The following is a 110,850-nucleotide window of genomic DNA, read 5'->3' as shown; positions in this document are numbered from 1 at the left end:
GTGGTACCCCAACAATTAATCTTGTGTCTTTTGCTTTATTTACAGTGGCATAATTAACAGGATTTTCCTGAGAACAATGACACCAGGTCGATCTACCCACTCTTGTGCAGAAGCTGGCTGAACAGGTTCAACAGCTCCAACTACAAGTGGTGGAACAGTGGATGAGCTTTGCAAAGGGAGATACACAAAGTGATGCAGAAGTAACAACCAACTGAGAGCACATCTTGGGGGCCTCACGAGTACTCATACTAATGCAGAAAAGTGAAAATATAGAAGCTCTTTTAATGACATTTAAAAGGATGGCAGTCTGACATAGCTGGACGAAACCTAAATGGCACATATTCTGGTTCCTTTTTCAATGGTTGAAGCTTCTCTGGCTTATTACAAATAGATGCAATGGCTGCCAATGACTATAAGCTTGTAAAAAAGGAATATTAGCCAACTACAGAGCCACTAAAGATGTATTAGTGAAGAAAAGCCATGAATGGCAGTTTGATGTGAGCCACCCAGTATGTGCACAAGGAGTAACCTGTGGGGAAAGGTGGCACAATGGCTATGGCCAGACGGAAAACCAAGGAAAAGACTATATACGTAAACTGTGGCCTATTATTTCTTAATACCTACTCTCTCTGAGGCTCTTTCTTGGCTAGTATGCCAGCAAACATGGAAAGACATGGAGGAACTTGTGTGAATAATTGAAAGGTACTTCAATATCAATGACAAGTGTAAGTCTGACAAGAAAAAGGAAAACCAGGGAATACAACCATATCGGCTGGAGACAACCCAGGCATGAGGCGGACTCTGCAGTGTGCCAAAAGGAAAAAACTCCACCACTAGCTTGCTGCTACAAATATGATCCACTCACCAACTGCCCCTATCTGGACAAACCAATGGAGTGCAGATGAGTTTTCCATAAACAGTATTGTAGTTTGGGGCTGTATGCTGTGGTGAATGGTTGTAGGGTCTGATTGACTCCTGCAGTAACATAACCATTGTTGCTCACTTTTTCTCCAGTTGCAACAATATTTTTCTGAAGAGACCAACCTTACCTGCATACGTGGGAGGGATGCTAAGGTCTACCCACTTGCAGAATGTCATATCACATTTCAAAGACGTAGGAGAACTCTTCTAGATGCAGCTCATCTGGCCCTCCCATATATAGTTATTATAGGCAGAGATTGGTCTAATAATAAAGTTGAGTGAGAGAATATTCTTTGTGAAAACTGGTAAAAAAAAGTCTTAGATCCCTGTCCTAGGAAAGACTCGCCCTGTCCATTTACAGAATTCTGAATGGCAAAAAGAGACATGAAGAGGGTAGGCATGCAGTGTTATGGCTCCTCCTCATCTTCCATACCTGACGTGTTGTCAGAGAAAGCAGCATCCCATCTTCCCACTGATGCACTTAACAGCCCACCTGCTCATTCTTTACAAGGTCTGAATTTTCAGTTTAGACAGTTCCCATCATTGTTTAACAGTGGAATGACAATTTCCTAAAGCATATCCATTATTGTATGATAATGATAATGATTCTTCTGTGAATGCTGTCTCTATCTCTGATTACAGACTACATGGACTACATTTTATTACAAAAAATGATTTGTTGTACCATGTAGCAGAACACAAGGGAAACAAAATGCCAATCACTACTAATCCTTCACTTGTACCAATGTGTCTTATGCGAATTAGCTCATTCCCATTTAATTGGCGGACATTTAGGACCTACTAAGATACTAGAGCAAATTAAATTATGCTTCTGCTGGTCGGGAATTAATAAGGAAGTCAGACATTTCTGTGCCTAATGCCCAGAATGTCAGTTATGACAAATACTTCTCAAACAACACCCTCCCTTTTTGTCTTTTAAATGACATTCCATTTGAACATATAGGCATGGATATTGTGGGACCTCTCAAATCATCAACAAAGAGACATAAATACATTCTCGTACCTGTAGATTATGCTACTTGGTATCTGGAAGCTACTCCCTTACATTTGACCAATGCTAAAACCATCAGACAGGAATTACTAGGTTTTTTTTTCTGTGTGTAAGGGTGCCTTAAGAGATCCTGACAGATCAAGGAACTCCCTTTATGTCTGAAATTTTTTAAAAACTTAAAACTTAAAATTTAAAATGGTTCTTTTTACATTAAACATATTAAGACAATAGTATATAATCTGCAGACGAATGGGCTGGTGGAAACATTCAACTAGACATTGAAACAAATGTTGAAGAAAATGGTATGACTAGACAAAAGAGATTGGGATCACCTTATCCTGTTCATTATTTTTGCTTATTGGGAGGCACCTCAGGCCTCCAAGGCTTCTCCCCATTTGCGCCCCTGTACGAGAGGCAGTTGAGCAGAATATTTTGGACTTTGTCAAGGAGGCATAGTAAGAACAAAACTACCAGCTGGCAAACATTTTAGAATATATCACCCAACTACTCAAACATTTTGCTCATATCTGGATTATTGTCTGTTCCATTTACAGGAGGCTCAGCGGATGCAGGCTTGGTTATATGATTGCAACCAAGAATTCCAACTGTGGAATGAGTAATACTACTAGTGCCCACATCCCAATCTAGATTACATGATGAAACAATCCCTACAATGCCCTCCAGACAGAAACCACCCTTGCTCTTTTTATGGAATCGCTCCACTTTGGGGACAAATTATCACCTGACCAAAGAAGTCAGTTAAGAGGAGTTATTAAGTGGATGGTTTTGTTGATACCCAACCAGGTAGAAGCAGCCTGATTATGCACAACATTATCACTGAATCTGGAGTCATAGTCAGCAAGAACCCCATTGGATTCCCAAGGCCAAAACGAAATGAGTCTGAGCAGGAAAATGTTAAAAAGGGGCATTACAGAAGAGAGTGCCCATGGTAAAGCCCTGTCATTTTTGTACCCAAACCCAATGGGTCTTGGCGGTTTGGTAATGACTTCTGCTGACTAAATCAGTTAGCTTGCTTCGATGCCTACACAATGCCTCAACTTCATTGAGAAATTTGGTAACACTCGTTTCCTAATGACATTAGACATGGTGAAGAAGTTTTGGCAAGTCCCTCTAGCCCCTGAAGCTAAGGAAAAACTGCTTTTAACATTGGGCTGCATGGAGACCCATTGACCTTTCACGGTCTGGTGGACAGGCTGCTTATTCTTCATTAAGCCTTTAGTGCTGCCTACCTAGACCACATAGTTATCTTTTCTCGCATCTGTGAAGAACATGTAGAACATGTCTTCACTGTGCTTTGGACGTTGCATTCCACAGGTCTCCAAATAAATCCAAAGAAATGTTTTTTTTTGGCTTGATGGAAGGCACGTTTCTAGGGTATGTGGTGTCAGGTCAAGCCCCAGTTGATCAAAATAACAGAAATCCAAGCATGGCCCTTATCGATCACCAAAAGGCAAGCACAAGCTTTTTGGGGATTGACTTGGTACTATAGAAGATTGGTACACAGATTCTCTGACTTGCAAGTCAGTCCCTTTCCAAGTAGTCTGGAATCTGGCCAAAGAAATTGCATTTAGAGACCTTAAACAGGCCCTAATCACTGCATCAATTCTGATTGCTTCTAACTTTTCTTTTTCATGAAAGCCATGTTGAAGCAGAATGTCAACAGTGTGAAACATCCTGTATTCTGTCAGGGCTGGAGACTCTTGGAATGGGAGACCAGGTATGCTGCGATGGATTTGGAGTGCGATGGAGTGGGAGGCTTTAGCCATAAAAAGGGCTATCACAAAACTACAGTATTGCCGCTTGGGTCAAGTTATGGATCATGCACCATTCTATCGATGGCTATCCACAAAGAGAGTAATCCGAGAGTAACTCCTTGACTTCCTTGCCCTCCAGTGGTATAATTTCAAAGTAGTCCACCCTCGTGGCCTGCTCCATACCAACACTGATGCCTTATCTTGGTTCTACAACCTCTTAACCAGGTCAAGTCCTCTCAGCAGTAAGAAGCTGAAGGTGGGTTGTGGGGTGATGGGGTTCTGGGGCATGATGGGTTGTTCAAATATTTTAGGGAAGAATTTTAAGATGACACCACTAACCCAAGTTCTGTTTTCTCTAGAGTGGAGGAGGACAATCCAGAGGACCACTGACATCATTTCCACCAGTAGCTGTGATATGACCTCACCTGCCATTTTCACTCTGATACATAAAGCTGCCGACTGTCAGAAGAACTCATCATTCCTGACATGACCTTAGCTCTGATTACTTCTTGGAGTGGCAAATTATATATTGAATTATTTCTGCAATGTCACCAACAACGTATATAATGACCTGTTTTTTTCAAACCCAATACAATAACATTAAATAGGGATGCCTGGAGGTACCCCAATATTTCATCGTTTCTTTTGATGTTAGTGCGTCATAGTACCTCATAGCTCCAAAGTGCACACGTTCTGCATATGTCCATATAGGTTTTCTTTTTTTTACTTCCCCATGTATCACATAAAAGAGGTAAAGATAAATTAATGAAGATAATAGTCATATTTGAGGGATAAATTCTTCATAATTCCATTAGTGAAAAAGAAACAAATACTCAGTGACCACTTTAGAAGGTAAGCCTATATAATACCATTCTGCCTAGAGGGCAAGTGAAAAAGAGGACAACTGGAAAAAAAAAAGTTGTAGAGAAAAAACAAAGCAAGGGTCAGTACCAGGAGACCAAAAACACCCAATTACCAAAGTCAAACACAGAGAGACCAGATCAAAGTCAAAAATGATTGCCAGGTGCAAAATCAGTTAAAAATCAAACAAAAATTTAAGAAAATAAAGAGCAAAGAAGGGTTTTGGAATCTGAGTAGTCAGATAAGGAATGACTCTTTTAACTTGTTGTGCCATGATTGACAGGCTCACAACCCCTGAATCCACATAACCTAACAAATCCTGACAAAGCAGCTGAAACGAAAAACAAAAAATTGGCTGAAAATAGCTCAAATCAAAAAATTATTTTTAAATGAAGAATTGAATCGAAAAATAAGTGATTCCGTCAAGTTATTCAGCACTAAAAATCCCAATAATTATATGAGGCTCAATACTACAGCAAGAAATAACCTGTAAATAATTTACATAAAGTACCAGCATCGTGATAAATACCAGGTAGAAACCCCTTTTGCCTCCTGAACTCCTGAAAGGCATGGATTCTCACATGTGCTGCAAGCATTTCTTAAGGATTTTGATTTGTGTTGACATAATGGACCACACTGTTCCTTTAAATGTTATTGTGACTCATTCATGCTGTGAACCCCCTACTCCATTTCAAGGCAAAGTTGCTAGGGTTAAAGTCTGGGGACTGTAGTCTTTGGACAGTCCATTGGATTAAAGTGAATTAAACTGAACTGTAACATTAATGGAATCAGCCTAAGATGATGTATGCTTTTTGACATGACACACCCATTCTTTATTTGAGAATGAGTAGACTATGGCCTTATGGTGTGCAACAATGCTTAAGTACATTGTGGTATTCAGATGAAACCTAAGTAGCATTAAGAGACCTGAAGTGTTCAAAGCAAACATTCCCACCACCATTACACTACCACCACTTGTCTATACTGTTGACACAAGGCAAAACGGATGATGGTATAATGCTGTTTACATCAAATTCTGCCCCTCCAACGTTGATGCAGCATTAGAAATTCATCATGCCAGGTAACATTTTTCCAATCTTAAGTCTTCCAGTTTTGCTGATTACATGTCCTATGTAGCCTCATCGTTCTGTTTTTAGCTAACAAGAGTGGAACCCATTATGGTCTGCTGTTCCCCATCCACTTCATTATACTTTGTGAGCTCAGAAATACCATCCTACACAAAACACCACTGTTGGGAAGAACTGATCAGTATTTGTGACCTCTATTAGTTTGAGCAAAGGAGAAAATTACCCTTTGCTTTCTATTATTGATAAGGTGTTTTGTTCAGGGTTCGCTTCCCGGGTCCTCCCTGAGTGTAGTTTGCATGTTCTCCCAGTGTCTGCATGGGTTTCCTCCGGGTGCTCTGGTTTCCTCCCACAGTCCAAAGACATGCAGGTTAGGTGCATTGGCAATCCTAAATTGTCCCTAGTGTGTGCCTGGTGGGTGGGTGGGTGTGTGTGTGTGTCCTGTGGTGGGCTGGGATTGGCTCCAGCAGACCCCTGTGACCCTATAGTTAGGATAGAGCGGGTTGGATGATGGATGGATATATATATATATATATATATATATATATATATATATATATATGTGGTGTGTCTGAATGCATTTCAGCAGGTTGGATAATGACTGACTGACTGACTGATTGTTTTGTTCAAGGAACTGTCACTCATGGATGCTTCTTGTTCATCATGTCACTCCCTATCAACTCTACAGTATATAGTGGGTGAAAATCTCCAGAAGGCAGCTGTTTCTCAGATGCTGGAATAATCATGTCTGACACCAGCAATAATACCACAACCAAAGTTGTGTAGATCACGCATCCTGCCCACTGTAATGTTTAGCATGCTAAATACATTCAGTTAATGTGCTCTTTGAAGCTATTTGCATTGATGAGCAGGTGTAGCAGGTGTAATAAAGTGGCAACTAAGTAAAAAGTTACAGTACAACAGTATGAATGCTGCAAGCCAGAAATGGAGGAATTAATTTTAATAGCATGAGAATGGAAGGTAATGAGGCAAAGTAAATCTAAATTAAAATAAAAAACAAATTAAAAAAAATAGAGAAAATGATTCAATCAAGGAATACACTGGATCCTCAGTAAACATTTTGAGTTCTTTAGTAAGAAACAAGATTACCCTGCCAAAAAAGAGGGGCAAACAGACACCCTCACCAAAATAAGGACCAAATAAATTGTGTCACATTAAAGATTCATCACAAAAATGATTTAGGCTTTCTTTATAGTAGTTTCCCCTCAGTACTCAAACTAACACATTACAATTCTGCGCACCCGATATCTAACCGATTGGAATAACAAGGCGATGTGACTAATGCTAAAATACTCTCAATAGGTCAGCCTTATTGCTGAACACTATCTGACTTTAACACTGAAATTTAAAATTATAGTAAAATTGATAACGTCAACAAAACATTATCGGTAATGACTGGTTTACCCAAAATAATCGCGCTGACACAAAACTAATTATTTAATGAATGCAATGTTAAACGATTACATTATCATATTGCGCCTGATGTTGTGTTACATCAGATTCGAAGCCTCAGTTACCATGGACCGGTCAGAGGGGCTCGGCATAAAAGCCCAATTGTCTAGAAATACATTATTGCTACTAAATATCGGGTTCAAATAATAAGCGTAATGAAATAAGATAAATCAAATAAATATTAATATGACAGACAATCATTTTGGTTTACAACCCCATGCACCCCGCCCATCCTTTTGCAAGACCCGCCTATAAGGCAAGTTTGAGGACTTCTGATTGGCTGTCCGTCTCTCGGAAGTGCAGCTGTTGCCGTTCTTCAATGTGCAAGAGACATAGAGAGAGAGCGACAGGCTTTTTCAAAAGTGGTTTGTAAGTATGATCCAGTGAGAGAATTACTTTAATTCTACTACCTCGAAAGTAAAGTAGCTAATTCTTACAATACGGTAGTTACTAGTTAGCATCGTTAAAGCTTCTTATGTCCAAATGTTTTGATCTTTATTGTATCTGATTGACATCTTTGACGACACATTCATTTTGTGGCAATTTCTTATTCTTCATTCATTTATGCATGATGTACTGACCCTTTGCGATGTTCCTGAGTTTCGTCTGATATGTATTTTATTAATGAGGATAATACAGGCTATCAAATACAGCTGCCCAGTTGTGTGTTTGTAGTGTTTTAAAAACAAAGGAGTCTCTGCATGAGTGGGGTTGCTTTGCGTTCGTTATGCTCAGCGCTTTTCATCATTCACGACGTCTTACCAAAATAGCACCAGTTGCTGAGTCATAGAACGACTACACACCTACTAACCCAGCCGCACACTCCTGCCTGATCTCATCTTCCCCATCCACGTCGACGGTAAAAGAAATCGCGTTACATGAAACTGCAAGCGACCAAGATATACAGTATTTTATTGGACACTGAGGTTAAAGAATTTGTTGGTCAGAGTGGTCCCCTTCTACCTCAGTATAACATGATGAAATAAGAATATACCCTATCTTCATATGTACAAATGAAAAGTCTTTTTCGAATAAACGTAAATATTATGGTCACGTGGTGTCACGACTGTCAAATCTTTGTTAGTCGTGAGGCGCTTACCAGTATAATAAAGAGGATCTCAGTTTTTAAACCAATTCCTCAAATGTAGCCTACTTATAATATAGTACGAAACTAAGTATTTAAAAAGCTATACCTATCATGGTGGCGCAGTGGTAGCGCAGCTGCCTTGCAGTAAGGAGACCCATGTTCTCGCCGTTTCATGCGTGGGTTTCCTCCCACAGTCCAAAGACTTGCAGGTTAGGTGGATTGGCGATTTTAAATTGGCCTTAGTGTGTGCTTGGTGTGTGGGTGTGTGTATCCTGCGGTGGGCTGGCACCCTGCCAGGGATTGGTTCCTGCCTTGCGCCCTGTGTTGGCTGGGATTGGCTCCAGCAGACCCCCGTGACCCTGTGTTCGGATTCAGCAGGTTGGAAAATGGATGGATGTGCAAACGATGCGTAATAATTTCCTCGTGAATATCATCTAGAGATGTGAGATCACAAAACCGATTTTTATGTAAAAAAATAAAGGGGCAGTGTCTGACAAAGAAGTGTCAATATATACAGCTCAGCAGTTCGCAAAAATACGTACCTGTATATCCCAGCACAGATCTATTCAAGTTTATGCCATTAAAAAGCACTTGATTTGAAGAACACAATTAGAAATTCTTACATTTGTAAGCACAGACAGTAAAATATTTGCAAAATTGTTTAGTACTACAGTATGCAACGCTTTTAAGGTCTGAACTGAAAATTAAGACAATCTGAGTTTCTGTTTCTTTTCCCCCATAAAGTAACAGCTGTTAAAAGTTAGCAATCATTTTCTTTCTGATCCACTTTCTGGAAGATGGACACCATGCTAAAATGTTTTATGTCTTTGCTTTAAACATTGAGATTTAAAGATGGACTTTTGTGATGTTGTTAAAAGTACTTTCAGAAATCTATACACAAGAGGTTGGCAGATATTCAGAATTGTGTTATATATGAGAGTAATTTTGTAGTCATCCAGAATAAAAGATAAGCAAAGGAAATAAAATGTGATGCTTTTTATAAAATTATACTACAAATGTGTTGGAACTGAATGATATATTTTAAGTAGAAATGCAACAGAAAATTAACTTTTTGTAGTGTTTGAAATGTTAGTTCTAAATCCATAGATCCCTGTGCCCAGGCTTAAGGTTAGAAAATGATGATCACAGTTTAGGAAATATGATTTTGGGAAGGATTCCATATTATTAAGTTTTTTTGATTATGCCTATTAAGTGTAACTCCATCCAGTTTTATTTGAAGACGCAAGTTAATTAGGGGGTGAGTAAATAGTGGAGGTAATAAGCTCTATGAGGAGTTCCACAGGCAAAGGAAAGAAGACACATGGTTCTGGGTAAGGTAGTTTATGTAAAGGAGACCGATATTATAAGTTAAGGTAGTTGTACTCGTCAATAATTACACAAGAGATTAGCAATTCAAGTAAGAATTCCACTGTTTTCTGTACATGTGACAGTAATGAGCCTATAAACCTCTAATGTTGTTTGTTTACAAATGCATTGTTTAAAGAAAGGGCTTTTTTAATATATTAAAAGAGACACACAATTGCACAGCTTGAAATACAATCATTTTTGATGTGTGCATATATATATAATATATATATATAATACACACATACAGTTGTCAAAAAGTAAGTACACCCCATGGAATTGTTGACTTTCTCAACATATTTGAACATATAAACAGCAGATCTTCATGCAGTTTGTGCCTACAGATGAAAGTAATAAACTTCAATAAAAAAATTGCCTTTTCAATTGTTTATTCAACAAAAATATCAAAAGATGTAATGGTGTACTAAGGAAAAAGTAAGTACACCCTTGGCCTTAGAAGGTGATATTGCCCCCTTTAGCTGAAATGGTTTATTGTAAGCATTTTGCATTACTGCCCACCACCATCTGATATTGACTCGGTGAAACTTTTGACCACTCCTTCAAGCAAAATTCCTTCAGTTGCCAGATGTTTTTTGAATTTTCTTGCATGGACTGCTCATTTCATATCCCCTCACAACATTTCAATGGGACTCAAATCAGGGCTTCAATCTTGGCTTGTTCATAACCCTCAATTTCTTCTTTTTGAGCCATTTCATGGTGGATTGCTAATGTGCATCTGGTCATTATCATGTTGTAAGACCCATTGCCAGCTCAACTTTAGCTATCAGATAGATGGCCTCAAATTCTCCTCAAACACAATTTGATTAAAAAAAATGTATTCATTTTAATTAGAAGCAGATAACATTCCATACAATCAAGTCAAATTTAAAAAAGCAAAATTCAACCCCACCCAAGAGAATGCGAGGAGAGCCAACAACCAAAGCTACTAAGCACACATAAAATGGATAAATCGTTGTTGACTTGATGAGTGCTAGCTGCCCAGGCTCTGATGTAGCAAAGCAACTGCAAACCATAATATATCCATCACCATGCTTCACATTAAGGTATGAGATTCTTTTGCGGAAATGCTGTCTTTGGTTTTCACCAAACATATCTACAAGTATTGCTGCCAGACAACTCTATCTTTGATTCATCTTTCCAGAGAACATTGTTTCGGGATTACTGGTCTTTGCCTATATTTTCAATAGCAAGCTATAGTCTTTTTTTAATGTTCTTTTAAGACAGCAAAGACTTTTACCTTGCTCACCTTGCATGCAGGTCAAATTTCTCAGATCTCTTTCTGATTGTAGATGCATGCACCTTGACACAAACATTTACTAAACTTCTTTTAGTATCAGATGGCCAGCTTTTGGGCTGAATTTGCTGAATCTGCCTGTCCTGGTCAAATTAATAGTCATTTGAAATTTTCACCACTTGTGGATGACTTTTCTTACAGTGGAATGATTTGATTTCAAATAATTTGGCAATCTTTTTAAATTCCTTGGTAGATTCATAGGCATCCACGACCTTCTTTTTGAGGGCTTTCAAGAGCTCTTTTGATTTTAGCATAATGACATCACATACATCAATAGCAAAAAGAACACCAGACACTAGATATCTGTTTAAATAAGACTGGTTCCACCTGCATACTTCCTTAGGAGGTTCTAATCATTGACACATAATCTGAAATACCTGACTCTTAATTTTATAGATTTGAAGTGGAGATAAATATAGTGGTGTACTTACTTTTTGCATTTGACAAATCTGCATTTTTTGAAATCTAGATTAGTAGAATAAATGCACCAGGTAAACTTTATGTGTCATTTTTTAAGTATATCACCATTACCTGTAGGCATTGTTTGCCTGTTCAGATAAGCTGAAAATGTCAACAATGTCTGAAGTATACTTACTTCTTCACATGACTGTGTGTATATGTATGTGTGTGTGTGTATATATATATATATATATATATATAATACAGTGCATCTGGAAAGTATTCACAGCGCATCACTTTTTTCACATTTTGTTATGTTACAGCCTTATGCCAAAATGGATTAAATTCATTTTTTTCCTCAGAATTCAACACACAACACCCCATAATGACAGCGTGAAATAAGTTTACTTGAGGTTTTTGCAAATTTATTAAAAATAAAAAAACTGAGAAATCACATGTACATAAGTATTCACAGCATTTGCTCAATACTTTGTCGATGCACCTTTGGTAGCAATTACAGCCTCAAGTCTTTTTGAATATGATGCCACAAGCTTGGCACACCTATCCTTGGCCAGTTTTACCCATTCCTCTTTGCAGCACCTCTCAAGCTCCATCAGGTTGGATGGGAAGCATCGGTGCACAGCCATTTTAAGATCTCTCCAGAGATGTTCAATCGGATTTAAGTCTGGGCTCTGGCTGGGCCACTCAAGGACATTCACAGAGTTGTCCTGAAGCCACTCCTTTGATATCTTGGCTGTGTGCTTAGGGTCGTTGTCCTGCTGAAAGATGAACAGTCTGAGGTCAAGAGTGCTCTGGAGCATGTTTTCATCCAGGATGTCTCTGTACATTGCTGCAGTCATCTTTCCCTTTATCGTGACTAGTCTCCCAGTTCCTGCCGCTGAAAAACATCCCCACAGCATGATGCTGCCACCACCATGCTTCACTGTAGGGATGGTATTGGCCTTGTGATGAGCGGTGCCTGGTTTCCTCCAAACATGAAGCCTGGCATTCACACCAAAGAGTTCAATCTTTGTCTCATCAGACCAGAGAATTTTCTTTCTCATGGTCTGAGAGTCCTTCAGGTGCCTTTTGGCAAACTCCAGGTGGGCTGCCATGTGCCTTTTACTAAGGAGTGGCTTCCGTCTAGCCACTCTGCCATACATACCTGATTGGTGGATTGCTGCAGAGATGGTTGTCCTTCTGGAAGGTTCTCCTCTCTCCACAGAGGACCTCTGGAGCTCTGACTGAGTGACCATCGGGTTCTTGGTCACCTCCTTGACTAAGGCCTTTCTCCCCCGATCGCTCAGTTTAGATGGCCGGCCAGCTCTAGGAAGAGTCCTGGTTGTTTTGAACTTCTTCCACTTATGGATGATGGAGGCCACTGTGCTAATTGGAACCTTCAAAGCAGCAAAAAATTTTCTGTAACCTTCCCCAGATTTGTGCCTCGAGACAATCCCGTCTCGGAGGTCTACAGACAATTCCTTTGACTTCATGCTTGGTTTGTGCTCTGACATGAACTGTCAACTGTGGGACCTTATATAGACAGGTGTGTGCCTTTCCAAATCATGTCCAATCAACTGAATTTACCACAGGTAGACTCCAATTATGCTGCAGAAACATCTCAAGGATGATCAGGGGAAACAGGATGCACCTGAGCTCAATTTTGAGCTTGATGGCAAAGGCTGTGAATACTTATGTACATGTGATTTCTCAATTTTTTTATTTTTAATAAATTTGCAAAAATCTCAAGTAAACTTTTTTCCACGTTGTCATTATGGGGTGTTATGTGTAGAATTCTGAGGAAAAAAATGAATTTAATCCATTTTGGAATAAGGCTGTAACATAACAAAATGTGGAAAAAGTGATGCTCTGTGAATACTTTCCAGATGCACTGTATATATATATATATATATATAAAATGTCACAAAGTCGCACAAGAGGCATAGCAAGGTTTGGGGCAGCCACCTATATATAGTTTTCCTGGCTGCTAATTTGCAAACAAATGATAGCACTGATGTGCACAAACCAGAGTCCAAAACAGAACTGAGGGATTAGGGGAAAGGTGGAGGTTTTTAAAGGTCAGTGTAGGAAGTTATGTCAAAGGGGCCGGGAATGAAAGGGTCTTCAACCATAGGCTCGGGCCCAGTCATGACATCAAGGGAGGCAGAACTGGACAGGTCTTCATCCATTGGTTCTGACCCGGAAGTGACGTCAACAGGGCCAGGTGGAATTTCCCGTAAATGGTCTGCAGGAAAGCGAGAAAAAGAATCGGTACACTCTGCCACGTCCCGGTTTGATTCGGAGTTGCCCTCCTCATTCCAGCCCCTTAGCTGCCTCCCATGCACACTTGTGTGACAAGATATATATATATATATATATATATATATATAATATATATATATATATATAATATATATATAAAAACACACACACAAGGATACAGAGTATTGACAATACAGTAGGTGCATAACTGGAAAAAACAGGCAAAGCTGTTTTATTATTTGAAAAGCTACTCTTGACTTGACAGAATTAAGGTGATACTGCTCAACATTTGTTCTTGTAGAATGTTAAATATTTTTTGAAGCAAGCCAGACATAGCTGCAGTGCTATCTTCTTTAGAAATACAACAGTTTGCTTTTTCAGAAACTTATCTTCTTAATAAATTTAGCAACAAGAAAGCTGTTTTCTGCTTATAGACTTTCCAAGATCCGTATCTTATTGCTAGTAGTTTACTGTCATAGTTTTTACTGTGGGCAGCATCTGCTTATCATTATGTTTATTTCTGAATACTCAAGCTATCATTTTAGTATATCTTAAGACATGGTATACCAACAGTAAAAATGCTTGTTCTATCTTAGATTACACCATTGTCTCAACAGCTTAATGCAGCTCACCATTTTGAAGGCCCTGGCTAAAGGGCAAAGTGAGTTTGGTAAATACTAGTTTGCGCAGAGGTATGATTGTTCATATCTCTGAACCATAGTGCTCTTCAGAGAAATGTCTTTGTAGATTACAGAAATTAGGAAGGTATCAGAGGACAACCCCCGTTTAAATTGCTCACTAAACATTTTTGATGTAAAGATTATTGACTGTCTTAAACAGGTGCTTATTACGCTGAAAAAAATGGCATGTCAGATTAAAATAAAAAAAAAAAGTCGGTTGCACATAATAAAATTGTTTTTGTCAAATATAATTTAATTATGCTTAATGCACTAAATTAGTATATTTGAAACAACATGATATTTTTATATAAAATTAATGAAACTTTTTCATTCTCTGTTAAATTAATTATGTTATGTTCAATGAACATGTTAATAAAGCATAATATTTTAACAATTGTTTTATAAACTTTTAAATAAATGCACCTCAATGAGTTACTTAGCTATAACCTTTTTAGGTTGTCAATTATACTTGTTCCAGTACCATTTTATAGTTCATGTTCAAAGTTATTAGTAAGAAATAAACAGGTCTGCTAACACCAAAACTAGTTTTATTTGGTAAAAACAATACAAACCAACAAAAATACAAAATATTAGTATTCAAAGCTGAAATGTACAACAGTTGTACAAGAACACTGCTTCTTTGGCTGTGCCAGAATGCCATGACCAATGTATAACTAAATATGAACACAAAATGCACCTTGGATAGAGTGGTATATTATAAAATACATGTATTTATATTTATGTAACTATATATATTATATAATAAATGTTAAATATTAGAAAAATATAAAGTGCAAAAATTGCTGCTTGGCACCTTTTTCACAAAATAATTTTTTTTATTTTTTATTTTCAAACAAGCAAATTTGGCAACTGCATTGTATTTGGGTATATTATTTATTTGTCTGTATTAATAGTATTTATCTGGTTGAGCAATATTATGATAATACTAATGAAAAGCAATACTGAAAGTAGTTGACCCGTAATGAAAGTCAGAACTTTTTCTTTTTTTTTTTTTTTTTTTTTAAGTACGTAAACGTACCTGCACTAAGCAAGTAAATCTAGACAACTTAATAATACATTTACTGACTTGTGACGGTAGTTAGTGAGCACAGTTAGATAAAATATTAAAAGAGAATACAAGGAAAAATGCAAAACGGAGTAACATTAGTCTGTGTGATTAATTGTTTTAAACGAATATCTGAATATTTCTCATGTGTGTGTTTTTTTTTTTTCATTTTTTAACTGCTGTTTCACTAACCTTTTGCTCTTAACCGGCGACAATAACTCAAACATACAAACTGTTGCTTCTTTGAAAGTCACATGACTTTACCGCCAAGTTATCCAACTTCCGCTGACGATGAATCTGCTTGGTGCTTATTAATTTCCGATGAGGACTAAATATAACTATTTTGACTTCTACCTAAATGACTGAAATTAGTATATTGTACAGTACATCCTACAAGATACAATGAATTAAACGTGATCGAGTTATGTTCAAAAGTGGAACATAAACAGTACATGTAATATAAAGTAAATTCATTTTTGTAAATGTAACAACCTGCCATCTCCCTTTTTTCAGTGTAGTAGTTTAAATTCTTTGCAATCTCTTTCAGCACACTTAGAAAACCAGGTGGCTTTCACCCCACATCCTTGATAGTTGCATTCAACCCATTTCATCTGATCCAAAGATTCAAAGGGTATCGGGTTCTTTAACACATTTTGTTAAGGCCTGGAACAGAGATCTGCTTTGAGCAGTGGAGTAGGTGGCAATGTTACATTCTATGTTCCATGAAAACGTCAATTACACCTGGGGTAAAAGTTGACATTTTATCTTGTCTTTGGGTAGAAAATTCATGGTAGTTTTCTTGGGAAGTTGCCTTTTCTGTCAAGTGAGGTTTAAAAAAGTCACATCCTTATCAGATAGAAGCTTTGAAAGATGTTGGATTGATACCTTTCTTGCTTCCAAAATGCTTCTGTCTTTTGCAGATGTTGTTTTGCATGCTTAAAGGGTAATCTTGTGATGAGATCACAAGTAAAGTTCCTTCTAGCTTTTCCATGAAGGCCATGTCTGTGAAAGTAATGCTACACACTAAACGTTGCCTGTAAGTCTCTTGCAGTCATATGTCATATTACAAAAGACTCAGGCGCCGCCGAGAGTGGCAGCCTTTTCAGCATCTCCGTGTACGACTTTATTTTTCTACTTTTATTTTTCTCTTTTTTATTGATCACTCCTATCACTTTATTTTATGTGGATTCGTTCCCTGGAGACACTTACTTTTACAACGTGGGCATGGATTTTTACACGCCAAGACTCGTCTATTCAAGTTCTCAACTTTGAGCGCTGAGAACAAATGCCAGTGCCAGCGTGATTCCCTATTTACCCGACGAGGTAAGAAGGCGGTATCGTGGCAGCAGAGCTGGCACTAAGCTAAAAATGAAGCGGCTTGTGAGAAAGTGGCGTTTTAAGCCTTCGGTGCCTTCTGTGATTCTGGGAAATGTGAACTCAATCTCAAATAAGATCGACGAACTGGCTGCGCTGGTGAAAAATGTCAGAACCTACAGAGAATGCAGTTTGTTGTGCTTTTGCGAAACGTGTCTAACTACCACCATCCCAGATGCTAACGTGGAGCTACCCGGGTTTAGCACAGTTAGAGCGGACAGAGATGCAAGTACCTGTGGGAAACACAAAGGAGGAGGACTCGCTCTCTATGTTAATACACGGTGGTGTAACTCTGGACATGTTAACGTCAAAGTCTCCACTTGCTGCAGGGACATCGAACTGTTGGCCGTAAGTTTGCGTCCCTATTACTTGCCCAGAGAGTATGGACACGTCATTGTTGTTTTTATATACATCCCTCCTTGGGCGGACGTGGAGACGGCGAGTGACATCATCCATTCTGCTGTTGCTAAGTTACAAACACAGCACCCTGAGGTGCTTGATTTACTGTATGCAAACGTTAAAGACGCATACAGCGCCACCCCGCTGCCTGCGCTTGGGAAAGCAGATCATAACCTGGTTCTGCTTCAGCCTCACTACAAACCAGAGTGAGGGTCCTACCTACAACCACATGCTCATTCAGGAAGTAGTCCCCAGAGGCAGAGAAGGCTCTGAGAGAATGCTTTGGAACTACAGACCTGGATTTCCTGCAGGGATCACATAGTGAGAACATTGAGGAGGTTGTTGACTGCACTACTGACTACATCAACTTCTGTATGGACATTGTAGTTCCAGTAAGAACTGTACGCTGCTATGCTAACAACAAGCCATGGATTACAAGTGACATCAAGGGCCTTTTGAACCAGAAGAAAAGGGCTTTTAAAGGCGGTGATCAGCATGAGCTCAAGCGCGTGCAGAAGGAACTCCGAGTCCAGCTCAGGGCGGTGAAGGAGCAGTACAGGAGAAAGCTGGAGCAGAAGTTGCAGAATAACAGACTGAAGGAAGTGTGGGATGGGATGAAGATCATCACTGGCTGCAGCTCGAAGCGGGGTGCCACCATCGAGAGAGACGTGAATAGAGCAAACCAAATGAACAACTTCTTTAACAGGTTTGACCACCCTAACCCACTCTCACTCTCACCTCGGAGTACTGCACCCTCCACACATCCTTCTGCTGATACCAGCATAGGAGAGACATCCCCACCCACAATTACAACAGCGCAGGTGAGCAGAGAGCTGAGGAGACTTCGTGCCAGCAAAGCAGCAGGTCCAGATGGAGTATCACCACGACTGCTGAAGGTCTGTGCATCGGAGCTGGGGGGTCCTCTACAGCGCATCTTCAACCTGAGCCTGGAACAGGGGAGAGTCCCGAGGCTTTGAAAAACATCTTGCATCACCCCAGTCCCAAAGGTATCACGTCCTAGTGAGCTGAATGACTTCCGGCCTGTTGCTGTGACATCACATGTGATGAAGACCATGGAGAGGCTGCTGCTTCACCATCTGAGGCCACAGGTTCAACACGCCCTTGACCCTCTGCAGTTTGCATATCAGGAGAAGGTGGGAGCGGAGGATGCCATCATCTCTATGCTACACCGATCCCTCTCTCACTTGGACAGAGGCAGTGGTGCTGTAAGAATTATGTTTCTAGACTTCTCTAGTGCCTTCAACACAATCCAACCTCTGCTCCTTAGGGACAAGCTGACAGAGATGGGAGTAGATTCATACCTGGTGGCATCGATCGTGGACTATCTTAAAGACACACCTCAGTATGTGCGTCTTGGGAACTGCATGTCTGACATTGTTGTCAGCATCACAGGAGCGCCACAGGGGACTGTACTTTCTCCGGTCCTGTTCAGCCTATATACATCGGACTTCCAATACAACTCAGAGTCCTGCCACGTGCAAAAGTTCGCTGACAACACTGCTATCGTGGGCTGCATCAGGAGTGGGCAGGAGGAGGAATATAGGAACCTAATCAAGGACTTTGTTAAATGGTGTGACTCAAACCACCTACACCTGAACACCAGCAAAACCAAGGAGCTGGTGGTGGATTTTAGGAGGCCCAGACCCCTCATGGACCCTGTGATCATCAGAGGTGACTGTGTGCAGATGGTGCAAATCTATAAATACCTGGGAGTGCAGCTGGATGATAAATTAGACTGGACTGCCAATACTGATGCTCTGTGCAAGAGAGGACAGAGCCGGTTATACTACCTTAGAAGGCTGGCGTCCTTCAACATCTGCAATAAGATGCTGCAGATGTTCTATCAGATGGTTGTGGCGAGCGCCCTCTTCTACGCGGTGGTGTGCTGGGGAGGCAGCATTAAGAAGAAGGACGCCTCACGCCTGGACAAACTGGTGAGGAAGGCAGGCTCTATTGTTGGCATGGAGCTGGACAGTTTGACATCTGTGGCAGAGCGACGGGCGCTAAACAGGCTCCTATCAATTATGGAGAATCCACTGCATCCACTAAACAGTGTCATCTCTAGACAGAAGAGCAGCTTCAGCGACAGACTGCTGTCACTGTCCTGCTCCACTGACAGACTGAGAAGATCGTTCTTCCCCCAAACTATGCGACAATTCAATTCCACCCGGGGGGGTAAACGTTAACATTATACAGTTATTGTCTGTTTTTACCTGCATTATTATCAATCTTTAATTTAATATTGTTTTTTGTATCAGTATGCTGCTACTGGAGTATGTGAATTTCCCCTTGGGATTAATAAAGTATCTATCTATCTATCTATCTATCTATCTATCTATCTATCTATCTATCTATCTATCTATCTATCTATCTATCTATCTATCTATCTATCTATCTATCTATCTATCTATCTATCTATCTATCTATCTATCTAGGGTTTGGTTTGCCTTCCTACAAACAGTGAAAGTGCAACAGTATAGAATAAACAAACAGAATGTATCACCCCTACTGACTCTTTAGGCATACCTGCACCAGTCTTGAACCCAGATGGGTTGCACACATCTCAAAATATGTCGGTTGGTCGGTCTGTCTCTTTGTCTCTCTCACATAAACCCTTCTTTCATCTCTCTTTAAGTGCATAGCCATAGATTGTAAAATATTTCTTTGCAGTGAAAATGATGGTAGAATGGAAACCGATGGAAAATATAGAACACATTTTCAATTGAAATAGATAGAATTTTTATTTTAAAAAATGAAATTTATTTGTAGAAAAATTATAGTCCCAATGTATTGATTTTGTTTAGTAGGATGTTGTATTTCAGGATTGCTAAGAGGTAAGGTTGGTCATAATTGCTCGATCAGTTCAACAGCAATGTACGCCACATAGCATATACATGTAGACAGACTTCACACTAGAAATGGTCAAATTGTGTTCAGCGATGCCTAAAATGTGCAAATCTGTCAAAGAATGACACTGTCTGCAATAATATGAATGTAATATTCATGTAAATTACTGCATTAAAAATACTCAACAAATAACAATTTCTCAGAAATAACTTGAGACACCTAAATTGGAATAGATATGTGGCATGTTCTCTGGACATATAGTCAGAAATGATATTTAGTTAGGGTCCCTGATTTCTTTGTTTTAGAATATACTCCCATTAATCCTTATGAATCATTTTTAATTAATGCTGTTTATATAAATAAATTACTGGAAATTATTAAAACATAGTAACAATATATGATAACAATGGTGTTAGTGACTCATAAGATGAAAACAATATTAGTTGTATACTTCATATTAAATATGTTTGTATTATTTATTTATTTATTTATTTTGGTGGAGAAATGTATAACAAAGAGATGTAAAAATCCCCAAAAGAATCCACAAACGATTCTCAAAAATATAAAAAAAATAATTTTGCCTAAAATCATTTCTACATACAATTAGTTAAAGGTAATATACTTTTGTCTTGTATGCTATAACACCAAGTGATCTGAAACATATATATATGTATAATGTTGTTTATGCACCATTTAAAAAAAAGAAACAAGTTTTATTGTTCTAGTGTGTAAGGTAAGCTGGCAAAGTTTTTAAGGCTTTTCTGAATGTTTTGTTGATTTTCTTTTAAATTGTGAATATGCAACATGAACATTACTAATCTAATCAGCAACAAATTAATTTGATTTTTACATGTTGTTTAATACAATGAATTGCATTATACATTTGTTACTTTACATTTGAAAGCTTTTGAAATTTTCAGTTTAATTGTTCTGACTTGTTTTAATGTTTTGTACAGATGCACATATAAAAAAGTATAATGGGGGAAGCTGTGGCCAACGTTGCAAGAAGGATTAATGAAACTGTGGAGAAAGGAGCAGATACTCTAGGTACATATTTTTGTTTGTATTAATTGTAGTAAATTCAGTATGTTATCATATAAGTAGCTTTTTGATGATCATGCACAAAATGACTGCTCAGCTGCTGCTCATTTGCATTTCTGAAACAGCTGCAGAAGCATTTTTAAGCAATGGGCAGTTCATTTTATTATTTGCATAATTTTAACATCTTGCAGAAAAAGAAAAGTAAAATAAATCATTTTGTTTGTTATAAGATTTTTTCTTCAATTACTTAGTAGTTCTAGTACCCCACAACCTTATGTGAGAGGAAATCACTTCCCCAAGTCTACTGTGTTTTCCTACAGTATGTGATTCATAATTCAACTGTAGCAATTCTACTAAAATCACTTCATTGATCTTTTTGATAATTTTAAAGACTTGGTGTAGGTCTCTAAGAAGCCTTCTTTGTTCAATAATGAAGTTTTAATTCTCTTAGCCTGTTAGAGTTGGGTGAAAGCTGTAGTGCATGGATGATTTTGATTGTTTGCTATGTCGTTTTTTGTACTGTGGGTGCCAAAATTACACACAGTACAAGTGTGCTGAACTTAAGAAGTTATTTCTAAAATTACTAGTATGAATGCTGTTGTAAGGCACAGCTTTTTTCAATAGGGCCCTCACACTCTTGAATGTTTTATTAGGCTCAATTTTTAAAATCATGATCATTTTAGCCTAATATACTGTTAATACTTTTGAAACAGCTGCTGCTAATATGTCAGTATTTTTTATAATGGAGATAGTTATTTCTATTGGAAGTTACTAATTCTTTCACATTCTGTTGCATTTTTGGTGTCTTTGTAATTTGTATGGCACTAGGAGTTGCTGGCATTTTTTTTCCTGATGATTAATTGGAACCTTACAATCAATGAATCATCACCAGACTGAACACCAGGGTTTTCTTGTATTACACAATATTTATTGATATACTATATGTCAACTATGCTTTATAGTATATTGTAGAATTCTCAGGGATAAGCTGGATGACTCCAAAATGCTCTGTGATGAAGTAGGTTATGCACTTCAGTTCCTGTAGATTTTGATTGATTCAGTTTTAACAATTTACTTTTTAAAGTTGTTAGGTCCGGCTTTCAAGAAAGGGAACCTAACAGTCAGTGGCGTATCTAGAGTTCGTGCAACTCGGGTGGGGTGGTGCTTCAATTTGCCGCTCTCCAACATATCTGAATATGTTAACCTATTTAAATAGAAAATTAAAGTGATGTATAGAGAAAAATTAAGGTAATTTTTGCATAGATTTATTCATATATAGAGAAACAGCATTAATTTTTCACATATAATTATTCATCGGCATCAACAAGACAATAATATAGTATAGACGCACTGATGAGCCGTGTTCTAATTATTAGTTTAATATAATTATGCTGTGAAAACCAGAACCAGTGTAGTGTACAAGTGATAGGTGGGGATGTTTTCTGCGCAGAGCAAGAGCGCATTTGGATTGATAACAAAACAAAATTATAAATTGTAAATTAGGTGTTTATCTTCCTAGAAATTATTATCAGTGTAATGTTTATTTTTGTTATTGCCTCATAAATTTCAATTGCTGTGTCTGATGCTGTCACAGGAGGACAGTCTGGAAATTATTTTTGAAGCATTTGTGGATAAAAATCAGAGAATTTTACTTTTTTCATTTATGACTGATATTTTTCCAGACCCTGCTGCTTACACACAAATTGTACTGAGCCTTTTGGCTAATAATGCCGACCCCCAAAAATGTGCTGTCCGGGGCAGACGCCCCCTCCACCCACCTCTAGCTACGCCACTGCAATTAGTGGGGAAAAAAGCTTGTGGGAGGATCTAGTCCTGAATTTAATGAATGTTAGTGGGATGCTTTCAAACCTATTCACATTTGGACTGGTTTAGGTTAGAGATGTTAGTTAAAGTTATAGCAGCTGATTATTATTTGAGGGACACTAGATCCTTTGAAGGAAAACTACATAAACAAAGGAAGAACATGTTGCAGACACTCCAGTCTGGAATCAACACAAATGATATAAACAATAATATACAAAGGGTTGATAAACAGTTCGACAACATGCAACTGCAAAAATGAACAGAACAGAAAGAAAGTCAATTGTAACCTATTACACCTTCATAGGTTTTGAGGTGTGGTGACTCATCCACTAACTCACTCTTAAAAAATATTGTGCCACAAGCACAGAAAGCAAGAAGGAGTAGTTAAACTAATAGGTAAACTAGCATTTCATAATAGTGTCACATCTAGACTTTACACCAGAGTTTATGTTTTAACGTTTACATACATACACATAACTGGGATAAGGTAGAAAACTGGTTTCTTAAAAATCCACATTTACATGAGCAAGTAATCTTCTGGAATTTTACATTGTGAAATGCTCTGACATCATTAAACCGCTTGGCCACTGTGAATCTAAAAACAAGCATGAAGCCTGTGAAAATTTTGTAGTGTTTTATAAACAAATTTACTCCTTTGTGTGCCATGAAGTAAATAATATCCGTCCACTTTTTACGCCTTTTGACCTGAGTCCCATATTGTATTGTTGAAACATATCTATAGCAAATAGCTGGATGAAAATTAAACTGACACTTTGTTCATATTTTTTGTTACACTGGACTGCACACAGCACAATCTTTTCTGCTTGGTTGTGCAATTGAGCCCAGATAACATCCCAGTACGCAAGCTTCATACCTTACACCTAATGATGCTGCTATAATAATAAAGTAGGTATTTTTACATCAATAAAGTAGGTATTTTTACATCAATAAAATAAGTATTGTGTTAGCTTACTTGTTACATTAAAAAGTAAAAAGACAATGCATATTACCTTTAATTTGTTATTGCTAATGAAACTGTGAGGACTATAGAATTCTTAACTGTAACCTGGTTAAGGGTTTACATGACTATATAGCAGGTTTATTCGTGGAGAAATGTACATCTGTAAACCAGGTTTTGTGGAGACCAATAACAGTTTCTCTAATCAGAATAAGGGATGACATGGCATTTTAAGGCCCATATAAATGCACTGATGCACTGAAAAGCAAAGGTAAAATATGTGTCATAATTCAATTGCAAGGGTAAAAGTGATGTGGCAGCACACAAAGAGATCTGCAAAACCATTCTTATTTATTGTCCCCTTCCTAAAAATATTTAAAGCTTGGGCAAATGAGCTGAAATAAGGCACTTAAAGATCAAAACTTTTGAAAGTAAGCAAAACAATAACATAAACTGTTTATTTATATTATCTTGTATTTTGAAATACATTAAGTTCGAGCTTAGGAAAATAGGCAGGTTTTCAAAAATTAAAGTGCTTTGTAATCTTTATTGTATAAACATAAATCCAGATAAATTTTCAGTTCTATTTTTATCCCTAATATTTTTGAACATTATCAGACTCTTGAATGGTTCTTTTAGTCATATAATCACAGTGTAATATGAAAAAGTGGTCTATATTTAGAGTGCATTGGCTCTAATGATCAGTTGTTACCCTAACAAGAAGTATTGTATTTGTTTAACTCTTCCAAGACAGTTGTCAAGAAAAGTCAACATTGTGGGGTAGAATTCTAAACTTTGAGAGAAGTGCCTAGGATTTATTATTGAGTTTTGTCCACAAGATGGCAGCAAAGACTGTGTGATAAAGTTGAATCACTATTCATTCATCCATCTTCTTAACCTTCTTATCCAGGGCAGGGTTGCAAGGAGGCTGGAGCCCATCCCAGCAAGCATAGGGTATAAGGCAGGAAACAGTTCCTAAACAGGGTGCCAGTCCATTAGCGGCTGAACACACAAACACACACTAGGGCTAATGTAACATTGCCAGTTCACCTAACCTGCATGTCTTTGGACTATAAGAGGAAACTGGTGCGTCTGGAGGAAACCAGACTGTAGGTTTACTTGCAGTCTGTCTGCTTAAATTTACAGGAAAACATATCTTCTAAAAGAATGTGTATTATAATTTTCTCATCTCTTTTCCACTTTTTTTTTCACCTGTTACCAAAACCATGTAATTGCCAAATGCCAGTGTCATCTGAAACAATGAAAAACCCCTCAAGCTTAGACTTATCCATCCATAATACATTTTTCGAGTCATCCAATGTGCAATGATTGTGTTCTTTTGCCCATATTAACTTTTTCTCTTTATTTGTTAGTGTATTATTTAAGAAAGCAGTCAGATGAGGACCTGTAAGGCATCTATCTGTGTCTGGAATCTCAGATTCTTGTTATTTGGTGCAGTTGTAGATTTTATCGACATGTGAAGATCTGGATCTTCTGCTTCTTTTTCTATCCTAGTTATATCCAGTGTGCCCTTTTCTCTCAAGACAGTGGTGGACTCCTTTTTACAAAATCTTCAGTATCTTGGCAATCAGCTGCATGGAATAACTTTCATTGAGAAAACAACAATAGACTGATATGTTTCTTGAAAAAATGGTTCCATTTTGGCCATTTTTGAGCCTAGATTTAAACTTTAAGAATGCCCATGCCTTGGAACCCAAGGAAAGACAATATACTCTTTTATTAAAAAAATAACAGGTTTCAGCTGTACTAACACAATTATGAAGATTTCTGTAATAATCAATTAACATTATAGTATTTACACATGATTAACTAAGGATGAGCTAACAGAGTTTATCATTCTGTGAATAATAAATTATAAATCCGTCATTTAAGTGGTAATACCCATGTGCAACTTTAGTAATGTCTTGAATATATTTTTAAATCAGTGTAATGATTATATTTAGTATTATATTAAGTATGTGAATTTCCCCTTGGGATTAATAAAGTATCTATCTATCTATCTATCTATCTATCTATCTATCTATCTATCTATCTATCTATCTATCTATCTAATGGTACCTCAGTAAAAAAAAGAAAAAGTATCAACTTCTGTGTAATTCATTAACATTTCTGGGTGATTGCAGACTTTTGAACTTTACTGTGTAGTAATGTTGCTTTGGATTTTTCTTGCCTGGTCAATTTATACTAAACATATTCTGAGTCAGGAATACATACAAGAAATAATAGAATTATTTGACTAACTGTAAAAAGTCACACCTTATGACCTGTTTTTCAGGAGTGAATTAATTTCATATAGCTGGACCAAGTTTTACTTAATATTGTTGCTTGTAAACAGACAACAGTGAAATCCATGTTCTAAAATAAATTGTTGGAAACAATAGAATACATAGAAATGAATTTCGTGAACATATTAAGAGAAAAAGAGTGAGGAAGAAATTGATGGAGGAGTGGAAATGTGGCAAAGAGTTACAAGTTAAAATATACTTACAATCTAAATAAAACAAACTTTGTAGCTTGTATTTTTAGGACTTGAATCCCTTCCCTGATTGTACAGTATCATTCATGCATCTTGAATCAATGGGGACTGTAAGTTTCCCACTCTATTTTTCTTCTTCAGTTCTAGTCTGGACTAATCCTCACAATATGTTCAATGTAAATATTAGCCAGTTTAGTATACCATATTATGGATCACCCACATGGTTGTTGAGAAACCATATAAAATGGATGGGTCTGGGACTGGATGAAGAGAAGAAGTTTCTTCCAGTTGTGCCTTGGTAAACCCCAATGCTAAACTACCATTTAATGGAGTAGGCACCCATTAAAGTCTCAGTGCTATAAATTTCATAAAGGCCTTAAATATACATTTCACTTGTAATTCTGTTGCATAAGACACATTCATAGAGTTAGAAATGTATGCATTCCAAAATATAAATAATGGGATATCTAATGAAGCATCTCTAGTCCAAAACATCAAAATCACCCAGATCTTCTGTGTAGATCTTTGATTTTTATGTAAAATATTAAGGTCTGGACACTATCCAATTTTCAACCTGGCATTAATACTGTACATCTCCTTTCCAAGAGCAGCACTGGGCTAGCATCACTGTTTAAAAACATTTATGGTATGTATATAATGATGCTATCTTTAATAAGTGCATTTACCCTTAGAAGTTATAAAACAAAACTTGACCCAAAAATGTAAAGTATTTTGTTTTATATGGCTGATTTCTCTATCCAATTTATAGTGTTAGTGTAGGCTATACGTCTTTAAAGATATATTCTAGATTTGGAGTGGGGGTGAGATAATTGAATTGCACAGGGTCAAACAGTAAGCCATAGCTCAAACTGTGATATGTTAGCATGCACACCATATTGCCTCGGTAATAGCCTTGTTCATCACAGAGATGTGCTTGTTAAGTGATTTGATATTTGTAAATTGGCCACATATGAGCGACAGTGGATTTTTTTATGTGTATGTTTGCCATGAAGGCTTGACCTTTCCTTTCAGACTGTTTGTTACCTTGTGCCCAATGCAGCCAGGATAGACTTCATTCCCATGTAAAAACTGAAATTACAGTAGTAGGTTTAGAAAATGAGTAGAGAGATGAATGATTCATCTTAATATTAATGTCATAAATGCAAAACATACCACCAAATTAATATCAGAGTTTACATTTAAAAATAAAAAAATTATTAATTTAGACCTATTAAATTTTAATATGGTATATTATCTTACTGGGTTTAGGAAATGTTACCATGTGCAAGAATACATTTTATTTTCTACTGTAGGTTTTTGCATATACATTTTTGTGACATTTGAATGTATGTCCTTTTTGAATTTGCAAAGAAATCTGTTCATGCAATTCGGTAGTCCACACTATAAGTATTAGGCATCTTCATTCATATTTTTCATGATAAAATCACTAAAATGGCATGGAATTTAAAAATATAAATGTACTGAATTAAAGTGGCCTCTAGATGGGGCAATCATTGTATTAATAGTTTTTAGTGAACTTCTGACATAAAGAACAATGAAGTGTTACTGAAAATACACTGTTTTTTGGTGTATTGATTAGAGTACCACACAATACTATTCCTATGTTTTAGCAGAAATGTAATTTTTTACAGCATTCTTAATCAGGGTCCCCCAGCACCCCCATTTTCATGGCCTAATATTAGGCCCATCAAACATTTAAGCAGATGAAAGGAGGACAATAAGTACATGAGCACTCTGTATAAGAAAATCTTTCATTATTCAGTCTGTTTACTTGGCAACACAATGCTGGCAACAACAGTTATTTTCTATCAGGTTGAAAGTTGCCATGTTTACTGATGTTTTCCAGTGTAACAGCATAGTGGCTTAGGTGCTGTTTCATACTTATTGATGACTAGGTTTAAATTCCAACCTGATCTAGCCTTTTTATCCCAATGTACTGTAAGTATTTGCCTAAATGTACCTTGTATCTGACTGGTGCTCTGCTCAGATTTAGTTTCTCTGATGCTGCCTTAAGATTTAGCCTCCTGTAACCATAAATTGGTTTAAGATTGTCCAGAACAGGATGAATGTTTCCAGTGTAAAAATTAGGTTAAACTTCTGATTGGTAAAAGTGACATTTCTGTTAGTGTTTTGAATAAAAAAAATAATAATAGACATGATAGACTGACCTGAGTAATGTAGGAAAGTGACTGATTTTAACTTTCCCACTCCTAAGGACAGCAAAATAACATAGGAAAGAAGAAAATTCCATTAATTAATTAAATAATTTAGTAAGGCTCCTGCTTCATTTTGCTTACTTTTGTCAGTAGGAGGTGGTCTCCAGCCATTAGACTTATATCAAGGTACCTGAAGCACACTTGTTTTAAGAAACAGAGTAATACAATTTATTGATAAACATAAATATAAGCATTATAGAGAAGATATGATAACTGCATTTATATCGACATAGAAGACAGATGAGACAGATGAACATAACATTGAAGAGGCTGGCTATTTACTGACTATTTTGAGTACTAATTTATCTCGGTACAGATAAACACTCTTATGACACCAAGGGTTTAAGGATTATGTATAATCTGTGTGGAGCTGTTGTTGTTGTTCATCCAGGTTCAAGGGGAGGATTCTCCTTACATTACTCTTTCTCTTTGTGACTTAGTCCTTTGTTCGTGGTGTGCTGTGCTTTTCTGTTAGGCCATTTACTGTGGCATCTGCAGCTTAATAGGGAAAGCATTACTCTTTCTAGCACAAGAGTTTACATGTGGAAGTTCCCTTCATGAAATAATGGCTGCTTCCCAGTCTTCTCAGACTGGGCTCAGTCACTGGTACAGAGCTTGGCTTGGCAGATTGGATCTCTGCTTTCAAGTCCACAAAGAGGAGAGATTGTCAGCCAAAAGAGTTCAAAAACTTCACAAGAGATGAATGCAGCTAATTTTTAAAGGTCAATGTAACCTCAGATAATTAGATTAAAGTTCTTTCCAGTTATAGATCCACGTTCTGCTTATAGGGACATTATTTTGTTCATCACATGCAGGCAAGTCCAGTTCTCCATGAAAATCCAAAAATAAATGTCCATTTAGCGCTTCTGTGTCTCTATAAAGATTTACACCTTTGTTATCAGATGAAGACTAACTAATATGCTAATATGTTAAGAAATGTTTAACCATTCATTCATTCATTCAGGAATTGCAGGTTGGGTTGGGGATGTGCAGCTGAATTTCTCCATTTTTGTTAAATCTGCCATCTTAACAGGCCTTGTGTGCCACTAAATAGTCTAGCAGAATGGGCAATGCCCATGTTCTCCTACAGTGATAAAGCAATAAAGTATTAGCATTACAACTAATCAATGTGTGCTCTCTATGTTATTTTTATTTTTGCTGAAAAAAATCAAATCTGGTTTTGCTTTATTGGAAAGGCCATTGCTAAAGGAGGGAAATGCTTGACTTTCTTTATTTTTATACTTTTTTTTCAGATTTGGCTGCCTGTAAATTGATTAACTTTCCAGAAGGAGTTTATAAAGTTTTGAGGAGCGTAACAGACAATATTCATGTTATAAATTTAGCTGATAATGAACTTAAGGCAGTGACAAGCAAGTTCATTACTACCTTCAGCCAGTTAAGAGGTATGGTATGTACTTTTTGTTAGTTGATCATCTTTCTTATTTATTATACCATCCAGAACTATAGTATTATGATCTGATCTTCCTGGTGGAAGTGTAGAATATACTATTTTCTAACATTATATGTTTTCTTTTTGTTTTTACACTTTATCTATGATTTTATTTTTTTTACATAATTTATGTAGTCCTTATCATTTTGATAATCTAGTTATTATTTATAACTGTTCATTAGCACAAACTAGATTTAATGGTAAAATCAGTATGTGGAACAATGATTTATGTATTTGAATATCTCAATTTTTGAATCCCTGCTATTACCAAGTTAAACTAGTTTTACAGTTTTTTTTTCCTTTTTTTATCTATTTTTTATTATCCACAAAAATATTATAATGCATGAAGTATTAAAATAATGCAGTTAAGGAAAATATATATATTAATATACACAGGGAAAAGAAGAACACACCATCTCAGTAGACCTTCTCTAACCAACCCCCTCCCTCTAAATCCCCTGTCCCACCCAGTATTTTAGAAAACAGATCAATTAATTTGTTGAAACAGAGATAAAAAGAAAGATAATATATCATATATAGGAAAAATGTGTCAGAAGTATTATACTTCCTCAGAAAAAAAATCAAATTTCAGGTATTATTAATAAAAGTTTGCCAAGCTCTGATATTTGAAGGAGCTGCTTGAATGATTTTCATTGTTGAGTATTCAAGAAGAATATGTTCATAAAAGGATAATTTCCATTGAGTCAGAGAAAGAGACAGATTTTCTCTCCAGCAAGAAGCCAGAATTAATTTTGCTGCAATTATTCCCCAAAAAAGAATACTCTCTGCTTGAAGATAAGGGATGGGAGCATAAATCTTAAAGAAGGAAGATAAGATGAGATAGCGGAATTTTGAAAGAGAATAAAATAGATTAAGAGGAGGCTATGGACATCCAAAAAACTGGAAAATGATTAACTGAATCCCAGAATATGCTAATAAAAGGTCTGAAACTTTCAGAGTAGAGAAAGAACAGAAGAAGCAACAGGAAAAGACTATGAGGCAGCATTAAGTGATGTTGAGTCTATGAACAATTTGATACTGAGTATGTTCCGTTTTTAAGAAAAGAATTCCAAAAAAACAATATATTTTCAGATGCATTACATATCTGATAGAGTTTAAGTGCAAAAGGATGAATCTAGAGAAGAGACCTGTCATACCAAGATTTAGTGCGGAATGATGTTACTTATAAAAAAAAATGCATGCTGTCTATGAAAGTGTAGACTGAGCTATAATATTTTTGGTAAAACTTTTAAAAGATGGGTATTTTGTTTAACAATATAGACAACATTAGAAATTTTGGTACATTACACATAACCAATATGGTGTACTACTGTATATTCTGAAATCCAGAGTTTGCTATCTACTTTACTTAAACTATTGCAAAATGGTTCAAGAGGCAAGTGATTGCCCGACTGAAAGCACCACTAAGATTAAAGTGGTGGCTCTGATTCTAAGGATCTGTGCTGGTATCCAGAAGGTTGCCGGTTCGAATCCCTGTCACTGCCAAAAGAGATCTTACTCTGCTAGGCCCTTGAGCAGGACCCTTAACCTTCAATTGCTCCAGGGGCACTGTACAATGGCTGACCCTGCGCTCTGCAAAAACTAACAAATTCCTAATACAGTATGAGAAATTGTATAAGGCGAAATAAAGAACCAAAAAAAATTATGTGCTGCAGTGGGATGTCCTTCATGCAAGCTCAGAGAGAGAGAGAGTGTGTGTGTGTGAGAGAGAGAGAGAGAGAGAGAGAGAGAACCACTTTGGACAAAGAAAAGGTCTTGTATATGGTAGTGGTGGAAAACATGGAGCACTGTGGGACAGAAGACCTTGCCAGCTGTGGAACCATGGATTTACATTGAACAGGGATACAAATATAAGAAAGAGATAGCGTTGAACTAGAAGGATTAAGAGGGGCGACATAAAGGTGACAGGTGCTATAGAGGCCATGCAAGATACCAAACACCCTACAAGGTGCTAGTGGGCATGTTTTCTTGTATGTAAGGCAGACAAGAACATTTTGTTTCTTTTAGAAAATGGGCAGCCAAGCATTTGCACTGGAAATCCACAACATCAGGAGCATGGTTAAAGAACATTAGGGACCACTAAAAGAAGTTCTTGTTGAGTATTATTATAGGAAAAGAAGAGCTAGCTTGACCACATTAATATTTTTTATTAATGCTGTGGCAAACATCTTAAATTTTCTGCTGTATGTAAGCAACAGTTTTTTTAAAGTAAAATTGTTATTTTTTGTATACATTCAAGTAACTAATTAAAGGCAAAGCCATTTCCTCTCCAAGAACTGATTCACATTTTTACGTCAGTGTAGAACAGTTTTTCAAACCTTAACTCTGACTGTAAGATGGAAATTGCCTTTCATAGTATGTTATGCCATTGGCAACCTGTTCTTTTCTTATTTAAAATTCAGAGATAATGACATGACAGCGTGGGGGATTTCATTCATTTGGTATTCAACAAGCGTACCATTTGTCTCTGTAACTGTGTGATGAATAATGTTTGTTCGAACTTTTGCTCTTTTGGCTGGTAGTGCCTGTCATTTAAATCTACAGGGAGATAAAGAAGTACAGCTCTTGGGCACAGAGGCAAATGGTTCACTGAAAGGAGAGCCTGGAATGGGATGTGTGGGGTGGGTGATCCCATAAGTAAATGCAGTAGGTGTTTTGAGAAGGCATAATTAGAGTGTTTAGAAAAGAAATACAGAATACCTTGTCTAGATATGAAACTTTTTTTTTTAATTTTTTTTTTAAATATTAGTACCTATAGGTTTTCAGGTGTTTTCTAGTAACATAATATCCCATATAAGGACTCTTTTACTCTGAGAAAGTAAGCTAGAACTACTAGAGATCTTTTTAAGACTGCAGGTCAACAGTATTACTTTTCCAGCTTGTCTACTAGATAGATAGATAGATAGATACTTTATTAATCCCAAGGGGAAATTCACATCATTATTATTATTAGAAATGTTTTATTGAGATAAAAGTCCATGCTTAGGGTATTAACAGAACCAGAAGAAGAACTTTTTAAAACATGATTCGGTAATAGAAATAATGACATTTATTCATATATAGTAGCATATTTTCATTCCTGAAAAGTAGTTTGTAGTTCATAACAATAATAATTGCTAAAGAACATTTATTTATAATAGTAGGGAATCATAATGTCCAAATTAATAACAAAAAGTAAGGTCAGTTGATTAAAAAAAAAAAATAATAATAATAAAAACCCCAGTTGGTGGAATGTTGGAGAAAATAAACCCGAAAAACTGCCCAACCCCCTCTGGCATTGTACAGTCCATTAATGTATCATCATTAACAGGACACTCATCTCAGGTAGCTGCAACATACTTAGACCGGGAGCAAAAAAGAAAACAAGCAAAAGCACTGATTTGTGACCTGCCTATGAAACTGCAAATAGAATGACATTTTATAAAAAGAACCAATTCCTCTTCCCCTCAATATAAAGGAATGTTAGTGATGCTGATAATTTGTTAAGTGATTAAGAGAAAACCAGATTAAAGAGTTTTTTGAAGTGTTCAGATGTACTGGCGTGGTGTATGTCTAACGGTAAAGCATTCCAGATTTTCGTGCTCAGAAAGTGGCTGCTGCCTTACTAGTTATTTTACACATCACTCTCAGATTGCTGAGCAACCCATTGGTAGAGTATCTCAGATTATGATTAGGAATGTAGGAAGGAGAACCACTCCAAAATATAGGAAGGTGCTAGATTGTTTAGAGCAGTGTTTCTCATCCTCGGTCCTGGGGACCCCCTGTGACTGCAGAATCCTAATCAGTGACAACACCTGATAGCATTTAATTAGCTGGTATTATTTTTCTTTTATTCTACATTCAGAAAAGCACAGCAGCATGATTTTTACATTTATAAGACATTTAGAAATATTTCTGCTTTTGCTTTAGATTTAAATGCTTAACTCTCTTTTGTTGATTTCATTATATTTTGCCCTTTCTCTGTGCAGTTTTTCCCCTTCATTCTATCTTATTAATGACAATTAAAAATGAGCAGAGCAGACACGCTGGCAAACAACACTGAATAATCAAAGGCTGCAAGTACTTTAGCATTAGACCCACAAATTAAATAATGGATTAATTAAACAATTAGAACACCTAGAAAATTGGAATAAAATCAAGATGAAAATATTGTTAAAAAGAAAAAAATACATTATTCCCTATAACTGCTTGGTACATTTTAATATATATATATATATATATATATATATATATATATATATATATATATAATATAAATATAATTTTTTTTTTTTTACCAAACTTAGTTTTCTAATTTCTATATTGTTTCCAAAACACAGAACTTGGGAAATAACACATCACTTAATTAGCCCAGGAGTTCAATTAAAATCAGAAGGTGGTTGGAACAAAAACCTGCAGCCATAGTGGGGCCACAGGACCGAGGTTGGGAAACACTGGTTTAGAGGCTTATAAACAGTTAAACGCATTTTAAAATCAAGCATAAAGGACATAGGCAGCCGTATAATTATGCTAAGATTTGCGAGATACACTCAGTTTTTTTTTTTTTAGTTAAAATTCTCGAGTAGTATTTTTCTTTTAGATAATCCTGATAGGAGTGCATTGCAGTAAACTAGACAGAATCATATATTAACATTTTAACAAATTTCAGTGATATAAAAGATCTAACTTTTGTGATGTTTCTTAAATGAAAGAACACAATGTTAGTAATATAATAAGTTTAGCTGTGAACGTAAAATGATACTTAGATTCTTTACTTATAGCCTTATTTGTAAAGCCAAATGGCCTAGTTTATTTCTAAGGTCCTCACTTTTTGTTTGCTCTACCTATAATTAAAATTTCTATTTTTGCCTTGTTAAGTTAAAGGAAAGTATTACTCATGCATTTGACGATGCTAGTAAAACACTAGTTCAGAGCATTTAGAGCCTCATATTCATCTGGTGCTATTGATAAATAAATTTGTGTTGTCTGTATCACTGTGGTAATTCAGATTATGTTCATGCCTAATGGGAGCATGTGGATTAAGAATAATAAGGGACCCAAAATAGATGCCAGTGACACACCATACATAATACAATGGACCTCTGACATATAATTGCCACAACAGGATGTGATATAAGAGTGAAACCAACTCAAGGCACAGCCAGAAATGCCAACCCACCATCTAAGATGGTCAATAGGATTGCTGTTATCAATGGTATTAAATGATGCACTCAAGTCTAGTAGAACAAGAATTTATATATTATTTGAATCAGCAATAAGAAGTTAGACATTAAAAACTTTAACCAAAGCACTTTCTAAACTATGATTTGATCTGAAATTTGACTGCACCCATCCAGAAATGAGGTTTAATTCAAGTAGTCATTTCATTGTTGAAAAACAACTTTTTCTAGAATTTTTAATTTAAAAAGGCAGATTTAAAATTGTTTAAGATAGAAAGGTCAAGATTATTTTTCTTAAGTAGTAGCTTAACTACAGTAGATTTTATAGAATCAGGGAAATGCCTATGTCTAATAAAAAAAAATTAACTACTGTATACCAAATACATTGTCAATTGGAAACCCAGACGTGTCTTTTAAAAAGCCTGTAGGGACTGGATCAAGGACACATGTGATAGGTGTGAACTGAGTAATTATTCTATCAAGATTAGTTAAGCATGTTTTAGTAAATGAGTTTAATTGACTGTATTTACTATGTTGATGTTTAATTACTGTAGGTTTGTGTTTCAGGTCTATGATGTATGTTGTCTTATAATATATACTTTACCTGAAAGAATGTAGGAAAAGCGTCACATGTGGCCAGTGATGGTTTAAACCATCCACAGAATGAGCCAGGTGCAAAAGATGGTCAGTTGCTGAAAATATGATTCTTGGGCTTCTTGCAGCATTGTTTATAATTTTGGAGAAATAAGTCTGTCTTTAAGATCAAACTAAAATATTGCATTTGTAATGTGAGCCTTTAGCCTTTTATTGTGTCTTTTTTTAAGTTAGTTTTTCTCCATTTACGCTCAGCCTTGCAGCATTTCCTTTTAAGTTTACAGACTGCTTCTGTCTTTCTTGGTATTACATCTATGGATGATTTTTTAAGAAGTTTTTCAAGGGCTATAATGCTGGCCACTGCCTTCAGTTTTGTGTTAAAATTGTTGACCTTAGTATTTATGTTGCTGGCTGTATTAGAGTGGATACTAGAATAAAACTGGTTATTTATAATATTAGAAAAGGAAGAAGAAGCTGTGGCATCAAAAAAGCCTCTTAAATACGTATGTACTTCTCTTTAGTCCTGGTAAGTGCCATTGTTACACCACAGAACATAGAAGAATGATTAGACATACCAATATCCATTATCTGAGTCACTTCAATTCTAAACCCATATTAGATGACCAAATTCAATGGGTGCTGAAGCATTTAAAGGATCCATAAATTCTGTAACTTTTAGTTCACGGTGATTATCTACATGAAAGCTGAAATCACCTACTATTAGGAAATTGTAACTAGTGATAAATAAAGATGATAAATTCAAAAATTCATTAATAAAATGAGGCATTATATTTTGGCAGTCAATAAATAGAAATGCAAATTTAGTACTTCTTTAATAGCAACAGCAACAGATGCTTAACAGATGCAAAATTGCTGACATCGTTACAGTTTGCATTGCTTTAGAAAATAATTTGGTAAGCCGCCTTCTTTCTTCTGTTCATGGAATGGCTGTAGTTAAAGTTTGGTGGCGATTCTTCAATAAATACTGTAGGTCTGTAACTATAGAACAGTGTTTCACATAGGAAAAGATACTTTTTTTTTTAATTCTATCAGTAATAAGATTATTTATATAAAATGTCTTAGTAATTAATGCAATAATATTAAGTAAAAAGGTTATATGATCAAAGAACACAAATATTGTATGAGTTTTTATTGGTAGGCTATTGTGTCAGTGTTTAACATCTACTCAAGCAAATTCTCATAAATTATGCCTTTTACTCACTCAGTTTGGCACCATTAAACCTTATATGATTTTAGGTTTGAGGGTAGAACTTGCAAATTCCACATGCTAATTGGGCTAGGAGTCAAAATCAGTGCTCTTGTGTCATGTTAATGCTATGGTTTTTCATGATTTGATTTCATAATTAAATAATTTAAGTTGAAAACTCTAAAATTACATTTTAATCTCTTATCAAAAGATATCTATATCTATACATTTGAAATTAACTTTTTAAAAATAGATATCTTGCTCCTGCGTGGAGTTTGCATGTTCTCCCCGTGTCTGCGTGGGTTTCCTCCGGGCGCTCCGGTTTCCTCCCACAGTCCAAAGACATGCAGGTTAGGTGGATTGGCGATTCTAAATTGGCCGTAGTGTGTGCTTGGTGTGTGGGTGTGTTTGTGTGTGTCCTGCGGTGGGTTGGCACCCTGCCCAGGATTGTTTCCTGCCTTGTGCCCTGTGTTGGCTGGGATTGGCTCCAGCAGACCCCCGTGACCCTGTGTTCGGATTCAGCGGGTTGGAAAATGGATGGATGGATGGATGGATATCTTGCTGGTTAATTTCACTTTAGTTGTTTCACATTCTTTGGTAAATAGAATCCTGGGATGGGCTCATCTTATAAACACATTTTAAATTTTAAAATTGTTGAGAAATTGTTTGGTTATTTTTATAAAACAGTAGCAGAAAAATATTTCAATATTTTTACATGTTGTATACTCAAAAAAGATTAAATACTTATTTCACGTGTTCAGGCTATTATACAAATATTCACTGTTTGATCTTCTGAGGTCACAGGAGGCCAAATCCTTTACCAAGTTCAAAGTTTATTGTCATATGCACTGTAAGGAAACACTTTTCCCTGTACATTGAAATTCTTTCTTTGCTGTTCACACCAAATGACAAAACCAACGTATAAAGATAAACATAAATAATAAGTAGCAGATAGATAATAAGTAACATAGGCAACATAAAGTATAAAAACAGAATAGAAGTATAAAATGTAATGTGCAGGTAGGTGTGAGATGGACAAGTCAAATACGGTTGTGTGAGGTAGAAAGAATGAGGTGAACCATGGTTATAAACTCCAGTCAGTTATTTAGGAGTCTAATGGCCTTGGGAAAGAAAGAGTTCTTTAGCCTGGAAGTCCTGCATTTCATGCTTCTATACCTCCTGCCTGAGGGTAGAAGTGTGAACAGTTCATGTTGGGGGTGGGTGGGATCCCCAAGGATCGAGGCAGTTCTTCTGCTGACTCTGTAGTTGTAGATGCTCTGCAGAGAGGGCAGTGGGGTCCTGATGATCTTCTCAGTAGTCTTTACCACTCTCTGCAGGCGTTTGCAGTCCATAGCAGTAGTGTTACTGTACCACACGGTGATGCAGCTGGTCAAGATGCTCTCAACAATGCAGCTGTAAAAGTTGCTGAGGATCTTAGTCAACATACCAAACTTCCTCAGCCTCCTCAGAAAGTACAGCTGCTGTTGAGCCCTCTTGACCAGCTGTGTGGTGTTAAGTGTCCAAGTGAGGTCCTCACTGATGTAGACACCCATGTATTTCATGCTGCTCACCCTCTCCACTTCAAGCCCTCAGATGAACAGTGGCCGGTGAGGTCTCCCCTCCTTCCTTCTGTCCACTATCATCTCCTTCATCTTGTCTGTGTTGAGGGTGAGGTTGTTGTCCTCACACCATGATACCAGACTGTCCACCTCCCTCCTGTAGGCCGCCTCAACCCCACCAGTGATGTGTCCTATCACTGCGGTGTCGTCTGTGAATTTTACGATGATGTTATCTTTGTGGGAGGCGACACAGTCATGGGTGAACAGGGTGTAGAGGATGGGGCTGAGGACGCATCCCTGTGGGGTGCCTGTGTTTGTGATAATGGTGGCTGAAATCCTATTACCAATCCTGACAGACTGGGGCCTGCCAGTCAGAAAGTCTAGGAACCAGTCACAGAGGATGGTTTGCAGCCCAAGTGCAGACAGTTTATGGGTGGGTTTATGGGGGATAACCATGTTAAAGGCAGAGCTGTAGTCAACAAAGAGCATCCTGATGTAGGAGCCTTTGTTCTCCAGATGGGAGTGGGAATAATGTAGTGCAGCTGCAATGGCATCTGAGGTGGACCTGTTTGGCCAGAAGGCATACTGCAGGGGGTCCAGAGTGTCCGGTATGCTGCTCTGAATGTGGGCCAGCACCACTCTCTCAAAACACTTCATCATGATTGGAGTGAGTGCTACTGGCCTGTAGTTATTCAGGCAGGTGGATGGGCTTCTTTTTTAGCAATGGGGACAATGATTGTAGTCTTAAAGCAGGACGGAACAATGCTGTGACTGAGGGAAATGTTGAAGATGGAGGAGAGAACATCAGCCAGCTCATTAGCACATGCTCTGAGAGCCTGCCCAGGGATGTTGTCTGGTCCTGCTGCCTTACGGGGGTTGATCTTCCTTAGTGCTTTGTGTACCTGACCTGAAGAGACCGTTGGGGGAGGGGAGGGGGGTTGGGTGGTCCAGGTGTGTGTGTGTGTGTCCACTCTGTGCTGTTGCTGGATGTCTCAAAGCAGGTGTAGAAAGTGTTGAGCTCATCCAGCAGACTGCCTGTGGAGCTGATTGTGCTGGTGGTGGTCCTGTAGTCTATGATGTGCTGTAGTCCCTGCCACATATTTCCAGAGTCAGCAGTAGAATAGAAGCCCTCTAGCTTCTCTCTGAACTGCCTCTTGGCAGCTGTGATGGCTTTTCTTAGTCCGTACTTCACAGCTTTGTACTTTGTCTCAGTGCCTGATCTAAATGCAAGTGTGCGGGAACGCAGCACGTAGAGTACCTGACTGTTTATCCAGGGCTTCTGGTTGGGGAACTTCCTGACTGGTATTGTGGGCACGATGTTGTCAATACAGATGCTAATGTATCCAGTCACATACTCAGCATAGTCCTGTATGCTGATAGAAGAGTCCTCTAGAGTAGCTGCAACCCATAACACATCCCAGTCTGTCTGAGCAAAACAGTCGTGCAGGGTGCTCTCGGTCTCTGGGGTCCAAACTTTAACTTGGTTTGTTTGTTTCAGCCTTTGTCTGTAGGATGGGTACAGGAATACAGCATCGGGATGAGCCGTCTTTAAGGCGTTGATGACATCATGGGACTTTGTCTGAAAGCCAGGTCTCAGTGAAAATTAGAGTGCAGCACTCTCTTATTTCCCCCTGTGCTGTAATCCTGGCTCTTAGCTCATCCAGTTTGTTTTCCAGAAACCGCACGTTGGCTAGCAAGAGGCTGGGTAGCGGTGGTCAGCTAGCGCAGGCTTTCAGACTGGTGTGGAGCCCTACCTCCTTGCCTCGCCGTCTCCGGAGCACTCTCCTGGGGTCAGCTTGGTAACTCAACTCGGTGCTACAGGGTCTTCCTGGGTGTGGTTGTGGTGTTGGCTACGGGAGCGAACAATGAACTGTAGCTCAGATGGTATAAAACTGGTAAATTCCAGGGGACTGTGTGAGTTAGCAATGTCCAGCAATACCTGTCTGCTGTATGATAGTAGTGCAAAGCATTTGTGCGCTGTAGAGAAGGCGAAAAAAACAACACAAAACAAAACAAAAAACGGCATGGAGTGGAGCGAGCAAACACGTCTGCCACAGAGAGGGTGCCATGTTCCTGAATAAAGTAGATTAAATGTATATTTCTCCAGAGAAAAATATATTTTGGATGCTAGGGGAAACTGTTGAGATATCTTCAAACCTAAATAATACAAAAGAAGTACAACAAAGGAGTAGTTATCAACTAAATAATATAAGAAAGGGAGCAAACGCAAGATATAAAATAAACCAAAGAAAACAACACATATGCTGCCCCTCAGTGAGTCTGAATGAAAGGCTGTGATCCTTGTCTTCCAGGTAGGATGGCTCATACACTTCCCACCACCATGGCAACATTCCTTTTTTTATCTGCCATACCAGCCTTTCTAGAATTTTGGTCTGTCTTCCTGTAGCCATTCAAACTTTTGTCCAGCACTCCTTTTGACTCCATGTTTCCTAGGTTTCTGGCTGAAAGTCAGTTGTAACTCCAGTCTGCAGCTATGGTGTTATCTCACATCCCCTAAGATTCAATACTTAATGCACAGTTTGGAGTGCCACACTATTGAAAAATGGTAGGTAAATATAGGCAAAAATGAATAAGTCTGGTAGATGAACCTAATTAAGATGCATGCAAAGTCAAAACCAGGAAATCATTAATGTAATCTACCTAATTAAATCTAATCAAAAATCAAAGTTGAAAAAGAAAGTTAAAGTTTTATTAACAACTGCATCAATGACAACATGTAGCACAACCTCCAGGAAATGCATTCTGTCTACAGGTCATTGAGTCGTGGCAACCATGCTATAAAAAGGGTGGTAGCTGTCAGAAACAAATATTTACAATTCCAAAAAAGCGAAAAACACCCAAATCAAAATGTACTGAACAAATATTTCCAATATATTCCAGGGCATTTAAAACCTGAGAAAATGTGTGAAAGAAATCATGAAAAAAATGATATCACCCAAAGAAAGTAACAAAAAATAACTAACAACAATTAGTAATGGTAAATCTAGAAGATGAAAAGCACATTAGAAAAAATGGTAGTTCAAGTTAGAATAGTAACTTTGGAATAAAGAATAAAGATTAGAAACAAGAACTTGGTTGGTCAAGCCAGTAAAGCACACAAGGCTGAGCACATGCCATAACAAAAGTACACTATTGTAGCCCACCCCTTGTTAGCATGTCTGCCAAGCCATCTGGCAGATTTACCATCATCATTTAGAACAGCAAGTATAGCAATATTTTAAAGACAGTGCATTAGATTTTACATAGGTACTGCAGTAGTTTACTTAAATATATGGCTTCACAATCCTAAAATGCAAACCCTAACTAAAACTGAACTTGTATGTAAAGGATTATTATTTTTATGCACTATTAATTAAATCATATTTCTTATAGTGTTAAACTTGGAGGGAAACAGCCTGACACAGCTTCCTGAAATCATAGGTTCAATGATGCATTTGACGTCTATCAACTTAGCCAGAAACAAATTCACTGTTTTCCCTGAGAACCTCACTACCATCAAGACCCTTCAGAATATTAATCTGGAGGGAAATGGCATATCTGGTGAGTATGTAATAAATGATTAAACATTATACAATATATTGGTGTGAAATATTTATAATTTTTCCTTTTGTTTATTTGTTTCATTTTGTAAGTAGATATGTTATTGGAAGGACAGTTGTACTTGATTTTTTTATCTGGTGTTATTTTACTTGGAGGCAGAATGAATACTATTGTTTTTGCACTTAAATTTGATATTTTCAGATAGCATTCATCTATGAGAAGGTTTACGTTTCTGAAGCAAATTTAATCCTATTTAAAATGATCAGTTGTTTACATTCTCACGTAGTACAAAAACAATGAATGAAAATTTATTCTACGTTAAGATTTGCATATCTACAGTATGTAAAATAACAAGTGTGATTTATAAAACTATATTATATCAATAAATTAAAGAAGTTCCAAAAAAGTAAGTCAATTAAATGCTAAGAGTGTTAATCTTCAGCAGAAAAAGCAATCTTGGCAGTTTTCCAATTTACTGTATACTTATGATTCTTTTTTCATATAGAATCTGCCTGAGGTTTGAGTCATACTTTTAGTGATATGCCTTTTTAAGTAAAATAAAGATGTATTTTAGTTAATGTAGCTGGCATCCTCTTTTGTGACTGCTTCCAGTCAGAGTTAACCTAGTCTACTCAGAAAATGAATATTAGACAGAAAAAACAACATTTGGAGGGGTTCTCTTATATAATGTGAAATGCAGTATTCCAAATTTCATATCAACTTAGGCATAAACCTGTGAAGATTTAAATGGTCAAGTTGTATTATTCTCCACTAGGATGGCTAAAATTGTAAAAAAAAAATATATCAATTAATTAAATTAATTTTAATCACCAATGAATTAAATATGAATAACGATAAACTAAATCAATAAACAAGTAAATATAGTAACTTAAAGAAACAAAACACGAATAATAAATAAGTCAAAATAACTCAAAGTGAAACTTAAAGAATATGACTAATGAATAAAGAAGGATGTTGAAAAGGAGAAATCCAAAAAGAAAATGTTAAGAAATTAACTAAAACAAAGAAGGTAGTCAATAACCAAATCCAGAAAATTTTTAATCCCAAAGGTTAATCCCTGAAATCAACATATAAATTTAAACTTTTTGCAAAAATATCACAAAGGGGGTCAAAGAACACAGTGGCTTGTGCTAGTTAATGCTCCAGCATGTTAAAGATGAATGAGGAGCTAATAGAATTCTGTCAGCTAACCCGAGAGTCTTGCAGATGTGGACACTTTTTGTGACTGAAGACAGAGAAGAAAATTAAAATTAGTAAAAACCTTTTATTGATACATACCAGACAAGGGTAAAATGACAGAGAAACACAGTCCTAGGACACCGCGCTTCATCTGCCTCGAGCGCAGATGTCCTTGCTCTTTTATACCTTTCTAATCTCCTGATCGTTGACCACGTAAGCAATAAAAATAGCGTCCTGACTCATTGTATTTTTCCAATTTTGTAAAGTCATTACCCTAAAGGTATATTTTCTTGTCACACACATCATCAAAAGAAAACTTCCAGAAAGTATACATGCTTTTTGTCACGTACGCAAAACACAAACAAGTTTCATCATTCTGTCCTATTTTCTGTACACACATACATTTTGTTCAATTACATCATTTTATGTTTTTACACTCCTCCCTTTTTGAACAAAATGATGTGGGCAATATAATTCTCTCTTGAAATGGTTGATGAAGGGGAAGGGGGGGAGAAAATGGAAGAAGCTATACGAGACATGCGCTCCTCATGTAGCATATATGCCCTTTCCATAGAGGCGGTAAAGTACTTAGATATTATATAGCGAAACAAAGGGATAATACAACAACCAACCAGGAGGAGGAGGCAAAATATCACAACCAAAGAAATGAAAACAGATCTTATCCATTTTCCCCAGGATCCGAAGGAGGATGTAAACCACTGATCCCAGGGATTTGTAATGCCAGAATTAGTGGAAAGTTCTTTAGAGAGAGCAGTGAGGCCTGCCAATGCATGAGTTATTGATCCATCTGGCGCGGTATTATTTGGAATATATGTACAACAAGCATCACCAAACATAGCACAGACACCTCCCTTTTTCGCAAGTAACATGTCCAAGGCTAGACGATTTTGCCAAGTCATCAGAGAAGTACGATCAAGCTGTTCATGTATGCCTTCAATAGCGTCTTTGGTGAAGTTAAGGAAACGTTGTTGGTTCCCACAGTTGATAATAGAGCAGAAATCAAACTGCACTGATGTGGTAATTCCTAACGGGAAAGTCAAGGTGACCAGGGCAGTAGACAAGGGAAAAGAAAAGCATAGTAGCACAGCAATCACGGCGTGTGGTGTGGATAGAAGAATTTGGAATGGTCCTCTCCACCTAGGCTGATGCCAGTGTTTCCTCCGAGTATCTCGAACCAGGATCCAGGTGCCCAAAGGAATTGGTAAATCCTTGGAAAGGGGGCTGGTCCTCCAGGCTTGATTAACCTGCTGGTGGATTTCCTTCAACGAGGTTCGCAAACCTGCAAGACTAGAGAGAAGATCATTGTCCACAGTATGCAAATTCACATTTCCTACAATCGTCCGGTCAGAATCTCAAACGGCGATAGTCCCAGTTGTCGGTGTGTCCGTCCCCTTAGTCCCATTAAAGCTAAGGGTAGTGCATCCGGCCATGATAAATTAGTTTGTTCACAAATTTTTGCGAGTTTAGCTTTTAAAGTGCCATTGCATCGTTCTACGATGCCTCCACTTTGGGGATGGTATTTACAATAATGGTGCACATTAATTTGGAGCCAGGTGGTTAATGGAGTTCACAAAATGAGTGCCATTATCTGTTTGTAACTTTTGAGGGATACCCCATCTTGGAATAATCTCTTTAATTAGTGCTTTAGCTATTGTTTTGGCATCGTTGTGTTTTGAAGGGAAAGCCTCTACCCATCGGGAGAACACATCGACAATCACAAGACAATATCGGTACCCTTTAGACGGGGTTAGTTCAATGAAATCCATTTGGAGGTGTTCAAACGGACCCATTGGATTAGGGGTAACGGCGGGACTTACCTGGGTACCCTTTCCCACATTAAACTTTTGACATATTGCACAGCATCTGCAAAATTGCTCTGCATATGTAGAGAAACCTACAGCTTCCCAATGTTTTTCAACATCTCGAACCATGGCATCTCTTCCTGCGTGATCGAGGCCATGGGCGATTTTTGCCATTCCTGGGAAAGAGGCTTTTGGGAGAAAAGGTTTGTTAGTGTGTTTATGAGTCCAGACTCCATCAGAGAGGGACCCTTCTTTGGACCATTTTCTCCTTTCGATATCCGTGGCTGCACTCTGTAAAGAAATAATTTGATTATCAGGGTCCTGGTCATTTCTCTGTTGGAATAAAGAAATTGGTGTGTTATTATATGCAGCCTCTTTAGCAAAATGGTCAGCTAATTCATTTCCTTTGCTAACAGGATCCTGTGTGAGCTATCATTTAACAATCGCTAGCTTCGATGGTTTGGTTATAGCTTCTAAAAGGGATTCGATCAATTTCTGATGTTGGATGGGTTTGCCAGTACTGGTCTTAAATCCCCTTAGTTTCCATAGTGCTCCATGATCATGGCAGACTCCAAAAGCATACCTGGAATCTGTATAAATTGTTACGATCTTCCCTTCGGACAGCTGACATGCTCGAGTGAGTGCTACGAGTTCAGCTGTTTGTGCACTCAAGCTTGATGAAATTCGATTTGCTTCCAGCAGGCGGTCCCCTTGGACCACTGCGTAACTAGTTGAGATGTGAAGTTTTGACTTGTACTAGGATAGAATGTACAGCGTAAGGCACTTTAACTGTTAGAGGGCTCATGAGAACTACATCCGTGCTTGCTAATACAGCTTCTGTTGTTGCAGCCACAGCACGAAGACACGGAGGAAGTGCTGCGGCCACTGGATCCAGTTTTTTAGAAAAATAAGCCACCGGTCTTTGTTTATCTCCATATTGTTGCGTCAGTACTGCATTCATAAATCCCTGCTTTTCGTCCACGAACAAAGTGAATGGACGAGAATGATCAGGCAAACCTAGCGCGGGCGCAGATAGAAGAGCAGCTTTGAGGTCACAGAGAGCCTTCTCAGCCAGTTGTTGCAACGGCTGTGCTCTTTCAGTAAAATTTAGAACCCACTGTCTGTAGTGGCTGTAATGCGATCGCTAGAGAGAGCTCTTGTTCCATACGTAATGTCATGACCTAGATATTTTACAGTTGTTTTGATTAGCTGCAGCTTAACTTTAGAAACTTTATGGCCATTTTCCCACAGAAACAGCAACAATTTCTGGGTATCTATTGTACAATCTTCTTCCGTAGCGCTACATATCATTTCCATCTACATACTGTATCAATGTACTACCTCTTTCCGGCCAAACGCCGTCTAAATTTTGGGCAAGAGCTTGTCCATATACACAAGGGGCTTCTCTGTATCCCTGAGGCATGACGGTCTATGTCTAACGGCGGTACCGCGTTTGACAAGATCGGGATGTACGGCGGAGATGCCAGCCTCTGCTTCGGGAGACAAAGGATATTGGGCACGGTGCGGGCGGAAGGAGGATTTCGGGTGGATCACCAGAGGCGCACAATGGGCTATCCTTTGAAACACTACTTTAGTTATTAAATGGTCAGGAGTATCAAAAATACCTGGAGTAACTTGTAACCAGTCTGTTCTTTCAAGGCATTTTTCCACCCATGGTCCTATTTCCCCCCATTTAACAGTGCGTGATTTAGCTAAGGAAATATGAGGCACTGTGCCGCCAAGATAATATATGTGCTGTGAGCATGTAAGATGAACAGAAGCAGCTACCTTTGTGGATGAAATAAAAACACAGTAGATGTGAAGGGTTTCGGGGCAAGTACCAGAAGTAAGGAAAGATTCTAGCCAGGAGGTGTCTGCTTCTATAGGGAAGTATTGGGCAGTACAGTGTAAAATGTCAGGGGCCTGTAAATTGGGAAAGAGACAAGGGGAAAAAGAGTGTAGGGCTTTGAGGAGAATGGTGTGTAGGGAAATATCTCAAGTCCATGCTGCAAAAGAGGGTTTGGGGTAAGGGGTAATTTGACACAACAACTTTTGGGGTTGAACAAAGTAGGTCCGCCAGGACGTGACTGGACTTGAAGAGGTTTTGATACTTGAAGAAGGTAAGGTTGTCCAGAAGCAGTAAGCACAGTAACAGTTTCGTTCGAGGCAGGGACCTTTGCCAGCGAGCGAGTGGCACCAGTGTCGATTAAGAAAACAGTCTCAGTGCCATCAACGAACAATGTCAGTAAAGGATCAGTCTCTGAATTATGGGTGAGCAAAGGTAGTTGAAAAGAGTGGCTGGAGGTCCCAGCGTTTTCCTATGGCCAGTATTGTTGGTCAGGGGTGTCAGAAGAAACAGGTGGAATAAGGGGAGGTGGGGGTTGTTGCTGTCTGTGAGGGCACTCCCGACGAAAATGTCCAGTTTCACCACAGGCGTAGCAAGAGAAGGAATTAGCATTGGAATTTAAGGGAGAGGGAATAAAAGGATTCTTAGTGTGGTCAACAGGAGGAGCTCTAAAACCACCTCGTCCTCTTCCTCGTCCTCGTCCCCTTCCTCTAAAGCCATATCCTCGACCTTGGTCAGGAGCATTCCTGGTATAATAGTTCATCTGTGCTGCCAATAATTTGGCATGAGAGTCCGATTCCTTCTGCTTAGTTTGTTTTTCGGCATGTTCAGCATGTCGTTTGACTTCATCAAACGTGGCACTTTCCCACTCAATACAGGAAGTGCGGACCTTGTTTTGTATATCAAAGCGCAAACCGGAAACAAAAGGTGGAACTGCAGCTCGGGTGCGGTCATCAGCATTTCCCAAGCCCGAGTGATTAGCCATAAGGTCTTGAATCCTATGTGCCCATTCATCAACCGTTTCGTGTCTCTTTTGTTTTGCAGCAGAAATAAGGGACCAGTCCGTTCCTTTTTTTTTTATATTTTTCTGCAATATTTTGTCTCAACGCCTCCCATTGTGGGTTAAATTCGCCTTCTCCACCTATCCCCTGTCCTCGAGTTAAAGCTGGGTTCCATACCCATGGAACGTTATTGCGGACACCCCTGCTAACAGTGGCCCATGTGGTCCCAAGCTTTCGACGAAGTACCTGGGTCCATTCAGCAGCATTAGGCTTATACATGCTATCTAACTGATCAAGTTGTTCAACAAATTTTAGTCCTCCTACTTCCTTGGGATCTGGAAGTGCATTCACGACATCTTTTAGTTCTTGGATGTCCCAATTCCGATTTATCATAACTGTTGTGGGATTTTGGGGTCCGGCTGGATGGGCAGGGTTATAATGGGGATTGGGAACTTCTATTAAAGGGCAAGTAAGTGAAGGTGAAGGATCAGAAGAGAAAAAAGTTGGAGCTGGTTTGTGAGTGGAGGTTTGACTTCGAGTGCATTTGGAGACGGGGGTTTGTCTAGTACAGGGTGGGTCATCACGATGGGTTGAGGGGTCATAGTGATCTGTGCCTGGGGAATCATCAGGGGAAACTTCTGCTAGTTGTAGTGCAGGGGGGGGCAGTCGGAATGGGGGATAGAGGAGGGGATAATAGAGGTGCCTGAGGTTGGTTCTGAGGAGGGGAAAAAAATAATAGGATAAATCTAAACCTGTCTTCTTTTCTATAAATTTTCTAGGAGACCCATTTTTACGGGGCGTCTGTTGATCCTCCGAAAATAATTCTTCCAGCATTAATGATTTTGATCCCCCTGTGCGGCGATTAACAGGCTTACTGTTATAAGTTCCCATTATATTCCCTTGCCCTCCCGGGTTCTGTATTTAATTTTTCCAACTATATACTGATTCGCCTAATCCCTTGTGTACGTATGAATCAGCGAGGTATTAAGTGTGCCACTCACTATTCCCTTACTGTTCCCTTCTTTAGTTCCAAGGGGAGACACCTAACTATCGGTCCTGTTCCAGTTCCCAGGAGAACACGGTATTGTTGCTTATTCCGTATGTAGATTTATTTATTCCTTCCTAACAGCAATCCTGCAATCTGTGCTCTTTTCGGTTTATATTTCCATACCACCCCGTTACTCGTCCCGTTAGCCTGTCCGCTCACATCCCCGGATTCCAGCTCAGGTGACTTCGTGTCCGATTCGGTTCAGCAGAATACTACATCAATACGTCCAGCCGAGTCTAGGATATGGGTGAGGCCAGTATCCTTTCATCAGACCTTTCGTATGCGTCAAACTGCTTGGGTCAAGTCTCCATCACCTTAAGCAACCCGTTGAGATATGAGTATGACTAGACGGTCAACAGGAAACTCACCCTCCCGTTATTTAGAAAATAAAAAATGTTCGGAAATCCCCCGGTGCTTACCCCAGTCTGGAAGTGTGCAAGCTCTGTCTGGAAATCCGTTCAGTCACTGTGGATGTAGCAAAGAGGAGACCAGGGACTCCTCACGCAAGAACTGTTTCAGGACAGGGCAGTCCTAACTTTTGCCGGAGCTGCATGCTCTGCTGCCGGAGCGCTCAAGTTGACGGCAGTCCGCTGGTAAGACGGATCACTGAAATGGTCTCGCTGGAGGAGTCGACCGGCCGTCTCTTGCCCCACGTCCGGGCGCCAAAAACTGTGGACACTTTTTGTGACTGAAGACAGAGAAGAAAATTAAAATTAGTAAAAACCTTTTATTGATACATACCAGACAAGGGTAAAATGACAGAGAAACACAGTCCTAGGACACCGCGCTTCATCTGCCTCGAGCGCAGATGTCCTTGCTCTTTTATACCTTTCTAATCTCCTGATCGTTGACCACGTAAGCAATAAAAATAGCGTCCTGACTCATTGTATTTTTCCAATTTTGTAAAGTCATTACCCTAAAGGTATATTTTCTTGTCACACACATCATCAAAAGAAAACTTCCAGAAAGTATACATGCTTTTTGTCACGTACGCAAAACACAAACAAGTTTCATCATTCTGTCCTATTTTCTGTACACACATACATTTTGTTCAGTTACATCATTTTATGTTTTTACACAGACATTAGGCACAATTTATGGTAAGTGACTAGAGTGCAACTATAAACATAAAACAAAATAAAAACAGTAAAAGAGAAGGAAAAAATGAAACATTTGAGCAAATCTATTATAAAAAGAAATCCTGTCCCCTGTCCTGATAGTCTACGATACGTGATCTTCTCGGAAGATAATTTAAAGACCCACAAGACAAAAGAGACCTGCCACAGTGCGTCTCACGGGAACATAGAACGAGAGTCTTGCAAGACACACCCTACTTACAAGCAATATCAAAAAAAAAAAAACAAATCAGTAGTGTAAAGGCAGTCATGCAGCACACACAGCTCCAGGGCTCTCAGTGCATATAAAGTGTATAAGGTCAATACGGTAGAAATGAATAGGGTAGAAATGAAATGAATAGGGTAGAAATGAAATGTCGATGATTAAACGAAGAAGAAAGAAAAGCGCGGAGAACAGAGACCCAAAAGCGATGGAGAGAAAAAAAATGCTAAAAAGAAACACAATAATCTAGGTGCAAATTTAGAAAATAAGGAACGTGATGATCAGCCTGGAACAAGTGGAATGGAAAAAAAAAAGCACGTCCAATCAGGCACGGAGAAAAGAGACTCAAATGCGTTGGACAGAAAAAAAGCAAAAAAGAATAATTGAGGTGCAAATTCAGAAAATAAGGAAAAGTATTTATCGGCCTGGAACAAGAGGAATTGGGGAAAAAAAAGCTTGTCCAATCCGGCTCAGAATTAAAAGACAATGAGTAAAAGACAAAGTAGAACTTCATAAAGACGTTTACAAACGTTGGCGCTAAACACATGCAGAACAGGTTAGAGACTATGAAACCAGTGAAATTAGAAAGGCTCAAAAAAAAAAAAAACGGTGCTATACACATGTGGAGAAAGTTAAAGGATATGAAAGTAGGTAGGAAAATTAGAAAATATAAAAAAAGAAAGTAAAGATCGCAGTAGCCCAAACAAACAAACTGCCTCATTTAACTATGCACCAGTCTAACTTTGGTTTTGCACAATAATTACTACACTATTGCACCTTAACACTTAATTATACTTTATTCACATAATTTTTACTTATTTATTGTTCTACTATACTGTTACCTTTCAAACTATGACTTTTTGTTAATCTAACTGATATTCTTCTAACTTTGCACAGTTTTTGATAAGCAGATCAGGATGCATTTCACTGCATGTTGTCCTGTATAACTATGCATGTGACAAATGAAGAATCTTGAGAATTTCAAAAATGGAGTTTACCGCACATGCATTTATTGGTTACTTTGTTCATGTATATATATTTATCTGTCTGCTTATTTAAAAAGCTACATTTACCCCAGGAGTCAAAAATGTTCTGTCTAGCCCTTGTACAAAAACCTAGACAAAAGCTGGGGTATCACCTTGGTAACCTCATGTACTTTTGGAACTGTGAGAGGAAAATAGCACGACTTTACAGACAGGAGTCCAATGCAGAACTCTACTTACTTTTTTACTTTGTAAAAAAAAATTATTAACTGCTGATGATGTAGATCGTTTTGTCTGTGCTGAAATTCCAAACAGAGAAACCTATCCTGGCCTCATTAAAAAGATTCAGCATATTGGGACTCGCAAGATTACAAATATTGTTTTTACAGAAGTTCTGAAATAAAAATGAAACTAATAAAATAGCAACAATTCAAAGAAAAAAAAAACTTAAAAGTGTGTATCCGGAAAACCAAACACGGGGATAGGCGAGCGAAGTGAGCAGGGGGCAAAGCCCCCTAGTACATAAAAATATTGAGGCACTTTTAAAATCCTAACAGGAGACACATAACTTGCTTCCTCTTCTGTTGACTACTACTCACCTTTTTCACCCTCTTTCCAGGGCATTCAGTGTCCCTGCAATTTTCTGCTGTACTCCAAGCATGCAAAAAAGTGACTGCGGATGTTTGCTTATAAGTGGGCCCTGCAATGGATTGTTAAAGTGTTCCTCTTCTGGGATACGCTCCACTGCCTCTTGACCCTGAACTGGATTAAGTAGGATTTCATAAAGTTATCTCATGTAGGTTTTCATAGGATAGTTTAGACGGCATAGCATTAATTTTTTATTTTTGTTTTGCTCCAGATGTTTTCACTATTAAGATGAATGTAAAATATAGGCATAAAGTAATCTTCATATCATTTTTGTTGTGTTTTGTAAAGTTGGTTTTGTTTTTAAAAATATCCCCTCTTAAATGACTTCTTAAAAGGAAATAATTGCAACTAAATATAATAACAAGGTTCAAAGAAGCAGTCCCTCATTCTTTTATGTTTTTCAAAGGACAGCTTTGATTATGCAATGTAACTAGTTGGCTTGGTTTGGATATTTGATTGTGTTGTCTATTATACCTCTAGTACTCAAAACAGTAATTTGCTATTAAAATGTACTATTTTGCTTGTTTAGATATTTTTTTTTGAAACACTAAAACATTTGCCAAGTACAAATTTAAATGGGTATTCTTTTGCAAAGAGTATCTATAGCATGTATAAAAGTTTTAGAAGTGTGAAAAATTCAAATTATTAGATTTAATTATTCTTGTGTCCACTTTATTTTTTATGTTGAAATATCTTTTGCTTTGAAAACCTATGAGTATGCTTACAACCTTTTGTTTGAATTTTCAGCAATTTCTCCTCTCTCTCATTCTCTTTCTATTTGTTATTTGTCATCTTTCTTTAAATATTTTCCCAATATTATTTCTTGATTAATGATCTATCCTTCTTCAAATGGAGATGTACTGTATTGGATTTCCATATTCCATAATATAATTTTAGCTAGAGTTGTACATTCTAAACTAAGTGTTTTGTGGTGTGGGAATAAATTTAGGAGCAGTGAAAACATGACCAGTTCAACCAATATTCAAGTGTAACGCTGGGAAATGTTACTTTTAAAAATAACTCAGTTTAAGAAAATGAACTAAATATGTTATATAGGTACTTATTATAAAATGTAATGCTCTACAAAGAGAACATTACTTTTGTGTTACCTTTACTTCTTTTGTATGAAAAACTGCACATTTTACTGGCCAGCAGTTGTTATCTGATCCTAAGCCCATATGTGAACCTTTATGAAACTGATTAGAAACATGACCAAATTTGATGATTTTCTTGTGTTTTATAAATAAGTTTAGTCATTCATGTGCTCTAAAGTAAATGTCCATCCCCTTTATCGTCCCCAATGCAAGCCCCTGAAGATTTGTGTCATGAACACTGGGTGTTGTGCCAACCCCTCACACTGTTTAAAAATTTCTGTAGCGAATAGCTTGATTAAAACTAACCTAAACACAATAGCTGGATTAAAACTGATAAACTTAAACTGACACTTTATTTATAGGTTTCTGTTACTGGATTGCACGTAGCACACTTTTTTCTGCTTGGGTGTGCAATTGAGCCCAGCAAAGAATCGGCATACTGTTAAGCAAAATTGCTTCTTGCCTTACACCCAGTGGTGCTACGATAGTCACTGTGACCCTAAATTGGGCTCATTAAACTTACTCCTCATCATATATTGGATTATATGTATATTTATACATTTTGTTCAGTCATTTTCACTTGATTGCACATGTGCTTAATCACTCCCTCAGCTGTCACCAGATGGTCATAATGTGCACATGCACAATGTTATACCAAGAGCAGCAGGCAATGTCATTGTGAAAAACAGCAATACTTCTGCAAAATAAGTCTTTTTTTTTTTTTTTCTTTTTTTTTTGTGGTAGCAGGAATAAGCTTCCATAGTAATGCAGTTTCACATGTTTTATTGAGTGTTATTTAAGAAAACAAATAAGTATTGCCTTACATTACTTGTTACTTTAAAAAGTATTCTTACTGCATAAAACACTTTACTTTTAACATGTTAAACACATAAACACACAGAGGATGACCAGAGCATAGCTGAACCTCTGAGAAAGTTGCTTTTAGAAAAGTAAATAAATAAACAATGTACATGCAGTATATACTATACAGTGATCCCTCGCTATATCGCGCTTCGCCTTTCGCGGCTTCACTCCATCGCGGATTTTATATGTAAGCATATTTAAATATATATCGCGTATTTTTTGCTGGTTCGCGGATTTCTGCGGACAATGGGTCTTTTAATTTCTGGTACATGCTTCCTCAGTTGGTTTGCCCAGTTGATTTCATACAAGGGACGCTATTGGCAGATGGCAGAGAAGCTAGATTGCTTACTCTTCTCTCTCTCTTGCGCTGACTTTCTCTGATCCTGACGTATGGGGATTGAGCAGGGGGGCTGTTCGCACACCTAGACGATACGGACGCTCGTCTAAAAATGCTGAAAGATTATCTTCACGTTGCTATCTTTTGTGCAGCTGCTTCCTGAAACGACATGCTGCACGGTGCTTCGCATACTTAAAAGCTCGAAGGGCACGTATTGATTTTTGACTGAAAAACAAACTCTGTCTCTCTCTATCTCTCTCTCTCCCTGCTCCTGACGGAGGGGGTGTGAGCTGCCGCCTTCAACAGCTTTGTGCCGTGGTGCTTTGCATACTTAAAAGCCAAACATCCCTATTGATTTGTTTGCTAGAGATTGTTTTCTCTATCTATGTGACATTCTGTGCTCCTGACACGCACTCCTTTGAAGAGGAAGATATGTTTGCATTCTTTTAATTGTGAGACAGATCTGTCATCTCTGTCTTGTCATGGAGCACAGTTTAAACTTTTGAAAAAGATACAAATGTTTGTTTGCAGTGTTTGAATAACGTTCCTGTCACTCTACAACCTCCTGTGTTTCTGTGCAAATCTGTGACCCAAGCATGACAATATAAAAATAACCATATAAACATATGGTTTCTACTTCGCGGATTTTCTTATTTCGCGGGTGGCTCTGGAACGCAACCCCCGCGATGGAGGAGGGATTACTGTATAGTGTATGTCTTCCATTTTAAGACGCACTCAAATTTAGGATGCACCCCATTTGGAGAACTAGAATTACTAGTATATACAAGATACCATTTTATATTTCTTTTGAGGAATCACTTTACTCTTTCACAAGTCCGTATGAGCTTACTTCTTGTATCTGCAGAAAGTCAAACCAGAGCATTCAGAGAATTTTTGTTTTCTTATATTGTCTTATAGTGTGACAATGAAATGCCTTCAATATACTGTACGATGCATCCCAATTTTAAGTTTAGAAACATATGAAAAAAGTATATCTTAAATTGCAAGCACTATGTTTTGTGTGTGTGTGCCTGTTATCTATACTAATAAAAGGCAAAGCCCTCACTGACTCACTCACTCACTCACTCACTCACTCACTCACTCATCACTAATTCTCCAACTTCCCGTGTAGGTGGAAGGCTGAAATTTGGCAGGCTCATTCCTTACAGCTTACTTACAAAAGTTAGGCAGGTTTCATTTCGAAATTCAAAGCGTAATGGTCATAACTGGAACATATTTTTTGTCCATACACTGTAATGGAGGAGGCGGAGTCACGTATCGCGTCATCACGCCTCCTACGTAATCACGTGAACTAAAAACAAGGAAGACATTTACAGCACGAGTCACACGCGGGAACGAAGGTAAATGACGTTAATTTTTGACTGTCTTTTAATACTGTGTAAGCATACATATTAACACATGTGCAATTAAACGTGTGCATTTACGGGGTGATTTCTCAGGCTTAAAAGCTCACCTTTTATCAAACGCGGGAAGAAAGGTAACTGACGTTGTTCACTGTCTTTTAATACTGTGTAACCATACATATTAACACATGTCCAATTAAACGTGTGCATTTACGGGGTGATTTCTCAGGCTTAAAAGCTCGCCTTTTACTAAAAAGGTAAATGCAAAACTATTTTCAATCAGTTTATTGAAACGCTCCCGTTAAGGATTGCAATAACATATTCGCGAGATAAAAGAACGAAGTAGGGGGAAATGGAGGAACAGCCGCAAACAGCGAACAGCAAAAAATTAATTAAACGATTGAGAACGGAGCGAGTTAAGCATACAAGCATGTTCATAAGGGAAACAAAGCACGGTGTAAAACGTAAGTTTAAATTAAGTTTATAGAAACGCTCCCGCTGCGGATTGCAATAACATATTCGCGAGATAAAAGTTTAATGAGAAGACACGAGGTATAAACGAACCACACGCCGTGGCGCAACGTTAGGGGCAACAGTTTCAACCATTCTATGATCTGCTTCTCGCAACTGAAAGACGGCACATGGCGGATGTTAGCCGACATGCTGACCGCAACGTTAGGGGCTTCAACTATGGCGCTGACGCCACATCTCAGTGCCAACACTTTGCAGACTCTACTTAAAAGACACGCCCTCCTCACTGGACAGTTAAAAAGACCAATCAAACTAACGATGACATCAAGTATTACCCAATCAAAAGTAGGAAAGGAGGCATCTTCATAAAATGCGTGTGGGATGATTTGCATGACACGCTGCTTTAAAAAAAAAATTATAACAAAAATACGGGATAAATCCCGTCCAGTATTAATTCAAAACGGGACGCGCAATTTCATTCTCAAACGCGGCACGATTCCGTATTTTAAAGGACGGGTGGCAACCCTACAGTGCCAGGTAACCACCCATACAATCAGATTGTGATTCAGACTAGGAATGCAATGAATGTAATTACCCCGATCTACATACAAGGCGAAAGTCTTGCAACATTCAAAGATGATGGTTTGGGATAAGTACACCATACAACATAAAAGAGCTTATGAAGCCTTGAACCGAAAAAAGCAACATCTCAGAGATCGTAAAAAAAAAAAAGGAGGTAATGTCGTTTTACTCGCTGTAGATTTTAGTCAAACATTACCAGTTATTCCACGAGGGAGACCAGCAGATGAACTCAACGCGTGTTTAAAATCCATGCTTCTCCCACGGTCGGTTATATGTCGCGTGTTCTCGGGTAGGTACACCAAAAAATGTATACATTTAAGCATGTAATGGGCAAAGAAAAAATGAGGTATACCCGAAGGCACTGCAGTAGTACTCAATGTAACTTTACTTCTTAAATGTTAATGTTTTACTGTTTAATAATTTATACGCTTCTTATATATTGTTCAAATTCTTTTATCAAAATACCAGTGACAGCGCAATGCACGATAACATGGAGTGAATACACCATACGCATCTGCCCACGGCCGCCCTGGTGTGCGCAGATAGGAGTTGATTCTAAAATAAAATAAACATAAAAAGAGTAATACAATCATCACCCACAAAGCGGATAGCAGACGTGACGTATTATATGTGTACCAGATTTCAAGTCAATAGGTGAAACGGTTTGCAAGCTACAGGTGATTTAAAATCCTGGACAGACCAACGAAAAGCCACGGTAGCAAATTATAGAAGAAGATTTTACTGTTTAATAATTTATATTTATATGAAATGTGCTTCTTATATATTACTTCATATTCTCATATGATAATGATGTTAATGTTCTTTATATTGATTTCTATGTTATTGTAAGTGCATCTATGTGTGTATATGTATGTATGTATGTATGTATGTGTATATATATATATATATATATATATATATATATATATATATAAAAAATATATATGTATATGTATATATAATATATCTGTATATGTGTGTATATGTGTGTGTATATGTGTATATGTATATATATATGACAGCAACACTCATAACAATGACAACACAATTACATTGACAATCATGTTACGTTATTTTTAAAATGTTTCCTTTACTTTTTCATAACCTCTTTAACACACTACTTCTCCGCTGCGAAGCGCAGGTATTTTGCTAGTACAGTATATGAGAGAGTTATTGCACAATTATAGTTTATCATCAATTTTCTAATCAATACTATTTTGCTGCAAAAGCACACAAAGTCATCAAAGAAGAATGAGCGAGCATACATGTCTTCTATGATGAAGAGGCATCTTGATTTTTTTTTTAAACTGAATTTTCAAATGGACTATTAAACTAATTTTGGTGCATATTTGTAACAGCTTGTAAAAGATAGATGTACAATAGTGAATGCTAGTATTGTCCCCCATTCCCCACCTTTTAGAAGAGTTAGTTCTAATATTAAGGAAGGATTTCATAATAAAAATGTAACCGTTTACTATACTTTGAAATGGGTTCACAGACTATAAGCCGCATGTTATTTGTTTTAGTATTATCTGGTATTTAGGAGTACAGTAATCCCTCCTCGATCGTGGGGGTTGCGTTCCAGAACCCCCCGCAAAAGGTGAAAATCCGCGAAGTAGAAACCATATGTTTATATGGTTATTTTTATATTGTCATGCTTGGGTCACAGATTTTCACAGAAACACAGGGGGTTGTAGAGAGAAATGAACTTTATTCAAACACTGCAAACAAACATTTGTCTCTTTTTCAAAAGTTTAAACTGTGCTCCATGACAAGACAGAGATGACAGTTCCGTCTCACAATTAAAAGAATGCAAACATATCTTCCTCTTCAAAGGAGTGCACGTCAGGAGCAGAGAATGTCAGAGAGAGAGAGAGAAAAAGCAAACAAAAATCAATAGGGCTGTTTGGCTTTTAAGTATGCGAAGCACCGCCGGTACAATGTAAAGGTAGTCTTTCAGCATTTTTTAGAGGAGCGTCCGTATCCTCTAGTTCAGTGTGCGAACAGCCCCTCTGCTCACACCCCCTCCGTTAGGAGCAGAGAATGTCAGAGAGAGAGAGACAGAGAAAAACAAACAATCAAAAATCAATGCGTGCCCTTCGAGCTTTTAAGTATGCGAAGTACCGTGCAGGAAGCATGTCGCTTGATAAAGCAGCTGCACAGAATGGAGCAACGTGAAGGTAATCTTTCAGCATTTTTAGACGAGCGTCCGTATCGTCTAGGGGTGCAAACAGCCTACCTGCTCACACCCCCTCCATCAGGAGCAGAGAACGTCAGAGCGAGAAAGCAAACAATCAAAAATCAATACGTGCTGTTTGATCTTTTAAGTATGCGAAGCACCGTGCTGGAAGCATATCGCTTGACAAATCAGCCATATGTAAGCCCAGCAAGAAAGAGCAATGTGAAGGTAATCTTTCAGCGTATATTGAGGAGCGGCCATATCCTCTAGGGGTGCGAACAGCCCCCGTGCTCACAATATATTTGAGGAGTTTTATTTAATAGGTAATACGCGCTCTGGTTGGGTAGCTTCTCAGCCATCTGCCAATAGCGTCCCTTGTATGAAATCGACTGGGCAAACCAACTGAGGAAGCATGTACCAGAAATTAAAAGACCCATTGTCCACAGAAATCCACGAACCAGCAAAAAATCCGTGATATATATTTAAATATGCTTACATATAAAATCCACGATAGAGTGAAGCCGTGAAAGTCGAAGCGCGATATAGCGAGGGATTACTGTATTTGTTTTATTTAGACGTCTACATATCACTTTTGATTGTCATTGTCATGTCAAGACAGCAGTATTATCAGTTTTGAGAATAACAGGCAATGAAGGGAATTATAGGCAATGAAGTACAAAAAATGTTCCCTTTACCAAACATTAACAGAAATGTTTTGTTTGTTTTCATTTCACTATTTTGAATTTGATTCCATAATCTTACCTCAGCTTTAGTTGTGGCTTTTAGATTTTGGTAAAAGACAGATTTGTATGTGGCCTAGGCTTGCTTACCATGTATATTTTGAATCTCTCTGTTACTTCCATATTCCATCCATCCATTTTCCAACCTGCTGAATCCGAACACAGGGTCACGGGGGTCTGCTGGAGCCAATCCCAGCCAACACAGGGCACAAGGCAGGAAGCAATCCCGGGCAGGGTGCCAACCCACCGCAGGACACACACAAACACACACACTAGGGCCAATTTAGAATCGCCAATCCACCTAACCTGCATGTCTTTGGACTGTGGGAGAAAACCAGAGCGCCCGGAGGAAACCCACACAGACACGGGGAGAACATGCAAACTCCACACAGGGAGGACCCGGGAAGCGAACCCAGGTCCCCAGGTCTCCCAACTGCGAGGCAGCAGCGCTTACTTCCATATTATGAAAAACAAATACTTTTAAAATATATTATAAATTCACTGTAAAGTTTACCTGTGAATTTTATTGCAGCGACTCTTGTGAGGTTAACTCTTTAAATGATAACTTGAATCTAGTATAAAACAAAAATGAAGAATAGTTTTACGTTAAAAAGCATAGTGATGGAGTGGTAAGTTGCTGTCTCACAGCTTCAGGGTCCTAGGTTAAAATTCTGGTCTGGACAGTATCGAGTGGAGTTTATACATACTGTATATGCATACAGTAGTTTTCTCCTGGTTTCATCCCACATAAATATATGCACATCGAAGTGCAACTCCATAACTAGTTTAGTATGTGAATTTGCAAGAGTGTGCCCTGTGATGGACTGTCATATCATTCTAGATTGGTTCTTACTTTCCTACTGGTTCCTACTGCTGCTTTAATAGGTTCTGACTTTCATACTATATTTCATGTTATATTTACTGAAGTGAGTTCAGTAAATGAAAGGATAGATGGTTGCTTTCACATTATAAACAACTTGTTCAGGTAGTGTGGCATAGCCTATTACACTGAACCTTAAACCACAAGGTTGTTAGTTCAATCCCTACCTGACACTGAGCAATGCACTTATCTGTTGATTCTCTGTCAATGTGGACTACTTAATGGGGTTTTCTCTGAGTATTCCATCACATTTCACTTATTTTGGTGCCACTGGATTGTCTCTTACCAGGGTACCTTTTTTGCAGTCTGTGACAAGTCTATAAATTCTTGGGTCCAAAAAGTGCCAGTAGCTCAATTACTATGTCTTCTGAATGTGGTTAGGCTTTCTCATTTAAATAATGCAACACAGTGACAGTCCTTCCATTTGGAAAACTGCATTCTGTTGTTTAAAGGAATGCAATGAAGAAAGAACTCCTTTTCAAGGACCAAAGAGCTATAATTTGCCTGCCTAAGAGTGGAGTTAAGAGTGGAGTCTCTGTGACAAAAGAAAACATTTGTAGATGCTTTAAAGTACTTCTTGATATGCTGCAAAGTACTAGTTGAATGTTCACAATCCTTCAATAAATTGAAATGTATATTTTCAAATACAGGAGCAATTTTAAACTTTAACCACTTGGGCTAGAAATGAAACTATGTTGACAGGCTTCGTCACTGGATGCAAGGGAGAAAATGATGACTTTGTGTTGCAAGGGAGAAAATGATGACATTGTGTTGAGGAACTCTTAGCCCCTACTATAAAATGGCATATCGCAACCTTGCTGTCTCTGGCAGCACCAAAGAGTCACTCTTCTTGGTAATCTGTTTGACTGTTTGGGCATTATGACATTCCAGTCTCATTTCCATCTTTCTCATTTCTCATTTTTCTTTTATTTGCAGCTCAGGTTAGTGTTCAGGGCATGTGGCATCTCTTCATCTGACACTATTTCTTTGCATTCTGTTTTTTCCCCTATTTTACTCCTTTTCTCTTTTAAAGAAACTAGTCATCAGTCTCTATTCTTTTCTCTGTAAATCAATGTATAAAACCTTTTTCTTTAATTTCACAGTAGTGCTATGATTTTGCTCCACTGATTTATTTCCTATTGATGGAAATCTCTTGAGCTTCTTTCGGTAGAGAATTGATGATCTTTTTATAATCTAATTCTTGTAGGATGGTCTGCCTCTCAGATTAATAGAGTATGCTTAGAATCGCAGTCACAGCACCCTTAGGTTCATCTTTTGTTGTGCTTTAATGCTTTTCTTGCCTAATTATTTTACTCTTTTTCAGTACATATTGCTTGTTTTGACTCTGCATCATGGCTCTATTTTTGGGACTTGGGATTGATTTAGTTGAGTTTGGAGTGCCATTGTGGAGGGATACTGTGTGCCGCACTGAATATATAGTTTTTCTCCTTTTCAACTGACCATTTTTGTGTGTGTATTAAATTCCTCAAATCAGTAAAAAACTATAACAAAAAAATTCAGTTACATATACTTAGAGGTATATTTCAATTTTTCCTCCTGGTGCTTATCTTGCATCCTTCTAGTTTTAAATGAAATACTTTTTGCCTTCTGTCTTCATAAATAAGTAGGGTACATTTTATTATCTGCATTTGCTGGATTATATTCCTATCCTATGGTGTCTTGCGTTGTGTTCTTTTTGTGTGCTTTCACTTCAAATGGTGCTGTGTTTTACCTGCATAAAATCAGAAAATAGGTACCCGAAACTGCAACCATCAGCCTGATCATCTTGCCTTGTTACAATTCTTCTAATTGCTATACCTTACTAAGAACTCAATACAAAGTAAACACATAAATAGATTTAAAGGTGAAATGGTTTACCATATGTCCCAACAATAATATTTCCATGAATTTATGTTTAGAGCCAGAACCAAGCCACAACTTGGCTAAATAAAATAGAGAATATATAGTCTATTTTGCGAAAAGGGACCTAGGCTTTGATTACAAATTTCAGGACCCTTTCATACTATACAAGAAAATACAAGTATCCATGTGGGCTTTACATTGTAATGAGTGTAAAAGGTTTGTTCAAGATAAATTGCGTGGTTCTGGAGTGAAGCCAAGCACTAGCTATTTTTGCCATCATTTTATTTAATAGAAAAATAGTTAATTGGAACCACTATTTCCCCATTTTCTTTAACATTGATGATTATTTATCTGTTAGACAAAAGGTGAAAGACAAAGTAAAATAATGGCATGGTGCAAAGTCTGCTTTAAGCCAAAGTTTGCATGACATACTGTGAAACAGTGGCAAATTCTTTAAAGCAATGATTCTTAACCTTTTTTGAGTCACGGACCCCTTTAAGAATCTGATGAAAGCTATGGACCCCTTCCTCTAGAAACATTCACTTTAACACAACTTTGCATGCAATGAATATAATGTACTTTATTTATCGAGATTTGATTGTCTCATACATATATGACATACACAAAGTATTATTAAACTTTAAAGTAAACAATCTTAAAAAAAATCACTCCTTTTTTATGCAAAAAGTAATGGTCACTCATTATAATTATGAAGTACAATCCTCTTGTGCAAATTAAAACAGATCTACTACTACTACATTTTCTACTACCATTACTACTACTACATCTACTCTAAATTAACAGTACTGGGCTGTATAGTGAATAAAAATGTTAATTTTTATCTGACCCTCAAGAACCCCCTGAAACCCATCCATGTCCACGGAACTCAGGTTAAGAACCTGCTTTAAAGGGTCTGAATTTCATTTGCAGTAGAGGGGAGATTTCCACACAATCTAAAAACTGATGGGGAAAATGTTGTTGACTTTTAGGGGAATTTCAGCGTAGGGTTTACAAATAATTCTGTGACCATCATTTCTGCATTTACATGTGCTTTAATAACCATATTAGTCACAGAAACCGGAAAATGCCATGTAAACCCATATTCTGGTTAGAGAAATCGGGGTAACAGAGGTAGATTTCTCTGTGAATAACCTGATTATATGGCAATTTAAACCCATTGCACTCTTGTCATCTTGCATATGTATTTGTTTCACACTCGCTTTCAGCAGCCTCCGGCAGAAGCGTCCACTAAATATAATATTTCCAAAGGCAAATGTACAGGCGTTTGCATTTTCCCTTGTACTGGCTAAAATAAACTCATCAATTTCTGAAATATTGACACAGATTATGTTGATAAGCTGAATGTACAGTGCTAAATTCAGCAACACATTAATGAGTGCAGCAGGGTAATATGTTAAAAGAAATGTATGTTAAAACATGACTTTTTAAAGTAACGAGTAATCTAGCACAATTTTACCTTACTGAAGTAAACGTACACGTGCTGGGTCCTTTGCAGGGCTCAATTACATAGTTAAACAAAAAAGAATGTGCTGCGTGCATTCCAGTGACAGAAATTTTAAAATGAAGTGTCCAATCGACTAAACATAGTTATAAAACTCAAGACAATTATCACATACATCATGCTTTTTTTCGCATTCAGGGTGGCCGATGATGGCGTTTAACTGTTTTTCTGCATGGTTTAATGAGGTTGGAGTTTTTTGATAAAGGAGAATTCCAGGAGAATACTTGCACATATAAACCTAGATTTTTAAGAAACCAGGTTCCTGCCTTAACCATCTTATTCACTTTTGTCTGGTTATGTTTGTGCATGTACTGTAAATGCGCTGATGGAATCAAGGAGTGCTTCACTAACCTAATCATGTATATGCACTCAATTTACTAATATTTGAGTTTAGTAAGTGAAAAATACATACTGCTTAAAATCAATACTAAAAAGTAAAATTTCAAACAGTAATATGTCAGTGCCACATAAATTATTAAAAACATGACTATTTAGGTGAGTTATGGGGTGCTTTTATTTCATATGCTGATGTACTAATCCAGGATTAAATGGACTGACTTTAGCTGAATTAATTATTCATAAATGGAGAGTGTATCATGTTCACATCCATATCATTCAGATACATGTCTTGATAGCTTTCATTACATTAACCAGATTTTAGTTGTTATACAAATGTACTGTACTGTATATTACTTCAAAAACCCAATGAGCAACACAAATCTTGTGTTTGCGGATTCATTTTCAGTGAGGAAGAATCCATTTTTAGCAGCCCCACTAATTGTGCGTCTCTATGATTATGTGTTTTCATTAACAAATATTGTTTTATTTGAGGGAATTATCTTATGCTTCAGAGCATTATGAGCAGAGCCATACAAATGTCTGGTTAAAGTGGATGTTTTGAAATACTAAATTAATTTTATTTTGGAGACCCCCGTGATCCTGTGTTTGGATTCAGCGGGTTGGAAAATGGATGGATGGATGGAATTAACATACAGACATGCCTTATTTCAGCAACATTGTAGACAAGCCACAGGTACAGAGATAGCATAACTGTAGCCATGTCCAATACAACTAGTGGATGTATATGAAACCTTCCTTCCTTTCTTTATCAGGGTTAATTTATTGTGCTGCATTAAAAACAGTTAAACTAAAAAGACTCACTGCTGATTGGTCACATCACTGCATGCTCAAAACAAGCACTGATCATGTATTTCCATACTGGGATAAAAGTAGTGGTAACAAAAAACCCTTTTTGCCCTTAAAGATTGACAAGGTTTTTCACGGTGTTGAAGTTCAGCCATACAGCAAATAATATGTGTGATTTCTGCAATTCCACATTAAAATTATTATAATTCTGCTTAATCGATAGCTTTATTAAGTGAAGCTTAGGATATGTAAAAATATCCTACGAACATTAATCTGTACAGCTTTTCTCTTTAGTAATCATTTAAGAGTTGAGATTGTATAACTTGTGAATATTTATCACTACAAATGCTATTTTAAATTTGTAAGGTTTAGGACTAAAACTGTAATTAACATGTTTTACAGTTACATTTCAAGCTTTTTAATGCTTGTTTGTAATTTTTTTGTTTTTCATTGTGTATTGTTTGGTTAGTGATTTTTTTTCATAGTTTGAAGGATCTAAGAAGCATAATTCTAGGATGTTACAGGATTGTGGTTACGCGATGCAACCTGCATGATCACGTGAGTCAATGTGTGACATCACAGGGGTCAATTTTTTATCTTACTATAAATGGAGACCTGGATATATGGTAAAAGTGTCCGCTCTTCTTAATTTGTTTTGGTATGTACTTTTGCACATTGTACATCAACCCTTTTTAGAGCACATGTTTATTTTTGTTCTCCAGTTTATTTTCTTTTGGCTTTCACATTTTTTTCAGATCTTTGACATTTTTTTCTTTACTGTTTATGGACTGGGCTTGTTTTTGTTGGATGGGTATTACAATCTCTCTAGTTAGGGACAGGTGAACAAAGTAAATCTTTTAAGATTTAGCTGTAAGACCTTTAGGTTTTAGCTGCTTTTTGAAAGTTAATAAAAGGACCAACTAAAAGTGCTCATTTATTTTGGTCTTCTTCACGCAACTTGTTACTTGCTTTCTGTTTTCAAAAAAATAAATACTATTTGTACCTGCATGTTTGTTGTAACAAAAACTAAACACCATAAATAATTTAAGTAAAACTGCATTTTCTCCTTTAAAATAAGCCGTAAAATTTTTTTTTGAAAAGTTTTTTCACCGTTATTTAAACTTCATCACTGTATTTCCCAACAGACACTGCAGATTAAACATAATCAAGGTAATTAAGCATTTTTACCTTTTTTTTTACTGACATGTTTCTGGGTTGTTCTATGATAGTAGTGCCACAGATGTTATCTTTTTACACTTCAATGCTATATATGTTGTTAGAATTAAAACAAAGCAAAGCTCTGAAGTATTACCACAGATTACCTTGCGATATCTTCAGCCCTAATTGAAATGAACTGCATGCATTCTAGATTAGTTGTTATGATTGCTGGTAGATACATGTGTACAGATTCACATTGCAGGAGAGTGCTAGACATTGTATTATCTTGGGGGCTGTGTGGCTAGACTAGTATTTGTAAACTGCTATAATGTGTTCAGCTAAACAAGGAAGAAGATGGAGGTGACCAAGTAACAATGCTTTGTTCAGAATTGCTTCTTGTCTTCTGCACAGTGGTGCCAGGATAGGCTCCAGCCCCCTGAAACCTCAAATTGAATCAAAACAGGTCTGAGAATATATGTATGTGCAACATGTACAGTATGTACACATAAGTGAAATAGCCTGATAAAGAATTATGTACGGTTCAGTTCTGTAGGGGAAACAGAGGTATCATTTCAAAATCATGTCTTCATAAAGACAATAAAGGAAGTAAGTTTTTCAGAATATTACAAGTAGTATTCTCATTTTTTTATTATTTTATAATAATAATAATAATAATAATAAATAATAATAGTGTTTTCTGCTCCTCGCATTATTATTAATATTTGAGCTTTCAAAATGCATTAAAAAGCTAAATTACAAGACTTTTCAGATTTCAGGCTGCAGACTCATTTCATCAGCAGATATTTTTATTACACAATCTGTAACCCAAATATTTATCATAACAAAATGAACCGCTAAACTTGTCACATTTATGAAATCTTTAATTGGCAAATTTCTAGGGACTGAAAAATACACTGCTGCCAGATTTTACTCCAGTTGTTTATAACAATAATTTTAATAGTAATATATTTGTTTTTTTCATTAATGTATTACAAAAAAGGAAATCACAGTTTGTGCCAAGTGCATATTTTAAGAAAATTCTTCAAGCATTACTTTAATTTTACATGTCAATGATAGACAGCATAATGCTGTTTCCATGGAAGCCAGTGACATGCTTGTCCATTATTTCTTTTTGCAGATTCTTCTTTTATTTCAGATTAGTTGATGATAGGGCATTGTTTAAATACCTTGGAGTGCGGTTGAATGACAGGCTGGACTGGTCCCTTTATTTTATTTTACTTTGACATTAAGTCACTTTAATATATATCACTTTGATATTATGTGCCACCTGTCACATTGGTAGTAGTATTATGTACCATCTAGCGTACTGTGATTGCACTATTTGTACAGTATTTGTTATTTGTGCAGTAGGAGTACTTAAATGTTTGTATTTAAGTTATCATTAATTAAGGTATAATTAATTTTAGGCTACTGGTACTTGAATTTCCCTCAGGATGAATAAAGTATCTATTTATCTATCCATCTATCCTGAAACAATTGCTTTCAGATATTTAGGTAGGTAACAAGACTAAGGAATTTGTTTGATATTTTGTCTGAACACCTTGTGATAAGACAGGTTCAGTTGCTGTTGAAATAAAGAAAATATAGACACAGCCGCTCCGCTTATCACGGAGATGGGAAAAAAAAAATGTTAGAAATAGTTTTCATTTTCCTGTTTTAGGGATTTTACAGATTAGCACGTCAGCGGCACAAAGTTTCAACGGTGGTTTGAGCGCCAGGATGCTGAAAGGGCTGCCTGGAGGCCTACAGGTGCTACGAGAGCAAGCCATGGGGCTCGAACTAGCCGACACTAAGGCATACATCTGAGGCCATTTTTCAAGAATGCTCATGGTTTCTGGCAGCCAAGAGTGGAGGCACGCTTCCATAACTGCTGCAGGAGAGTGGGCGAAAGTGCAAAATTTAAAGTCAGAGAAACAGATGAGAAGGATAGAGAGCTCAGTTTCATAGTAACCGGCGAAGGGCATTCACATGTGTGGCAAAGAATGGAAATGAAAGCGATTGGAAGTACACAGCACTCACCTAACGGAGGCAGAACTGGTAGCTATCACGTCACCAAGACAGACAGGCGCACGCGAGTGCAGGAACATTAAAATAGGGTGAACTCCATCAGAGCAGGTGTTGACGTACGGTGCACATCCCGACGTGACGGTTTATTGGAAGTCCGCAGGTAACGTAAATGAGAATTGAATGGAAAAAAGGGCTCGTGATATAAAACCATGGTCCGAACACCAGGGTTCGTCATTTGACCAGGGGCCTCATGTATAAATGGTGCATATGCACATAAATGTTTCGTATGCCAATTTCCGCGCTCACATCCCAATGTATAAAAATTAAACTTGGCGTAAAGCCATGCACATTCTCACTCCAGCTCAATCCATTGCGTACGCATGTTTTTGGCTCAGTTTTGCAAACTCACGGCATCCAGCGTCAAAGCAGTGCTACTGTTCCTGTGTAGTTTCCCTTTATTTTTTTAGATTCACACCCCTGATGCGGCTTTATCAAATACACTGAAATTAACCACATATCGTTTATAAATTTAAGGCACCTGATTGTAATCAATCTGTAACAATATAATGGTCTACGGAAAGGTCAAAATATTCCAAATACCATAGCATTTTAGCGTTGTTACTGTCACTGCACCACTCAGAGTACAGTATTTTAACCCATTGTATCCGAGTGCGGAATCATAGCTGTGTGGCAACTAATCGGAAAGCTCTACGGCAGGCTGTGTCGAGAGTGCAGATGATTATCGGGATGCAGCATCTACCCTGGAGAATATTTATAGCACCCACTGCCTCAGCCATGTGCACAGTCTGTTTGAACTTCTGCAGTCTGGCAAACACCTCAGAGCCTTTCCTGCACAAACCTCACGGTTCAGAAACAGTTTCATCTCAAGAGCTATAAACACACTCAATCAGTCCACCAAATGCTCCCGGTAGAACTGTTTGTATATAGAATTACAATTACGTCAGTATTGCACAAGCTGAGCCACTTTATGAACCATTTGCACTATATGTACATGTATATTGTACTTATGCTTTCATATTATATATGTTTCATTGTATTTTTGATCATATTATTATTATTATTTTAAGTTTATGGAGGATTTACATATTGAATTTCATTGTACCATACAATAACAATATAGGAATTCAATTCAATAGAAGAGAGCACATATTTACAGATGATGACGACTGGCTTCTAAGTTGATTTAAATTTCCAAGAGATATCTTATTGGAGCTCTTGATATCATTTTTAGGATGAAATGCATAAAAGTGTCTATATGACATTATACAGATAAATTTTCAACTTCATTTAAATAATGCATACTGTTAATAATTCAATGTGTGGGCATGGCAGTGCAGCAGTAGCGATGAGCTGGCACCCAATTCAGCGATTGGTCCTGCCTTGCGCTGTATGCTTGCTAGGACTGGCGTGACCCTGGATGAATAGATGGAAGGAATAAGTAAACATGTACTACGAAGATATTTCAATGTTGCTTAAAAGTTTTGAAGAATCGCTGTTCTAAGCTTACAGCTAGTTTGACATTTCAGAGCTTATTGTGGCAATTGGTTACATGGAGAAAGAAAAGGAAGGACAAGAATTGGGAGTTGGTATGTTTGACAGACACAGTACTGCTGCATTAAATTATTTCATCGAGGATTGTGCACATCCCAGCAAGCATCTTGCGGGTGGCAGGAATACTCTCTGGGCAAGGGGTGCCAGCTCACTGCTGCCACTACACCACCGTGTCCCCATGTTTAATACATTCTTTAATGCATTTCATCATGAAAATTATATCAAGTATACATCTTAGTTTTTAAAATGTACAGAGAGCTGTAATATGAACGTAATTTATTATAAACGGAGATCAGTGCCATAAGATTAAGCTTGTTTAAAAAGCATGTAGTGATTTACACACATAGAACATATAGAATACGAAGCATTTAATGTGCTATACAAGAAACTAGTAAATTAAATATTGATTGTAAGATGAAGTTTACAATGTTCCACTTTAATGACAAAATAAACTACGAGATTAAAGTGGAAATTTCTAAATAAAAGTCAGCATTCAACCTTTTTTTCTTTACTGTGTCCCTATTTTTTTTTCTTTTCTCTGTACTCTTAATATGCTTCTGTATGACACTAAGACGGTGGGCTACGAGTTGCCTTTTCACAGCGACTTTGATATCTAACCATTTTTTTTTTATTTTGAGCACTGTGCAACATTATGAACTTGAACTTTTGATTGTCTCCGCCACTGTGTATCACTCAATCAGCTTCCTTTTGTTGTTTATATCACTGCTTAAGCCAACAAATAGTACGTTTTTTCCTTGCCGCCACTTTGCATTCACTGAAATTCTGTTTTTTCATGCACTTTTGCCATTATCTTTTAATCCAGCACTGAACTGGGAAGGGTGATATTTATATTGATTTGCATATTAAAATATGCCAGATTAGGGGAGGAGTTGGGGTGGGGCAGCAGGCTTGTGCACGTGCATTACATTTCATGGTAACCGGGATTTATGTAGCAGTAGAATGTGGAAGTTGGCATGTGTACATATTTATGCATCTGGATTTTTATGTGCGTACACACATTTCTTTTTTTTGTCTGTACGCCATGTTTTAGTGTGAATTCTACACACTGCGTTATACATGAGGCCCCAGGGGTACGCGTACGCACAGAAATGTTGCGTAAGAATGTTTCCATGTTCAAATTGTGATGTATAAAACCTACACTTGGCGTAAAGCCACGCATTTTTCCACGGTACCTCATACCCTGTCGTACTAGTTCTCCGGTTAGGTTTTGCAGACTGGCGGCACCCAGCATCAAAGCAGTGCTAGTGTTCCTGTGTGGTTACCCTTTCTTAGATCCACATCCACAATGGCGGCTCAAGTGCTCCTTGTAGAACTGTTTGTACTTGCAAGTTACCATGAGGTAATTGTACTTATGATACAGTTATAATATTGCACAACCTGAGCCACTTTATAAAGCGCGTATTTACATATGATAATGATATCATTTTTAAGATGAAATGCAGCAAAATATGTTGATTATATTATACAGATAAAACTTTAACTACACGGTGCCACAGCGCTAGCGAGCTTGAGCTTCGTTCACGGTTTGTCCCTGCCTTGCGCTGTTTTCATGCTGTGGCTGGTGCGACACTGGAAGGATAGATGGATAGAATAATTAAACATTACGAAGATATTTCGATGTTCCTTAAAAGTTTTGAAGAATCTGCTTTCTAAGCTTACAGATGTCTTAACGTCTATTACAGAGCTGATTGTGTGGCGATTGGGTATTTGGAGAAAGAAAAGTAAGTACAGGAATTGGGGGTTAGTACGTTTGAAAAAGACAGTCCTGCTGTAATAAAGCATTTCATTGAAGGTCGCGCATGGCGCAGCAAGCATCTTGCTGTAAGACATGAACAATCACTGCGCCACCGTGTTCCCATGTTTAATAACATGCTTTAACTCATATCATCATGAAAATGATATCACGTATACTTCTCAGTATTTTAATTACTCAGAGAGCTGTAATATTACGAACGTAATGGATTCTGTGTCCTGCTGGAGGAAGAGCACGTAGTGATTCAGGCACATAGAGCACATATAAGATCAAATACAAAACAAAGCATTTAACGTGCTACTTTAGTTACGATGGGATTTGAGAAACTAGTAAATTAAACGATTTTAAGATGAAGTTTATGATGTTCTACTTTAATCTTGAAATTTCCACTTTAATCATGTAGTTTATTTTGTCATTAAAGTTGACATTTCGTGCTTTTTTCACACTGTGTGCCTTTTTTTCCCACTGTACCCTAATAAGCTTTCATATGACACTCAGACGGTGGGCTATGAGTCGCCTTTTCACGCCGACTTTGATATGTGACAACTTTTTTATTTCGAACACTGTGCGACTTTGTGAACTTGAGCTTTCAAGTTTCTCCGACACGCTATGTCACTCAATCAACTTCCTTTTGTTGCTTATATAACTTTTTAAACCAACAAATAGTACGTTTTTCTTTGCCTCCATTTGGTATTCGCTGAAATTCTTCTATTTTTCCTCGTACTTTTGCCATTGCCTTTTCACAGAACGCTGGGCTTAAGGGCTATTTATATTGATTTGCATATTCAAAGAGGAGTAATTCTGGGAGGAGTTAGGGCAGGACAGCAAGCGCGTGCACGAGCGTTTATTTCCACACTGAGCGGGATTTATGTAGCGGGCGAACGGACAGATTCCTGCATCTGGATTTTTCTGTGCATAAGCACATTTCGGCTTTTGTGCTTACGTCATATTATAGTGCAAATTCTATGCACGGCGTTATGCATGAGGCCCCAGGTCTTTGAGAGTAAGTGTAGATCTGTGCTACTCATTCACTTAGTTTAGTAATACAGATAACTACCTTTGTGCATGTAGTAGATGCTTAGTTTTTCATTTTTTGATTAATTTTTCAGTCTGTTCTTTGTGACTTCTCTTTGTAGCTGGACGAGGGAGGAAGAAGAGTTGTTGTTTTTTTTTTTTGTTTTTTTTTCCATCATTGGTTTTTTTCTTCACTTTTCTTCACTCATTTTTTTTTTGTTTGTAAAATATTTTGGACATTGCTGGAATAAAACAGAATCCTGTTTTTAAATAGTCTGTCTTACTCCCCTGGTTGCTCAGTGTCGTCTACTGGCACCCCAAGTCCGGAATTGTACAACAATGTCCTTACCTGTTGTCACACAGATCTATATTGTAGGAAGTCTTTTAAAATGTGTTTTTAGTTTTTTTAAATTAGTTCTTTTTCTCCAAAAATATATTAAATGTTGTTGTGGAGGTTTGTGGGACCTAGCTGAATTATAACTTTGACTCATGTCTTGGGTTTTGTTAGCAATTTTCATCCTCTCAGTACAGTCATTATGCTTGTCACCTCAGAGTTTCACAATTCACTGTCCAATACTTTAAAGTCCTGAAAAAGGTTGGACAACTTCAACTCTGAGAGTGATATTTATGGACAGTGTGTACCCTCTTGCATGGTGCTTTCATCCATCCATAATCCACCTGGTTCTACATTTCTGGTCAGGAGTCTACTCTCTCACCACATTGGGTAAACACCATCACCCCAAAGGATGCCTGGACAAGGTCTTCTAATTCCTTGTTACAAAGAAGGCTAGCCACTTTCTCCTCAAGTTAATCAACCCTACGCTTAAGGTGCTGTGTCAGCTTCTGCAAATGTAAGCCTACTTAGGAGCACATATTGTTGAAGCCAGCCTTCACGGCGAATTTGATATCTAACCAACATCAAATTACATTGTTTTGGCCTTATATTTAAAATTCCTTTAAAAAACAACTCTTTTAAATTTAAACATAAATTTGATTTTAATGAACTACAGTACCTCTTCAATACCTACTGGCCCTCTCTAAGCCCCTGTGTTTACTGTTAAAGGTACTCCTACAACTACTACTACATGCTTTGTTCTCTCTGTCACTCCAATAGTTTTAACTGCCTGCTAATAGTGTTTTTATCTCTTACTAGACTTTCCCTTGTCTGGAGGAAGGGAACTAGACATTTCCCTAGACACTCCTTTCCGCTTCCTTTCTTTGTAACAAAACTCAACTGTTCAATTCATTAGTTTGTCTTTGTTTAGTGATGTTCAGCATGTGCAATTGCAAAGCGCTGTGACAAGTCCACAGGAAAAATGCAAGTATAGATTTTATAAATTACTAAATACAGAATTAGTACACATAATATTACACAACAAAACAGTAACTGATTAACATAAATTGAAACCAGCAATATATATCCACTTATTAATTGTTGTACTATGGCCAGTTGACAACAGAGAAGTGGAAACCAGAAACTCTAGTCAGCTGCATCCTTAGAGAAAGTAAATCTCTGGGTGGTCCACAATCAATTGTAAGAGATAATGCATAAAGACAATTTCCCTTCGGGGACTAATAAAGTGTACCAAATGTGAAATAAAGTCAAAAGACAATGTCCGACATAGTCACAGACAGTTCTAGAGACTTTGGCCAATTAACTCCCCAACCCCATCTGGGCATTCTATAGTAAAATCTGTACTGGACATCCTTGCTAATGAAAGAACCTTTCCATCTAATGATTCTAATGCTCCCAGTATCAGAGGTGGCTTTTCCATGCACAGGAGAACACCTTAGCAGTAGAGTAGTGGCATCAAATGCCACATGAAGATACAGGGAAGAGAAACAGAACAGAGGAGGGTTGGTAATGGTTTATAAATATTGCATTATATACACAGCTAATTAGTAGCTCTAACTAGAGTATGCTAGTCTAAAGTAATATGCCCTTCAGCCTGGATTTAAAAGCTGAGATTGAAGGAGCATCTCTTATATTAGCAGGCTGATCATTACAGATTTGGGGGTCCTGTAATTAAAAGCTCAATCTCCCACTGTTATTTTAGTAGGCCAGCTTCTTGAGTTTTTAATGTATTTCTGGTGTGTAAGTAATAAAAGGTTCAGATAAGTAACCAGGGCCTTGGCCATTTAAGGCTTTATATTTAAAAGGAGGATTTTGAAGTCAGCCCTAAGCCTAACTGGTAGGCACTGTTAGGACATGCGAGCTGGAGTTATTTGCTTTTTACTTTCTGGTTCTTATATAGATTCCTGCAACAGCATTTTGAACTAAATGAAAACTTTGTAAAGAATGTCTTGTATAGCCACTAAATAACATATTGCAGTGGTCAATCCTACTAGAAATAAATGTATGAATTAATAAATGCAGCAGTTCAATACAGCAGCTGTTTAAATGCTCTGTACCTTTTTCTTCTAGCACCAGTACTTACTGGTTTGCTTGCAACATGCATGCTTAACTAGTATTCATTTTTCCATAATGGGAAGTTGATTTACCTATTTCATATTAATAGATATAAAGGTGGTTAATTATTTACTTATAGTCCAACTGTTTAACTGTGCTATGTCTTCTACCACTGTCCTACTGCTGAGCTATACTACATCTGCTGGCACTGCTTCACCTGCGCATGCTGCCTAAATATACACATACTCTACACTTACAATGTGTCTTGTTTCCTGGCAGATGGAAAGCAGCAAAAAAAAAAAAAAACATTCTAAAGGTGAAAACATCAGCAAAAAGTAATTCCTGAACCTTTAGTGGCAACTCAAAATTAGGTTTTAGGGGCAAATGTTGTATAGTAGCCTCTTTTGCGTTAAGTTTATCCCTGGAAAAATTAGACAAAAATATTGAATTTTTCTCAACAAGAAAAATGTTATTACATGTAAAAGAAACATGTAAATACCAAAACGTCATCATAAATACAGTAGAAAATGTATGTCTAGTGCCCACTGCTGTACTGATGCAGATGCTGTACACATCCAGTATACACCAATATACAGTCCAATGTTACATTCAGGGCAGTAGAAGCTTGTTATGTTGTATGCACATAAGCAGGTAAAATATCAGTGCCTGATCCATACAATCGATGTGTCTTTGTGCTTCAAGGCTTAGTGGCTTCCACATTTCCCCTGACACAAACATTGACAGTCGCTGCATTTTGAGCAGCAAATGGGGTATGCCATCTTTCTTGCCCTTATACTTGGTCATAATCATATTGTCTTTTTACCACTCAGTTACTGTCACACTACGGTGAAGCTCCACAAGACTGAATTTATCGGGCAGATCATGGAAGTTTGGTTGTACAGTGCCATATGAAGCACTTTCATTTTCCATGTCAAAGTCTGAGTCTGATTTGGGTTTAAACTAATTTATATAGAATTCTGGTTAGCACCATGGAGTTTAATGAAGTTCCACGCACAAACATCATGCAGCACCCAGCTCTCAGCACAATCTAAAAATACAACAGAAAACAAAAACATGAAAAATACGTGGATGCACTTTATAGCCAGGAGGCAGAACACAATACTGTGATTCTAGAACAACAAAAACTAAAGATAATGGCTTGATGCAATTAGCACAGATTCCTAAAAAAGGAACAGATGACTGTAGGTTAATGTGGATACATGTTTTAGTGAACATCACTTTCTCATTGGATTTGGAATTCTTTTAACTGTTTTTTTATTTTAGTTTTGTTGGTCTTCAGGAAGGCAGAGTTTTATTGCATCTTCAGTTATTTTATTCAGAGGCTTGACCCTTTATTGTATGTAGAAAAAAAAACTTAGTAATAATCTTGTGAACTGGTCATTTCATTTCTTATATTTCGAAGACATTATTCTTAACCTTACATAATATCAGAAAATTTTACAGTAATCCCTCCTCCATCGTGGGGGTTGCGTTCCAGAGCCACCCGCGAAATAAGAAAATCCGCGAAGTAGAAACCATATGTTTATATGGTTATTTTTATATTGTAATGCTTGGGTCACAGATTTGCGCAGAAACACAGGAGGTTGTAGAGAGACAGGAACGTTATTCAAACACTGCAAACAAACATTTGTCTCTTTTTCAAAAGTTTAAACTGTGCTCCATGACAAGACAGAGATGACAGTTCCATCTCACAATTAAAAGAATGCAAACATATCTTCCTCTTCAAAGGAGTGCACGTCAGGAGCAGATCATGTCACAGAGATAGAGAAAAGCAAACAAATCAATAGGGCTGTTTGGCTTTTAAGTATGCGAAGCACCGCGGCACAAAGCTGTTGAAGGCGGCAGCTCACACCCCCTCCGTCAGGAGCAGAGAGAGAGAGATAGAGAGAGAGACAGAGTTTGTTTTTCAATCAAAAATCAATACGCGCCCTTCGAGCTTTTAAGTATGTGAAGCACCGTGCAGCATGTCGTTTCAGGAAGCAGCTGCACAAAAGATAGCAACGTGAAGATAATCTTTCAGCATTTTTAGACGAGCGTCCGTATCGTCTAGGTGTGCAAACAGCCCCCCAGCTCAATCCCCCTACGTCAGGATCAGAGAAAGTCAGCGCAAGAGAGAGAGAAAAGTAAGCTGGGTAGCTTCTCAGCCATCTGCCAATAGCGTCCCTTGTATGAAATCAACTGGGCAAACCAACTGAGGAAGCATGTACCAGAAATTAAAAGACCCATTGTCCGCAGAAATCCGCGAACCAGCAAAAAATCCGGGATATATATTTAAATATGCTTACATATAAAATCCGCGATGGAGTGAAGCCGCGAAAGGCGAAGCGCGATATAGCGAGGGATTACTGTATTCCTAATTCTCAGATAAACAGTTATCACTTCTACTGTGTACTGCTGCAATTGTCTTGCATCAGGATGCATTAACAAACTACAACTCTTTTAAAACATGGCTGCAAGACTCCTGACTCAGGCTATGTCAATAATTGCATTCCCCCTAGTCCAAAAGCTTTGACTTCCTGTCAAATATAGAATCAACTGTAAACCTCTGCTGTTAACTCGGAAAGTGGCAGACACTAATACTATAGAATATCAATTCACACAGTGCTGTTTATTGTGCATCAACTTGTGAAGCAACTAAGATCACTTGACACCACTCTTCCTGCAGTTTTAATATTTTGTTTGTTTCAGCTCATGTTGAATGACTTTTCGCTTTATGGTTTCTAGACTTTGGAAGTCTTGATCTATGCTCAATGAACTGTAAACTTTAAATTAAATCTAAAATATCAATGTCTGTAGTGGTTCCCCTCTTTAAGAAGGGGGACCGGAGGGTGTGTTCCAACTACAGAGGGATCACACTCCTCAGCCTCTCTGGGAAAGTCTATTCGGGGATTCTGGAGAGGAGGGTCCGTCGGATAGTCAAACCTTGGATTCAGGAGAAACAGTGTGGTTTTCGTCCTGGTCGTGGAACAGTGGACCAGCTCTATACCCTTAGCAGAGTCCTGGAGGGTGCATGGGAGTTCGCCCAACCAGTCTACATGTGTTTTGTGGACTTGGAAAGGCGTTCGACAGTGTCCCTCGGGGAATCTTGTGGGGGGTGCTCCGGGAGTATGGGGTACCGGACCCCCTGATAAGGGCTGTTCTGTCCCTGTACAACCGGTGTCAGAGCTTGGTCCGCATTGCCGGCAGTAAGTCGAACCAGTTTCCAGTGAGAGTTGGATTCCGCCAGGGCTGCCCATTGTCACCGATTCTGTTCATAACTTTTATGGACAGAATTTCTAGGCGCAGCCAGGGTGTTGAGGGGGTCCGGTTTGGTGGACTCAGGATTGGGGCACTGCTTTTTGCAGATGATGTTGTCCTGTTTGCTTCATCAGGCCGTGATCTTCAGCTCTCTCTGGATTGGTTCGCAGCTGAGTGTGAAGAGGCTGGGATGGGAATCAGCACCTCCAAATCCGAGACCATGGTCCTCAGCCGGAAAAGGGTGGAGTGCCCTCTCAGGGTTGGGAGCGAGATCCTGCCCCAAGTGGAGGAGTTCAAGTATCTCGGGGTCTTGTTCACGAGTGAGGGAAGAATGGAGCGTGAGATCTACAGGCAGATCGGTGCGGCGTCTGCAGTGATGCGGGCTCTGCATCGGTCTGTCGTGGTGAAAAAGGAGCTGAGCCGAAAGGCAAAGCTCTCAATTTACCAGTCAATCTATGTTCCTACCCTCACCTATGGTCATGTGCTATGGGTAGTGACCGAAAGAACGAGATCGCGAATACAAGTGGCTGAAATGAGTTTCCTCCGCAGGGTGTCTGGGCTCTCCCTTAAAGATAGGGTGAGAAGCTCAGTCATCCAGAAGGGCTCAGAGTAGAGCCACTGCTCCTCCGCATTGAGAGGAGTCAGATGAGGTGGCTCGGGCATCTGATCAGGATGCCTCCTGGACACCTCCCTGGTGAGGTGTTCCAGGTACGTCCAACCGGGAGGAGGCCCCGGGGAAGACCCAGGACACGCTGAAGAGACTATGTCTCCCGGCTGGCCTGGGAATGCCTCGGGATTCTCCCGCAAGAGCTAGAAGAAGTGGCCGGGGAGAGGGAAGTCTGGGTATCTCTGTTCAAGCTGCTGCCCCCGCGACCCAACATCGGATAAGCGGAAGAGGATGGATAGATGGATGGATATCAATGTCTGCTATATGATATAAGTTGCCTCGGGTAAAGGTATCAGCCAAGTATATTTAAATGAATACCTGTATAATATTCTCATTTTTATATATTTTATGTTGTAGTATTATCCTGTAGTGTACATTATGTTATGATTTTCACATTATGTTTTATGTCATGCTGCTTAATTGGAATTATTTTTACTTTTTCAAAGCTAAAAGGAAATCTGTGAATAAGAACTCTGAAATAAGATTGACAAAAAGTGAACATGAACATTTGAATGGAGTGGCACTTACTCTTTGCACCCTTATGACTATGCACTGTGCTATACATGAAGCCTAATTCTTTTTCTCTTCAGAAGTCTAAATATTTTTAGGCTTTAGAGACTCATAATCCTGTCCAAGACTCCATTGCTAATGGGTAAAAGTACAATTGTTAGCATTAATGGAGTACCAAATGTGTTTAAATAAAGGATCGCATATTAGGAGCTTGTATGTGGGAAGTGTTGATAGAATTGCAGTATTTCAAATAATAGTGTACTTCCTATATCCGCTGTGGTTATAGTTTCACTTGGGTAAATTTTGCTTCCATCTGACTTTATTGCATGTTATGTAATGTTATTTGTACAACTGCAAACAGTCACATTGTGGGCAGTGATATATTAATTATGATATATCATTAGAAAAGTGATGAGGTGAGACAAACACCTGGAAAGAACACTTCATTGTTACCTTATATTGTGCAAGTAGAGCTTTTAGTTCAGAAATGCAAACGAGACCTTTATAAGCAATAAGTAATGGGCAGTTTAATTTACTTCTTGACATTTAGTATGTTCATTCAGTATTTTTTAAAGTGCAGGGCTTTCTGTGTCTAAGGCCAACAGATATTTTCCTTTTGAAAAACTGTCTATGAGCTATGAAACATTTGCAGAGTCTGACATTACTTCTCAATCTCTGATGACTAAGTACTCTAAGAGTTTCAATATTTCTAATTTCTACAGAGAAAAAATATTGTGTTACCAAAAGATTATGCAGACATGGACATATTGATCAGTATCCCTCCATGAAATAAGAAGAACCTGAAATTGTCTATGAATTAACTTGAAACTGACAAATGTAATTGGCACCCATTGTTGTTAATGCACATTTATACTACCATTTATAAACTTGAAATAGCATAACTAATCATAGTCGCACATTGATTCAGACTATTGCCATTACAATTTTCAAAATATGCCAGCTATTTCAGTTATTAAATGACCAAAATTTTCTCACTGTGCATATGTTAATGACAATCTATAATACCAAAGCAAACTTGTGCTATGACACTGTCTTTTTAGAGTAAATGCCATGTGACTCGCTGGAGTGAATGGTATACAGTATATATACCTCATTTAACCATATGATTTGGCTACTTCAGCACCATAGACAGATACGCCACATGGGAGTTACTTAATCACTGTGTAATCTGATATGATTTGTTAGCAGCACTTACTCTGATCACTTGGTGAAGGTAAAGGTTGCAGTTTGTAAACAACAGTGGCCTGTTGTACACATCTAGATGTGTAGATAGTAGACCATTTCCACACCTACTTAGTTTAGCTCAGGCACTTGCAGCTGAATTCTGTCCTGTTAGCACTGGGGACAATCCTTTCCATCACAGGACTCACTCATGTACACCACTATGGGGCTAAGCTAGAATAGCCACTTAATTTAGCATGCAAATCATTGGGATGTGAATGTAAAACTACAGTATCTGAAGAAATTCACATGCAGACAGGGATAATGTGGAGACTACTGAAAAAACAACCAGGCACAGGATTTTAAAAACCGAACGTGGGATCTGTGATTCAGTAGTGCCAACTAATATGCAAATGTACTGCCTTCTAGATATGTACAGTATATGTACAAAAAGAATTAAAAATGCCAAGCTTGTTGTGCTACTTAAAATGCAAATAATTCTTTGAAATAACATTATGTAGTTTGTGGTTAAATATTGTCTAATTTTCATTATTTTAATAACAAAAAAAATTCATAAATATTCCATATATGTGTGGTAGTTATTAATTAGGTTTATTTTCAAAGTGAAGAGCATGCTTTGTATCATTCACTGTATCTTGCATTTTAATGAAAATTGTTGCAAATTACTCTTCAATTTTACAAATATGAGCTTGAATCATGTACTGTACCATAGCAATGTATTTCACGCATCACTTTGAATGCAATGTTGCAGCCTTAGCAGTGATTGTAAGCAGTTTAAAAAGAATGCTAAGGGTCAGTGTGACTTATGTGGAAGCAGGATATCACAGTCTTTCATCAGATGCAATAAACATGTTTTTAGGTTCAGAATTGTTGTATTTTTGGTCTGAAAGTTTGGGGAAGGCAATTGCTGGAATAAACATGGTATCTAACCTGAACCTGCCATATAACAAAAGAATGTTTAAATTTTACGTTCAAGTTTGTCGTTGAATGTACAGAGCACAGTGAAATTTTTATTTATTTGTTTAACCAAAACAACAATACTCTCTGGTGCCAATATTTTACAAGTATATTATTAATCAAACATTCACTTGTATTTGGGTTGCATGTAGGTGCCTCTGTGTTCATATTCACTGTAGGTAAATGTAATAAATACAGGTAAGGAATCATGCAAATGTCTAATTTAATTTTATCTGTTTTTCTTCAGAACTGCCTCTAGAGAAGCTGACTGCTATGACAACCCTTCAGTGCCTAAATATGAAATCCAATCCACTAAACAAAGAAGCGAAGTGTTTCTCCCAGCCAAATATGACATTTGAGCTTCTAACAACTGCTGATAAAGAATAACATTTAGGCTAGACATGAAGAATTCTATTTTAGTAAATGTTAAGTGTAACATATATTTAAATGTTGTATGCAGAGGTGGTTTAATTATACTGAGATTAATTATTATTGAAGTCAACATATTTCTTACGCAGGCAGTATAATTTACTCAAGTGTGTGTGCTATCTGTTTTTCATGAAATACACAGGATAATCATGAGGGTTCCTGATTAATTGATAAGTAAGGCTTTATCATGAATAATTTCATAAAGATTTTATTGTATGACTAATTATACTTGATAGCACTCAAACTACAGTTAGCTCGCAATTATTTATTTTTGAATTAAATAATGCAAATTAAAAAAATATGAACAATTCATAAAGTGGTGAGGGCAATTATTCAGAGAGTTTTAAGCATGTGTACAATTATGAAAAAAGGAAAGATGTGATACATGTGAAAGTGTTGGCTGCTTAGAATTGTTTAATGATTTCATTTTGAATATTCAAAGACAAAAATGAAACATTGAAGAAAAATGCATTATAATTTGTGCCAGACAAATTAATATACTGCAGCATGAGAACAATAATGCAGCATGAAGCATCAAGTCTGCATCTAAGCAGATTAATGTGATTGCTTTTTTTCTTTTTTAATACTTAAGTGGCGTTTGTTAGCTCCTACTGTCAGTCTTATCTTATGTGCACTTAGTTTTTTTTTCTTTTGAAAGCTCATCTCAGTGTTCATCTCGTGTTATGTGTTTATATAATCTTGCATTGTACTTTGTTACCATGTTGTTCTGAATTGTATTTTTCTGTGATATGTAATGCACCTTGTGACGGTGTACTCTGTGAAAGCCAATGTGTAAAATAAAGATCGATTGATTGAAATGTCACAGATGAATAATGTTTTGGCAGTTCTGCCTAGCTTGGTGAAGACGGATCTGGCCTTTTCCACTGACTTTAGGTTACTCTTAATTTTTATAAACTGTAGTTATAGAAGTAAGTAGTTGTTTGAGGACATGATATATTGTGCTTGGTACACAACAGAAATATCACTTAAACAGTTTACACTCACATTTAAGAATGATTTTGTTATAATTAACATAGCAAACATTTCAAGACAATGTTTAATTTTAACATATTATGGAGTCCACTGTTGTAAACTGTATCTACAGATGCATCTGTGACCTTATATTGTAGAGTATATATTACAGATTGGGTTTTTCCATTTATTGCAGGTAAGTTGGACTTAGGCTGGTGCTGGGCTTTGGCTTCATTTACAAACTCGGCAAGTAGAGACCACCTGCAATGGAGTCTAGGAGAGGAAATAGTGAAATTTACACATATGGAGGGCAGACAAGGAAAAGCATGTCAGGCTGTAACTTAGTCCTGTTTAGCTGCATGCTTCAACCTGTAAGCATTATCGGAATAACAGAAAAACTATTTTAATTTTTAAAAATATACACCTGAAAGCATTTGCTATGTTACTGTTATGTTACTTCCTGAAACAGTATAGTTTAAATGGACTAAACTAGCTAATCAGACTGACCCCGTTTTCTGTTTTACATGGAAGGCCTTCTGCTAACAGCACAAAAGAAAACTTTTTTGCTGGACGTGGAAGACAGAAATTTCAGTTTAATTACATCTTCATGAAATGAGTACAATGTGATGTAGAAATGTAACGAGTTGCCTATTTAAGGTAAATATTAATGTTAGCATATCTACAAGAAAAATCCATAATATAAATGAAAGACACTTTTGTTAATCTTCTTAAGCCTCCTGCCAGCCAAAACATTATATTGTCATGAATTTACTTTTACCTTTTTGTTTTTTCCATTTTGTTAGTGTTGCTTATTATGATTGACTGACTGCTTTTCACATATCCCTGCAAAGTATGCTGTATTCATTTTCACCTTTAAATTTTAAGTGACTTCAAATAAGTGTTGTTTCTTGATTAGTCATATTCTTTATTTTGACTTCATTCTTAACTCAATGAGGTGCTGAAGTACATCTTTTTTTAATATAAGGAGTGAAATTTCATGTTAAAAGTGCAGCATCTTTAAAGAATGAAACAATACAGCAGTGGTTTTTAAAAGACTGTTTTCTCTGAATGTATTTTAATTTAACAAAATAATGGGCAGAACAAGAAATGCAACAGTGAGCACTACAGAACTGTTTTGGATTAGAGTTACAAACACGGCAAAAGGGTGTATGAGGCCTCCAAAAGATGCAGAAAGCCGGCCAGGACCTTCACTCACCTGCTCCGAAAGAAAAGACTCTCCTAAACTCAGCCTGGCCCCAAATGCTACCTGCTGGTGCCGGGTGGAGCAAGGCCCAAAAATGGACAGCAGGCTTTAAAAGTTCAAAATAAATGGAAAGTCCCATAAGATATCAAAATATGTCTTAAGTGAGAGAAAAAAACCCACTAAACTATGACATATATAGAGGAAAGGTTTCACAAGAATCTTTATTGATAGATTCCATCCATTTTCTAACCCGCTGAATCCGAACACAGGGTCACGGGGGTCTGCTGGAGCCAATCCCAGCCAACACAGGGCACAAGGCAGGAACCAATCCTGGGCAGGGTGCCAACCCATCGCAGGACACACACAAACACACCCACACAACAAGCGCACACTAGGGCCAATTTAGTATCACCACTCCACCTAACCTGCATGTTTTTGGACTGTGGGAGGAAACCCACGCAGACACGGGGAGAACATGCAAACTCCACGCAGGGAAGACCCGGGAAGCGAACCCAGGTCTCCTAACTGCGAGGCAGCAGCGCTACCACTGTGCCACCGTGCCGCCCCTATTGATAGATTGATAGTTTATTTGTGGGGAAATTAAAACTAAAATAAATAGTAATAAATAATATATAAGTAAAGGTTTATTATCAGAAGTAGAATAGAAAGCATAAATGCTTAGCTGAGCAAAAAACAGGCAAAAACATTTGCATAAAGAGGCAATCCACAGCAAACAAGTCTCAATACATGATTCAGGAACAGCAATTCCAAAACAAATGCAAAAAGACTAGATACTAGAAGGAAATACAGTAATATGAAGTGAAATACTTACACAAACTCCAAAACAACCTTAATGTTCCACTGCCGAGTCTCTTTTTCCTGACTAATTATATAGCCAGAGGAGGCCAATAATATCCACTTGCAGAGCCACAGCACCATACGTCACCGCAGTTGTAGACCCGCAGTTACAGACCTGGAAGTGACGTCACCGTTGTTTCAGGACTGACTTCGTTAAATTACTTTTGGGAGGTTTCAGCAGGTCTCGGCAAAGCCCGGAAAGTAACGTCGGGTCAAGGACCCGTTCAGAAATTAAGCAATAAAAATGAGAAGGAAAACAGTACATCAAACCAAGTAATACGCATCATTGTGAAGTTCCGAGGGTTTCTTCCATCACGTCGTGTCATACATCAAACTAAACAATACGGATCGTTTCTGTGAAATACACTATTAACATTTACGTTGTGTTCGGGTCTGTGGGAATCATTTAACATGTCGACAAAATTAAAATCATCAAGATCTGCGTTAATTGAAAATAGTTTTTCGTTTACATTCATGAAATGAAATATACAATATAATTACAATGTTTACACCACGTTAGAGTTTAGTAAAATGTTAATAATAAAAGTGATTACGTTTTTTAAAATGTACTATGCATGTGTGCAATATTGTTCTAAACCAATTTAGAATGAACATTTAAGCCCGTCTAATAAACATGTATGTGACGAAAATGGCAATGCATATTCTAAACTGAATTATGCTATATATTATTTGTCTTATATACAACTGCTCTAGTTTTTGTCACTTATTATAAACAATGGGCCATCAAAAGAAAAAAAAATAAAAATACTAATAAGAACACAATTTATTTATGTAGCACCCTTCCTATGCCCAAAATTCAGAAAGAACAACAGGACCTATATAACATTGGCTACAAATAATATCTTCACTAACTAAAGATAAATACAAGATATACAAAAGATTCAAATAGAATAAAAGACAATAATGCAGACTAAAATACAACATATAATACTACAAAAAAATCTTGAACAAATAACATAAATTGTGATAAAAATGCAAACCCTGAGTACCTGGACAGATAGAGGGGGTAAACTGAAAGAAGGGGCAGAATGTCCGGTATAATAGGCTAATAACAGAATTTTATATTCAATCCTGTAAGACACAGGAAGGTGCAGCAGGATGGCTGTGATGTGCTCACTGTTGCCAATCCATGTCAGGACTCTTGCAGTTTAGTTTTGAATCAGCTGGAGCTGTTATGTAAGATTAGAAGTGGCACGTGCCAGTGAATTTGTGAATTTCCCATTGGGATTAATAAAGTATCTATCTATCTATCTATCTATCTAGTCAGTCAGTCATTATCCAACCTGCTACAGTATATCCTAACACAGGGTCACGGGGGTCTGCTGGAGCCAATCGCCGGCTGGGATTTGCCGATCCTGACAGCAAAGCTGGGACGGCGACGCTAGAGGAAAGGGAGGATCCGCCGTGGCAGAGGTGCTGCATTGAGTCTTGCTGACCCCTCGAGAGAAGGGAGAAGATGGCGACGGACTGGAAGTCCCTCCCCGTGACAGGCGAGGGATTGGACGGTATGTGTCGTGCTCCCGTCAATGACTGGTTCTTTGCATATAAAATTGGTTCTTTGTGCTTTGAAAAACTTCCTAATATGTAGAAAAAAAAAAACTGAAATCTTTTTAATGTATGGTAGGCCACCTAGCGGACATTAACAGATTTCCCCGGGTGTTACAATCCACATACTGGAAAATTCTTGAATAGCCAAGCCAGTCACCCAATTTAATCCAATTGAGCATGCCGTCTGTTTCCTGAATATTTATAATTAAATATACTGAAGAGAAAACTTAAGGGGGACAAGTCCTCAAAACAAGCAGTAGCTGAAGGCGACTGCATGAGAGGCTTGGCAGAGCATCAACAGAGAAGATTCTCAACACCTGGATATCCAGAGGCAGTTCCGGTGCGCTCTGCCACTACTAAAGCTATCGCATGGGAACTAATGGGTGTATTTGCACGTGTCGGGATCCCTAAAGAAATCCTTACGGATCAAGGGACGCCCTTGACCTCGACGACGTTCAAGGAAATTGCCAAGTTAATCAAAATAAAGCACTTAAAGACCGCGGTGTATTATCCTCAAACCGATGGTCTTGTCGAGAGGTTCAATCAGACTGTCAAGCAAATGCTGCGCAAGGTGGTCAGCGGGGACGGAAGGAACTGGGATCAGCTCCTCCCCCTCGTACTGTTTGCTTATCGGGAAGTCCCACAAGCCTCTACGGGGTTCTCCCCTTTTGAACTGTTGTATGGACGACAACCCCGAGGATTATTGGATGTTTTAAAAGAAGGATGGGAAGGAAAGGCTCTTCCCTCTGTCAATATATTAGAGTATATCGCACAGTTACGCAATCAATTCGGAAAAATCCGACCTATTTTAAAAAGTCACATGGAAGGGGCGCAGGCAGCACAGGCCCACTATTATGATCGTGGCACGGTTCTCCGGGAGTTCAAACCGGGGGATCGCGTCATGGTGTTGGTCCCTACCTCGCATTCGAAGTTGCTTGCCCATTGGCAAGGCCCGTATGAAGTTAAGGAGAGGAAAGGGCTCGTCGATTATATGGTGAAACATATGCAGCAAGAGTCCTTTTAAAATCACGACCCCAATCTGTTACCATCTTTTCATGTTTATTTATTGTATGGAGCCTGTTACAGATCTAAATAAATATATGGTTTATTCTGGAACCTTCATTTGGATGGGTCTTTTGGAAACCAAAATTGTTCCTCTGTGGCATCACTCTGAAGAATCACTGTGGCACCTTTATTTTTATGAGTGTACAGTTGTTAAGGAGCATTGCTAAAATTCAGTTATACTGTAAGTTGACATTGATGCAAAATACCTCCCACAGCTCTTTGAATTCTGTCATGGGTTTTATTTTAAATAACAGACAACATGGACAGAGTTTGACATTTAGTTTTGGGATGCCCAGATAACCATAAAAAATAATTGCTTTTTTTAGAGTTACAACCATGCTGATATTGTGATTTGGGATATTGCTGTCATATCCCAAGTCAAATATCATAAATTGTTTGTAATATAAAATTACAATATAATCTAAATCTCTTTCATTAATACATTTGAAACTTTGATGTTATGAAAAAGTACACATGTTCTGTGAACAGTATGGAAATGACAGAAAACTTTGTTTTATTTTTTTATTTGTCTGCTTTATTGTCTGCTTATAAACACTTACATATTTTAAACAACTTAGAAAATGTATTCATAGTGTAATATTTAGGTATCCTAAGACTGGGTTAACTGTTTTGAATGACGTGCAGGGTAGGTGAACTGATGATGTTAAATTGGCCTCCGTTGTGTGTGTATTGATTCCAGAATGAACTGGCTCCCTGTTCGAAGATTGCTCCTCCAGCTTCCCTGCGTCTATGCTCTGGATAAGTGCATTTAGAAAAAGATAGAGCTTATTTACTTCATCAAAGAGACATATTTGTTTATTAAATATTTCGTCATGAGATATGCTTGATGTGTCAGATGACCACACAGCTGTTTGTACAGACGGCACATTAAAGCATAAGGTGTGGGCATATGGATATGCAGATGAGCGTTTGTGACTTTGCTGTCATTTCAGTAGCATGAACTAACTACTTGAGGATCGGTTTTGCTGACAGGATTAGCTATCTGATATGTAGAAGATATGTATACTGAAATTAAAATATACAAACTAAAGCGACATCTCTCAAGCTAAATCTGAAACAGTCTAATCAGTAATTTAGGTAGCACAGAATGTTGCTCTGTTTCAAGGCTAGGTGACTTTCAAGAAAGAGTTGAGTAGGATACATTACATTGTTGTATTTTTTGATTGTTAACATAATTACGTTAGAGGAGAGGAAATTGGGAGCATGCACTGATAGCATGTTACCGCACTCACCACATGTCGACCCACCTAGATTGGGACCCAAGTGCAGCGAGTGACACCTCAGCACCACACTGGAACAGTGTGAGGCTTATTAAGGTGGCTGGAGTGCTGATCCTGCCAAACAACCCCCAAGTTTTCCCTGTAAGATGGAGGACCTGCTTGCAGGACTGGATGCAGGTTAACATCATAGCCAGGATGGAGCAATTTCTGCTGTAAGGCATCAGATTCTTGGGTTATCAGTTGAACTATTATTTTTTTTAAAAGAATTATATCTGTAGATTGCTTGTTTTATTTTTTTAAAGCTGCTCCTTTCAAAACGAATCCTTTAAATTTCATGGTCTGATATTGTGTCCATTTAAAACTTTAAAATAATTTTGGTATGGTCAAAGGTTTACAAGTGATAAAAATCATCTATTCCGATGTGGCTAAATTACAAACACAACACCCCGAGGCACTTGTGCTAATCGCTGGGGACTTCAACCATGTAACGCTGGACAAAACATTACCTGCCTTCTCCCAGTATGTGGATTGTAACACCCGGGGAAGTAGGACTATTGACCTACTGTATGCAAACGTTAAAGACGCATACAGTGCCACCCCGCTGCCTGCGCTTGGGAAAGCAGATCATAACCTGGTTCTGCTTCAGTCTCACTACAAACCAAGAGTGAGGAAGCTACCTACAACCACACGCTCATTCAGGAAGTGGTCCCCTGAGGCAGAGAAGGCTCTGACAGACTGCTTTGGAACTACAGACTGGGATATCCTGCAGGGATCATATTGTGAGAACATTGAGGAGGTTGTTGACTGCACTACTGACTACATCAACTTCTGTATGGACATTGTAGTTCCAGTAAGAGCTGTACGCTGCTATGCTAACAACAAGCCATGGATTACAAGTGTCATCAAGGGCCTTTTGAACCAGAAGAAAAGGGCTTTTAAAGGCGATCAGCATGAGCTCAAGCACATGCAGAAGGAACTCCGAGTCCAGCTCAGGGCGGCGAAAGAGCAGTACAGGAGAAAGCTGGAGCAGAAGTTGCAGAATAACAGCATGAAGGAAGTGTGGGATGGGATGAAGATCATCACTGGCTGCAGCTCGAAGCGGGGTGCCACCATCGAGAGAGACGTGAAGAGAGCAAACCAAATGAACAACTTCTTTAACAGGTTTGACCACCCTAACCCACTCTCACCTCAGAGTACTGCACCCTCCACCCATCCTTCTACTAATACCAGCATAGGAGAGATTTTACCCCAACCCACAATTACAGCAGCCCAGGTAAGCAGAGAACTGAGGAGACTTCGTGCCAGCAAAGCAGCGGGTCCAGATGGAGTATTGCCACAACTGTTCAAGGCCTGTGCGTTGGAGCTGCAGAGTCTTCTACAGCTCATCTTCAATCTGAGCCTGGAACAGGGGAGAGTCCCGAGGCTTTGGAAAACATCTTGCATCACCCCAGTCCCAAAGGTATCACATCTTAGTGAGCTGAATGACTTCCGGCCTGTCGCTCTGACGTCGCATGTGATGAAAACCATGGAGCAGCTGTTGCTTCACCACCTGAGGCCACAGGTCCGTTACGCCCTTGACCCTCTGCAGTTCACATACCAGAAGAAGGTGGGAGCGGAGGATGCCATCATCTGTATGCTACACCGATCCCTCTCCCACTTGGACAGAGGCAGTGATGCTGCAAGAATTATGTTTCTGGACTTCTCTAGCGCCTTCAACACCATCCAACCTCTGCTCCATAGGGACAAGCTGACAGAGATGGGAGTAGATTCATATCTGGTGGCATGGATCAAGGACTATCTTACAGACAGACCTCAGTATGTGCGTCTCAGGAACTGCAGGTCTGACATTGTGGTCAGCAACACAGGAGCGCCGCAGGGGACTGTACCTTCTCCGGTCCTGTTCAGCCTATATACATCGGACTTCCAATACAACTCGGAGTCCTGCCATGTGCAAAAGTTCGCTGATGACACTGCTATCGTGGGCTGCATCAGGAGTGGGCAGGAGCAGGAGTATAGGACCTAATCAAGGACTTTGTTAAATGGTGCGACTCAAACCACCTACAAATGAACACTAGCAAAACCAAGGAGTTGGTAGTGGATTTTAGGAGGACCAGGCCCCTCACGGACCCCATGATCATCAGAGGCGACTGTGTGCAGAGGGTGCAGACCTATAAATACCTAGGAGTGCAGCTGGATGATAAATTAGACTGGACTGCCAATACTGATGCTCTGTGTAAGAAAGCACAGAGCCAACTATACTTCCTTAGAAGGCTGGCATCCTTCAACATCTGCAATAAGATGCTGCAGATGTTCTATCAGACGGTTGTGGAGAGCGCCCTCTTTTACGTGGTGGTGTGCTGGGGAGGCACCATTAAGAAGAGGGACGCCTCACGCCTGGACAAACTGGTGAGGAAGGCAGGCTCTATTGTTGGCATGGAGCTGGACAGTTTGACATCTCTGGCAGAGCGATGGGCACTGAGCAAGCTCCTGTCAATTATGGAGAATCCACTGCATCCACTGAACAGTATCATCTCCAGACAGAGGAGCAGCTTCAGCGACTGACTGCTGTCAATGTCCTGCTCCACTGACAGACTCAGGAGATCGTTCCTCCCCCAAACTATGCGACTCTTCAGTTCCACCTGGGGGGGGTAAACGTTAACATTATTCAAAGTTATTGTCTGTCTGTATACCTGCATTGTTATCACTCTTTAATTTAATATTTTCTTTATCAGTATGCTGCTGCTGGAGTATGTGAATTTCCCCTTGGGATTAATAAAGTATCTATCTATCTATCTATCTATCTATCTATCTATCTATCTATCTATCTATCTATCTATCTATCTATCTATCTATCTATCTATCTATCTATCTATCTATCTATCTATCTATCTATCTATCTATCTATCTATCTAAATGAAACTGAACTCTGAAAGAAAAATTGAACAAAGTAGAAGAGACACCAAGACAAAGAGTTGAAGCTGGAAATCTATACCTGCATTTTTCATCCATCCAACTCTTCCGCTTATCCGAGGTCGGGTCGCGGGGGCAGCAGCTTGAGCAGAGATGCCCAGACTTCCCTCTCCCCGGCCACTTCTTCTAGCTCTTCCGGGAGAATCCCAAGGCATTCCCAGGCCAGCCGAAAGACATAGTCCCTCCAGTGTTTCCTGGGTCTTCCCCGGGGCCTCCTCCCGGTTAGACGTGCCCGGAACACCTCACCAGGGAGGCGTCAAGGAGGCATCCTGATCAGATGCCCGAGCCACCTCATCTGACTCCTCTCGATGCGGAGGAGCAGCGGCTCTACTCTGAGCCCCTCCCGGATGACTGAGCTTCTCACCCTATCTTTAAGGGAAAGCCCAGACACCCTGCGGAGGAAACTCATTTCAGCTGCTTATATTCGCGATCTCGTTTTTTTCGGTCACTACCCATAGCTCATGACCATAGATGAGGGTAGGAACATAGATCGACTGGTAAATTGAGAGCTTCGCCTTGCGGCTCAGCTCCTTTTTCACCACGACAGACCGATGCAGAACCCGCATCACTGCGGATGCCACACCGATCCACCTGTCGATCTCATGCTCCATTCTTTCCTCACTCATGAACAAGACCCCGAGATACTTGAACTCCTCCACTTGGGGCAGGATCTCGCTACCAACCCTGAGAGGGCACTCCACCCTTTTCCGGCTGAGGACCATGGTCTCGGATTTGGAGGTGCTGATTCCCATCCCAGCAGCTTCACACTCAGCTGCGAACCGATCCAGAGAGAGCTGAAGATCACGGCCTGATGAAGCAAACAGGACAACATCATCTGCAAAAAGCAGTGACCCAATCCTGAGTCCACCCAACCGGACCCCCTCAACACCATGGCTGCGCCTAGAAATTCTGTCCATAAAAGTTATGAACAGAATCGGTGACAAAGGGCAGCCCTGGCAGAGTCCAACTCTCACTGGAAATGGGTTTGACTTACTGCCGGCAATGCGGACCAGGCTCTGGCAACGATCGTACAGGGACTGAACAGCCCTTATCAGGGGGTCTGGTACCCCATACTCTCAGAGTACCCCCCACAGGATTCCCCGAGGGACATGGTCGAATGCCTTTTCCAAGTCCACAAAACACATGTAGACTGGTTGGGCAAACTCCCATGCACCCTCCAGGACCATGCTAAGGGTGTAGAGCTGGTCCACTGTTTCACGAACAGGACAAAAGCCACACTGTTCCTCCTGAATCCATGGCTTGACTATCCAACAGACCTTCCTCTCCAGGACCCCTGAATAGACTTTTCCAGGGAGGCTGAGGAGTGTGATTCCTCTGTAGTTGGAACACACCCTCCGGTCCCCTTTCTTAAAGAGGGGGACCACCACCCCGGTCTGCCAATCCAGAGGCACTGTCCCTGATGTCCATGCGATGTTGCAGAGACGTGTCAACCAAGACAGTCCTACAACATCCAGAGCCTTGAGGAACTCCAGGCGTATCTCATCCACCCCCAGGGCCCTGGCACCAAGGAGTTTTTTGACCACCTCGGTGACCTCAGTCCCAGAGATGGGGGATCCCACCTCTGAGTCCCCAGGCTCTGCTTCCTCATTGGAAGGCATGTTAGTGGGATTGAGGAGGTCTTCAAAGTACTCCCCCCACCGACCCACAACGTCCCGAGTCGAGGTCAGCAGCGCACCATCACCACCATATACAGTGTTGACACTGCACTGCTTCCCCCTCCTGAGACGCCGGACGGTGGACCAGAATCTCCTCGAAGCCGTCTGAAAGTCGTTCTCCATGGCCTCCCCAAACTCCTCCCACACCCGATTTTTTGCCTCAGCAACCACCAAAGCCGCATTCCGCTTGGCCTGCCGGTACCTATCAGCTGCCTCCAGAGTCCCACAGGACAAAAGGGTCCTGTAGGACTCCTTCTTCAGCTTGACGGCATCCCTCACCGCCAGTGTCCACCAACGGGTTCGGGGATTGCCGCCACGACAGGCACCGACCACCTTACGGCCACAGCTCCAGTCAGCCGCCTCAACAATGGAGGCACGGAACATGGCCCATTCGGACTCAATGTCCCCCACCTCCCTCGGGACATGGTCGAAGTTCTGCCGGAGGTGGGAGTTGAAGCTACTTCTGACAGGGGGCTCTGCCAGACATTCCCAGCAGACCCTCACAACACGTTTGGGCCTACCAGGCCTGACCGGCATCCTCCCCCACCATCGAAACCAACTCACTACCAGGTGGTGATCAGTTGACAGCTCCTCCCCTCTCTTCACCCGAGTGTCCAAGACATGTGGCCGCAAGTCCAATGACACGACCACAAAGTCGATCATCAAACTGAGGCCTAGGGTGTCCTGGTGCCAAGTGCACATATGAACACCCCTATGCTTGAACATGGTGTTCGTTATGGACAATCCGTGACGAGCACAGAAGTCCAGTAACAAAACACCTCTCGGGTTCAGATCGGGGGGGCCATTCCTCCCAATCACGCCCTTCCAGGTCTCACTGTCATTGCCCACGTGAGCATTGAAGTCTCCCAGCAGAACGAGGGAGTCCCCAGAAGGTATGCCCTCTAGCACCCCCTCCAAGGACTCCAAAAAGGGTGGGTACTCCAAACTGCTGTTCAGTGCATACACACAAACAACAGTTAGGACCCACCCGAAGCCGGAGGGAGGCTACCCTCTCGTCTACCGGGGTAAATCCCAATGAACAGGCTCCAAGTCGGGGGGCAATAAGTATAACCACACCCGCTCGGCGCCTCTCACCGGGGGCAACTCCAGAGTGGTAGAGAGTCCAGCCCCTCTCAAGGAGATTGGTTCCAGAGTCCAAGCTGTGTGTCGAGGTGAGTCCGACTATATCTAGCCAGAACCTCTCAACCTCGCGCACTAGCTCAGGCTCCTTCCCCTTCAGAGAGGTGACATTCCACGTCCCAAGAGCCAGCTTCTGTAGCCGAGGATCGGACCGCCAAGGTCCCCGCCTTCGGCCACCACCCAACTCACACTGCTCCAGAGAAGGGCCCCGGTGACCCGCGTCCGGGCAAGGGAAAATGCCATCCAAAGTTTTCATTCATCATAGGAGGTTTGAACCGCTCTTCGTCTCATCTCTCACCTAGGACCAGTTTGCCTTGGGTGACCCTACCAGGTCATAAAGCCCCGGACAACAGAGCTCCTAGGATCATTGGGACACGCAAACCCCTCCACCACGATAAGGTGGCGGTTAAAGGAGGGGACCTGAATTTTTATCACTCTTTAATTTAATATTTTTTTTTTATCAATATGCTGCTGCTGGAGTATGTGAATTTCCCCTTGGGATTAATAAAGTATCTATCTATCTGCCTATCTATCTGAATTTAGGTGCAAAACTAAACTCAAAGTCAAAAATGAACAGACATCAAAAGCAGAATTTTGAATAGAAAATAATTGTTGAAGAAGTGGATCGTCTCTCAAGAACTCTTCCTTTTATTAAGCAACAAAGTCTGGATGCTTCTTAATGCACACAATCATATTTTATAACATGGCCAGCGTGATGTCACGGATTCTGTCACACTTGTGTCGTGTGCCTAGCAACCACATAAGAGCATAGCAACCAGACATACAAAATGTCAATGAAATTACAACACTGATATAATGGTAAAAATAATAAATAATTAATAAAACAAAACAATTCTTGCACCTGTTAATACTACCTGGATTTCTACCTTCCCTCCCTCACTCTGTTTTTAAAGGGCCTAGCTTCATCTTTGTAAACTGCCACCTGCTAAATGTATTCGGTTATTGACTCTGATGAACAAGAAAAGAAGGACAAATTGTCCCAATATAAAATTAAGGATTTTCTGTTTACTTCAATGCCTGTACTTGATTTATTATTGACATACGTGATGTTCATAATAAGGGTAATGAAGGGGTGAGGGTGAATTTTGACACCATGGGGCCCTTGGAAGTCTTAATCCAGGTTTGTCAGTAGCACAATAGGGGTCATTCGTAATTAAAATGAGACAACCTGTACTACTTTTAATGTAATATTCATTCAGTATGCACACTTACTGCCATATTATGCTTTTGAATCAGAGAATGCATTCAATAAGTACTTTTACAAGTATATATTACTTAAGTAGAAATGTCAATGGGGTACTTCAGCTTTTACTAGAGTACATTTTTTCTTGTTTATTTGTACTTTTAAATAAGTCATTTGCTTCTTTAATTGTTACTGGTCCTTACTCACTGATTTTTCAACAACAACTTTCTGCTCAGGTATGCCAAGTGTAAAGAATCTTTCTATCAGTGCCTCAAAAGAACAATTTCTCACTGCTGTGCGAAGTGACAGATAATGAAGTAAGCTGAAATTTTTTTTTACTAGTGTGGACGAAAAAGGCACACAGAAAAGCAGGCAGATAATAGCTTCTAAATTCTTCTGTTTATTTATTTGGAGTCACAGTAAATAGAGATTCAAAAGAGTATAACTTATTGCCGCAAAGCTCAATTGAACCCTGATCAAAAGCCAGGAGGGGTTTTTTATACTTCAGCATCTCATGATTAATAAGAAAAGAAAGAACATCCTTATCAAAACAGTAAAGTTAAACAATATGTCTGTTGAGCTAAGCATTATCTGTGTTTTGGAAGCTAAGCACAGGAGAGACGCCTTTGCATAAATTACATGTACTTTCTTGTTTTCCCTTTCTCAGAGTGAATGTTTCAGGGACAAGGTCACAAGGCTGCAGAAACAGCTTACATTTTATTCATGTGGACACTATTTCTCCTGAACCCTGGAATAACATATTTTTGTTAGTTCATAAGCCAAAGCGTCTCTCACTGGCAAGTTACAAAATAGTTATTATAAAAATTCTAATTTACTAAACACACAAAATACATGGTGGTGAGGAGAACATTCTTCTTCTACACTAGTGATCCATGTACAGGATGGTCGATAAGGCATTTCAAATAGAGGTTTTCCTGATTAGTGCATTTCAGTGTTTGAAATATTACATACATATAAGTACAAAGAAAGCCTGTAACTCATCACAAATGACTTCAGACCACAGGTACTCCTAGAATTTGATTTCACTGTGTGTTGTTGAATCAGTTTCTTCGCACATCCGTTAGGCTCAGTCACAATTAAATCTACCATGGTTTCGTTTATAAACAGACTGAAATTCTGTAAGGTTTCACAATTCCCTTGTGCTAGGAAAGATCAGGGAATGGAAGCTTTTTTCTGGGTTAAAGTAACAATTTAATTTCTCTCAGTTAAGTAGATCCTAGTTATATTGGTTTTTCAAAATGTTCCTGGTTCTTTATTTTATCTGCAATCATACCATTCAGTCGAACTGTTGGTAATGACACAGGCAGATATAGCATTTACTTCAAAAACTTTAAAAGTCACCTGTTTATATTGCCAATGACCTTCTCACCAGCCAATGATATATAGGAATAATAAGAGACAGGAATCATCAGACAAGCAAAACCATTCCTCTTTCTATCACACATGCTCACATCCACAGAGCTGGCGTGTTGATTTGTCAAGTCGTTGTCTGTAGTAGGCTTCACCATTTTGTTCTCACTAAAGGCAGGAAATATCTATGCAGGACAGTAGGTGCCAGCCCTCCTTTCACAAGATGTCAGCACTACTCTCACTGATGCAAGACACCCTTTAGTGACACATTGAAATAACAAGGTTTTTCTTACTGATGTTAAAAATTGTCACCTTCTAGGATCTTTGGTTTGCATCTGGATCTTGCAGTTCACAAACTCCACTTCTTGTTACACCTTGCCAATTTATAAGTAGCAAGTTTATCACTTCCATATGCTTCAAAATGACTAGAACTAGAATCTATAAGGAGGTCACTGGCCTTTTCTGAAGAGCTGTCACTGTTATAACACAACAAACTGCTTACTTCTTCACGCACTTTACTTTCTGAAAGCCCATATTCAGCCTTCCTACTTTTGCAAATGCTATTCCAACATCCGCCTTCCTTGTTCAAGACGGTGCCTGTATGTCTAGTGGTAGATCTCAGGGACAATGAGAAAAGGGCTAAAACGAACTAAATCAGCTAGTTTGGCAGCAAGACTATTTCTTAAAAAAAAAGGCTAATTGTTTTTATACATCTTGACTAATTTTATGTTCCTCCTCCATCCAGAATTATACATGGGCTAACTTGGGCTGCAGCTCATGGTCCCTATATCTAGTGTGGCCCTGAGCTGCAATCCAGGTTAGCCCATGCATAATTCTGGATGTGACTAGGAACATAATCCTCAGGTATATACTTAAACAAAGGTGATAACTAAAATTACAATTCAAGGCTCTTGCCCAATATTTAAAGATTTTCCTTAAATACAGTGCATCCAGAAAGTATTCACAGCACATCACTTTTTCCACATTTTGTTATGTTACAGCCTTATTCCAAAATGGATTAAATTCATTTTTTTCCTCAGAATTCTGCACACAACACCCCATAATGACAATGTGAAAAAAGTTTACTTGAGGTTTTTGCAAATTTATTAAAAATAAAAAAAACTGAGAAAGCACATGTACATAAGTATTCACAGCCTTTGCTCAATACTTTGTCGATGCACCTTTGGCAGCAATTACAGCCTCAAGTCTTTTTGAATATGATGCCACAAGCTTGGCACACCTATCCTTGACCAGTTTCGCCCATTTCCCTTTGCAGCACCTCTCAAGCTCCATCAGGTTGGATGGGAAGTGTCGGTGCACAGCCATTTTAAGATCTCTCCAGAGATGTTCAATCGGATTCAAGTCTGGGCTCTGGCTGGGCCACTCAAGGACATTCACAGAGTTGTCCTGAAGTCACTCCTTTGATATCTTGGCCGTGTGCTTAGGGTCGTTGTCCGAGTGAAAGATGAACCGTCTTCCCAGTCTGAGGTCAAGAGCTCTCTGGAGCAGGTTTTCATCCAGGATGTCTCTGTACATTGCTGCAGTCATCTTTTCCTTTATCCTGACTAGTCTTCCAGTCCCTGCCGCTGAAAAACATCCACACAGCATGATGCTGCCACCACCATGCTTCACTGTAGGGATGGTATTGTCCTGGTGATGAGCGGTGCCTGGTTTCCTCCAAACGTGACGCCTGGCATTCACACCAAAGACTTCAATCTTTGTCTCATCAGACCAGAGAATTTTCTTTCTCATGGTCTGACAGTCCTTCAGGTGGCTTTTGGCAAACTCCAGGCGGGCTGCCATGTGCTTTTTACTAAGGAGTGGCTTCCGTCTGGCCACTCTACCATACAGGCCTGATTGGTGGATTGCTGCAGAGATGGTTGTCCTTCTGGAAGGTTCTCCTCTCTCCACAGAGGAACTCTGGAGCTCTGACAGAGTGACCATCGGGTTCTTGGTCACCTCCCTGACTAAGGCTCTTCTCCCCCGATCGCTCAGTTTAGATGGCCGGCCAGCTCTAGGAAGAGTCCTGGTGGTTTCGAACTTCTTCCACTTACGGATGATGGAGGCCACTGTGCTCATTGGGACCTTTAAAGCAGCAGAAATGTTTCTGTAACCTTCCCCAGATTTGTGCCTTGAGACAATCCTGTCTCGGAGGTCTACAGACAATTCCTTTGACTTCATGCTTGGTTTGTGCTCTGACATGAACTGTCAACTGTGGGACCTTATATAGACAGGTGTGTGCCTTTACAAATCATGTCCAGTCAACTGAATTTACCACAGGTGGACTCCAATTAAGCTGCAGAAACATCTCAAGGATGATCAGGGGAAACAGGATGCACCTGAGCTCAATTTTGAGCTTCATGGCAAAGGCTGTGAATACTTATGTACATGTGCTTTCTCAGTTTTTTTTATTTTTAATACATTTGCAAAAATCTCAAGTAAACTTTTTCATGTTGTCATTATGGGGTGTTATGTGTAGAATTCTGAGGAAAAAAATGAATTTAATCCATTTTGGAATAAGGCTGTAACAACAAAATGTGGAAAAAGTGATGCTCTGTGAATACTTTCCGGATGCACTGTAAAAGTCAGAATCCTATATTGGCTAAAAGGAGTAACCCTGTGCTTGTATATGGCAGCCAGCTACAGCACCACTCAGCCTCTGCCTGCTGAAATGCTTGCGTTCTCTCTTTATTTCCCTGTACCTGAGTCTACCCACACTTTCCAGACCCTTCTGCCTGGAAGCCTATGCCTTATAAAGAACCTGCCATATCATGATTGCACCGGCTCTGATCACTCAAGAGAACAGCGATGACTCTTCTTGAAACAATTATCATCACAGATCTGTGACCCCAAATAAACTCAATAAAGGCTGACTCAATATAACGCAATGACAATCATATTATAGAAATTAACAAAAGACATTAAAAGAATTGAAAATGAAATGCTGGTTTTTCAGTCTCTCCTCAGTCCATGCCTGTGCTTAGCCCTGGTGCTGCTTTCAAAACACTGGCATAATTCACTCACACATAAGAGACATCAGTAGGGACAGAAGAGGAGACCCTTGCTGAGCTTTCGGAGGTAAGTCCTATATTCCACATAACTGTTATGACACCTTGTGCTTAGTGCAACACACTAGCTACTAGCATGGCCACTCTCTCCTGCTGCTCGCTACTCAGCGCTTGCTGAGGGGTGAGGCTCACAGAGTTACATACACTACAATAAACGTTAAAATAACAAACCCAGTTGACTAAGCCTGCTGTAAATATATTTGTGGTGTGCATCTCAAGCTCTATTTATTAAGTTCATTTTCTTGAGTTCAGTGTTTTTAGTTTCACTTGAGCGTGATTCCTTATAATGGAACTGGCTTGAAGATAAATATTGAAATGGATCCCATCTTTATTATGACATCTGAAGAAACTCTTTACTCAGACATCCTCTGTTGTCTCAATCAGAGATCAGTGCTCTGCAATATCAACCTCACTTTAAAAATGGAATGGGGTAAGCATTGGCAATGACAAAATACCTATAGTGATTTGGGCCTAAAAACTTGAAAGAAAAGCCTGAGAACTTCATTGGATGCCTAAATACAAAAGGGGAGAAGGGATCCATCAAAAACCTTTGCCTAAAATAAAAACACCTTGATAATATAAATTTTATTTACTGAAGAATGTCCAAATGTAAAGAAATTCAAAAGTCAAGATTTCAAAATTTCAAAAATAAAAATTCAGAAATCACAAAACCAAGTTCATAATAATAATAATAATTCTTTGCATTTCTATAGTGCTTTTCTCACTACTCAAAGCGCTCAGCAATTGCAGGTTAAGGACCTTGCTGAAGGGCCTAACAGAGCAGAGTCCCTATTGGCATTTACAGGATTCGAACCGGCAACCTTCCGATTGCCAGTGCAGATCCCTAGCCTCAGAGCCACCACTCCGCACCACATAAAATACACATGAATTCCATAATACTTTAAAAAGCAAACAAAATAAATATTTAAACTTAAGAAAGGCCAGAGTCAAAAGTCCAAAATACAAAACCCTTAATACTAAAGCAAGAGACAAAACCAAATAAACCAAAAATGAGAAAGATCAGACATAAACACAGACAAGTAAAATGTCAATTAGTGTAAACTGTCCCAATTTGGGGTGGTCATAAGAAATGTAATGATTTACTTCATGAGGTAGAAGTGCATAATTAACAAGAATACTTGTGTTAAATACATGAAATATTAATCGGTGTGCTTCAATTGAAATGTTTAAAAGTCTAATTATTCTTGATTATAATAGAAATTTGTCATTTCTGACCATCTGGTATAGGTCCATGGAGCACTAGATCCCTTGTAAAGGATCCATCCATCCATCCATCCATTTTCCAACCCGCTGAATCCGAACACAGGGTCACGGGGGTCTGCTGGAGCCAATCCCAGCCAACACAGGGCACAAGGCAGGAACCAATCCTGGGCAGGGTGCCAACCCACCGCAGGACACACACAAACACACCCACACACCAAGCACACACTAGGGCCAATTTAGAATCGCCAATCCACCTAACCTGCATGTCTTTGGACTGTGGGAGGAAACCGGAGCACCCGGAGGAAACCCACGCAGACACGGGGAGAACATGCAAACTCCACGCAGGGAGGACCCGGGAAGTGAACCCAGGTCCCCAGATCTCCCAACTGCGAGGCAGCAGTGCTACCCACTGCCCCACCGTGCCGCCTTGTAAAGAATCAAAAGTCAAAAATAACATCATACTTGTAATCACTGATCTTGAAATAATCTAAAACAATACCACATACTTATGTTTGAAATCTGTCATTTTTAGCCTTCTGGAAGTAGTTCTTGGAATGCTGGGACCCCGGTAAAGAATCAAATATCAAAAATATTATCACATTTGTGACTTGCATCTTCAAAAAAGCATAAAACAACGGCCCACATGCCAAATTACTGATCTCCATTGTTATGAAGTTTTGTGATAAGGAGTACCTCTGATACTCTTATCCCATTAGGGGATGAACCCTTGGGTGTAGACTAACATGCACAACTTCAAGTCCTTCTGATCATTTTCGCTAAAGACACCTATTGGTTTAAACACTTTATCATAAGTGTGTAATTTCCTGTGCAAAAATGGTCCAAACATGGTCTAAAACTGAGTGCTTTTCAGGCCTAAAGGTCTAAAACAGGAGGAACCCCAAAAAGCTTGTCATCTTGCATAACTAGACATCAAGATGAGTAGAAGGGTGCATCATATGAGGGAATTTCCTCGTAAAGGTGAGTCAGGATGCACCAGAGACAAAAAACTTTTTTCATATTATGAATCCAAATAAAGGAAGCTGAACAACACAAGCAAGGAGTTAGCTAGCTAAGGTCTCAGCAGTTAGCCTGAGGCCTGCTAGGCCTTTTTATAGGCTTCAGCTACTAGTGCAGTAAGATGAACTCTTGCGGCACTGGAAGACCATGTCGATGTGGGTCCAACATACAGATTAACAAGAAAATAATGAAGTGACACAATTAAAATACAAAAGGAAAATTACAAAATGATTGACTAACTGGAAAAAGCTTAACAAAATCAATTAAATACAAAAATAAAAAAATTAATAAAAATATATTAACAAAAATAACCTAATTTACAAAATAAAAAAAAATCAGGTAAAAAACAAAAGAAACTAAGACCAGGGTTGGAGCCCTGTCAAAACCACAACACTACCAAAAACTATTTAAAGTGCTGGATTCATATCAGTGCCTATATTTACCAAGTGTCTCAGAGTAGGAAAACAGGCCTAACTGGCCTCAAAAATCTCAGTGTGATGCAAATATGGTTCTTCTCTTAGGAATAATAGTAAAAGCATTTTATTAATTTTCCTAATTTAGGAAACTACTTCTAACTTCACCAGGACAGCTCATGTGCTGTCCTAACTCTTGTAGCTGTCAGAAGATGGTGCTCAATGAGAGAACAGCAATCGTGTCTAGGGAAAGGCAGAATTTTTTGAAATGCTAGACAACAATGAACTTGTAGAAAAGATATCTATCCGACCTGACGTAGATAGAGTCATATTTGAAACAAATCTTCTACATTATGTGATCGATTCATCTATCTAGAGACATGGATTGCTGGCTGAAATGAAAGTGTTAGCAACATTATGTGTAAAATGCACCTTTGCAATAGTGATGATTGAGGTAAGTCACAACACACCATTTCTCGAATTTTACACCAAATTTTGAATGTTAATTCATTGCGTGAGGTAATACGCAGAGGTAAAGTTAAAGCAAGGTGCATTCATGGAAATTTGGACACAAATAAAGATTATTACCTCCAGAGTGCATGCAAATGCAACCACGGGTGATATCACAGTATCAACACACAGGTGGTCATGGATGCAAATTGAATTTTACAGCCAGCATATTACCCTCAAGAAAGGTGGGACAGGATGAATGATTGACAGTGAAGTGTCATGCAGGTACACTGAGCTTTGCATTCCTCAAACCCCTGGAACATTCTCGTTACACTTTACAAGCCCAGGAAGGTTCAAAAATGTAGGTGTAGACTCCCGGGGCACTGGATAAATAAAGCCTCACAGAAAATAAGTGGGGTTTATGGAGAGAGGTACGGCACATTATTGTACACTGGAAGAGTGAACATGACTTATAGCTGTGGTTTCAGTATATCTGTTACTTCACAAGATGTTTCTCATGGCCATAACATCAAGAAAGTGGTCATTTGAAAGAATGGCTGTGGATCATTCATTGTTATATAAATACGCCCAATATCAGGCTTTACTTTCATTCCGTGTTTGTGTATGTTATAGTAGTTCCATCTTGGTGCTTGTTACAATATTATTTATTATGTTGTTGTGAAATGGCATCAAGTACATGCAGGTAAGTTGCAGCATTCTACCTTATTAGGTTTTCCTTTCTCTTCTTCCTTTATTTTTATTAACATTATTATTACTTTGTGGTGAAGCCTTAGTGTTAGTACCAGAAAACTCCAAAGCCTCATCGTGTTTTCCAAGGAAACTATAAAACGTCATCATGAGTACCTCTTTGTGGCTCGGGGTGCAGTTAAGCCATGACATCACTCACTGTCAAAACCTCCTAGCTGTAACAGTAGGATGCTTTGTACCTACTTCTCATGTCCTACTTTGAAGTAGGACAAATTCTTATCCTAGTCCGACTTTTAGTGCAATTCCTAGGAGTAATTTATAAATACGGACCCAAGTCTCATTCTGCACAGTAATGACATAAAGTTCACCCAAAGCAAATTTGCAACCATGATAACAGCATTCCTAAAACCCATACATTCAAGACAGTTTTCTTGATAGCTACAATATCCTTCAGCTGAACAAGTGAATTACAAGCATTGTGTGCAGAACCAACAAGATACTTCTCACATTTCTATCCTGTGACCTGGGTTTGGAATTTGGGTTTGGCCAGAACATTTGTGCATGGATCAAACTACTGTATACCAATCCAGAAGCTTCAGTTTGTATTAACAACATTAATTCAGACTACCTTAAACTAGAACGTGGTACCAGACAAACATGCCCCTTGTCACCACTGCAAATGCTTATGAGATAAAGGGGATTATCAGAAAAGGACTTGAGCAGAAAAATTCTCTATATGCAGATGATATGGTACTGTATATATCAGATCCAGAAAATACTGTGCCTGCAGTCCTAACAGCACTTACAGAATTTCAAAATATTTCTGGCCTCAGAATTAATTTGACTAAAAGTGTGCTCTTTCCAGTGAATTCTCAAGCATACAATATTAGATTGGACACCTTCCCTTTTATCATTGCAGATCAGTTTAAATACCCTAGCGGTAAACATCACAAGTAAGCATAAAGCTCTCTATCAACATAATTTCACCGTCTATATGGAAAAATTAAGCAAGACTTGAAGTACTTCTTTATATTCCTTGCTTTGTATCCCAATAAATGCAAGTTATTGCCAATATACTAACAACCCAATTGTGCTTCACTCACTCAGAATATGGAACGAATGTAGGAAGCATTTTAAGATAAAGAAGCTTTTATCTGATGCACCTCTGCACGAGAACAACCTTTTTCCACCCTCTCAAACATATGCAGTTTTTAATGTCTAGAAAACATTTGGGATTAAATCACTTAGAGATCTGTACACAGACAACGTCTTTGCATCCTACAAACAATTACATTCCAAATGTAACTTTCCAGCAACACATTTGTTTCACTACCTTCAAATTATAAACTTTGTTAAACAGAACCTGTCCGATTTTCCTCACCTCCCACCTCCCTCTATGCTGGAAAAAATATTAATCAATCTTGAGGAAAGAGTAGGACCAGAAGAAGAGACTTTATAAAGAAAGGTAAGGTCAAAAATCCATCTATTATCCAACCCGCTATATCCTAACTACAGGGTCTTGGGGGTCTGCTGGAGCCAATCCCAGCCAACACAGGGCACAAGGCAGGAAACTAACCCCAGGCAGGGCGCCAGCCCACCGCAGGGCGCACACACACACACACACCAAGCACACACTACGGACAATTTAGAATCGCCAATGCACCTAACCTGCATGTCTTTGGACTGTGGGAGGAAACCGGAGCACCCAGAGGAAACCCATGCAGACACGGCAGAACATGCAAACTCCACGCTAATGAGAATCATAATTTCAGAGCAAAACAATTGAAAAGAATTTAGTTAGCAAAAGGTTATGATATCCACAGTTTCGGATGAGATGACATCAGATGCTGCGGCTGCAGAGGCCACACCCCCACAAACAGGAATGCAAACTCACAAAGACAAAATGGTGTCTGAAACAATGTAAAATAATTGTAATAACTTTAAACACTTATTGGATTTCAAAACCGACATAGTATTTGAATTCCTTACACTTGAAAAAGCCCAAATGGGAAGAAAATATCCATGACAAACATGACAGAAAATATTTTTATAACATTGTACAGAGTTGTATCAATCTGGTGCCTCTCAGTCATCTTGTAATTCGAGTCTCTGGCCCTATCAGAATGCCTGTGGACTGTGGGAGGAAATCCAGGTCTCCAGAAGGAGGACATTCTCTCACTCTCAGTTCAGGTACTGTCAAACACTATCCCACTCAAAGGTTATTTATTTCTAAATGGGATGGGATATCATGGGATGTATTTCTTGATGAGATGCATTTGCAAAGCCTATAGTATTGTGTAGGAACACTCTCACCCATCCCATGGTCTCTTTGCCTCACTTGCATCTGAAAGAAGGTATTGTAGCATTGGAACTAGTTCTGTCAGGTTCTGAACAGCTTCTTCCCCTTGGCTGTCTGGACACTGAACTCTGTGCTAACCAGCCACACCCCCACCCCCTGCCTTCTAATCTGCTCCTAGTAGTGGTTTCTGCCTTGCATTTAAATGCTGGTTGGACAGGCTTTGGACCACATGCGCTTAGGAGGCAGTCAACAAGCCCTGAGGTGAGTGAAACATCACAAGATGAAGGGTTGATTTACGGTACTAATGCCTCTCTCTCTTTTTCATCAGACCTAAAGAAGAAAAGTAAACCAATAAACTTACCTCACACACTTCCAGGTTCATAAGATGGCCTCCAAATGTCACTTCTTCATCTGGCAACCAATCTTCCAGTCTTCTCTTGATGACGTCACATCCGTCTTGCAGTTATAACGTCCTCTCCTGTCACATCATTTCCGCCAGCCATTTTATTCCATTATAAAAAATACCATGTCTGTATTTTCTGGGGTCAATTGCTGTTTGAGTACATTGATCGCTATTTTTTCATTAATTTCTTTACTTTGTCCCTTGGACATTATATGGGGACGGTTCCCAACTCTTTTTCCATTGTGGAAGTCTTTTTATTAATGGCAATTGGTGTAGTCAGCAGGATTTTGCTAAAAAATGACAGAGGAGCAGGACCTGAATACCGTCTTGACCACCATCATGGCAGAGCTGCGCACTCTCAAGGTACAGGGGCATCATGTATAAACAGTGCATATGCACAAAAATGTTGCGCACTCCCGTTTCCATGTTCAAATCCGATGTATAAAACCTAAACTTGGCATGAAGCCATGCACATTTTCACGCTAGCTCAAACCCTAGCGTACGCAAGTTCTCCGCTTGGTTTTGCAAACTGGCGGCACCCAGCGTCACAGCAGTGCTTTTGTTCCAGGGTGGTTTCCCTTTCTTTTTTAGATCCACATCCCTGACCTGGCTTTATCATATACAATGAAATTAACCACATATTGTTTATTAGTTTAAGGCATCTGATTGTAATTAACCTATAACAATATAATGGTCCACGGAATGGGCAAACTATTCCAAATACCATAGCTGCTTTAGCGTTGTTACTCTCACTGCACCTTCTTCTTCTTTCAGCTGCTCCTGTTAGAGGTTGCCACAGTGGATCATCTTTTTCCATATTACTCTCACTGCACCACTCAGAGTATTTTTATCACTGTGTCTGAGTGTGGAATCACAACTGTACAGCAGCTGATCGGAAAGAGAATTATTGGTATACAGCATCTAGCACATGCTGCCTCAGCCATGCTGCCTATTTGAACTGCTCTCATACGGCAAAAGCTTCAGAGCCTTTCCTGTACGAACCACGAGGATCAGAAACAGTTTCATCCCAACAACTATAAATGCAATCAATCAGTGCATGAAGTGATCCTTGTAGAACTGTTTGCACTTATAAGTACAATTACCTCACTGTAAACTTGCGATACAGTTATAATATTGTACAACTGGCGCCACTTTATAAAGCGCGTATTTACATATGATGACAATATCATTTTTTAGATGAAATGCAGCAAAATGTTTATTACATTATACAGATAAAATGTTAACATCATTTAAATAATCTATATTTTTAATAATTAAACATGTGAGGTCATGGTGTTGCAGCGCAAGCAAGGAGCTGGCTCCCCGTTCAGGGATTGTTCCTGCCTCACGCTGTAATCTTGCTGGGGCTGGCGCGACACTGGAAGGGTACATGGATAGAATAATTAAACATGTACTACGAAGATATTTCAATGTTCCTTAAAAGTTTTGAAGAATTGTAGTTCTAAGCTTACAGGTGGCTTAACATCTATTACTGAGCTGATTGTGTTGCGATTGGGTACTTGGAGAAAGAAAGAGAAGGACAGGAATTGGGGGTTAGTACGTTTGAAAGAGATGGTACTACTGCAATAAATTATTTCATCGAAGGTCGCGCATGGCGCAGCAAGGATCTTGCGTGAGGCAGTAACAATCTCTGGATGGGGCGCCAGTTTGTCACTATCACTGCGCCACCGTGTTCCCATGTTTAATACATGCTTTAATTGATATGATAAGAATACTGAAATGATATCAAGTATACATCTCAGTATTTAAATTATTCAGAGAACTGTAATATCATGAATGTAATGGATTCTGTGTCCTGTCGGAGGAAGAGAAAGCCTGTTTAAGAAGCAGGTAGTGATTCACACACAGAGAGCACATAGAAGAACACATATAAAACAAAGCATTTAACGTGCTACTTTAGTTACGATGGGATTTGAGAAACTAATAAATTAAATGATTTTAAGATGCAGTTTATGATGTTCTACTTTAATGACAAAATAAACTACGTGATTAAAGTGGAAATTTCGAGATTAAAGTTGACATTTCAAGCTTTTTTTCCCCACTGTGTCCCTATTTTTTTTCTTTTCTCTGTACCCTAATAAGCTTTCATATGACACTCAGACGGTGGGCTACGACTTGCCTTTTCACAGTGACTTTGATATCTGACAATTTCTTTTTTATTTCGGGCACTGTACGACTTTGTGAACTTGAGCTTTCGAGTTTCTCCAACACTCTCTCACTTGATCAACTTCCTTTTGTTGTTTATACCACTGTTTAAACCAACAAATAGTAAGTTTTTCCTTGCCTCCACTTGGTATTCGCTGAAATTCTTCTTAAGGGCTATTTATATTGATTAGCATACTCAAAGAGGCGTAATTCTGGGAGGAGTTGGGGAGTGGCAGCAGGCGCATGGATGTGCGTTACTTTTCATGCTGACCGGGATTTATATAGCAGAAGAACGTGGAAGTTGGCATTTGCACAGATTTATGCATCTGGATTTTTTTGTGCATACGAACATTTCCGCTTTTGTCCGTACGCCATGTTTTAGTGCGATTTCTACGCACGGCGTTATGCATGAGGCCCCAGATGGGAGAAACCTGGAGTCAGTTGGCTGAGTCGGAAACCCGGGCTGCGGCAGCTGTCAGGACGGATACTGCTCGGTGTCTTCCTCTTCAGTTAACTTTTCTGACTGAGGGGGATGATACAGAAACATATTTTTTGATTTTTGAATGCACTGCAAAGTGGAATGTGTGTCAGAGGTCATAATAGGCATACCTAAGATCAGAAGGCTTAATATGACTTAACTGAGGAGCAAGCCTCAGATTATGATACACTGCAGTGCTTGTATACCTCCACCTTGAGGGTATCTCCGACACATCAGGCAAGGGACTGGAGAGAGTGGCAGTTTGACCCAGAGAGGCCGATTTGCACCCAAGCCTTTGAGGTTTGGGGCAAAATTGGGCTCTGGCTATGGCCAAACATCAATTCTGCCCAAAAGATGGCCGAAATATTGGCCTGCGAAACGTTCGTGAACACCCTCCCCGAAAATCTTGCCCAGCAGGTTCAGAAGAAGAGTTATGAAAATATGGACGCCTTGATAAAGGTAGTAGACTAGCATTGGGCAGTCTGTAAGTTGGAGCAGTCAGAATGGTCTTCACACCAAGTCCGACAGGTATGTGACGCAGTCCATGAGCTCAACTGATGACTCTCAGGGTCTCCGGTCCAACTGAAGGACAAACAATACACCCTCCCCCGCTGTTTCAAGTGGGGAGAAGTTGGACACCTTTTCACCACATGCCCCATTCCTGGTGAGCCCATGGATTGCTCGATTGGCAAGGAACAGCGGTATTGTGCTGTAGTCAATCCTTTGTCTCTTTCATACACAGGAGCAGTAGTAATGTCTACTGTTGCTCACCGTTATGTTTTGCTGCAACAATGGCTTAGGTGCCCATTTAGGTACCGAAAAACCACTAGAAAGAATTACATTTAGATTCTATTGGCCTGGGATAAAGAAGAAGGCACAACGATTGTGCACTTCATGTACTGAATGCCAGCTTTGTCAGATTCCTAGGAGGGACCGCGCTCTTCTCATCCCTCTTCCCCTTATCAATATCCCTTTTGAAAGAGTCGGTGTCAATCTTGTATGACCATTAGAACCCTCATCACGGGGCCATAAATATGCATTGGTCTTAGTGGATTATGCCACATGATTTCCAGAGGCCGTTCCTTTGCGCTTGGTGACCTCCAAAATCATTGCACGGGAATTAATAAGGATATTCACCCGTGTTGGGATCCCCAAGGAGGTTTTAACGGACCAAAGGACTCCTTTCATGTCAGAGACATTCAGGGAAGTGGCTAAGTTAATTCAAATTAAACATCTGAAAACATTGGTCTATCACCTGCAAACCGACAATTTGATAGAACGATTTAACCAAACTCTTAAACAGATGTTACGCAACATAGTTAACAAGGATGGGAGAAACTGGGATCAGTTACTTCCCCTCATGTTATTTGCCTACCAGGAAGTACCGCAGACCTA

The 110,850-nt window shown here is 38.8% G+C and overlaps 1 protein-coding gene across 1 annotated transcript; it reads left to right on the top strand.

Annotated features, from left to right (window-relative positions):
- Positions 1–7,390: 7,390 nt before the first annotated feature.
- lrrc20 (leucine rich repeat containing 20) lies at positions 7,391–82,782 on the top strand. The gene is made up of 5 exons (XM_028795524.2): positions 7,391–7,496; positions 20,899–20,989; positions 29,753–29,902; positions 41,883–42,050; positions 81,778–82,782. Exons 2-5 carry the CDS (start codon positions 20,920–20,922, stop codon positions 81,915–81,917), a joined length of 528 nt encoding a protein of 175 aa, XP_028651357.1. The 5' UTR covers positions 7,391–7,496; positions 20,899–20,919; the 3' UTR covers positions 81,918–82,782.
- The last annotated feature ends 28,068 nt before the right edge of the window (positions 82,783–110,850 follow it).

This window comes from Erpetoichthys calabaricus, chromosome 2, assembly GCF_900747795.2.
Source record: "Erpetoichthys calabaricus chromosome 2, fErpCal1.3, whole genome shotgun sequence".
NCBI classification, from domain to species: Eukaryota; Metazoa; Chordata; class Cladistia; order Polypteriformes; family Polypteridae; genus Erpetoichthys; species Erpetoichthys calabaricus.
The sequence above is the reverse complement of the archived record's forward strand: the minus strand, read 5'-3'. Positions and strand labels throughout refer to the sequence as shown.

Bases quoted from the DNA above. Each gene is read 5' to 3' on its own strand.
- lrrc20 (XM_028795524.2), top strand. From the start codon at position 20,920: ATGGGGGAAGCTGTGGCCAACGTTGCAAGAAGGATTAATGAAACTGTG. The intron at 20,990-29,752 runs GTACATATTTTT...CTTTTTTTTCAG, and splicing joins GAAAGGAGCAGATACTCTAG to ATTTGGCTGCCTGTAAATTG. The intron at 42,051-81,777 runs GTGAGTATGTAA...GTTTTTCTTCAG, and splicing joins GGAGGGAAATGGCATATCTG to AACTGCCTCTAGAGAAGCTG.